Genomic DNA, 144,179 nt, shown 5'->3' with positions numbered 1-144,179 from the left:
AGGAGGGATTACAGAGGAAGTCCACAAAGTAGAGTTTTTACATTTTCAGGAGGGATTAAAGAGGAAGTGGACAAAGTAGAGTTCTAACATTTCCAGGAGGGATTACAGAAGAAGTGCATAAAGTTCTTACATTTCCAGGAGAAATTATAGAGGAAATGCACAAAGTAGATTTCTTACATTTCCAGGAGGGATTACAGAGGAAGTGCAGAAAGTAGAGTTCTTACATTTCCAGGAGGAATTACAGGGGATGTGCACAAAGTAGAGTTATTACATTTCCAGGAGTATTTACAGAGGAAGTGCATAAAGTAAAGTTCTTACATTTCCAGGAGGAAATATAGAGGAAATGCACAAAGTAGAGTTCTTACATTTCCAGGAGGAATTACAGAGGAAGTGCATAAAGTAAAGTTCTTACATTTCCAGGAGGGATTACAGAGGAAGTGCATAAAGTAAAGTTCTTACATTTCCAGGAGGAATTACAGAGGAAGTGCATAAAGTAAAGTTCTTACATTTCCAGGAGGGATTACAGAGGAAGTGCATAAAGTAAAGTTATTACATTTCCAGGAGTGATTACAGAGGAAGTGCATAAAGTAAAGTTCTTACATTTCCAGGAGGATTTACAGAGGAAGTGCAGAAAGTAGAGTCCTTACGTTTCCAGGAGGGATTACAGGGGATGTGCACAAAGTAGAGTTCTTACATTTCCAGGAGGATTTACAGAGGAAGTGCATAAAGTAAAGTTCTTCCATTCCCAGGGGGAATTAAAGAGGAAGTGCAGAAAGTAAAGTTCTTACATTTCCAGGAGGATTTACAGAGGAAGTGCATAAAGTAAAGTTCTTCCATTCCCAGGGGGAATTAAAGAGGAAGTTCATAAAGTAAAATTCTTACATTTCCAGGAGGGATTACAGAGCAAGTGCATAAAGTAAAGTTCTTACATTTCCAGGAGGAATTATAGAGGAAATGCACAAAGTAGAGTTCCTACATTTCCAGGAGGGATTACAGAGGAAGTGCATAAAGTAAAGTTCTTACATTTCCATGAGGGATTACAGAGGAAGTGCATAAAGTAAAGTTCTGACATTTCCAGGAGGGATTACAGAGGAGGTGCATAAAGTAAAGTTCTTACATTTCCAGGAGTAATTAAAGAGGAAGTGCACAAAGTAGAGTCCTTACATTTCCAGGAGGATTTACAGAGGAAGTGCAGAAAGCAGAGTTCTTACATTTCCAGGAGGATTTACAGAGGAAGTGCATAAAGTAAAGTTCTTACATTTCCAGGAGGGATTACAGAGGAAGTGCATAAAGTAAAGTTCTTACATTTCCAGGAGGGATTACAGAGGAAGTGCATAAAGTAAAGTTCTTACATTTCCAGGAGTAATTAAAGAGGAAGTGCACAAAGTAGAGTCCTTACATTTCCAGGAGGATTTACAGAGGAAGTGCAGAAAGCAGAGTTCTTACATTTCCAGGAGGATTTACAGAGGAAGTGCATAAAGTAAAGTTCTTACATTTCCAGGAGGATTTACAGAGGAAGTGCATAAAGTAACGTTCTTACATTTCCAGGAGGGATTACAGAGGAAGTGCATAAAGTAAAGTTCTTACATTTCCAGGAGTAATTAAAGAGGAAGTGCACAAAGTAGAGTCCTTACATTTCCAGGAGGATTTACAGAGGAATTGCAAAAAGAAAAGTTCTTACATTTCCAGGAGGGATTACAGAGGAAGTGCAAAAAGTAAAGTTCTTACATTTCCAGAAGGGATTACAGAGGAAGTGCAGAAAGTAGAGTTCTTACATTTCCAGGAGGGATTACAGAGGAAGTGCAGAAAGTAAAGTTCTTACATTTCCAGGAGGATTTACAGAGGAAGTGCATAAAGTAAAGTTCTTACATTTCCAGGAGGAATTACAAAGGAAGTGCATAAAGTAAAGTTCTTACATTTCCAGGAGGGATTACAGAGGAAGTGCATAAAGTAAAGTTCTTACATTTCCAGGGGGAATTAAAGAGGAAGTGCAGAAAGTAGAGTCCTTACATTTCCAGGAGGGATTACAAGGGATGTGGACAAAGTAGAGTTCTTACATTTCCAGGAGGATTTACAGAGGAAGTGCATAATGTAAAATTCTTACATTCTCAGGAGGGATTACAGAGCAAGTGCATAAAGTAAAGTTCTTACATTTCCAGGAGGAATTATAGAGGAAATGCACAAAGTAGAGTTCTTACATTTCCAGGAGGGATTACAGAGGATGTGCACAAAGTAGAGTTCTTACATTTCCAGGAGGGATTACAGAGGAAGTGCATAAAGTAAAGTTCTTACATTTCCAGGAGGGATTACAGAGGAAGTGCATAAAGTAAAGTTCTTACATTTCCAGGAGGAATTAAAGAGGAAGTGCACAAAGTAGAGTTTTTACATTTCCAGGAGTATTTACAGAGGAAGTGCAAAAAGTAAAGTTCTTACATTTCCAGGAGGAATTAAAGAGGAAGTGCAGAAAGTAGAGTTCTTACATTTCCAGGAGGAATTACAGAGGAAGTGCACAAAGTTCTTACATTTCCAGGAGGGATTACAGAGGAAGTGGACAAAGTAGAATTTTTACATTTCCAGGAGGGATTAAAGAGGAAGTGCATAAAGTAAAGTTCTTACATTTCCAGGAGTATTTACAGAGGAAGTGCAAAAAGTAAAGTTCTTATATTTCCAGGAGGGATTACAGAGGAAGTGCACAAAGTAGACTCTTTACATTTCCAGGACTATTTACTGAGGAAGTGCATAAAGTAAAATTCTTACATTTCAGGGAGGGATTACAGAGGAAGTGCCTAAAGTAAAGTTCTTACACTTCCAGGAGGAATTATAGAGGAAATGCATGAAGTAGAGTTCTTACATTTCCAGGAGGGATTACAGAGGAAGTGCATAAAGTAAAGTTCTTACATTTCCAGAAGGAATTACAGAGGAAGGGCATAAAGTAAAGTTCTTACATTTCCAGGAGGAATTATAGAGGAAATGCACAAAGTAGAGTTCTTACATTTCCAGGAGGAATTACAGAGGAAGTGCATAAAGTAGAGTTCTTACATTTCCAGGAGGAATTACAGAGGAAGTGCACAAAGTTCTTACATTTCCAGGAGGGATTACAGAGGAAGTGCACAAAGTAGAGTTTTTACATTTCCAGGAGGGATTACAGAGGAAGTGCACAATGTAGAGTTCTTACATTTCCAGGAGGGATTACAGAGGAAGTGCATAAAGTAAAGTTCTTACATTTCCTGGAGGAATTATAGAGGTAATGCACAAAGTAGAATTCTTACATTTCCAGGAGGGATTACAGAGGAAGTGTATAAAGTAAAGTTCTTACATGTCCAGGAGGGATTACAGAGGAAGTGCATAAAGTAAAGTTCTTACATTTCCAGGAGTATTTACAGAGGAAGTGCAAAAAGTAAAGTTCTTACATTTCCAGGAGGGATTACAGAGGAAGTGCAGAAAGTAGAGTCCTTACATTTCCAGGAGGAATTACAGAGGAAGTGCACAAAGTAGAGTTCTTACATTTCCAGGAGTATTTACAGAGGAAGTGCACAAAGTAAAGTTCTTACATGTCCATGGGGTAATTACAGAAGAAGTGCAGAAAGTAGAGTCCTTGCATTTCCAGGAGGGATTACAGGGGATGTGCACAAAGTAGAGTTCTTACATTTCCAGGAGGATTTACAGAGGAAGTGCATAAAGTAAAATTCTTACATTTCCAGGAGGGATTACAGAGGAAGTGCCTAAAGTAAATTTCTTACATTTCCAGGAGGAATTATAGAGGAAATGCATAAAGTACAGTTATTACATTTCCAGGAGGGATTACAGAGAAGGTGCATAAAGTAAATTTCTTACATTTCCAGTAGGGATTACAGAGGAAGTGCATAAAGTAAAGTTCTTACAATTCCAGGAGGAATTACAGAGGAAGTGCATAAAGTAAAGTTCTTACATTTCCAGGAGGGATTAAAGAGGAAGTGCATAAAGTAGAGTTCTTACATTTCCAGGGGGAATTAAAGAGGAAGTGCAGAAAGTAGAGTCCTTACATTTCCAGGAGGGATTACAGAGGAAGTGCATAAAGTAGAGTTATACATTTCCAGGAGGGATTACAGAGGAAGTGCACAAAGTAGAGTTCTAATATTTCCAGGAGGGATTACAGAGGAAGTTCACAAAGTAGAGTTCTTACATTTCCAGGAGGAATTACAGACGAAGTGCATAAAGTAAAGTTCTTACATTTCCAGGAGGGATTACAGAGGAAGTGCTTAAAGTAAAGTTCTTACATTTCCAGGAGGAATTACAGAGGAAGTGCATAAAGTTAACTTCTTACATTTCCAGGAGGGATTACAGAGGAAGTGCATAAAGTAAAGTTCTTACATTTCCAGGAGGAATTACAGAGGAAGTGCATAGAGTAAAGTTATTACATTTCCAGGAGTGATTACAGAGGAAGTGCATAAAGTAAAGTTCTTACATTTCCAGGAGTATTTATAGAGGAAGTGCATAAAGTAAAGTTCTTACATTTCCAGGAGGAATTATAGAGGAAATGCACAAAGTAAAGTTCTTACATTTCCAGGAGGAATTAAAGAGGCAGTGCAGAAAGTAGAGTTCTTACATTTCCAGGAGGAATTACAGAGAAAGTGCACAAAGTTCTTACATTTCCAGGAGGGATTACAGAGGAAGTGGACAAAGTAGAATTTTTACATTTCCAGGAGGGATTAAAGAGGAAGTGCACAAAGTAGAGTTCTTACATTTCCAGGAGTATTTACAGAGGAAGTGCAAAAAGTAAAGTTCTTACATTTCCAGGAGGGATTACAGAGGAAGTGCACAAAGTAGACTCTTTACATTTCCAGGAGTATTTACAGAGGAAGTGCATAAAGTAAAATTCTTACATTTCAGGGAGGGATTACAGAGGAAGTGCCTAAAGTAAAGTTCTTACACTTCCAGGAGGAATTATAGAGGAAATGCATGAAGTAGAGTTCTTACATTTCCAGGAGGGATTACAGAGGAAGTGCAGAAAGTGGAGTTCTTACATTTCCAGGAGGGATTACAGAGGAAGTGCATAAAGTAAAGTTCTTACATTTCCAGGAGGGATTACAGAGGAAGTGCATAAAGTAAAGTTCTTACATTTCCAGGAGGAATTACAGAGGAAGTGCATAAAGTAAAGTTCTTACATTTCCAGGAGGGATTACAGAGGAAGTGCAAAAAGTAGAGTTCTTACATTTCCAGGAGGGATTACAGAGGAAGTGCAGAAAGTAGAGTTCTTACATTTCCAGGAGGATTTACACAGGGAGTGCATAAAGTAAAGCTCTTACATTTCCAGGAGGGATTATAGAGGAAGTTCATAAAGTAAAGTTCTTACATTTCCAGGGGGAATTAAAGAGGAAGTGCAGAAAGTAGAGTCCTTACATTTCCAATAGGGATTACAGAGGAAGTGCACAAAGTAGAGTTCTTACATTTCCAGGAGTATTTACAGAGGAAGTGCACAAAGTAAAGTTATTACATGTCCATGGGGGAATTACAGAGGAAGTGCATAAAGTAAAGTTCTTACGTTTCCAGGAGGGATTACAGGGGATGTGCACAAAGTAGAGTTCTTACATTTCCAGGAGGATTTACAGAGGAAGTGCATGAAGTAAAATTCTTACATTCCCAGGAGGGATTACAGAGCAAGTGCATAAAGTAAAGTTCTTACATTTCCAGGAGGAATTACAGAGGAAGTGCATATAGTAAAGTTCTTACATTTCCAGGAGGGATTACAGAGGAAGTGCATATAGTAAAGTTCTTACATTTCCAGGGGGAATTAAAGAGGAAGTGCAGAAAGTAAAGTTCTTACATATCCAGGAGGATTTACAGAGGAATTGCAAAAAGAAAAGTTCTTACATTTCCAGGAGGGATTACCGAGGAAATGCACAAAGTAAAGTTCTTACATTTCCAGAAGAGATTACAGAGGAAGTGCAGAAATTAGAGTCCTTACATTTCCAGGAGGGATTACAGAGGAAGTGCAAAAAGTAAAGTTCTTACATTTCCAGAAGAGATTACAGAGGAAGTGCAGAAAGTAGAGTTCTTACATTTCCAGGAGGGATTACAGAGGAAGTGCATAAAGTAAAGTTCTTACATTTCCAGGAGGGATTACAGAGGAAGTGCAGAAAGTAGAGTCCTTACATTTCCAGGAGGGATTACAGAGGAAGTGCACAAAGTAGAGTTTTACATTTCCAGGAGGGATTACAGAGGAAGTGCACAAAGTAGAGTTCTAATATTTCCAGGAGGGATTACAGAGGAAGTGCACAAAGTAGAGTTCTTACATTTCCAGGAGGATTTACAGAGGAAGTGCATAAAGTAAAGTTCTTACATTTCCAGGAGGATTTACAGAGGAAGTGCATAAAGTAAAGTTCTTACATTTCCAGGAGGAATTACAGAGGAAGTGCATAAAGTAAAGTTCTTACATTTCCAGGAGGGATTACAGAGGAAGTGCATAAAGTAAAGTTCTTACATTTCCAGGAGGATTTACAGAGGAAGTGCATAAAGTAAAGTTCTTACATTTCCAGGGGGAATTAAAGAGGAAGTGCAGAAAGTAGGGTCCTTGCATTTCCAGGAGGGATTACAGGGGATGTGCACAAAGTAGAGTTCTTACATTTCCAGGAGGATTTACAGAGGAAGTGCATAAAGTAAAATTCTTACATTTCCAGGAGGGATTACAGAAGAAGTGCCTAAAGTAAATTTCTTACATTTCCAGGAGGAATTATAGAGGAAATGCATAAAGTACAGTTCTTACATTTCCAGGAGGATTTACAGAGGAAGTGCATAAAGTAAAGTTCTTACATTTCCAGGGGGAATTAAAGAGGAAGTGCAGAAAGTAAAGTTCTTACATTTCCAGGAGGATTTACAGAGGAAGTGCATAAAGTAAAATTCTTACATTTCCAGGAGGGATTACAGAGCAAGTGCATAAAGTAAAGATCTTACATTTCCAGGAGGAATTATAGAGGAAATGCACAAAGTAGAGTTCCTACATTTCCAGGAGGGATTACAGAGGAAGTGCATAAAGTAAAGTTCTTACATTTCCAGGAGGGATTACAGAGTAAGTGCATATAGTAAAATTCTTACATTTCCAGGAGGGATTACAGAGGAAGTGCATATATAAAGTTCTTACATTTCCAGGAGGGATTACAGAGGAAGTCCATAAAGTAAAGTTCTTACATTTCCAGGAGTAATTAAAGAGGAAGTGCACAAAGTAGAGTCCTTACATTTCCAGGAGGATTTACAGAGGAAGTGTAGAAAGCAGAGTCCTTACATTTCCAGGAGGATTTACAGAGGAAGTGCATAAAGTAAAGTTCTTACATATCCAGGAGGGATTACAGAGGAAGTGCAGAAAGTAGAGTCCTTACATTTCCAGGAGGGATTACAGGGGATGTGCACAAAGTAGCGTTCTTACATTTCCAGGAGGATTTATAGAGGAATAGTAAAAAGAAAAGTTCTTACATTTCCAGGAGGGATTACAGAGGAAGTGCACAAAGTAAAGTTCTTACATTTCCAGAAGGGATTACAGAGGAAGTGCAGAAAGTAGAGTTCTTACATTTCCAGGAGGGATTACAGAGGAAGTGCATAAAGTAAAGTTCTTACATTTCCAGGTGGGATTACAGAGGAAGTGCAGAAATTAGAGTCCTTACATTTCCAGGAGGGATTACAGAGGAAGTGCAAAAAGTAAAGTTCTTACATTTCCAGAAGGGATTACAGAGGAAGTGCAGAAAGTAGAGTTCTTACATTTCCAGGAGGGATTACAGAGGAAGTGCATAAAGTAAAGTTCTTACATTTCCAGGTGGGATTACAGAGGAAGTGCAGAAAGTAGAGTCCTTACATTTCCAGGAGGGATTACAGAGAAAGTGCACAAATTAGAGTTTTACATTTCCAGGAGGGATTACAGAGGAAGTGCACAAAGTAGAGTTCTAACATTTCCAGGAGGGATTACAGAGGAAGTGCACAAAGTAGAGTTCTTACATTTCCAGGAGGATTTACAGAGGAAGTGCATAAAGTAAAGTTCTTACATTTCCAGGAGGATTTACAGAGGAAGTGCATAAAGTAAAGTTCTTACATTTCTAGGAGGAATTACAGAGGAAGTGCATAAAGTAAAGTTCTTTCATTTCCAGGAGGGATTACAGAGGAAGTGCATAAAGTAAAGTTCTTACATTTCCAGGGGGAATTAAAGAGGAAGTGCATAAAGTAAAGTTCTTACATTTCCAGGAGGATTTACAGAGGAAATGCATAAAGTAAAGTTCTTACATTTCCAGGGGGAATTAAAGAGGAAGTGCAAAAAGTAGAGTCCTTGCATTTCCAGGAGGGATTACAGGGGATGTGCACAAAGTAGAGTTCTTACATTTCCAGGAGGATTTACAGAGGAAGTACATAAAGTAAAATTCTTACATTTCCAGGAGGGATTACAGAAGAAGTGCCTAAAGTAAATTTCTTACATTTCCAGGAGGAATTACAGAGGAAGTGCATAAAGTAGAGTTCTTACATTTCCAGGAGGGATTACAAAGGAAGTGCATAAAGTAGAGTTTTACATTTCCAGGAGGGATTACAGAGTAAGTGCATATAGTAAAATTCTTACATTTCCAGGAGGGATTACAGAGGAAGTGCATAAAGTAAAGTTCTTACATTTCCAGGAGGGATTACAGAGGAAGTCCATAAAGTAAAGTTCTTACATTTCCAGGAGTAATTAAAGAGGAAGTGCACAAAGTAGAGTCCTTACATTTCCAGGAGGATTTACAGAGGAAGTGTAGAAAGCAGAGTTCTTACATTTCCAGGAGGATTTACAGAGGAAGTGCATAAAGTAAAGTTCTTACATATCCAGGAGGGATTACAGAGGAAGTGCAGAAAGTAGAGTCCTTACATTTCCAGGAGGGATTACAGGGGATGTGCACAAAGTAGCGTTCTTACATTTCCAGGAGGATTTATAGAGGAATTGTAAAAAGAAAAGTTCTTACATTTCCAGGAGGGATTACAGAGGAAGTGCACAAAGTAAAGTTCTTACATTTCCAGAAGGGATTACAGAGGAAGTGCAGAAAGTAGAGTTCTTACATTTCCAGGAGGGATTACAGAGGAAGTGCATAAAGTAAAGTTCTTACATTTCCAGGTGGGATTACAGAGGAAGTGCAGAAATTAGTGTCCTTACATTTCCAGGAGGGATTACAGAGGAAGTGCAAAAAGAAAAGTTCTTACATTTCCAGAAGGGATTACAGAGGAAGTGCAGAAAGTAGAGTACTTACATTTCCAGGAGGGATTACAGAGGAAGTGCATAAAGTAAAGTTCTTACATTTCCAGGTGGGATTACAGAGGAAGTTCAGAAAGTAGAGTCCTTACATTTCCAGGAGGGATTACAGAGGAAGTGCACAAATTAGAGTTTTACATTTCCAGGAGGGATTACAGAGGAAGTGCACAAAGTAGAGTTCTAATATTTCCAGGAGGGATTACAGAGGAAGTGCACAAAGTAGAGTTCTTACATTTCCAGGAGGATTTACAGAGGAAGTGCATAAAGTAAAGTTCTTACATTTCCAGGAGGATTTACAGAGGAAGTGCATAAAGTAAAGTTCTTACATTTCTAGGAGGAATTACAGAGGAAGTGCATAAAGTAAAGTTCTTACATTTCCAGGAGGGATTACAGAGGAAGTGCATAAAGTAAAGTTCTTACATTTCCAGGGGGAATTAAAGAGGAAGTGCATAAAGTAAAGTTCTTACATTTCCAGGAGGATTTACAGAGGAAATGCATAAAGTAAAGTTCTTACATTTCCAGGGGGAATTAAAGAGGAAGTGCAAAAAGTAGAGTCCTTGCATTTCCAGGAGGGATTACAGGGGATGTGCACAAAGTAGAGTTCTTACATTTCCAGGAGGATTTACAGAGGAAGTGCATAAAGTAAAATTCTTACATTTCCAGGAGGGATTACAGAAGAAGTGCCTAAAGTAAATTTCTTACATTTCCAGGAGGAATTACAGAGGAAGTGCATAAAGTAGAGTTCTTACATTTCCAGGAGGGATTACAGAGGAAGTGCATAAAGTAGAGTTTTACATTTCCAGGAGGGATTACAGAGGAAGTGCACAAAGTAGAGTTCTAATATTTTCAGGAGGGATTACAGAGGAAGTGCACAAAGTAGAGTTCTTACATTTCCAGGAGGAATTACAGAGAAAGTGCATAAAGTAGAGTTCTTACATTTCCAGGAGGAATTACAGGGCATGTGCACAAAGTAGAGTTCTTACATTTCCAGGAGGATTTACAGAGGAAGTGCATGAAGTAAAATTCTTACATTTTCAGGAGGGATTACAGAAGAAGTGCCTAAAGTAAAGTTCTTACATTTCCATGAGGAATTATAGAGGAAATGAATAAAGTAAAGTTCTTACATTTCCAAGAGGGATTACAGAGGAAGTGCATAAAGTAAAGTTCTTACATTTCCAGGACGAATTATAGAGGAAATGCACAAAGTAGAGTTCTTACATTTCCAGAAGGAATTAAAGAGGAAGTGCAGAAAGTAGAGTTCTTACATTTCCAGGAGTAATTACAGAGGAAGTGCACAAAGTTCTAACATTTCCAGGAGGGATTACAGAGGAAGTGGACAAAGTAGGATTTTTACATTTCCAGGAGGGATTAAAGAGGAAGTGCACAAAGAAGAGTTCTTACATTTCCAGGAGTATTTACAGAGGAAGTGCAAAAAGTAAAGTTCTTACATTTCCAGGAGGGATTACAGAGGAAGTTCACAAAGTAAACTCTTTACATTTCCAGGAGTATTTACAGAGGAAGTGCATAAAGTAAAGTTCTTACATTTCCAGGAGGGATTACAGAGGAAGTGCATAAAGTAAAGTTCTTACATTTCCAGGAGGAATTACAGAGGAAGTGCATAAAGTAAAGTTCTTACATTTCCAGGAGGGATTACAGAGGAAGTGCATAAAGTAGAGTTCTTACATTTCCAGGAGGGATTACAGAGGAAGTGCACAAAGTAGAGTTTTTACATTTCCAGGAGGGATTAAAGAGGAAGTGCACAAAGTAGAGTTCTTACATTTCCAGGAGGGATTACAGAGGAAGTGCATAAAGTAAAGTTCTTACATTTCCTGGAGGAATTATATAGGTAATGCACAAAGTAGAATTCTTACATTTCCAGGAGGGATTACAGAGGAAGTGCATAAAGTAAAGTTCTTACATTTCCAGGAGGGATTACAGAGGAAGTGCATAAAGTAAAGTTCTTACATTTCCAGGAGTATTTACAGAGGAAGTGTAAAAAGTAAAGTTCTTACATTTCCAGGAGGGATTACAGAGGAAGTGCAGAAAGGAGAGTTCTTACATTTCCAGGAGGGATTACAGAGGAAGTGCAGAAAGTAGAGTTCTTACATTTCCAGAAGGAATTACAGAGGAAGTGCACAAAGTTCTTACATTTCCAGGAGGGATTACAGAGGAAGTGGACAAAGTAGAATTTTTACATTTCCAGGAGGGATTAAAGAGGAAGTGCACAAAGTAGAGTTCTTACATTTCCAGGAGTATTTACAGAGGAAGTGCAAAAAGTAAAGTTCTTACATTTCCAGGAGGGATTACAGAGGAAGTGCACAAAGTAGACTCTTTACATTTCCAGGAGTATTTACAGAGGAAGTGCATAAAATAAAATTCTTACATTTCAGGGAGGGATTACAGAGGAAGTGCCTAAAGTAAAGTTCTTACACTTCCAGGAGGAATTATAGAGGAAATGCATGAAGTAGAGTTCTTACATTTCCAGGAGGGATTACAGAGGAAGTGCAGAAAGTAGAGTTCTTACATTTCCAGGAGGGATTACAGAGGAAGTGCATAAAGTAAAGTTCTTACATTTCCGGGAGGGGTTACAGAGGAAGTGCATAAAGTAAAGTTCTTACATTTCCAGGAGGAATTACAGAGGAAGTGCATAAAGTAAAGTTCTTACATTTCAAGGAGGGATTACAGAGGAAGTGCACAAAGTTCTTACATTTCCAGGAGGGATTATAGAGGAAGTGCACAAAGTAGAGTTTTTACATTTCCAGGAGGGATTAAAGAGGAAGTGCACAAAGTAGAGTTCTTACATTTCCAGGAGGGATTACAGAGGAAGTGCATAAAGTAAAGTTCTTACATTTCCAGGAGTATTTACAGAGGAAGTACAAAAAGTAAAGTTCTTACATTTCCAGGAGGGATTACAGAGGAAGTGCAGAAAGTAGAGTTCTTACATTTCCAGGAGGATTTACACAGGGAGTGCATAAAGTAAAGCTCTTACATTTCCAGGAGGGATTATAGAGTAAGTTCATAAAGTAAATTTCTTACATTTCCAGGGGGAATTAAAGAGGAAGTGCAGAAAGTAGAGTCATTACATTTCCAGGAGGGATTACAGAGGAAGTGCACAAAGTAGAGTTCTTACATTTCCAGGAGTATTTACAGAGGAAATGCACAAAGTAAAGTTCTTACATGTCCATGGGGGAATTACAGAAGAAGTGCAAAAAGTAGAGTCCTTGCATTTCCAGGAGGGATTACAGGGGATGTGCACAAAGTAGAGTTCTTATATTTCCAGGAGGATTTACAGAGGAAGTGCATAAAGTAAAATTCTTACATTTCCAGGAGGGATTACAGAAGAAGTGCCTAAAGTAAATTTCTTACATTTCCAGGAGGAATTATAGAGGAAATGCATAAAGTACAGTTCTTACATTTCCAGGAGGGATTACAGAGGAGGTGCATCAAGTAAAGTTCTTACATTTCCAGTAGGGATTACAGAGGAAGTGCATAAAGTAAAGTTCTTACAATTCCAGGAGGAATTACAGAGGAAGTGCAGAAAGTAGAGTCCTTACATTTCCAGGAGGGATTACAGAGGAGGTGCATCAAGTAAAGTTCTTACATTTCCAGTAGGGATTACAGAGGAAGTGCATAAAGTAAAGTTCTTACAATTCCAGGAGGGATTACAGAGGAAGTGCATAAAGTAGAGTTTTACATTTCCAGGAGGGATTACAGAGGAAGTGCACAAAGTAGAGTTCTAATATTTTCAGGAGGGATTACAGAGGAAGTGCACAAAGTAGAGTTCTTACATTTCCAGGAGGAATTACAGAGGAAGTGCATAAAGTAAAGTTCTTACATTTCCAGGAGGGATTACAGAGGAAGTGCATAAAGTAAAGTTCTTACATTTCCAGGAGGAATTATAGAGGAAATGCACAAAGTAGAGTTCCTACATTTCCAGGAGGGATTACAGAGGAAGTGCATAAAGTAAAGTTCTTACATTTCCAGGAGGGATTACAGAGTAAGTGCATATAGTAAAATTCTTACATTTCCAGGAGGGATTACAGAGGAAGTGCATAAAGTAAAGTTCTTACATTTCCAGGGGGAATTAAAGAGGAAGTGCATAAAGTAAAGTTCTTACATTTCCAGGAGGATTTACAGAGGAAATGCATAAAGTAAAGTTCTTACATTTCCAGGGGGAATTAAAGAGGAAGTGCAAAAAGTAGAGTCCTTGCATTTCCAGGAGGGATTACAGGGGATGTGCACAAAGTAGAGTTCTTACATTTCCAGGAGGATTTACAGAGGAAGTGCATAAAGTAAAATTCTTACATTTCCAGGAGGGATTACAGAAGAAGTGCCTAAAGTAAATTTCTTACATTTCCAGGAGGAATTACAGAGGAAGTGCATAAAGTAGAGTTCTTACATTTCCAGGAGGGATTACAAAGGAAGTGCATAAAGTAGAGTTTTACATTTCCAGGAGGGATTACAGAGGAAGTGCACAAAGTAGAGTTCTAATATTTTCAGGAGGGATTACAGAGGAAGTGCACAAAGTAGAGTTCTTACATTTCCAGGAGGAATTACAGAGAAAGTGCATAAAGTAGAGTTCTTACATTTCCAGGAGGAATTACAGGGCATGTGCACAAAGTAGAGTTCTTACATTTCCAGGAGGATTTACAGAGGAAGTGCATGAAGTAAAATTCTTACATTTTCAGGAGGGATTACAGAAGAAGTGCCTAAAGTAAAGTTCTTACATTTCCATGAGGAATTATAGAGGAAATGAATAAAGTAAAGTTCTTACATTTCCAAGAGGGATTACAGAGGAAGTGCATAAAGTAAAGTTCTTACATTTCCAGGACGAATTATAGAGGAAATGCACAAAGTAGAGTTCTTACATTTCCAGAAGGAATTAAAGAGGAAGTGCAGAAAGTAGAGTTCTTACATTTCCAGGAGTAATTACAGAGGAAGTGCACAAAGTTCTAACATTTCCAGGAGGGATTACAGAGGAAGTGGACAAAGTAGGATTTTTACATTTCCAGGAGGGATTAAAGAGGAAGTGCACAAAGAAGAGTTCTTACATTTCCAGGAGTATTTACAGAGGAAGTGCAAAAAGTAAAGTTCTTACATTTCCAGGAGGGATTACAGAGGAAGTTCACAAAGTAAACTCTTTACATTTCCAGGAGTATTTACAGAGGAAGTGCATAAAGTAAAGTTCTTACATTTCCAGGAGGGATTACAGAGGAAGTGCATAAAGTAAAGTTCTTACATTTCCAGGAGGAATTACAGAGGAAGTGCATAAAGTAAAGTTCTTACATTTCCAGGAGGGATTACAGAGGAAGTGCATAAAGTAGAGTTCTTACATTTCCAGGAGGGATTACAGAGGAAGTGCACAAAGTAGAGTTTTTACATTTCCAGGAGGGATTAAAGAGGAAGTGCACAAAGTAGAGTTCTTACATTTCCAGGAGGGATTACAGAGGAAGTGCATAAAGTAAAGTTCTTACATTTCCTGGAGGAATTATATAGGTAATGCACAAAGTAGAATTCTTACATTTCCAGGAGGGATTACAGAGGAAGTGCATAAAGTAAAGTTCTTACATTTCCAGGAGGGATTACAGAGGAAGTGCATAAAGTAAAGTTCTTACATTTCCAGGAGTATTTACAGAGGAAGTGTAAAAAGTAAAGTTCTTACATTTCCAGGAGGGATTACAGAGGAAGTGCAGAAAGGAGAGTTCTTACATTTCCAGGAGGGATTACAGAGGAAGTGCAGAAAGTAGAGTTCTTACATTTCCAGGAGGAATTACAGAGGAAGTGCACAAAGTTCTTACATTTCCAGGAGGGATTACAGAGGAAGTGGACAAAGTAGAATTTTTACATTTCCAGGAGGGATTAAAGAGGAAGTGCACAAAGTAGAGTTCTTACATTTCCAGGAGTATTTACAGAGGAAGTGCAAAAAGTAAAGTTCTTACATTTCCAGGAGGGATTACAGAGGAAGTGCACAAAGTAGACTCTTTACATTTCCAGGAGTATTTACAGAGGAAGTGCATAAAATAAAATTCTTACATTTCAGGGAGGGATTACAGAGGAAGTGCCTAAAGTAAAGTTCTTACACTTCCAGGAGGAATTATAGAGGAAATGCATGAAGTAGAGTTCTTACATTTCCAGGAGGGATTACAGAGGAAGTGCAGAAAGTAGAGTTCTTACATTTCCAGGAGGGATTACAGAGGAAGTGCATAAAGTAAAGTTCTTACATTTCCGGGAGGGGTTACAGAGGAAGTGCATAAAGTAAAGTTCTTACATTTCCAGGAGGAATTACAGAGGAAGTGCATAAAGTAAAGTTCTTACATTTCAAGGAGGGATTACAGAGGAAGTGCACAAAGTTCTTACATTTCCAGGAGGGATTATAGAGGAAGTGCACAAAGTAGAGTTTTTACATTTCCAGGAGGGATTAAAGAGGAAGTGCACAAAGTAGAGTTCTTACATTTCCAGGAGGGATTACAGAGGAAGTGCATAAAGTAAACTTCTTACATTTCCAGGAGTATTTACAGAGGAAGTACAAAAAGTAAAGTTCTTACATTTCCAGGAGGGATTACAGAGGAAGTGCAGAAAGTAGAGTTCTTACATTTCCAGGAGGATTTACACAGGGAGTGCATAAAGTAAAGCTCTTACATTTCCAGGAGGGATTATAGAGTAAGTTCATAAAGTAAAGTTCTTACATTTCCAGGGGGAATTAAAGAGGAAGTGCAGAAAGTAGAGTCATTACATTTCCAGGAGGGATTACAGAGGAAGTGCACAAAGTAGAGTTCTTACATTTCCAGGAGTATTTACAGAGGAAATGCACAAAGTAAAGTTCTTACATGTCCATGGGGGAATTACAGAAGAAGTGCAAAAAGTAGAGTCCTTGCATTTCCAGGAGGGATTACAGGGGATGTGCACAAAGTAGAGTTCTTATATTTCCAGGAGGATTTACAGAGGAAGTGCATAAAGTAAAATTCTTACATTTCCAGGAGGGATTACAGAAGAAGTGCCTAAAGTAAATTTCTTACATTTCCAGGAGGAATTATAGAGGAAATGCATAAAGTACAGTTCTTACATTTCCAGGAGGGATTACAGAGGAGGTGCATCAAGTAAAGTTCTTACATTTCCAGTAGGGATTACAGAGGAAGTGCATAAAGTAAAGTTCTTACAATTCCAGGAGGAATTACAGAGGAAGTGCAGAAAGTAGAGTCCTTACATTTCCAGGAGGGATTACAGAGGAGGTGCATCAAGTAAAGTTCTTACATTTCCAGTAGGGATTACAGAGGAAGTGCATAAAGTAAAGTTCTTACAATTCCAGGAGGGATTACAGAGGAAGTGCATAAAGTAGAGTTTTACATTTCCAGGAGGGATTACAGAGGAAGTGCACAAAGTAGAGTTCTAATATTTTCAGGAGGGATTACAGAGGAAGTGCACAAAGTAGAGTTCTTACATTTCCAGGAGGAATTACAGAGGAAGTGCATAAAGTAAAGTTCTTACATTTCCAGGAGGGATTACAGAGGAAGTGCATAAAGTAAAGTTCTTACATTTCCAGGAGGAATTATAGAGGAAATGCACAAAGTAGAGTTCCTACATTTCCAGGAGGGATTACAGAGGAAGTGCATAAAGTAAAGTTCTTACATTTCCAGGAGGGATTACAGAGTAAGTGCATATAGTAAAATTCTTACATTTCCAGGAGGGATTACAGAGGAAGTGCATAAAGTAAAGTTCTTACATTTCCAGGAGGGATTACAGAGGAAGTCCATAAAGTAAAGTTCTTACATTTCCAGGAGTAAATAAAGAGGAAGTGCACAAAGTAGAGTCCTTACATTTCCAGGAGGATTTACAGAGGAAGTGTAGAAAGCAGAGTCCTTACATTTCCAGGAGGATTTACAGAGGAAGTGCATAAAGTAAAGTTCTTACATATCCAGGAGGGATTACAGAGGAAGTGCAGAAAGTAGAGTCCTTACATTTCCAGGAGGGATTACAGGGGATGTGCACAAAGTAGCGTTCTTACATTTCCAGGAGGATTTATAGAGGAATTGTAAAAAGAAAAGTTCTTACATTTCCAGGAGGGATTACAGAGGAAGTGCACAAAGTAAAGTTCTTACATTTCCAGAAGGGATTACAGAGGAAGTGCAGAAAGTAGAGTTCTTACATTTCCAGGAGGGATTACAGAGGAAGTGCATAAAGTAAAGTTCTTACATTTCCAGGTGGGATTACAGAGGAAGTGCAGAAATTAGAGTCCTTACATTTCCAGGAGGGATTACAGAGGAAGTGCAAAAAGTAAAGTTCTTACATTTCCAGAAGGGATTACAGAGGAAGTGCAGAAAGTAGAGTTCTTACATTTCCAGGAGGGATTACAGAGGAAGTGCATAAAGTAAAGTTCTTACATTTCCAGGTGGGATTACAGAGGAAGTGCAGAAAGTAGAGTCCTTACATTTCCAGGAGGGATTACAGAGAAAGTGCACAAATTAGAGTTTTACATTTCCAGGAGGGATTACAGAGGAAGTGCACAAAGTAGAGTTCTAACATTTCCAGGAGGGATTACAGAGGAAGTGCACAAAGTAGAGTTCTTACATTTCCAGGAAGATTTACAGAGGAAGTGCATAAAGTAAAGTTCTTACATTTCCAGGAGGATTTACAGAGGAAGTGCATAAAGTAAAGTTCTTACATTTCTAGGAGGAATTACAGAGGAAGTGCATAAAGTAAAGTTCTTTCATTTCCAGGAGGGATTACAGAGGAAGTGCATAAAGTAAAGTTCTTACATTTCCAGGGGGAATTAAAGAGGAAGTGCATAAAGTAAAGTTCTTACATTTCCAGGAGGATTTACAGAGGAAATGCATAAAGTAAAGTTCTTACATTTCCAGGGGGAATTAAAGAGGAAGTGCAAAAAGTAGAGTCCTTGCATTTCCAGGAGGGATTACAGGGGATGTGCACAAAGTAGAGTTCTTACATTTCCAGGAGGATTTACAGAGGAAGTACATAAAGTAAAATTCTTACATTTCCAGGAGGGATTACAGAAGAAGTGCCTAAAGTAAATTTCTTACATTTCCAGGAGGAATTACAGAGGAAGTGCATAAAGTAGAGTTCTTACATTTCCAGGAGGGATTACAAAGGAAGTGCATAAAGTAGAGTTTTACATTTCCAGGAGGGATTACAGAGTAAGTGCATATAGTAAAATTCTTACATTTCCAGGAGGGATTACAGAGGAAGTGCATAAAGTAAAGTTCTTACATTTCCAGGAGGGATTACAGAGGAAGTCCATAAAGTAAAGTTCTTACATTTCCAGGAGTAATTAAAGAGGAAGTGCACAAAGTAGAATCCTTACATTTCCAGGAGGATTTACAGAGGAAGTGTAGAAAGCAGAGTTCTTACATTTCCAGGAGGATTTACAGAGGAAGTGCATAAAGTAAAGTTCTTACATATCCAGGAGGGATTACAGAGGAAGTGCAGAAAGTAGAGTCCTTACATTTCCAGGAGGGATTACAGGGGATGTGCACAAAGTAGCGTTCTTACATTTCCAGGAGGATTTATAGAGGAATTGTAAAAAGAAAAGTTCTTACATTTCCAGGAGGGATTACAGAGGAAGTGCACAAAGTAAAGTTCTTACATTTCCAGAAGGGATTACAGAGGAAGTGCAGAAAGTAGAGTTCTTACATTTCCAGGAGGGATTACAGAGGAAGTGCATAAAGTAAAGTTCTTACATTTCCAGGTGGGATTACAGAGGAAGTGCAGAAATTAGTGTCCTTACATTTCCAGGAGGGATTACAGAGGAAGTGCAAAAAGTAAAGTTCTTACATTTCCAGAAGGGATTACAGAGGAAGTGCAGAAAGTAGAGTACTTACATTTCCAGGAGGGATTACAGAGGAAGTGCATAAAGTAAAGTTCTTACATTTCCAGGTGGGATTACAGAGGAAGTTCAGAAAGTAGATTCCTTACATTTCCAGGAGGGATTACAGAGGAAGTGCACAAATTAGAGTTTTACATTTCCAGGAGGGATTACAGAGGAAGTGCACAAAGTAGAGTTCTAATATTTCCAGGAGGGATTACAGAGGAAGTGCACAAAGTAGAGTTCTTACATTTCCAGGAGGATTTACAGAGGAAGTGCATAAAGTAAAGTTCTTACATTTCCAGGAGGATTTACAGAGGAAGTGCATAAAGTAAAGTTCTTACATTTCTAGGAGGAATTACAGAGGAAGTGCATAAAGTAAAGTTCTTACATTTCCAGGAGGGATTACAGAGGAAGTGCATAAAGTAAAGTTCTTACATTTCCAGGGGGAATTAAAGAGGAAGTGCATAAAGTAAAGTTCTTACATTTCCAGGAGGATTTACAGAGGAAATGCATAAAGTAAAGTTCTTACATTTCCAGGGGGAATTAAAGAGGAAGTGCAAAAAGTAGAGTCCTTGCATTTCCAGGAGGGATTACAGGGGATGTGCACAAAGTAGAGTTCTTACATTTCCAGGAGGATTTACAGAGGAAGTGCATAAAGTAAAATTCTTACATTTCCAGGAGGGATTACAGAAGAAGTGCCTAAAGTAAATTTCTTACATTTCCAGGAGGAATTACAGAGGAAGTGCATAAAGTAGAGTTCTTACATTTCCAGGAGGGATTACAAAGGAAGTGCATAAAGTAGAGTTTTACATTTCCAGGAGGGATTACAGAGGAAGTGCACAAAGTAGAGTTCTAATATTTTCAGGAGGGATTACAGAGGAAGTGCACAAAGTAGAGTTCTTACATTTCCAGGAGGAATTACAGAGAAAGTGCATAAAGTAGAGTTCTTACATTTCCAGGAGGAATTACAGGGCATGTGCACAAAGTAGAGTTCTTACATTTCCAGGAGGATTTACAGAGGAAGTGCATGAAGTAAAATTCTTACATTTTCAGGAGGGATTACAGAAGAAGTGCCTAAAGTAAAGTTCTTACATTTCCATGAGGAATTATAGAGGAAATGCATAAAGTAAAGTTCTTACATTTCCAAGAGGGATTACAGAGGAAGTGCATAAAGTAAAGTTCTTACATTTCCAGGACGAATTATAGAGGAAATGCACAAAGTAGAGTTCTTACTTTTCCAGAAGGAATTAAAGAGGAAGTGCAGAAAGTAGAGTTCTTACATTTCCAGGAGTAATTACAGAGGAAGTGCACAAAGTTCTAACATTTCCAGGAGGGATTACAGAGGAAGTGGACAAAGTAGGATTTTTACATTTCCAGGAGGGATTAAAGAGGAAGTGCACAAAGAAGAGTTCTTACATTTCCAGGAGTATTTACAGAGGAAGTGCAAAAAGTAAAGTTCTTACATTTCCAGGAGGGATTACAGAGGAAGTTCACAAAGTAAACTCTTTACATTTCCAGGAGTATTTACAGAGGAAGTGCATAAAGTAAAGTTCTTACATTTCCAGGAGGGATTACAGAGGAAGTGCATAAAGTAAAGTTCTTACATTTCCAGGAGGAATTACAGAGGAAGTGCATAAAGTAAAGTTCTTACATTTCCAGGAGGGATTACAGAGGAAGTGCATAAAGTAGAGTTCTTACATTTCCAGGAGGGATTACAGAGGAAGTGCACAAAGTAGAGTTTTTACATTTCCAGGAGGGATTAAAGAGGAAGTGCACAAAGTAGAGTTCTTACATTTCCAGGAGGGATTACAGAGGAAGTGCATAAAGTAAAGTTCTTACATTTCCTGGAGGAATTATATAGGTAATGCACAAAGTAGAATTCTTACATTTCCAGGAGGGATTACAGAGGAAGTGCATAAAGTAAAGTTCTTACATTTCCAGGAGGGATTACAGAGGAAGTGCATAAAGTAAAGTTCTTACATTTCCAGGAGTATTTACAGAGGAAGTGTAAAAAGTAAAGTTCTTACATTTCCAGGAGGGATTACAGAGGAAGTGCAGAAAGGAGAGTTCTTACATTTCCAGGAGGGATTACAGAGGAAGTGCAGAAAGTAGAGTTCTTACATTTCCAGGAGGAATTACAGAGGAAGTGCACAAAGTTCTTACATTTCCAGGAGGGATTACAGAGGAAGTGGACAAAGTAGAATTTTTACATTTCCAGGAGGGATTAAAGAGGAAGTGCACAAAGTAGAGTTCTTACATTTCCAGGAGTATTTACAGAGGAAGTGCAAAAAGTAAAGTTCTTACATTTCCAGGAGGGATTACAGAGGAAGTGCACAAAGTAGACTCTTTACATTTCCAGGAGTATTTACAGAGGAAGTGCATAAAATAAAATTCTTACATTTCAGGGAGGGATTACAGAGGAAGTGCCTAAAGTAAAGTTCTTACACTTCCAGGAGGAATTATAGAGGAAATGCATGAAGTAGAGTTCTTACATTTCCAGGAGGGATTACAGAGGAAGTGCAGAAAGTAGAGTTCTTACATTTCCAGGAGGGATTACAGAGGAAGTGCATAAAGTAAAGTTCTTACATTTCCGGGAGGGGTTACAGAGGAAGTGCATAAAGTAAAGTTCTTACATTTCCAGGAGGAATTACAGAGGAAGTGCATAAAGTAAAGTTCTTACATTTCAAGGAGGGATTACAGAGGAAGGGCATAAAGTAAAGTTCTTACATTTCCAGGAGGAATTATAGAGGAAATGCACAAAGTAGAGTTCTTACATTTCCAGGAGGAATTACAGAGGAAGTGCATAAAGTAGAGTTCTTACATTTCCAGGAGGAATTACAGAGGAAGTGCACAAAGTTCTTACATTTCCAGGAGGGATTATAGAGGAAGTGCACAAAGTAGAGTTTTTACATTTCCAGGAGGGATTAAAGAGGAAGTGCACAAAGTAGAGTTCTTACATTTCCAGGAGGGATTACAGAGGAAGTGCATAAAGTAAAGTTCTTACATTTCCAGGAGTATTTACAGAGGAAGTACAAAAAGTAAAGTTCTTACATTTCCAGGAGGGATTACAGAGGAAGTGCAGAAAGTAGAGTTCTTACATTTCCAGGAGGATTTACACAGGGAGTGCATAAAGTAAAGCTCTTACATTTCCAGGAGGGATTATAGAGTAAGTTCATAAAGTAAAGTTCTTACATTTCCAGGGGGAATTAAAGAGGAAGTGCAGAAAGTAGAGTCATTACATTTCCAGGAGGGATTACAGAGGAAGTGCACAAAGTAGAGTTCTTACATTTCCAGGAGTATTTACAGAGGAAATGCACAAAGTAAAGTTCTTACATGTCCATGGGGGAATTACAGAAGAAGTGCAAAAAGTAGAGTCCTTGCATTTCCAGGAGGGATTACAGGGGATGTGCACAAAGTAGAGTTCTTACATTTCCAGGAGGATTTACAGAGGAAGTGCATAAAGTAAAATTCTTACATTTCCAGGAGGGATTACAGAAGAAGTGCCTAAAGTAAATTTCTTACATTTCCAGGAGGAATTACAGAGGAAGTGCATAAAGTAGAGTTCTTACATTTCCAGGAGGGATTACAAAGGAAGTGCATAAAGTAGAGTTTTACATTTCCAGGAGGGATTACAGAGGAAGTGCACAAAGTAGAGTTCTAATATTTTCAGGAGGGATTACAGAGGAAGTGCACAAAGTAGAGTTCTTACATTTCCAGGAGGAATTACAGAGAAAGTGCATAAAGTAGAGTTCTTACATTTCCAGGAGGAATTACAGGGCATGTGCACAAAGTAGAGTTCTTACATTTCCAGGAGGATTTACAGAGGAAGTGCATGAAGTAAAATTCTTACATTTTCAGGAGGGATTACAGAAGAAGTGCCTAAAGTAAAGTTCTTACATTTCCATGAGGAATTATAGAGGAAATGCATAAAGTAAAGTTCTTACATTTCCAAGAGGGATTACAGAGGAAGTGCATAAAGTAAAGTTCTTACATTTCCAGGACGAATTATAGAGGAAATGCACAAAGTAGAGTTCTTACTTTTCCAGAAGGAATTAAAGAGGAAGTGCAGAAAGTAGAGTTCTTACATTTCCAGGAGTAATTACAGAGGAAGTGCACAAAGTTCTAACATTTCCAGGAGGGATTACAGAGGAAGTGGACAAAGTAGGATTTTTACATTTCCAGGAGGGATTAAAGAGGAAGTGCACAAAGAAGAGTTCTTACATTTCCAGGAGTATTTACAGAGGAAGTGCAAAAAGTAAAGTTCTTACATTTCCAGGAGGGATTACAGAGGAAGTTCACAAAGTAAACTCTTTACATTTCCAGGAGTATTTACAGAGGAAGTGCATAAAGTAAAGTTCTTACATTTCCAGGAGGGATTACAGAGGAAGTGCATAAAGTAAAGTTCTTACATTTCCAGGAGGAATTACAGAGGAAGTGCATAAAGTAAAGTTCTTACATTTCCAGGAGGGATTACAGAGGAAGTGCATAAAGTAGAGTTCTTACATTTCCAGGAGGGATTACAGAGGAAGTGCACAAAGTAGAGTTTTTACATTTCCAGGAGGGATTAAAGAGGAAGTGCACAAAGTAGAGTTCTTACATTTCCAGGAGGGATTACAGAGGAAGTGCATAAAGTAAAGTTCTTACATTTCCTGGAGGAATTATATAGGTAATGCACAAAGTAGAATTCTTACATTTCCAGGAGGGATTACAGAGGAAGTGCATAAAGTAAAGTTCTTACATTTCCAGGAGGGATTACAGAGGAAGTGCATAAAGTAAAGTTCTTACATTTCCAGGAGTATTTACAGAGGAAGTGTAAAAAGTAAAGTTCTTACATTTCCAGGAGGGATTACAGAGGAAGTGCAGAAAGGAGAGTTCTTACATTTCCAGGAGGGATTACAGAGGAAGTGCAGAAAGTAGAGTTCTTACATTTCCAGGAGGAATTACAGAGGAAGTGCACAAAGTTCTTACATTTCCAGGAGGGATTACAGAGGAAGTGGACAAAGTAGAATTTTTACATTTCCAGGAGGGATTAAAGAGGAAGTGCACAAAGTAGAGTTCTTACATTTCCAGGAGTATTTACAGAGGAAGTGCAAAAAGTAAAGTTCTTACATTTCCAGGAGGGATTACAGAGGAAGTGCACAAAGTAGACTCTTTACATTTCCAGGAGTATTTACAGAGGAAGTGCATAAAATAAAATTCTTACATTTCAGGGAGGGATTACAGAGGAAGTGCCTAAAGTAAAGTTCTTACACTTCCAGGAGGAATTATAGAGGAAATGCATGAAGTAGAGTTCTTACATTTCCAGGAGGGATTACAGAGGAAGTGCAGAAAGTAGAGTTCTTACATTTCCAGGAGGGATTACAGAGGAAGTGCATAAAGTAAAGTTCTTACATTTCCGGGAGGGGTTACAGAGGAAGTGCATAAAGTAAAGTTCTTACATTTCCAGGAGGAATTACAGAGGAAGTGCATAAAGTAAAGTTCTTACATTTCAAGGAGGGATTACAGAGGAAGGGCATAAAGTAAAGTTCTTACATTTCCAGGAGGAATTATAGAGGAAATGCACAAAGTAGAGTTCTTACATTTCCAGGAGGAATTACAGAGGAAGTGCATAAAGTAGAGTTCTTACATTTCCAGGAGGAATTACAGAGGAAGTGCACAAAGTTCTTACATTTCCAGGAGGGATTATAGAGGAAGTGCACAAAGTAGAGTTTTTACATTTCCAGGAGGGATTAAAGAGGAAGTGCACAAAGTAGAGTTCTTACATTTCCAGGAGGGATTACAGAGGAAGTGCATAAAGTAAAGTTCTTACATTTCCAGGAGTATTTACAGAGGAAGTACAAAAAGTAAAGTTCTTACATTTCCAGGAGGGATTATAGAGGAAGTGCAGAAAGTAGAGTTCTTACATTTCCAGGAGGATTTACACAGGGAGTGCATAAAGTAAAGCTCTTACATTTCCAGGAGGGATTATAGAGTAAGTTCATAAAGTAAAGTTCTTACATTTCCAGGGGGAATTAAAGAGGAAGTGCAGAAAGTAGAGTCATTACATTTCCAGGAGGGATTACAGAGGAAGTGCACAAAGTAGAGTTCTTACATTTCCAGGAGTATTTACAGAGGAAATGCACAAAGTAAAGTTCTTACATGTCCATGGGGGAATTACAGAAGAAGTGCAAAAAGTAGAGTCCTTGCATTTCCAGGAGGGATTACAGGGGATGTGCACAAAGTAGAGTTCTTATATTTCCAGGAGGATTTACAGAGGAAGTGCATAAAGTAAAATTCTTACATTTCCAGGAGGGATTACAGAAGAAGTGCCTAAAGTAAATTTCTTACATTTCCAGGAGGAATTATAGAGGAAATGCATAAAGTACAGTTCTTACATTTCCAGGAGGGATTACAGAGGAGGTGCATCAAGTAAAGTTCTTACATTTCCAGTAGGGATTACAGAGGAAGTGCATAAAGTAAAGTTCTTACAATTCCAGGAGGAATTACAGAGGAAGTGCAGAAAGTAGAGTCCTTACATTTCCAGGAGGGATTACAGAGGAGGTGCATCAAGTAAAGTTCTTACATTTCCAGTAGGGATTACAGAGGAAGTGCATAAAGTAAAGTTCTTACAATTCCAGGAGGGATTACAGAGGAAGTGCATAAAGTAGAGTTTTACATTTCCAGGAGGGATTACAGAGGAAGTGCACAAAGTAGAGTTCTAATATTTTCAGGAGGGATTACAGAGGAAGTGCACAAAGTAGAGTTCTTACATTTCCAGGAGGAATTACAGAGGAAGTGCATAAAGTAAAGTTCTTACATTTCCAGGAGGGATTACAGAGGAAGTGCATAAAGTAAAGTTCTTACATTTCCAGGAGGAATTATAGAGGAAGTGCATAAAGTAAAGTTCTTACATTTCCAGGAGGGTTTACAGAGGAAGTGCATAAAGTAAAGTTCTTACATTTCCAGGAGGATTTACAGAGGAAGTGCATAAAGTAAAGTTCTTACATTTCCAGGAGGATTTACAGAGGAAGTGCATAAAGTAAAGTTCTTACATTTCCAGGAGGATTTACAGAGGAAGTGCATAAAGTAAAGTTCTTACATTTCCAGGGGGAATTAAAGAGGAAGTGCAGAACGTAAAGTTCTTACATTTCCAGGAGGATTTACAGAGGAAGTGCATAAAGTAAAATTCTTACATTTCCAGGAGGGATTACAGAGCAAGTGCATAAAGTAAAGTTCTTACATTTCCAGGAGGAATTATAGAGGAAATGCACAAAGTAGAGTTCCTACATTTCCAGGAGGGATTACAGAGGAAGTGCAAAAAGTAAAGTTCTTACATTTCCAGGAGGGATTACAGAGGAAGTGCATAAAGTAAAGTTCTTACATTTCCAGGAGGGATTACAGAGGAAGTGCATAAAGTAAAGTTCTTACATTTCCAGGAGGATTTACAGAGGAAGTGCATAAAGTAAAGTTCTTACATTTGCAGGAGGATTTACAGAAGAAGTGCATAAAGTAAAGTTCTTACATTTCCAGGGGGAATTAAAGAGGAAGTGCAGAAAGTAAAGTTCTTACATTTCCAGGAGGATTTACAGAGGAAGTGCATAAAGTAAAATTCTTACATTTCCAGGAGGGATTACAGAGCAAGTGCATAAAGTAAAGTTCTTACATTTCCAGGAGTAATTAAAGAGGAAGTGCACAAAGTAGAGTCCTTACATTTCCAGGAGGATTTACAGAGGAAGCGCAGAAAGCAGAGTTCTTACATTTCCAGGAGGATTTACAGAGGAAGTACATAAAGTAAAGTTCTTACATTTCCTGGAGGATTTACAGAGGAAGTGCATAAAGTAAAGTTCTTACATTTCCAGGAGGGATTACAGAGGAAGTGCATAAAGTAAAGTTCTTACATTTCCAGGAGTAATTAAAGAGGAAGTGCACAATGGAGAGTCCTTACATTTCCAGGAGGATTTACAGAGGAAGTGCAGAAGGCAGAGTTCTTACATTTCCAGGAGGATTTACAGAGGAAGTGCATAAAGTAAAGTTCTTACATTTCCAGGAGGGATTACAGAGGAAGTGCAGAAAGTAGAGTCCTTACATTTCCAGGAGGGATTACAGGGGATGTGCACAAAGTAGCGTTCTTACATTTCCAGGAGTATTTACAGAGGAATTGAAAAAAGAAAAGTTCTTACATTTCCAGGAGGGATTACGGAGGAAGTGCACAAAGTAAAGTTCTTACATTTCCAGAAGGGATTACAGAGGAAGTGCAGAAAGTAGAGTCCTTACATTTCCAGGAGGGATTACAGAGGAAGTGCAAAAAGTAAAGTTCTTACATTTCCAGAAGGGATTACAGAGGAAGTGCAGAAAGTAGAGTTCTTACATTTCCAGGAGGGATTACAGAGGAAGTGCATAAAGTAAAGTTCTTACATTTCCAGGCGGGATTACAGAGGAAGTGCAGAAAGTAGAGTCCTTACATTTCCAGGAGGGATTACAGAGGAAGTGCACAAAGTAGAGTTTTACATTTCCAGGAGGGATTACAGAGGAAGTGCACAAAGTAGAGTTCTAATATTTCCAGGAGGGATTACAGAGGAAGTGCACAAAGTAGAGTTCTTACATTTCCAGGAGGATTTACAGAGGAAGTGCATAAAGTAAAGTTCTTACATTTCCAGGAGTATTTATAGAGGAAGTGCAAAAAGTAAAGTTCTTACATTTCCAGGAGGGATTACAGAGGAAGTGCAGAAAGTAGAGTCTTTACATTTCCAGGAGTATTTACAGAGGAAGTGCATAAAGTAAAGTTCTTACATTTCCAGGAGGAATTATAGAGGAAATGCACAAAGTAGAGTTCTTACATTTCCAGGAGGAATTAAAGAGGAAGTGCAGAAAGTAGAGTTCTTACATTTCCAGAAGGGATTACAGAGGAAGTGCAGAAAGTAGAGTTCTTACATTTCCAGGAGGGATTACAGAGGAAGTGCATAAAGTAAAGTTCTTACATTTCCAGGCGGGATTACAGAGGAAGTGCAGAAAGTAGAGTCCTTACATTTCCAGGAGGGATTACAGAGGAATTGCACAAAGTAGAGTTTTACATTTCCAGGCGGGATTACAGAGGAAGTGCACAAACTAGAGTTCTAATATTTCCAGGAGTAATTACAGAGGAAGTACACAAAGTTCTTACATTTCCAGGAGGGATTACAGAGGAAGTGCACAAAGTAAACTCTTTACATTTCCAGGAGGAATTATAGAGGAAATGCACAAAGTAGAGTTCTTACATTTCCAGGAGGAATTAAAGAGGAAGTGCAGAAAGTAGAGTTCTTACATTTCCAAGAGGAATTACAGGTGATGTGCACAAAGTAGAGTTCTTACATTTCCAGGAGGATTTACAGAGGAAGTGCAAAACGTAAAGTTCTTACATTTCCAGAAGGGATTACAGAGGAAGTGCACAAAGTAGACTCTTTACATTTCCAGGAGTATTTACAGAGGAAGTGCATAAAGTAAAATTCTTACATTTCAGGGACGGATTACAGAGGAAGTGCCTAAAGTAAAGTTCTTACACTTCCAGTAGTAATTATAGAGGAAATGCATGAAGTAGAGTTCTTACATTTCCAGGAGGGATTACAGAGGAAGTGCAGAAAGTAGAGTTCTTACATTTCCAGGAGGGATTACAGAGGAAGTGCATAAAGTAAAGTTCTTACATTTCCAGGAGGGATTACAGAGGAAGTGCATAAAGTAAAGTTCTTACATTTCCAGGAGGAATTACAGAGGAAGTGCATAAAGTAAAGTTCTTACATTTCCAGGAGGGATTACAGAGGAAGGGCATAAAGTAAAGTTCTTACATTTCCAGGAGGAATTATAGAGGAAATGCACAAAGTAGAGTTCTTACATTTCCAGGAGGAATTACAGAGGAAGTGCATAAAGTAGAGTTCTTACATTTCCAGGAGGAATTACAGAGGAAGTGCACAAAGTTCTTACATTTCCAGGAGGGATTACAGAGGAAGTGCACAAAGTAGAGTTTTTACATTTCCAGGAGGGATTAAAGAGGAAGTGCATATAGTAAAGTTCTTACATTTCCTGGAGGAATTATAGAGGTAATGCACAAAGTAGAATTCTTACATTTCCAGGAGGGATTACAGAGGAAGTGCATAAAGTAAAGTTCTTACATTTCCTGGGGGAATTATAGAGGTAATGCACAAAGTAGAATTCTTACATTTCCAGGAGGGATTACAGAGGAAGTGCATAAAGTAAAGTTCTTACATTTCCAGGAGGGATTACAGAGGAAGTGCATAAAGTAAAGTTCTTACATTTCCAGGAGTATTTACAGAGGAAGTGCAAAAAGTAAAGTTCTTACATTTCCAGGAGGGATTACAGAGGAAGTGCAGAAAGTAGAGTTCTTACATTTCCAGGAGGATTTACACAGGGAGTGCATAAAGTAAAGCTCTTACATTTCCAGGAGGGATTATAGAGGAAGCTCATAAAGTAAAGTTCTTACATTTCCAGGGGGAATTAAAGAGGAAGTGCAGAAAGTAGAGTCCTTACATTTCCAGGAGGGATTACAGAGTTAGTACACAAAGTAGAGTTCTTACATTTCCAGGAGTATTTACAGAGGAAGTGCACAAAGTAAAGTTCTTACATGTCCATGGGGGAATTACAGAAGAAGTGCAGAAAGTAGAGTCCTTGCATTTCCAGGAGGGATTACAGTGGATGTGCACAAAGTAGAGTTCTTACATTTCCAGGAGGATTTACAGAGGAAGTGCATAAAGTAAAATTCTTACATTTCCAGGAGGGATTACAGAGGAAGTGCCTAAAGTAAATTTCTTACATTTCCAGGAGGAATTATAGAGGAAATGCATAAAGTACAGTACTTACATTTCCAGGAGGGATTACAGAGGAGGTGCATAAAGTAAAGTTCTTACATTTCCAGGAGGGATTACAGAGGAAGTGCATAACGTAAAGTTCTTACAATTCCAGGAGGAATTACAGAGGAAGTGCATAAAGTAAAGTTCTTACATTTCCAGGAGGGATTAAAGAGGAAGTGCATAAAGTAGAGTTCTTACATTTCCAGGGGGAATTAAAGAGGAAGTGCAGAAAGTAGAGTCCTTACATTTCCAGGAGGGATTACAGAGGAAGTGCATAAAGTAGAGTTTTACATTTCCAGGAGGGATTACAGAGGAAGTGCACAAAGTAGAGTTATAATATTTCCAGGAGGGATTACAGAGGAAGTGCACAAAGTAGAGTTCTTACATTTCCAGAAGGAATTACAGAGGAAGTGCATAAAGTAAAGTTCTTACATTTCCAGGAGGGATTACAGAGGAAGTGCATAAAGTAAAGTTCTTACATTTCCAGGAGGAATTACAGAGGAAGTGCATAAAGTAAAGTTCTTACATTTCCAGGAGGGATTACAGAGGAAGTGCATAAAGTAAAGTTCTTACATTTCCAGGAGGAATTACAGAGGAAGTGCATAAAGTAAAGTTATTACATTTCCAGGAGGAATTACAGAGGAAGTGCATAAAGTAAAGTTCTTACATGTCCAGGGGGAATTAAAGAGGAAGTGCAGAAAGTAAAGTTCTTACATTTCCAGGAGGATTTACAGAGGAAGTGCATAAAGTAAAATTCTTACATTTCCAGGAGGAATTATAGAGGAAGTGCACAAAGTAGAGTTCCTACATTTACAGGAGGGATTACAGAGGAAGTGCATAAAGTAAAGTTCTTACATTTCCAGGGGAATTAAAGAGGAAGTGCAGAAAGTAGAGTCCTTACATTTCCAGGGGAAATAAAGAGGAAGTGCAGAAAGTAGAGTCCTTACATTTCCAGGAGGGATTACAGAGGAAGTGCACAAAGTAAAGTTCTTTCATGTCCATGGGGGAATTACAGAGGAAGTGCAGAAAGTAGAGTCCTTGAATTTCCAGGAGGGATTACAGGGGATGTGCACAAAGTAAAATTCTTACATTTCCAGGAGGGATTACAGAGGAAGTGCCTAAAGTAAAGTTCTTACATTTCCAGGAGGAATTATAGAGGAAATGCATGAAGTAAAGTTCTTACATTTCCAGTAGGGATTACAGAGGAAGTGCATAAAGTAAAGTTCTCACATTTCCAGGAGGAATTACAGAGGAAGTGCATAAAGTAAAGTTCTTACATTTCCAGGAGGGATTAAAGAGGAAGTGCATAAAGTAAAGTTCTGGCATTTCCAAGGGGAATTAAAGAGGAAGTGCAGAAAGTAGAGTCCTTATATTTCCAGGAGGGATTACAGAGGAAGTGCAAAAAGTAGAGTTTTACATTTCCAGGAGGGATTACAGAGGAAGTGCACAAAGTAGAGTTCTAATATTTCCAGGAGGGATTACAGAGGAAGTGCACAAAGTAGAGTTCTTACATTTCCAGGAGGATTTACAGAGGAAGTGCATAAAGTAAAGTTCTTACATTTCCAGGAGGATTAACAGAGAAAGTGCATAAAGTACAGTTCTTACATTTCCAGGAGGAATTACAGAGGAAGTGCATAAAGTAAAGTTCTTACATTTCCAGGAGGGATTACAGAGGAAGTGCATAAAGTAAAGTTCTTACATTTCCAGGAGGAATTACAGAGGAAGTGCATAAAGTAAAGTTATTACATTTCCAGGAGTGATTACAGAGGAAGTGCATAAAGTAAAGTTCTTACATTTCCAGGAGGAATTACAGAGGAAGTGCATAAAGTAAAGTTCTTACATATCCAGGAGGGATTACAGAGGAAGTGCAGAAAGTAGAGTCCTTACATTTCCAGGAGGGATTACAGGGGAAGTGCACAAAGTAGCATTCTTACATTTCCAGGAGGATTTACAGAGGAATTGCAAAAAGAAAAGTTCTTACATTTCCAGGAGGGATTACAGAGGAAGTGCACAAAGTAAAGTTCTTACATTTCCAGAAGGGATTACAGAGGAAGTGCAGAAAGTAGAGTCCTTACATTTCCAGGAGGGATTACAGAGGAAGTGCAAAAAGTAAAGTTCTTACATTTCCAGAAGGGATTACAGAGGAAGTGCAGAAAGTAGAGTTCTTACATTTCCAGTAGGGATTACAGAGGAAGTGCATAAAGTAAAGTTCTTACATTTCCAGGTGGGATTACAGAGGAAGTGCAGAAAGTAGAGTCCTTACATTTCCAGGAGGGATTACAGAGGAAGTGCAGAAAGTAGAGTCCTTACATTTCCAGGAGGGTTTACAGGGGATGTGCACAAAGTAGAGTTCTTGCATTTTCAGGAGGATTTACAGAGGAATTGCAAAAAGAAAAGTTCTTACATTTCCAGGAGGGATTACAGAGGAAGTGCACAAAGTAGAGTTCTAATATTTCCAGGAGGGATTACAGAGGAAGTGCACAAAGTAGAGTTCTTACATTTCCAGGAGGGATTACAGAGGAAGTGCACAAAGTAAAGTTCTTACATTTCCAGAAGGGATTACAGAGGAAGTGCAGAAAGTAAAGTTCTTACATTTCCAGGAGGAATTACAGAGGAAGTGCAAAAAGTAAAGTTCTTACATTTCCAGGAGGGATTAAAGAGGAAGTGCATAAAGTAAAGTTCTTACATTTCCAGGGGGAATTAAAGAGGAAGTGCACAAAGTAAAGTTCTTACATTTCCAGGAGGATTTACAGAGGAAGTGCATAAAGTAAAGTTCTTACATTTCCAGGGGGAATTAAAGAGGAAGTACAGAAAGTAGAGTCCTTACATTTCCAGGAGGGATTACAGGGGATGTGGACAAAGTAGAGTTCTTACATTTCCAGGAGGATTTACAGAGGAAGTGCATAAAGTAAAATTCTTACATTCCCAGGAGGGATTACAGAGCAAGTGCATAAAGTAAAGTTCTTACATTTCCAGGAGGAATTATAGAGGAAATGCACATAGTAGAGTTCTTACATTTCCAGGAGGGATTACAGAGGATGTGCACAAAGTAGAGTTCTTACATTTCCAGGAGGGATTACAGAGGAAGTGCATAAAGTAAAGTTCTTACATTTCCAGGAGGGATTACAGAGGAAGTGCATAAAGTAAAGTTCTTACATTTCCAGGAAAGATTACAGAGGAAGTCCACAAAGTAGCGTTTTTACATTTCCAGGAGGGATTAAAGAGGAAGTGCACAAAGTAGAGTTCTTACATTTCCAGACGGGATTACAGAGGAAGTGCAGAAAGTAGAGTCCTTACATTTCCAGGAGTATTTACAGAGGAAGAGCATAAAGTAAAGTTCTTACATTTCCAGGAGGAATTATAGAGGAAATGCACAAAGTAGAGTTCTTACATTTCCAGGAGGAATTACAGGGGATGTGCAGAAAGTAGAGTTCTTACATTTCCAGGAGGAATTACAGGGGATGTGCACAAAGTAGAGTTCTTACATTTCCAGGAGGATTTACAGAGGAAGTGCATAAAGTAAAATTCTTACATTTTCAGGAGGGATTACAGAGGAAGTGCCTAAAGTAAAGTTCTTACATTTCCAGGAGGAATTATAGAGGAAATGCATAAAGTAAAGTTCTTATATTTCCAAGAGGGATTACAGAGGAACTATATAAAGTAAAGTTCTTACATTTCCAGGAGGAATTACAGAGGAAGTGCACCAAGTTCTTACCTTTCCAGGAGGTATTACAGAGGAAGTGGACAAAGTAGAATTTTTACATTTCCAGGAGGGATTAAAGAGGAAGTGCACAAGGAAGAGTTCTTACATTTCCAGGAGTATTTACAGAGGAAGTGCAAAAAGTAAAGTTCTTACATTTCCAGGAGGGATTACAGAGGAAGTGCACAAAGTAAACTCTTTACATTTCCAGGAGTATTTACAGAGGAAGTGCATAAAGTAAAATTCTTACATTTCCGGGAGGGATTACAGAGGAAGTGCCTAAAGTAAAGTTCTTACACTTCCAGTAGGAATTATTGAGGAAATTCATAAAGTAGAGTTCTTACATTTCCAGGAGGGATTACAGAGGAAGTGCATAAAGGAAAGTTCTTACATTTCCAGGAGGGATTACAGAGGAAGTGCATAAAGTAAAATTCTTACATTTCCAGGAGGAATTACAGAGGAAGTGCATAAAGTAAAGTTCTTACATTTCCAGGAGGGATTACAGAGGAAGGGCATAAAGTAAAGTTCTCACATTTCCAGGAGGAATTATAGAGGAAATGCACAAAGTAGAGTTCTTACATTTTCAGGAGGAATTAAAGAGGAAGTGCAGAAAGTAGAGTTCTTACATTTCCAGGAGGAATTACAGAGGAAGTGGACAAAGTAGAATTTTTACATTTCCAGGAGGGATTAAAGAGGAAGTGCACAAAGTAGAGTTCTTACATTTCCAGGAGTATTTACAGAGGAAGTGCAAAAAGTAAAGTTCTTACATTTCCAGGAGGGATTACAGAGGAAGTGCACAAAGTAGACTCTTTACATTTCCAGGAGTATTTACAGAGGAAGTGCATAAAGTAAAATTCTTACATTCCAGGCAGGGATTACATAGGAAGTGCCTAAAGTAAAGTTCTTACACTTCCAGGAGGAATTATAGAGGAAATGCATGAAGTAGAGTTCTTACATTTCCAGGAGGGATTACAGAGGAAGTGCAGAAAGTAGAGTTCTTACATTTCCAGGAGGGATTACAGAGGAAGTGCATAAAGTAAAGGTCTTACATTTCCAGGAGGGATTACAGAGGAAGTGCATAAAGTAAAGTTCTTACATTTCCAGGAGGAATTATAGAGGAAATGCACAAAGTAGAGTTCTTACATTTCCAGGAGGAATTATAGAGGAAATGCACAAAGTAGAGTTCTTACATTTCCAGGAGGAATTACAGAGGAAGTGCATAAAGTAGAATTCTCACATTTCCAGGAGGAATTACAGAGGAAGTGCACAAAGTTCTTACATTTCCAGGAGAGATTACAGAGGAAGTGCACAAAGTAGAGTTCTTACATTTCCAGGAGGAATTATAGAGGTAATGCACAAAGTAGAATTCTTACATTTCCAGGAGGGATTACAGAGCAAGTGCATAAAGTAAAGTTCTTACATTTCCAGGGGGAATTAAAGAGGAAGTGCAGAAAGTAAAGTTCTTACATTTCCAGGAGGATTTACAGAGGAAGTGCATAAAGTAAAGTTCTTACATTTCCAGGGGGAATTAAAGAGGAAGTGCAGAAAGTAAAGTTCTTACATTTCCAGGAGGATTTACAGAGGAAGTGCATAAAGTAAAATTCTTACATTTCCAGGAGGGATTACAGAGCAAGTGCATAAAGTAAAGTTCTTACATTTCCAGGAGGAATTATAGAGGAAATGCACAGAGTACAGTTCCTACATTTCCAGGAGGATTTACAGAGGAAGTGCATAAAGTAAAATTCTTACATTCCCAGGAGGGATTACAGAGCAAGTGCATAAAGTAAAGTTCTTACATTTCCAGGAGGAATTACAGAGGAAGTGCATATAGTAAAGTTCTTACATTTCCAGGAGGAATTACAGAGGAAATGCATATAGTAAAGTTCTTACATTTCCAGGAGGGATTACAGAGGAAGTGCATAAAGTAAAGTTCTTACATTTCCAGGAGGGATTACAGAGGAAGTGCATAAAGTAAAGTTCTTACATTTCCAGGAGGATTTACAGAGGAAGCGCATAAAGTAAAGTTCTTACATTTCCAGGAGGATTTACAGAGGAAGTGCATAAAGTAAAGTTCTTACATTTCCAGGAGGAATTAAAGAGGAAGTGCAGAAAGTAAAGTTCTTACATTTCCAGGAGGATTTACAGAGGAAGTGCATAAAGTAAAATTCTTACATTTCCAGGAGGAATTACAGAGGAAGTGCACAAAGTTCTTACATTTCCAGGAGGGATTACAGAGGAAGTGCACAAAGTAGAGTTTTTACATTTCCAGGAGGGATTAAAGAGGAAGTGCACAAAGTAGAGTTCTTACATTTCCAGGAGGGATTACAGAGGAAGTGCATAAAGTAAAGTTCTTACATTTCCTGGAGGAATTATAGAGGTAATGCACAAAGTAGAATTCTTACATTTCCAGGAGGGATTACAGAGGAAGTGCAAAAAGTAAAGTTCTTACATTTCCAGGAGGGATTACAGAGGAAGTGCATAAAGTAAAGTTCTTACATTTCCAGGAGGGATTACAGAGGAAGGGCATAAAGTAAAGTTCTTACATTTCCAGGAGGGATTACAGAGGAAGGGCATAAAGTAAAGTTCTTACATTTCCAGGAGGGATTACAGAGGAAGGGCATAAAGTAGAGTTCTTACATTTCCAGGAGGAATTACAGAGGAAGTGCATAAAGTAGAGTTCTTACATTTCCAGGAGGGATTACAGAGGAAGTGCACAAAGTAGAGTTTTTACATTTCCAGGAGGGATTAAAGAGGAAGTGCACAAAGTAGAGTTCTTACATTTCCAGGAGGGATTACAGAGGAAGTGCATAAAGTAAAGTTCTTACATTTCCTGGAGGAATTATAGAGGTAATGCACAAAGTAGAATTCTTACATTTCCAGGAGGGATTACAGAGGAAGTGCAAAAAGTAAAGTTCTTACATTTCCAGAAGGGATTACAGAGGAAGTGCAGAAAGTAGAGTTCTTACATTTCCAGTAGGGATTACAGAGGAAGTGCATAAAGTAAAGTTCTTACATTTCCAGGTGGGATTACAGAGGAAGTGCAGAAAGTAGAGTCCTTACATTTCCAGGAGGGATTACAGAGGAAGTGCAGAAAGTAGAGTCCTTACATTTCCAGGAGGGTTTACAGGGGATGTGCACAAAGTAGAGTTCTTGCATTTTCAGGAGGATTTACAGAGGAATTGCAAAAAGAAAAGTTCTTACATTTCCAGGAGGGATTACAGAGGAAGTGCACAAAGTAGAGTTCTAATATTTCCAGGAGGGATTACAGAGGAAGTGCACAAAGTAGAGTTCTTACATTTCCAGGAGGGATTACAGAGGAAGTGCACAAAGTAAAGTTCTTACATTTCCAGAAGGGATTACAGAGGAAGTGCAGAAAGTAAAGTTCTTACATTTCCAGGAGGAATTACAGAGGAAGTGCAAAAAGTAAAGTTCTTACATTTCCAGGAGGGATTAAAGAGGAAGTGCATAAAGTAAAGTTCTTACATTTCCAGGGGGAATTAAAGAGGAAGTGCACAAAGTAAAGTTCTTACATTTCCAGGAGGATTTACAGAGGAAGTGCATAAAGTAAAGTTCTTACATTTCCAGGGGGAATTAAAGAGGAAGTACAGAAAGTAGAGTCCTTACATTTCCAGGAGGGATTACAGGGGATGTGGACAAAGTAGAGTTCTTACATTTCCAGGAGGATTTACAGAGGAAGTGCATAAAGTAAAATTCTTACATTCCCAGGAGGGATTACAGAGCAAGTGCATAAAGTAAAGTTCTTACATTTCCAGGAGGAATTATAGAGGAAATGCACATAGTAGAGTTCTTACATTTCCAGGAGGGATTACAGAAGATGTGCACAAAGTAGAGTTCTTACATTTCCAGGAGGGATTACAGAGGAAGTGCATAAAGTAAAGTTCTTACATTTCCAGGAGGGATTACAGAGGAAGTGCATAAAGTAAAGTTCTTACATTTCCAGGAAAGATTACAGAGGAAGTCCACAAAGTAGCGTTTTTACATTTCCAGGAGGGATTAAAGAGGAAGTGCACAAAGTAGAGTTCTTACATTTCCAGACGGGATTACAGAGGAAGTGCAGAAAGTAGAGTCCTTACATTTCCAGGAGTATTTACAGAGGACGAGCATAAAGTAAAGTTCTTACATTTCCAGGAGGAATTATAGAGGAAATGCACAAAGTAGAGTTCTTACATTTCCAGGAGGAATTACAGGGGATGTGCAGAAAGTAGAGTTCTTACATTTCCAGGAGGAATTACAGGGGAAGTGCACAAAGTAGAGTTCTTACATTTCCAGGAGGATTTACAGAGGAAGTGCATAAAGTAAAATTCTTACATTTTCAGGAGGGATTACAGAGGAAGTGCCTAAAGTAAAGTTCTTACATTTCCAGGAGGAATTATAGAGGAAATGCATAAAGTAAAGTTCTTATATTTCCAAGAGGGATTACAGAGGAAGTATATAAAGTAAAGTTCTTACATTTCCAGGAGGAATTACAGAGGAAGTGCACCAAGTTCTTACCTTTCCAGGAGGTATTACAGAGGAAGTGGACAAAGTAGAATTTTTACATTTCCAGGAGGGATTAAAGAGGAAGTGCACAAAGAAGAGTTCTTACATTTCCAGGAGTATTTACAGAGGAAGTGCAAAAAGTAAAGTTCTTACATTTCCAGGAGGGATTACAGAGGAAGTGCACAAAGTAAACTCTTTACATTTCCAGGAGTATTTACAGAGGAAGTGCATAAAGTAAAATTCTTACATTTCCGGGAGGGATTACAGAGGAAGTGCCTAAAGTAAAGTTCTTACACTTCCAGTAGGAATTATTGAGGAAATTCATAAAGTAGAGTTCTTACATTTCCAGGAGGGATTACAGAGGAAGTGCATAAAGGAAAGTTCTTACATTTCCAGGAGGGATTACAGAGGAAGTGCATAAAGTAAAATTCTTACATTTCCAGGAGGAATTACAGAGGAAGTGCATAAAGTAAAGTTCTTACATTTCCAGGAGGGATTACAGAGGAAGGGCATAAAGTAAAGTTCTCACATTTCCAGGAGGAATTATAGAGGAAATGCACAAAGTAGAGTTCTTACATTTTCAGGAGGAATTAAAGAGGAAGTGCAGAAAGTAGAGTTCTTACATTTCCAGGAGGAATTACAGAGGAAGTGGACAAAGTAGAATTTTTACATTTCCAGGAGGGATTAAAGAGGAAGTGCACAAAGTAGAGTTCTTACATTTCCAGGAGTATTTACAGAGGAAGTGCAAAAAGTAAAGTTCTTACATTTCCAGGAGGGATTACAGAGGAAGTGCACAAAGTAGACTCTTTACATTTCCAGGAGTATTTACAGAGGAAGTGCATAAAGTAAAATTCTTACATTCCAGGCAGGGATTACATAGGAAGTGCCTAAAGTAAAGTTCTTACACTTCCAGGAGGAATTATAGAGGAAATGCATGAAGTAGAGTTATTACATTTCCAGGAGGGATTACAGAGGAAGTGCAGAAAGTAGAGTTCTTACATTTCCAGGAGGGATTACAGAGGAAGTGCATAAAGTAAAGGTCTTACATTTCCAGGAGGGATTACAGAGGAAGTGCATAAAGTAAAGTTCTTACATTTCCAGGAGGAATTATAGAGGAAATGCACAAAGTAGAGTTCTTACATTTCCAGGAGGAATTATAGAGGAAATGCACAAAGTAGAGTTCTTACATTTCCAGGAGGAATTACAGAGGAAGTGCATAAAGTAGAATTCTCACATTTCCAGGAGGAATTACAGAGGAAGTGCACAAAGTTCTTACATTTCCAGGAGAGATTACAGAGGAAGTGCACAAAGTAGAGTTCTTACATTTCCAGGAGGAATTATAGAGGTAATGCACAAAGTAGAATTCTTACATTTCCAGGAGGGATTACAGAGCAAGTGCATAAAGTAAAGTTCTTACATTTCCAGGGGGAATTAAAGAGGAAGTGCAGAAAGTAAAGTTCTTACATTTCCAGGAGGATTTACAGAGGAAGTGCATAAAGTAAAGTTCTTACATTTCCAGGGGGAATTAAAGAGGAAGTGCAGAAAGTAAAGTTCTTACATTTCCAGGAGGATTTACAGAGGAAGTGCATAAAGTAAAATTCTTACATTTCCAGGAGGGATTACAGAGCAAGTGCATAAAGTAAAGTTCTTACATTTCCAGGAGGAATTATAGAGGAAATGCACAGAGTACAGTTCCTACATTTCCAGGAGGATTTACAGAGGAAGTGCATAAAGTAAAATTCTTACATTCCCAGGAGGGATTACAGAGCAAGTGCATAAAGTAAAGTTCTTACATTTCCAGGAGGAATTACAGAGGAAGTGCATATAGTAAAGTTCTTACATTTCCAGGAGGGATTACAGAGGAAATGCATATAGTAAAGTTCTTACATTTCCAGGAGGGATTACAGAGGAAGTGCATAAAGTAAAGTTCTTACATTTCCAGGAGGGATTACAGAGGAAGTGCATAAAGTAAAGTTCTTACATTTCCAGGAGGATTTACAGAGGAAGCGCATAAAGTAAAGTTCTTACATTTCCAGGAGGATTTACAGAGGAAGTGCATAAAGTAAAGTTCTTACATTTCCAGGGGGTATTAAAGAGGAAGTGCAGAAAGTAAAGTTCTTACATTTCCAGGAGGATTTACAGAGGAAGTGCATAAAGTAAAATTCTTACATTTCCAGGAGGAATTACAGAGGAAGTGCACAAAGTTCTTACATTTCCAGGAGGATTTACAGAGGAAGCGCATAAAGTAAAGTTCTTACATTTCCAGGAGGATTTACAGAGGAAGTGCATAAAGTAAAGTTCTTACATTTCCAGGGGGTATTAAAGAGGAAGTGCAGAAAGTAAAGTTCTTACATTTCCAGGAGGATTTACAGAGGAAGTGCATAAAGTAAAATTCTTACATTTCCAGGAGGAATTACAGAGGAAGTGCACAAAGTTCTTACATTTCCAGGAGGGATTACAGAGGAAGTGCACAAAGTAGAGTTTTTACATTTCCAGGAGGGATTAAAGAGGAAGTGCACAAAGTAGAGTTCTTACATTTCCAGGAGGGATTACAGAGGAAGTGCATAAAGTAAAGTTCTTACATTTCCTGGAGGAATTATAGAGGTAATGCACAAAGTAGAATTCTTACATTTCCAGGAGGGATTACAGAGGAAGTGCAAAAAGTAAAGTTCTTACATTTCCAGGAGGGATTACAGAGGAAGTGCATAAAGTAAAGTTCTTACATTTCCAGGAGGGATTACAGAGGAAGGGCATAAAGTAAAGTTCTTACATTTCCAGGAGGGATTACAGAGGAAGGGCATAAAGTAAAGTTCTTACATTTCCAGGAGGGATTACAGAGGAAGGGCATAAAGTAGAGTTCTTACATTTCCAGGAGGAATTACAGAGGAAGTGCATAAAGTAGAGTTCTTACATTTCCAGGAGGGATTACAGAGGAAGTGCACAAAGTAGAGTTTTTACATTTCCAGGAGGGATTAAAGAGGAAGTGCACAAAGTAGAGTTCTTACATTTCCAGGAGGGATTACAGAGGAAGTGCATAAAGTAAAGTTCTTACATTTCCTGGAGGAATTATAGAGGTAATGCACAAAGTAGAATTCTTACATTTCCAGGAGGGATTACAGAGGAAGTGCATAAAGTAAAGTTCTTACATTTCCAGGAGGGATTACAGAGGAAGTGCATGAAGTAAAGTTCTTACATTTCCAGGAGTATTTACAGAGGAAGTGCAGAAAGTAGAGTCCTTACATTTCCAGGAGGGATTACAGAGGAAGTGCACAAAGTAGAGTTCTTACATATCCAGGAGTATTTACAGAGGAAGTGCACAAAGTAAAGTTCTTACATGTCCATGGGGGAATTACAGAAGAAGTGCAGAAAGTAGAGTCCTTGCATTTCCAGGAGGGATTACAGGGGATGTGCACAAAGTAGAGTTCTTACATTTCCAGGAGGATTTACAGAGGAAGTGCATAAAGTAAAATTCTTACATTTCCAGGAGGGATTACAGAGGAAGTGCCTAAAGTAAATTTCTTACATTTCCAGGAGGAATTATAGAGGAAATGCATAAAGTACAGTTCTTACATTTCCAGGAGGGATTACAGAGGAGGTGCATAAAGTAAAGTTCTTACATTTCCAGTAGGGATTACAGAGGAAGTGCATAAAGTAAAGTTCTTACAATTCCAGGAGGAATTACAGAGGAAGTGCATAAAGTAAAGTTCTTACATTTCCAGGAGGGATTAAAGAGGAAGTGCATAAAGTAGAGTTCTTACATTTCCAGGGGGAATTAAAGAGGAAGTGCAGAAAGTAGAGTCCTTACATTTCCAGGAGGGATTACAGAGGAAGTGCATAAAGTAGAGTTTTACATTTCCAGGAGGGATTACAGAGGAAGTGCACAAAGTAGAGTTCTTACATTTCCAGGAGGTATTACAGAGGAAGTGCATAAAGTAAAGTTCTTACATTTCCAGGAGGGATTACAGAGGAACTGCATAAAGTAAAGCTCTTACATTTCCAGGAGGAATTACAGAGGAAGTGCATAAAGTAAAGTTCTTACATTTCCAGGAGGGATTACAGAGGAAGTGCATAAAGTAAAGTTCTTACATTTCCAGGAGGAATTACAGAGGAAGAGCATAAAGTTATTACATTTCCAGGAGTGATTACAGAGGAAGTGCATAAAGTAAAGTTCTTACATTTCCAGAAGGATTTACAGAGGAAGTGCAGAAAGTAGAGTCCTTACATTTCCAGGAGGGATTACAGAGGAAGTGCATAAAGTAAAGTTCTTACATTTCCAGGAGGGATTACAGAGGAAGTGCATAAAGTAAAGTTCTTACATTTCCAGGAGTAATTAAAGAGGAAGTGCACAAAGTAGAGTTTTTACATCTCCAGGAGGGATTAAAGAGGAAGTGCACAAAGTAGAGTTCTTACATTTCCAGGAGGGATTACAGAGGAAGTGCATAAAGTAAAGTTCTTACATTTCCTGGAGGAATTATAGAGGTAATGCACAAAGTAGAATTCTTTCATTTCCAGGAGGGATTACAGAGGAAGTGCATAAAGTAAAGTTCTTACATTTCCAGGAGGGATTACAGAGGAAGTGCATAAAGTAAAGTCCTTACATTTCCAGGAGTATTTACAGAGGAAGTGCAAAAAGTAAAGTTCTTACATTTCCAGGAGGGATTACAGAGGAAGTGCAGAAAGTAGAGTCCTTACATTTCCAGGAGGGATTACAGAGGAAGTGCACAAAGTAGAGTTCTTACATTTCCAAGAGTATTTACAGAGGAAGTGCACAAAGTAAAGTTCTTACATGTCCATGCGGGAATTACAGAAGAAGTGCAGAAAGTAGAGTCCTTGCATTTCCAAGAGGGATTACAGGGGATGTGCACAAAGTTGAGTTCTTACATTTCCAGGAGGATTTACAAAGGAAGTGCATAAAGTAAAATTCTTACATTTCCAGGAGGGATTACAGAGGAAGTGCCTAAAGTAAATTTCTTACATTTCCAGGAGGAATTATAGAGGAAATGCATAAAGTACAGTTCTTACATTTCCAGGAGGGATTACAGAGGAGGTGCATGAAGTAAAGTTCTTACATTTCCAGTAGGTATTACAGAGGAAGTGCATAAAGTAAAGTTCTTACAATTCCAGGAGGAATTACAGAGGAAGTGCATAAAGTAGCGTTCTTACATTTCCAGGGGGAATTAAAGAGGAAGTGCAGAAAGTAGAGTCCTTACATTTCCAGGAGGGATTACAGAGGAAGTGCATAAAGTAGAGTTTTACATTTCCAGGAGGGATTACAGGGGAAGTGCACAAAGTAGAGTTCTTACATTTCCAGGAGAAATTACAGAGGAAGTGCATAAAGTAAAGTTCTTACATTTCCAGGAGGGATTACAGAGGAACTGCATAAAGTAAAGCTCTAACATTTCCAGGAGGAATTACAGAGGAAGTGCATAAAGTTATTACATTTCCAGGAGTGATTACAGAGGAAGTGCATAAAGTAAAGTTCTTACATTTCCAGGAGGAATTACAGAGGAAGTGCATATAGTAAAGTTCTTACATTTCCAGGAGGGATTATAGAGGAAGTGCATAAAGTAAAGTTCTTACATTTCCAGGAGGATTTACAGAGGAAGTGCATAAAGTAAAGTTCTCACATTTCCAGGAGGGATTACAGAGGAAGTGCATAAAGTAAAGTTCTTACATTTCCAGGAGGATTTACAGAGGAAGTGCATAAAGTAAAGTTCTCACATTTCCAGGAGGGATTACAGAGGAAGTGCATATAGTAAAATTCTTACATTTCCAGGAGGATTTACAGAGGAAGTGCATAAAGTAAAGTTCTCACATTTCCAGGAGGGATTACAGAGGAAGTGCATAAAGTAAAGTTCTTACATTTCCAGGAGGATTTACAGAGGAAGTGCATAAAGTAAAATTCTTACATTTCCAGGAGGGATTACTGAGAAAGTGCATATAGTAAAATTCTTACATTTCCAGGAGGGATTACAGAGGAAGTGCATAAAGTAAAGTTCTTACATTTCCAGGAGTAATTAAAGAGGAAGTGCACACAGTAGAGTCCTTACATTTCCAGGAGGATTTACAGAGGAAGTGCAGAAAGTAAAGTTCTTACATTTCCAGGAGGGATTACAGAGGAAGTGCATAAAGTAGAGTCCTTACATTTCCAGGAGGGATTATAGAGGAAGTTCATAAAGTAAAGTTCTTACATTTCCAGGGGAACTAAAGAGGAAGTGCAGAAAGTAGAGTCCTTACATTTCCAGGAGGGATTACAGAGGAAGTGCACAAAGTAGAGTTCTTACATTTCCAGGAGTATTTACAGAGGAAGTGCACAAAGTAAAGTTCTTTCATATCCATGGGGGAATTACAGAGGAAGTGCAGAAAGTAGAGTCCTTGAATTTCCAGAAGGGATTACAGGGGATGTGCACAAAGTAGAGTTCTTACATTTCCAGGAGGATTTACAGAGGAAGTGCATAAAGTAAAATTCTTACATTTCCAGGAGGGATTACAGAGGAAGTGCCTAAAGTAAAGTTCTTACATTTCCAGGAGGAATTATAGAGGAAATGCATAAAGTAGAGTTCTTACATTTCCAGGAGGGATTACAGAGGAAGTGCATAATGTAAAGTTCTTACATTTCCAGTAGGGATTACAGAGGAAGTGCATAAAGTAAAGTTCTTACATTTCCAGGAGGAATTACAGAGGAAGTGCATAAAGTAAAGTTCTTACATTTCCAGGAGGGATTAAAGAGGAAGTGCATAAAGTAAAGTTCTTACATTTCCAAGGGGAATTAAAGAGGAAGTGCAGAAAGTAGAGTCCTTACATTTCCAGGAGGGATTACAGAGGAAGTGCATAAAGTAGAGTTTTACATTTCCAGGAGGGATTACAGAGGAAGTGCACAAAGTAGAGTTCTAATATTTCCAGGAGGGAATACAGAGGAAGTGCACAAAGTAGACTTCTTACATTTCCAGGAGGATTTACAGAGGAAGTGCATAAAGTAAAGTTCTTACATTTCCAGGAGGATTAACAGAGGAAGTGCATAAAGTAAAGTTCTTACATTTCCAGGAGGAATTACATAGGAAGTGCATAAAGTAAAGTTCTTACATTTCCAGGAGGGATTACAGAGGAAGTGCATAAAGTAAAGTTCTTACATTTCCAGGAGGAATTACAGAGGAAGTGCAAAAAGTAAAGTTATTACATTTCCAGGAGTGATTACAGAGGAAGTGCATAAAGTAAAGTTCTTACATTTCCAGGAGGAATTACAGAGGAAGTGCATAACGTAAAGTTATTACATTTCCAGGAGTGATTACAGAGGAAGTACATAAAGTAAAGTTCTTACATTTCCAGGAGGATTTACAGAGGAAGTGCATAAAGTAAAGTTCTTACATTTCCAGGGGGAATTAAAGAGTAAGTGCAGAAAGTAGAGTCCTTACATTTCCAGGAGGGATTACAGGGGATGTGCACAAAGTAGAGTTCTTACATTTCCAGGAGGATTTACAGAGGAAGTGCATATAGTAACGTTCTTATATTTCCAGGAGGGATTACAGAGGAAGTGCATATAGTAAAATTCTTACATTCCCAGGAGGGATTACAGAGCAAGTGCATAAAGTAAAGTTCTTACATTTCCAGGAGGAATTATAGAGTAAATGCACAAAGTAGAGTTATTACATTTCCAGGAGGGATTACAGAGGAAGTGCATAAAGTAGAGTTCTTACATTTCCAGGAGGGATTACAGAGGAAGTGCATAAAGTAAAGTTCTTACATTTCCAGGAGGGATTACAGAGTAAGTGCATATAGTAAAATTCTTACATTTCCAGGAGGGATTACAGAGGAAGTGCATAAAGTAAAGTTCTTACATTTCCAGGAGGGATTACAGAGGAAGTGCATAAAGTAAAGTTCTTACATTTCCAGGAGGATTTACAGAGGAAGTGCATAAAGTAAAGTTCTTATATTTCCAGGGGGAATTAAAGAGGAAGTGCAGAAAGTTAAGTTCTTACATTTCCAGAAGGATTTACAGAAGAAGTGCATAAAGTAAAGTTCTTACATTTCCAGGGGGGATTACAGAGGAAATGCATATAGTAAAATTGTTACATTTCCAGGAGGGATAACAGAGGAAGTGCATAAAGTAAATTTCTTACATTTCCAGGAGGGATTACAGAGGAAGTGCATAAAGTAAAGTTCTTACATTTCCAGGGGTAATTAAAGAGGAAGTGCAGAAAGTAGAGTCCTTACATTTCCAGGAGGGATTACAGGGGATGTGCACAAAGTAGCGTTCTTACATTTCCAGGAGGATTTACAGAGGAATTGCAAAAAGAAAAGTTCTTACATTTCCAGGAGGGATTACAGAGGAAGTGCACAAAGTAAAGTTCTTACATTTCCAGAAGGGATTACAGAGGAAGTGCATAAAGTAGAGTCCTTACATTTCCAGGAGGGATTACAGGGGAAGTGCATTAAGTAAAGTTCTTAAATTTCCCGAAGGGATTACAGAGGAAGTGCAGAAAGTAGAGTCCTTACATTTCCAGGAGGGATTACAGAGGAAGTGCAGAAAGTAGAGTTCTTACATTTCCAGGAGGAATTATAGAGGAAGTGCAGAAAGTAAAGTTCTTACATTTCCAGGAGGAATTACCGAGGAAGTGCAGAAAGTAGAGTTCTTACATTTCCAGAAGGGATTACAGAGAATGTGCAGAAAGTAAAGTTCTTACATTTCCAGGAGGAATTACAGAGGACGTGCATAAATTAAAGTTCTTACATTTCCAGGAGAGATTACAGAGGAAGTGCATAAAGTAAAATTCTTACATTTCCAGGAGGGATTACAGAGGAAGTGCACAAAGTAGAGTTCTTACATTTCCAGGAGGATTTACAGTGGAAGTGAATAAAGTAAAATTCTTACATTTCCAGGAGAGATTACAGAGGAAGTGCATAAAGTAGAGTTCTTACATTTCCAGGAGGAATTATAGAGTAAATGCACAAAGTAGAGTTATTACATTTCCAGGAGGGATTACAGAGGAAGTGCATAAAGTAGAGTTCTTACATTTCCAGGAGGGATTACAGAGGAAGTGCATAAAGTAAAGTTCTTACATTTCCAGGAGGGATTACAGAGGAAGTGCATATAGTAAAATTCTTACATTTCCAGGAGGGATTACAGAGGAAGTGCATAAAGTAAAGTTCTTACATTTCCAGGAGGGATTACAGAGGAAGTGCATAAAGTAAAGTTCTTACATTTCCAGGAGGATTTACAGAGGAAGTGCATAAAGTAAAGTTCTTATATTTCCAGGGGGAATTAAAGAGGAAGTGCAGAAAGTTAAGTTCTTACATTTCCAGAAGGATTTACAGAAGAAGTGCATAAAGTAAAGTTCTTACATTTCCAGGGGGGATTACAGAGGAAATGCATATAGTAAAATTGTTACATTTCCAGGAGGGATAACAGAGGAAGTGCATAAAGTAAATTTCTTACATTTCCAGGAGGGATTACAGAGGAAGTGCATAAAGTAAAGTTCTTACATTTCCAGGGGTAATTAAAGAGGAAGTGCAGAAAGTAGAGTCCTTACATTTCCAGGAGGGATTACAGGGGATGTGCACAAAGTAGCGTTCTTACATTTCCAGGAGGATTTACAGAGGAATTGCAAAAAGAAAAGTTCTTACATTTCCAGGAGGGATTACAGAGGAAGTGCACAAAGTAAAGTTCTTACATTTCCAGAAGGGATTACAGAGGAAGTGCATAAAGTAGAGTCCTTACATTTCCAGGAGGGATTACAGGGGAAGTGCATTAAGTAAAGTTCTTAAATTTCCCGAAGGGATTACAGAGGAAGTGCAGAAAGTAGAGTCCTTACATTTCCAGGAGGGATTACAGAGGAAGTGCAGAAAGTAGAGTTCTTACATTTCCAGGAGGAATTATAGAGGAAGTGCAGAAAGTAAAGTTCTTACATTTCCAGGAGGAATTACCGAGGAAGTGCAGAAAGTAGAGTTCTTACATTTCCAGAAGGGATTACAGAGAATGTGCAGAAAGTAAAGTTCTTACATTTCCAGGAGGAATTACAGAGGAAGTGCATAAAGTAAAGTTCTTACATTTCCAGGAGAGATTACAGAGGAAGTGCATAAAGTAAAATTCTTACATTTCCAGGAGGGATTACAGAGGAAGTGCACAAAGTAGAGTTCTTACATTTCCAGGAGGATTTACAGTGGAAGTGAATAAAGTAAAATTCTTACATTTCCAGGAGAGATTACAGAGGAAGTGCATAAAGTAAAATTCTTACATTTCCAGGAGGGATTACAGAGGAAGTGCATAAAGTAAAGTTCTTACATTTCCAGGAGGAATTAAAGACGAAGTACATAAAGTAAAGTTCTTACATTTCCAGGAGGATTTACAGAGGAAGTGCATAAAGTAAAGTTCTTACATTTCCAGGAGGATTTACAGAGGAAGTGCAGAAAGTAGAGTCCTTACATTTCCAGGAGGGATTACAGAGGAAGTGCATAAAGTAAAGTTCTTACATTTCCAGGAGGAATTAAAGAGGAAGTACATAAAGTAAAGTTCTTACATTTCCAGGAGGATTTACAGAGGAAGTGCATAACGTAAAGTTCTTACATTTCCAGGAGGATTTACAGAGGAAGTGCAGAAAGTAGAGTCCTTACATTTCCAGGAAGGATTACAGGGCATGTGCACAAAATAGAGCTCTATGAAATAAGCCTCCCGATTTGGTATTTCATGGAGAACAAAGGAATTTAATGAAACAGATATGTAAAAAAGAGCTAAGTTTAATTTGAATTCTCTGTTATCCCTCCTGGAAATGAATGTCTCAACTGATAACTGGGTGATACAATTTCATGGTAAAAATATCAAACTGTGTAGAGACTCACCACACATTAAAAAAAGAGCACCCTTCTTGTCAAGTAATTTACACGTTTCCAGGAGGAATAATAGAGGAACAACATAAAAAATGCTCCAGAATTGTATAGAAAGTGTGTAGTATAAGCCCAGCACTAAGAGAAGACCATTCTCCTGTGTCCGCAGGGTGGTCCGGCCCCCCAGAGGATACGTCCTCCAGGGCTATATCTGTCCTTGTCACTGAGTCAAGTGCCTGGTCAGGTCTAGCCCCTGTCTGTGACCACCAGGGAATCTGCACTATTCCCAGACCCCATAGTGCCAGGACGCAGGCTGTGATCAGCGCCCCCCCTGGCATGTAGGAAATACTGCACCCAAAGTCTCTCCAACTTCTGCACTAATTGAGTGACTCAAAAAATTTGAGGGGACAAGACGGTAGAAATAATCAGTCTTTAGATAAAATATTTTAAAATTTTATTTTACTTTATCGGCCCATTGTTATATAGATCAGTGAAAAGAATTTGACTTTAAAAAAAAAAGTGCCGTTCCTCTATTATTCCTCCTGGAAATGACTAAATAGGCAACTGGGTCTTATCGTTCCATTATTCATGAGTGTCCAATCAGTACTGACAATATTAGTCACACTCTGTTTTAAATGGGAATGATTGTGCCAAGTTATAAATTGATGCACACATTTCCAAGAGGAATAACAGAGGACAAGACAGGAGAATTAATCAGTATTTGATCCAAAATGACACTTATTTCCAACATTTCAGGTATTTTATTGGTCCAATGTTATAGATTAGTGAGATGAATTTTGCAGCATTTTTTTTTCTTCTTAAAATTGTGCCACTCCTCTGTTATTCTTCCTGGAAATGTATGACTAAATCGACAATGTTATAGTTTAGTGCATTGGATTTACATAAAGGATCTGTCCTGACATATCACTGATACTTCCCCCAAAAAACAATAATTTGGGAATATTTTTCCTTGGTTATTCTTCCTGGAAATGTATGACCAAATTGACAACTACATGTTTGTCCCTTTGTCTTTGAGAATGTTTCTGTCCTATCAGTGCTGCTGATTACGATAGCCACGCCCTATTGATAAGTGGGTGTGTCAATGGGGCGTGTCTCTACACAGAATGTCCCTCTCTAATCACTACTGACAATGTTAGTCACGCCCTGTTGTAAGGTTAGTACATTTCCAGGAGGAACAACAGGTGAACAGCAAAAATAAATAAAAAAATAAAAAACAAAATGTGTTCTAAAATAGTCATTCCCCCTGTTGTTCCTCTTGGAAATGTATTTACCTTATAATAGGGAATGACTAGCATTGTCAGCCGTGATTGGACAGGGACATTGTGTAGGGACACGCCTCACTGATGCAACCTATAAAATAACAATTCTGGAACATATTTTTTTTTCTGTTCCCATGTTGTTCCTCCTGGAAATGTAAGGTGAAGACATTTCAAGAGGAACAACATGGGAAATAGTTATTCTGGAACATATATTTTTTTTTTATTGATGTTCCCATATTGTTCCTCCTGGAAATGTATTAACCTTTCATTATTTTTGAAAGAAAAGCACATTTTTTTCAATGAAGCTAACATTAAATGAATCAGAAATACACTCTATACATTGTTAATGTGGTAAATGACTATTCTAGCTGCAAACGTCTTGTTTTTATTGCAATATCTACATAGGTGTATAGAGGCCCATTTCCAACAACCACCACTCCAGTGTTTTAATGGTACATTGTGTTTGCTAACTGTGTAAGAAGGCTAATGGATGTTTAGAAAACCCTTGCACAAGTATGTTAGCCCAGCTGAAAACGGTTTGGCTGATTTGAGAAGCTATAAAACTGACCTTCCTTTGAGCTAGTTGAGAATCTGGAGCATTGCATTTGTTTTTTCTATGAAACTCTCAAAATGGCCAGAAAAAGAACTTTCATGTGAAACTCGACAGTCTATTCTTGTTCTTAGAAATGAAGGCTATTCCATGTGAGAAATTGACAAGAAACTGAAGATTTCCTACAACGGTGTGTACTACTCCCTTCAGAGGAGAGCACAAACAGGCTCTAACCAGAGTAGAAAGAGAAGTGGGAGACCCCGCTGCACAACTGAGCAACAAGACAAGTACATTAGAGTCTCTAGTGTGAGAAATCGACGTCTCACAGCTCCTCAACTGGCAGCTTCATTAAATAGTACACGCAAAACACCAGTGTCAACGTCTACAGTGAAGAGGCGACTCCGGGATGCTGGCCTTCAGGGCAAAGTGGCAAAGAAAAAGCCATATCTGAGACTGGCTAATAAAAGGAAAAGATTAATATGGGCAAAAGAACACAGACATTGGACAGAGCAAGATTGGAAAAAAGTTTTATGGACAGACGAATCAAAGCTTGAGGTGTTTGGATCACATAGAAGAACATTTGTGAGATGCAGAACAACTGAAAAGATGCTGGAAGAGTGCCTGACGCCATCTGTCAAGCATGGTGGAGGTAATGTGATGGTCTGCGGTTGCTTTGGTGCTGGTAAAGTGGGAGATTTGTACAAGGTAAATGGGATTTAGAATAAGGAAGGCCATCACTCCATTTTGCAAAGCCATGCCATACCCTGTGGATAGCGCTTGATTGGAGCCAATTTCATCCTACAACAGGAAGATGACCCAAAGCACACCTCCAAATTATGCATGAACTATTTAGGGAGCAGGCAGCTGGTATTCTATCTGTAATGGAGTGTCCAGCCCAGTCACCAGATCTCAACCCCATTGAGCTGTTGTGGGAGCAGCTTGACCGTATGGTGCGCAAAAAATGCCCATCAAGCCAATCCAACTTGTGCGAGGGGCTTCAGGAAGCATGGGGGTAAATTTCTCAAGATTACATCAGCAAATTAACAGCTAGAATGCCAAAGGTCTGCAATGCTGTAATTGCTGCAAATGGAGCATTCTGTGACGAAAGCAAAGTTTGAAGCAGAAATTATTCTTTCTAATAAAAATCATTATTTCTAACCTTGTCAATGTCTGGACTATTTTCTATTCATTTTTCAACTCATTTGATAAATAAAAGTATGAGTTTTCATGGAAAAAACAAAATTGTCTGGGTGACCCCAAACTTTTTAACGGTAGTGTGTATGTATATATATATATATTTGCAAAGGTTTAGGTTTGGGGCTCATATATATATATATATATATATATATATATATATATATATATATACTGCTCAAAGAAATAAAGGGAACACTCAAATAACACATCCTAGATCTGAATGAATGAAATATTCTCATTGAATACTTTGTTCTGTACAAAGTTGAATGTGCTGACAACAAAATCACTCAAAAATCATCAATGGAAATCAAATTTATTAACCAATGGATGCCTGGATTTGGAGTCACCCCCCAAATTAAAGTGGAAAAACGCACTACAGGCTGATCCAACTTTGATGTAATGTCCTTAAAACAAGTCAAAATGAGGCTCAGTATTGTGTGTGGCCTCCACGTGCCGGTATGACCTCCCTGCACCCCTTGGCCAGGCTCGTGATGAGGTTGTGGATGGTCTCCTGTGGGATCTCCTCCCAGATCTGGACTGGTGTTCTGTGGCAAGCGTCCTGCACGATGTTGGACTGTGAGCACAACCCCCATCTGTGGACGTCGGGCCCTCATACCACCCTCATGGAGTCGGTTTCTAACCGTTTGTGCAGATACATGCACATTTGTGGCCTGCTGGAGGTCATTTTGCAGGGCTCTGGCAGTGCTCCTCCTGTTCCTCCTTGCCCAAAGGCAGAGGTAGCAGTCCTGCTGCTGGGTTGTTTCCCTCCTACGGCCCCCTCCACGTCTCCTGGTGTACTGGCCTGTCTCCTGGTAGCGCCTCCAGTCTCTGGACACTACGCTGACAGACACAGCAAACCTTCTTGCCACAGCTCGCATTGATGTGCTATCCTGGATGAGCAGCACTACCTGAGCAACTTCTGTGGGTTGTAGAGTCCGTTTCATGCTACCATGAGTGTGAAAGCACAACCAACATTCAAAAGTGACCAAAACATCAGCCAGAAAGCATTGGTACTGAGATGTGGTCTGTGGTCCCCACCTGCAGAACCACTCCTTTATTGAGTGTGTCTTGATAATTGCCAATAATTTCCATCTATTGTCTATTCCATTTGCACAACAGCATGTGAAATTGATTGTCAATCAGTGTTGCTTCCTAAGTGGACAGTTTGATTTCACAGAAGTTTGATTTACTTGGAGTTATATTCTGTTGTTTAAGTGTTCCCTTTATTTTTTTGCGCAGTGTATATATATGCATGCGTGTGTGTTAATGTATAAATAGTCAGTTTCTGCATACAGTTGAAACCAGAAGTTTCCATACACTATATAAAAAGACACATATTCATGGTTTTTCTCAGTATGTGACATGAAAACAGAATAAACCTTTCCCGTTTTATGTCAATTAGGATTACCATAATTTTTAATATTTGCCAAATGCCAGAATAATGAGAGAGAAAGAGAGAATGTTTTAAGGTATTTTTATTACTTACGGCCAAGACGTAAGTTTACCTACATTTCATTAGTATTTGGTACTATTGCCCTTAAACTGAATGACTTGGGTCAAACATTTGGGATATCCTTCCACAAGCTTCTCACAATAGTTGGTTGGAATTTTGGCCCATTCCTGACAAAACTGGTGTAACTGATCCAGGTTTGTAGGTCGCCTTGCTCGCACCTGTCTTTTCAGCTTTGCCCATACATTTTCAATAGGATTGAGATCAGGGCTTTGTGATGGCCACTCCAAAACATTGAATTTGTTATCCTTAAGCCACTTTGTTACCATTTTGGCAGTATGCTTCGGGTCATTGTCCATTTGGAAGACCCATTTCCACTCAAGCTTTAACATCCCGGTTGATGTCTTGAGATGTTGCTTCAGTATTGCCACATAATCTTCTTTTCTCATGATGCCATCTATTTTGTGAAGTGCACCAGTCCCTCCTGCAGCAAAACACCCCCACAACATGATGCTGACACCACTGTGTTTCACCGTTGGGATGGTGTTCTTAGGCTTCCAAGCTTCTCCCTTTTACCTCCAAACGTAACGATGGTCATTATGCCCAAAAAGTTAAATTTTAGTTTCATCAGACCACAGGACATATCTCCAAAAATTAAGGTCTTTGTTCCTGTGTGTATTTGCAAACATTAATCTGGCTTTTTTATGTTTCTTTTGGAGTAATGGCTTCTTCTTGGCAGAGTGACCTTTCAGCCCATGTTGATACAGTACTCGTTTCACTGTGGATATTGACACAATCTTACCAGCTTCCGCCATGATATTCACAAGGTCTTTTGCTTTGGTCCTTGGGTTGATATGCACATATCGGACCAAAGCACGTTTATCTCTGGGACACAGAACCCGTCTCCTTCCTGAGCGGTATGATGGCTGGACATTCCCATTTTGTTTGTACTTGAGTATAATTGTTTGTATAGATGAACGAGACACCTTCGGGTATCTTGAAATTGTACCCAAGGAAGAGCCAGACTTGTGCAAGTCCACAATTCTCTTCCTGATATCTTTGTTGATTTCTTTAGACTTTCCCATGATGCTACACAAAGAAGCAGTGTGTTTCAGGTGTGCATTAAAATACATCCACAGGTGTGTCTCTAATTAACTAAAAAAAAAAATATCAGAAGCTTCCAAACACATGACATTGTCATATGGGCAGTCCAGAATTGTTTAAAGGCATAGTAATCTTAGTGTATGTAAACTTTGTGAGAAGCTTTTGGAAGGATATCCCAAACGTTTGACCCAAGTCATTCAGTTTAAGGGCAATGGTACTAAATGCTAATTAAATGTATGGAATCTTTTGACTTTGCAGTAAGTAATAAAAATGCCTGAAAACATTCTCTCTCTCTCTCTCTCATTATTCTGGCATTTGGCAAATATTAAAAATTATGGTAATCCTAACTGACCTAAAACAGGAAAGGTTTATTCTGATTTCGTGTCAGATATTGATAAAAACATGCAGATGTGTCTTTTTATAGAGTGTATGTAATCTTCTGGTTTCAACTGTATATATCATTGAACTTTTTGTAAGTAGTCATGAAGTCCGGCCTTCAAATCCGTCCCCTGCCTCTCCCGTGTCTCAGATGCACCATTGCCTTGTGCTCCCCGCAGATGTGCAGTGCATACTCTTCTTGCCATCATTTCTTGTAGATATTACATTTTATTCGTATACACTGTATATATAGTATTGCATATTGTATGTTTCTAATCCTATATGGATTCAGGCAATTATTTTGCATTTACTGACAGTAAACAGAGAACTTGGATAACATATGATAATCATATAGAAATAGATAATAACAGGAATTTACAGTGATGCCAATCAATTATCCGCACAGATACCACTTAGGTCATCTTGTGGGCAGAGTGGCCTTGGGGCCCTTACAAGCCCAGAGGAAGAGGTGTCCCCCCTACTTCTGTCCCCCTATAGCTTCTTCCCCAGGTGCAGGATCTTCAGTGAATTCAGTGGAGTGCATCATGTGTGCCAATCATATTTACCTTGTCTAATAATCCTGTCCACCACATGTATTACTTCATGACTGTAAAACACAGGGTAATTAGTGATGAAGATCCAGAGATGGGGCCCCTTGTGAAGAAGGAATTGAATTAAGTACTTGTCATGATAACCATAAACCCCCCAATGAGTGATAGTAATTATTTTGATAGTAATCCCTTCTCGATCTTTATTTAGCAAGTATAATAAATACCCTGCCAAATTCTCTGGATCACAAGTTTCCACCTTCAGTAATTAGAGCCAGTGTACCGTGCAGGTCACTCGTCCTACACACAGAGTACATCTCACCCCTGCCGAGCAGGTTATAAGTAAGAACAATGGTGTAAGACAGATTGTCTGTGTACAAGGTAAAGCTGGATGTGGTCGGCCAAAGAGCGCGACAGCAAGACACAATGTAGCCAAAAAGCTGCTACATAAGGCAGATTCTATCTAATATCTATCTCTATCTATCTAGCTCATATCTATCTATCTATTTATCTATTTGTTACTCTATCCAGCGCCGGACTGGAGTACCAGGGGCCCACCAGGAAAAAATCAATCTTGGGGCCCACCAGCACCATGCAGTTACCGTATATAGGAATAACATAAGTCCACAAACTCTTTCAAAATGAATCAACTTTATTAACCAATAAATCTCTGTTGCTGTGTAGTAGTCACAACACAGGGAGAGGTTAAACATCCAAGTATTTAATATGTATTGCAAATAAAGAATGTTCCCATTCTTAATATCCGAAAAAACAAATGACTGACAACCATCCACTATACCTAGACTAATAATACCGTATAGAAGAGAGAAATACCGCCACACCATGACCAGAACACATACCACCACATAGTGATCAAATACTACCAAGTACAAGGTATATATACTGCCACACCATGAGAAGACCACATATTACCACCACATAGAGACTGTCTGAATAATACCACATACAAGGGACAAATACCACCACGCCATGACCATGTAGAGGTAATACAGTGATCACCAGTAACATTATACACAGGAGCTCTGTATATAGTCAGTGTACAGATAATGTAGAGATTATCAGTGACATTATAAACAGGAGCTCTGTGTATAGTGTCAGTGTACAGGTAATACAGGGATCACCAGTGACATTATGCACAGGAGCTCTGTGTATAGTGTCAGTGTACAGGTAATACAGTGATCCCCAGTGACATTATACACAGGAGCTCTGTGTATAGTGTCAGTGTAGAAGTAATACAGGGATCACCAGTGACATTATACACAGGAGCTCTGTATATAGTGTCAGTGTACAGGTAATACAGGGATCACCAGTGACATTATACACAGGAGCTCTGTGTATAGTGTCAGTGTAGAAGTAATACAGGGATCACCAGTGACATTATGCACAGGAGCTCTGTATATAGTGTCAGTGTACAGGTAATACAGGGATCACCAGTGACATTATACACAGGAGCTCTGTGTATAGTGTCAGTGTAGAAGTAATACAGGGATCACCAGTGACATTATGCACAGTAGCTCTGTATATAGTGTCAGTGTAGAGGTAATACAGTGATCACCTGTGACATTATGCACAGGAGCTCTGTATATAGTGTCAGTGTAGAGGTAATACAGTAATCACCAGTGACATTATGCATAGGAGCTCTGTGTATAGTGTCAGTGTACAGGTAATACAGGGATCGCCAGTGGCATTATACACAGGAGCTATGTGTATAGTGTCAGTGTACAGGTAATACAGTGATCACCAGTGACATTATACACAGGAGCTCTGTGTATAGTGTCAGTGTACAGGTAATACAGTGATCACCAGTGACATTATGCACAGGAGCTCTGTGTATAGTGTTAGTGTACAGGTAATACAGGGATCACCAGTGACATTATGCACAGGAGCTCTGTATATAGTGTCAATTTGTGTGTATAGGTAATACACATACTTACCAGTGATGTCTCTAGGTGAAGTTCTTTATCTGCAGACCGATATATCACATCTTCTATACAGGACTTATTTCTGCAGAAAATAACATAGTTAGCTATAACTGATCACTTCCAGAGCACAAGCCACACTTTTCCCAAGATTTCTACACTGCATGAAATGACAAAAAAGGAAACATAGCACTTAACTACACAGTAACAGTGCTCCAGTGTCATTCTGTGCCTGCTCATCTGTCAGCAGACATATTTGTATGATGGCAAAGATCTAGCAGAGCTGAAGACAGAAGACCTATGGATTACATTGGAGTGAGGATTTTTCTTTATTAAAGATGGAGTCCCTAAATGTGTTTTATTTTTAATAAAAAAAAATAAATCTGTCCTTTTTTTTCTGTTTACTAGAAATTGATGGTGGCTATGTCTAATTTGGTGTGAAACCATGAATTTAGGGCTTAGAACCAACTGATAATACAAAGCTGGCCTGGTACTAACCCTATTATTACCTAGGGTGCCACTCACCACCAGGGCCACTGGAAGAGCCGGGTAAAGCACCTGGAAATGGTGCCATGATGAATGCGCCATTTTCAGGGGTGGCTGTGGGCTGCGATTTTCAGCGTGGGGGCCAAGAACGCTTGGGCCTTACCATGCTGAGAATCCCAGCCCCCAGCTGCCTTGTTTTATCTGGCTGGCGATCAACATATGGCGGGAAAAAAAAAGTTAAGTAAGTTTAAAACAAATATTCGGCTTCTCTGTCTTTTGATCGCCAGCCAAGGTAAAGCCAGGCAGATGGGGGTGGCAGTACGTAGCTGTCTGCTTTATCTGTGGTGAGAATCAAAAATTCTGCGGAGCGCTACATCGTTTTAAGGCTGAGTTCACACGATGCGTTTTTCATGCGTTTCCGCGGCGTTTTTGCAGTTGCGTAAACGCCGCAGAAACGCATGAAAAACGCATGGCAGAAGGGCAGCAATGTTCCCCAATTGAAATCCGCATGTGCTGTGCCCATGATGCGGATTTTTCCGCAGCGTAAACGCTGCGCTCAAAAATCCGCAGCATGTCATTTAATTTTGCGGAAACGCTGCTTTTTTGGCGCCATTGACTTGCATTAGACCGCATGGATTACGCATCACTGTATATGTTGATGCGCTTTTCATGCGGTCTAATGTGCGGATGGTACCCGGGTGTGGAGGAGAGGACTCTCATCCAGACCCAGGTACCATTAAAAAAAAAAATAAAATAAAAAATATATATATATATATATATATACACACACTCACCTTCTGACGGCCCGCGCACCGCTACTGCTTGGTTCCCGGCACTTCGCGGTTGAATGAAGAAGGACCTTCGCTGACGTCAGAGTCATGTGACGGGTCACGTGACGCTGACGTCGGCAGGTCCTTCAGTCTTCACTGCCGGTAGCCGGGACCGAGCGAAGCAGGAGTTTTTAAACTAGAGACGGGGGGGGGGGGGGGAAACCAAGGAAATAGGTGGGATGTGAGGCAAGCAAGGGGGAAGGGGAGAAGTGAATATAATGAGGGTGGAGAGGGGGGTGGGGATAGTACAGTTAGATCGTTAGAGAAGAATAGGATGCTAAATAACCCCAAAGTTTTATCTTGCATGCTGACCAACGCAAGAAGCCTGACCAATAAGACGGATGAGCTGCAGGCGCTTACATCGGAGGAGAGGTATGACATCGTAGGTATAACAGAGACTTGGCTAGACGATAGCTACGACTGGGCGGTAAATTTATTAGATTATAGTTTATTTAGAAGGGACCGGAAACAGGGGAAAGGCGGAGGAGTCTGCTTATATGTAAAGTCATGTCTAAAACCCAGACTAAGGGAAGATATAGGAGAGGGAGAAGAGGGGGTCGAGTCCATGTGGGTAGAGATAGAGGGAACTAAAAATAATAATAAAATATTACTGGGGGTCTGCTATAAGCCACCCAATATAACAGAGGAGAATGAGAATCTGCTATTAGGACAAATAGACAAAGTAGCAAAACATAATGAAGTGATTGTAATGGGGGATTTCAACTACCCGGATATTGACTGGGAAACAAACCTGTAGATCTCAGAAAGGAAAAAGGTTCTTGACAAATATTAAGGATAATTATCTCTCCCAACTAGTGCAGGAACCAACGAGAGGGAAGGCCGTGTTGGACTTAATATTGACTAATAGGCCTGATAGAATAACTGAGGTACAGATAGGGGGGCACCTAGGTAATAGCGATCATAATATTATCGACTTCAAAATGCCCTTCAGTAGGGTTATCAATAAGGGAACAACAAAAACATTAAACTTTAGGAGGGCGAAGTTTGATCAGCTGAAAGAAAGCCTTCAACTTATTGACTGGGACAAAGTTCTTAATCAAGGAAATACGAATAGTAAATGGGAAACCTTCAAAATAATTCTGAATACTCAGTGCGAGAGGTATATACCGTATGGGAATAAAAGGGCCAGAAATAAGAGGAAACCAATATGGTTGAACAAGAACGTAAAAGGGGCGTTAAATAGCAAAAAAGAGGCATTCAAGAGATTAAAACAGGAAAACAGTAAGGAGGCACTAATGTGTTACAAGGAAAAATCGAGAACCTGCAAAAAACAAATAAAAATAGCGAAGGAGGAAACAGAGAGACGTATTGCTAGGGAAAGTAGATCAAATCCCAAACTGTTCTTTACGTATATAAATAGTAAAAGGATTAAATCGGATAATATTGGACCGATAAAAAGTGAGGAAGGCAAAATCATAGAGAAAGATGAGGATAAAGCTAATCTATTAAATAATTTTTTTTCGACAACTTTCACAAAGGAAATCGAACTAACAGGAGAAATGAGAAGTGACAAACTTAATCCTCCACTAAGTATGACAAATCTAACCCAAGCTGGGGTACAGAAACGCCTCAGTAACATTAAAATAACCAAATCACCAGGACCTGATGGCATACACCCACGGGTACTAAGGGAACTAAGTAATGTGATAGACAGACCGTTATATCTTATATTTAAGGACTCTGTTGAGACTGGGTCTGTGCCACTTGATTGGCGACAGGCGAATGTAGTGCCACTATTCAAAAAGGGAGCGAAAAGTGACGCCGGAAACTATCGGCCGGTGAGTCTGACGTCCGTTGTGGGCAAAATTTTTGAAAGCTTCATTAAAGAGGCAATTACGGAGCATCTTGATGCTAATAATCTTTTAATCCCGAACCAACATGGATTCATGAGGAATCGCTCCTGCCAAACAAACCTGATTGACTTCTACGAGGAGGTTAGCTCTCGAGTAGATCAGGGGGAACCAGTGGATGTCGTGTATCTTGACTTCTCAAAAGCGTTCGATAGCGTGCCACATAATAGGTTGGTATACAAAATGAGAATGATGGGGCTGGGGGAAAATGTCTGCAATTGGGTAGCTAACTGGCTAAAGGATAGAAGACAGAGGGTGGTTATAAATGGAATATACTCAGATTGGGTAAGCGTCACTAGTGGGGTACCACAGGGGTCTGTACTAGGCCCAATGTTATTTAATATCTTTATTAACGACATAGTCAACGGGATAAATAGTAAAATATCAATATTTGCAGATGACACAAAGTTATGTAAAACAATTAATACAAAAGAGGACAGTGCAGACCTACAGAGGGATTTGGATAAGCTGGGTAGGTGGAGCATTAAATGGCAAATGAGGTTTAACGAGGAGAAATGTAAGGTCATACATATGGGAAGGGAAAATGGAAGTCACCAGTACTCACTGAATGGGAAATCATTGGGGAATTCAGAGATGGAGAAGGACTTGGGCATCTTGATTGATAGCAAACTAAATTGGAGTGCCCAAAGTCAGGCCGCTGCTGTAAGGGCAAACAGGGTAATGGGATGTATCAGAAGAGGTATAGCTGCAAAGGATGAGAACATTGTTCTTCCACTGTACAAAGCACTGGTCAGACCACACTTGGAATACTGTGCTCAGTTATGGGCCCCAATATATAGAAAGGATATAAATGAGCTTGAAAAGGTACAAAGGAGGGCAACAAAATTAATAAAGGGAATGGAGGGACTGCAATACCCAGAGAGGTTGGCAAAACTAGGACTATTCAGCCTGGAAAAGAGAAGGTTGAGGGGGGACATAATAAATGTGTACAAATATGTTAGGGGACAGTATAGAGATCTTGCCCTGGATTTGTTCAAAAGGAGGGATATTACGGTAACAAGAGGGCATTCACTAAGACTGGAAGAGAAAAGGTTTCAGCACCAGCATAGGAAGGGGTTCTTTACGGTAAGAGCAGTGAGAATATGGAATTCACTGAGTGAGGAGACGGTAATGTCGGATTCACTACACCAGTTCAAGCGGGGACTGGATGCATTTCTAGATACCAGGCAGATTTCAGCATATACTTAAAAATAAAATAAAATAGTAGGTTGATACAGGGATTTATTCTGACTGCTGGTTTCAGAGTCGGGAGGGAATTTTTCCTCAGGTGAAGATTGGCTAAATCATTTGGGGTTTTTGCCCTCCTCTGGATCAACTTTAGCAATTACAGAACTAACAGGTCGAACTTGATGGACGCAAGTCTTTATTCGGCTTTACAAACTATGTTACTATGACACCGGGGGCCATCAGAGGGTAAAGTATATATTTATTTTTTGACATTCACACACTATATAAATCCATGCCGGTTGCATGGATTTATATAGTGTGAAGTAGACAAGCACTTTCCAAGTGATGCTAAAATAGATTGGGAAGCGCTTGTCAACCCGCATGCGGAAATGAAAGTGAAGACCGCTTAATTTCCGCATGTCCCTGGCAGGAAACCGCATGTACAATCCGCATGCGTTTTTTCCTGCCAGGGAGATGCAGAAATGCTCAGGAAAAAATCCTGAGCATTTCTGCATCGTGTGTACATACCCTAAAAATTTCTTTTCACACTTCTATATGTGACAGACCCAACAGCCAATCGCAGATGCTGTCAAAGAGGATGGGCGTCTGTGATTGGCTGTTTGAGTAATGTACAATCAGCCCATACATTCTAGTATGGTACTATGTATGGGCTGCTTTCAGGTTACTCAAGCAGCCAATCACAGACGCCCATTCTCTGTGTCAGCGTCTGTGATTGGCTGTTGGGACTGTCACACATATAGAAGTGTGAAAATATATAAATAATAAAACAAAAATGACATAGCGCTCTGCAGAAATTTTGATTCTCAGCGCAGATAGAGGTGGCAGCCCGTAGCTGTCTGCTTTATCTGCCTGGTTTTACCTTGGCTGGCGATCAAAAGTCAGGAAAGCCCAATGTTTTTTTTTATTTAAAAAAAAAAAAAAAATGAGTGGGCTCTCGCCATATTTTGATCGCCAGCCTGGTGAAACCAGGCAGCTGGGGGCTGGGATTCTCAGCATGGTAAGGCCCATTCTGGGCCCCCCACGCTGAAAACGGCAGCCCGCAGCGACCCATGGAATTGGCGCATTCATCGTAGCGCCATTTCCAGGCACTTTATCCTGCTCTTCCAACGGTCCTGGTGGGGGGTGGCACGCTGGGTAATAATGGGGTTAGTACCAGCTTTGTATTATCAGTTGGCACTAAGCCTGAAATTCATGGAGTCACGCCAAACTAGACATGGCCACCATGAATTTCTAGTAAACAGAAAAAAAGAAAAACAGAACACAGAATTTTTTTTTTAATAAAAATAAAACACAAAACACATGTAGGGACTCCATCTTTAATAAAAAAAACAAAATCCTCGCTCTGACGTAATCCACGGATCTTCTGTCTCCAGCTCTGCTACATCTTTGCCATCAGACAAATATGCCTGCTGACAGAGATGAGCAGGCACAGAATGACACTAGAACCCAGTTGTCAGAGAAGTGCTCAGCTGGCCTCCAGCCGCCGACCATGTTTTCCTGTGCGTTGCAAATAATGCATACTTTCAAACGCATGCCTATTTTTGCAATGCAAGTCTACGGTACATTGCGTCTGCACTGATTTACAACGGATCCGTTGTAACGCACAGCATAAACGCAATGTTAACCCAGCCTAACAGCAGCGAGAAGGGGAGACGGAGCCCTGGAGACCGCGTAGTCAGTCTACTGCTGGTACTATCATGCCCATTGCCCAGTATGTACTGCCAGCCTCTGTGGTACTAGCATTCAAGCTCACATGGCATATCCTGCCAGCCAGCCACTGGTGTTAGTACTAGCATGATAGTACCACACCACCAGTGGCTGGGCAATGGGCATGCATGATGGTACCACCAGTGGCTGGCAGGACATGCTGGGCATGATTCATGCCTTGTATGTCTTGCCAGCCTCTGTGGTACTATCATGCCCACCCGGCATGTCCTGCCAGCCAGCCACTGGTGGTAGTAGTACTAGCATGATAGTACCACAAAGGGCAAGCTCTAGGTTTTTCTGGGCCCCGGGCGAAAGAGTCTCAGTGGGCCCCTTTTAACACATACCACGATTCATGATGCACAGATACTGCAGATAAATATAAGTATAGTACAATGCAAAGATTTCACTTCTTATATTACATGAGTGATATCTATTGTAAATTCTACAATAGCTCAGAAACCGGCGAATCGCTCCACACAGTATACTGGCCCCCCAAGAATGCTCCATACAGGGAACTGGCCCCCATATAACGCTCCATACAGGATACTGGTCCCCATATAACCATATAATGCTCCACACAGGATACTGGCCCCCAAAAAATGCTCCATACAGGATACTGGTCCCCATATAACCATATAACGCTCCATACAGGACACTGGCCCCCCCCAAAATGCTCCATACAGGATACTGGCCCCCATATAACGCTCCATACAGGATACTGGCCCCCATATAACGCTCCACACAGTATACTGGCCCCCATAAAATGTTCCATACAGGATACTGGCCCCCTTATAATGCCCCATGCAGGATGTCACCTCCTATATAATGCCCCTTGCAGGATGTCACTTCTCCCCCTCATATAATGCCCTATGCAGGATGTCCCTTTCCCCCCCATATAATGCCCCATGTAGGATGTCCCCCCCCATATAATGCCCCATGCAGATTGTCACCCCTCATATAATGCCCCATGCAAGATGTCACTCCCCCCCATATAACGCCCCATGCAGGATATCACTCCCCCCCCCCATATAATGCCCCATGCAGGATGCCACCCCCCATATAATGCCCCATGCAGGATGTCACCTCCCCCATATAATGCCCCATGCAGGAGGTCACCCCCCATATAATGGCCCATGCAGGCTGTTAACCCCCCATATAATGCCCCATGCAGGCTGTTAACCCCCCATATAATGCCCCATGCAGGCTGTCACCCGCCATATAATGCCCCATGCCTCCATACATTGAAAAAAAAAAATCAAATACTCACCTCCCTCCTCCTCACCTGCTGCCGCTGCTCAGGTCTGCACTTCAGCGTCGCTGGCGTCTTCCCGCTCTGCGCTGCCTGTGACGGCTCAGGGGAGGGCGCGGTGTAAAGACGTCACCGCACCCTCTGACCTGAGACGTCACAGGGAGCGCACAGCAGGAAGACAGTGGATCTGCGGAGGCACGAGGAGAGGTAAGTATCTGGCTGCAGGGGCCCTGAGCAAGTGGGGGAGAAGGGCGGGCGATGGCACTGCTCTTCTCCACCCATAGCCCGGCAGGGAGCCCGATGGCGAGTGGGCCCCCCGTCTGCTCAGGGCCCCGGCACTTGCCCAGATGCTGACGCCGGCCCTGACTACCACACCACCAGTGGCTGGCAGAACATGCTAGGTGGGCATGATAGTACCACAGAGGCTGGCAAGACACACTAGGCAGGCATGTTTCATGCCTAGTATGTCATGCCAGCCTCCTTGGTACTATCAGGCCCACCCAGCATGTCCTGCCAGCCCCTGGTGATAGTACATGCTGCTGGGCATAGTACCAGTAACCAGAGGCTGGCAGCAGGACATGCTAGGCAATGGGCATGATGATAATCATGCCCATTGCCCAGTAGTATTTACTGCCAGCCTCGGCCAGGGGTCCTCCCAGTCACCCCTCCCCCCTATCCCTTCCTCCCCTCCCGGCCCCTGCTTTTCATAGTCACGCGTCGAGATGAGCTGCAGCCGCTGCCTGGAGCGACGCAGGGTCCGTACTCCACAGCGCGCACAGGAAGCAGTCCCAGGGCAATGACATCATCACCCTGAGACTGACCTCCTGCGCACGCGCCGGCAGTGTCGCTGCACAGAGGAGGCAGAGGGGCACTGCGGCAGCAGGCAGAGCAGGGAGACTGCTGCAGAGGGGCCATCACTAATCATATCGGCAGTGCTGCCGACATGAATCGGGGGGCCCTCTGTTCTCTGTACAGGGCCCAGGGGGTGTAGAGGGGCGGGGCATGGGACGTGGCCATCGGGGCCCACAGGGGGTTTTCCCGATCCTCCGGTGGGCCAGTCCGCCCCTGCAGAGGGGCATATGTATACATGCAGGTCGGCCACATCCCAGTGGTGCAGACACATCCACACTGCACCCTGTATACTTGTGCACTGCCGTCTGCTGCAGTGGTAGGAGCCGCCTGAATGCATCTTCTTCCTGCCGGAGAGGAGCTTGTGGGCCTGTGCGGTGAGGAGGTGGACGCTGCGCACCTCCTGAGAAGTATATGGCACTCCATGTATCTGTGCACATAGTATACCACTCTAGTGTATAGCAGAAAGGAGACATCGACCAGAAGAGTCCAGGCATGTGGGTGATGCACATAATTATTTTATTGATAACCAGGTGGAAGAGGAGGAAATCCAGAAAAAGGGGGGAATTAAAAACTATACGCAAAGGGGACGTCGAGACAGGAATTACAATTAACACCAGTGGGAATGGATCATGATTAGAACAGCAAAGGGATAATACAGAGAATCAAGCCCAAATTAATCCAGTATCTAAAAATATATATACATATCATTAGTTAGATATATCTGTACATATGATTGTTTAATTATCATAAACTTTACATAAAGTGCAAGTGCCTCCAAAGAATAAATCTACATAAATTATATATCTCATATGTGAACAAATACAGGTGTTTCTCACTACATTAGAATATCATCAAAAAGTTAATTTATTTCAGTTCTTCAATGCAAAAAGTGAACCTCATATATTATATAGAGTCATTACAAACAGTGATCTATTGTTTATTTCTGTTAATGCTGATGATTATGGCTATACGAGTTTCACTTTTTTGTATTGAAGAACTGAAATAAAGTAACTTTTTGATGATATTCTAATTTAGTGAGATGCACCTGTGTATGTATATATACAAGGGCTGGTCCCTTATTATTTGGATGTCAGTGTGAATCCTGTAGAGCAGTGGTCCCCAACCTTTTTTGCACCAGGGACCGGCTTGAAGCAAGATCATTTTTCCATGGCCCAGCAAGGAGGGAGTGGGGTGGGCGGGGCTTTGGTCATATGGGGGCGGGGTAATGGAGGGATTTGGAGTTTAGTGCATACTTATCATATAGTGTAGACCAGGTCCCCGCCAGGAGCTATGCCAGGAGCCCCACATAATGTGCTGTGCCAGGAGCCGCATCACTGAGGCCCCATCACGCCCTGCAGCAGGACAGGGCAGCTGTCCTGACAGCTGCTGTTCAGCTGCATTTACTTCATCCCAGGGGCGGACACAGACTGTAGTGGGCCCCTGTGCAAGAAATTTTTGGGGGCCCCCCCCGCCCTTCATAAGGCAACAAAGTTATGTAAACATAACCCCCCCATGTGCATCTCTCACCCCCCCATGTGCAGCTCACCCCCGTGCATCTCTCATCCACCCCCCGTGCATCTCTCATCCACCCCCCGTGCATCTCTCATCCACCCCCCGTGCATCTCTCATCCCCTCCGTGCATCTCTCATCCCCCTCCGTGCATCTCTCATCCACCCCCCGTGCATCTCTCATCCACCCCCCGTGCATCTCTCATCCCCTCCGTGCATCTCTCATCCACCCCCCGTGCATCTCTCATCCCCTCCGTGCATCTCTCATCCCCCTCCGTGCATCTCTCATCCCCCTCCGTGCATCTCTCATCCCCCCCGTGCATCTCTCACCCCCCGTGCATCTCTCATCCACCCCCCGTGCATCTCTCATCCCCCCCGTGCATCTCTCACCCCCCCGTGCATCTCTCATCCACCCCCCGTGCATCTCTCATCCCCCCCGTGCATCTCTCACCCCCCCGTGCATCTCTCATCTCTCCCCTCCCTCCCATGTGCATCTCTCATCTCTCCCCTCCCCCCATGTGCATCTCTCATCTCTCCCCTCCCCCCATGTGGATCTCTCATCTCTCCCCTCCCCCATGTGCATCTCTCATCTCTCCCCTCCCCCCCATGTGGATCTCTCATCTCTCCCCTCCCCCATGTGCATCTCTCATCTCTCCCCTCCCCCCCATGTGGATCTCTCATCTCTCCCCTCCCCCATGTGCATCTCTCATCTCTCCCCTCCCCCCATGTGCATCTCCCATTCCCCCCACTCCTAGTTAATTGTATTTAAAAAAAAATAAAACTTGTTATACTTACCCCCATGCGATCCCTGCAGAATCCTGGCGCTCGTCCAAATCGCTGACACCAGGTTCTCCTGACTTCCGGCCATGTGACGGCGCCGTCACATGACCGGAAGTCAGGGGAATCATGAAGGTGCTGCCGCAGCAGCGCAGCGCTAAGATGTCCCGGACCCGGCGCTTAGCATGCGGCCGGGGGCCCCATGAGGAGAGAGACGCACAAGAGGGGGGCTCCTACCGGCCGGGCCCTATACTGGAGTCAGGGCATGACTGCCCTGATGGCGGCCCTGCTGGAGGCTGGAGGGGCCCCCTCTCCCCGCGGACCGGCTGAAAAACCCCAACGGCCCGGTCCTGGTCCGCGGACCGGCGGTTGGGGACCTCTGCTGTAGAGAGTAGTGCACTGACTTGGGCATATGTGCTGTTGACAGATATGTATTTGTATCCACTTTAAGCGTTTTTAAAAAAGGTGACCACATGTGCATTGTACTCACGCTATAGCAGATGCAGATCCCACTCCTGAATGGCGTCCACCCGATGTATGTTTCGGCTTCTTGTCTTCGTCAGGGGGTGGCATCATTCGGAAAGAGCTAAGAGTTAAACGGCCAACTATAGCCAATCAGGATGGAGGTATGTCTCCACCAACCAATGGGTGCTGAGGAGGCGTGGCTCGATACACAACGCGCACCAACGCTACGAGGAAACTACGGCGACATGTGACCTGTGACGCTGCGATCACGTGATGGAGACACATGATCGGGGTCACGGGGCACATATAGATACAGTCGGGGAGGATGATGTGGAGACGTTCATGTGTATCGCCTCTTCAGCAGACATCTAATCTACTGATTGAGTGTGGATATATCGGATAAAGTGGGAAATCTTCTTAATTTATAATGATGGATAACGAGTATAGGTTACATATTACAGCAATACACAGGAATAGGGGGTAGTGAGTGTTACATGTATATAAGAATATAAAGAATATCATAAATTATTATGTGTGATCAGGTGATAAATAAATAATATATACTGTATATTATACGGATATTAGTCCCCATATACAATACAAAGATTAATGAATTAGACTAAAAATAACCATTATAATAGATGGAGAAAAAGGGGGAATAAATACTAAGTCATTATTAAAGGGGTTTTCCCACAAACAAAAGTTCATTTGAATCATTGTCTGTGTCTGACCCTGTACGGAACATACCACAGCTCCTGGGCAGGGGGAGAGCAAAAGACAATACAGACATTACAGCCGGGGATCGCAGAGGATTCATTTTCTGAGGTAAAACATTTCACTGCCTGATTTAAACTATATTTTCCCTCACAAAATGAATCCTCTGTTATTCCCTGCTGTAATGTCTGTATACTCCTTTGCTTCCTCCCCTGCCCAGGAGATGTGGTATGATCAGACCATGTTCTGTACACCATCAGACACAGCCATTCATTACAATTACTTCTGTTTGTGGGAAAACCCCTTTAATACATATATCGAAATCGTGAAAATCAATAGTGAATATGTTTATATAAATATATAAAAGTGCAGTGACATGTGAACAATAAATAAAGGGTGAAAAATATATAAAATAATAAAATTTCACTGACATGTGACCAATTAATAAAGGGGAAGGGAAGGAAAAAAAGGAGGGGAGAGGTGTGGACGGGAGGGTTGGGGAGGGGGAAAAGGTGAACGTGAGGAAAAACTAAAAAGATAATATTAATACATATATATACACTGTAGAGAATTGTACTCACTCAGCCGCGTTAGAGGTAGGCACAGGATACTGTTTCTTTAAAAATGTCCAAGGCAAGTTTATTCAGACCTAATAAACCACACTTGCAAAGTAAACAAAAGACAGCCTTGTCCGGCACAAAGTAACAAAACAGAAAATAACTAGTCCATACAATACTGCAGGTTCACCTGCTCACGGTCAGTGTCCTGTAGCACAGACACGCTGGAGGTCTCCACACCTCCAGCCACAGACACTGAATGAGACACTTGGTCTCCATTTTATACACAGGCCCTTGGGTGGGGATATGTGAGCAGCCAATCCTTCCCAACTCTAATGACTGCTCGTAAAAACAGCCCTGATACGCCCAATTAACTCTCTCTGGGTTTATATCACCGAAGCTACTAACCTTGGTAACGCATATCTCCCCTCAAGGACCTGTCCGGCTGCCATCTTACAATACATAATAACAATTAACGTAATTCTTTTATTAATATCCATATGTGTACTCTCTTAGTGTTTACCCTATAGTATAAAGAATAATACAGACATCAGCTGTTATACATTATACACACTGTCATATATCTGTATATACATACAATGTGTATAATGTATAACAGTATATCAAATCAGTCAATCATATAAATCATATATTATCCTGTATGTGTGAGGGCCTGTGCAGACGTTGCAGATTTTTCTGCCCAGATTTGTCACAAAACCTGAAGGGTTTCCGGATGTCAGCAGAGTGAAAGAGAATCCTGAAGTCTCATGCACATGTTGCTTATTTTTTCCTTACAGATTTAAATCTGCAGCATGTCAATTCTTTCAGAGTTTTTGCTGCAGATTTCACCCATACTAATGGGTGAGAAGAAGAACAGTGCACAGTGACAGGAATCTACTGAGCATATATCAGAACTGACAACCAACACATGCTCGGTAAAGCAGGGACTAGCCCAGCCCCCGAAACGGAGGCCACTAATGACGCTTCATTTCAGGGAGTGGGCAAAGGCTGTGGCAATGACTGTAGCCTCTGCCCCCTGATGACGATTCGTTTCATCATCAAAGAGAAAGTAATATAAATAAATCAGAGTAGTGAGGGAAGGATACGGAATTTTAAATTAAAGTATATTAGAAAAAAGATCAGATTATGACATTAAATAGCTAGAGATTTAGGAGTAAAATAAAATTTGGTTTTGGACCACCCCTTTAATGAATCAGAGCCAATATAGATTGCCAATCATGGGCCAATTCTTTGTGCCAGAGAGTCCCTGGCGACAATACATGCTGATGGCCTATCAGAGGCAGCGGCTGACGTCGGCATGCATGTGAAGGCGAGCATGGCAGTGACGTCATACACTCCTGTCGCCTGCCAAAGTCAGCTGCCGGCTTTACAAGAGGACTCTGCACGGCGGGAGAGCGAGGGGCAGGTGAGTATTTATTTATTTATTGATTTATTTTAAATCAGTGGTCATGTTAGTGACTCGCCCCCAGGGCCGTGGGGTACTCGGCAGCCGGGCCTTATGGCTGCTTTCGGGGGAGAGATCACGGTGGCTGGCCTGTTGCCGTGTCCCAGGTCGGTCAGTGCAAAAAGGGGATATTTATAGGGGATTTGTCGTGACGCCACTTGTGGTGTCTGGTGAGGATCACCAGTGCTGCGACAGTCCTCTGAGGCAGATGATATGGCAGCTTGAGATGGAACGGCTCCCCACAGGTGGAGCAAGCCTCAGGGCTGTGTAGAATAAATGGAGGTGCGCTGGGCGTTGTAGTGTAGGGAGGGAAATGGCACCGGCGAAAGAAAGGAGCGGAGGCAGCTCAGTGCAGTCATCCAAGATTTACTCACAGTTCTTAGACAGTCCACAGGTGCACTGTACTGGTGCAAGCCTCCCGCGTCGCGCCGCCTTCACCGGGCAGGGGTTCAGTCCTTCCTCAGGCAGTTCGGGTGTACCTGGCAGAACCCCACTTTCTTATGTACCTCTCTAGACCAACTTCACGCTGGGTCTTACTCCCTCCTGCCCTGCGCTTCCCACTGTGAATCCTGTTCGGGTGGCTGCGAGGTCCCCCCTGTCTGTCGGAGTTGCACAGACCTGCTTGACCTTACTTGGATTGAAGTGGGGGTTTGGCTCCTGGCTATAGAAGTCAGAAGCCTCCAGTTTTTCCAGCCGAGGCCTGAAGCTGCACGACTGGGCCAGGGGCTGGTCCCCTTCTTGCGACCTAGATCCTCCTGACACTTGGCAGGTTCGGGGTGTACGGGTGCCACCTGCACTCGCTGTACTCCCCTAGGATCCCTTCTGCAGAACAGAGCTTACTCCCTGCTCCCCTCCTGGGCCTCAGTCCTGGGCCCTTGTAGTGGAGCAGAGCTCCTACAGAGACTCTGCTCCCAGACTGTTCCTCTGAAGCACACTCCTCAACTCCCTGCTCTTGTTAAGATGTCTACCTTTTTATATATCTACTGTATGCGTGCTCCCATAAACTACTTCCTCCACCCACACCCACTACTGGTTCCCCCTAACTTTGGGTTCCCCCCACCCCAGCCAAGGTCAGAGCTCAGCAGAAAACTACATTGCGTCTTGCCCCTCCTGCTGGCCTGGGGTAGTGTAGTGTTGGATGTAGGTGTTGGGGTTCCGTGCAGCACTCCCTCCTTACCTGAGAGAAGGGAGACACCACACCTCTGGGTGAGGTGCAGTACCTCTGTGGCGACCGAACCCTCAGGGGCGCCACACTACTACATGGATGACTATGGAGATGCATTATACTTTATGGATGACTATGGGGCTGCATTATAGTACATGGATGATTATGGGCTGTGCATTATAATTTATGGATGACTATAGGGTGCATTATGTTTTATGGATGACTATGGGGTGCATTATATTTTATGGATGACTATGGGGGTGCATTATAGTACATGGATGACTATGGGCTGTGCATTATACGTTATGAATGACTATGGATTGTGCATTATAATTTATGGATGACTATGGGGTGCACTATACTACATGGATGACTATGGGCTGTACATTATACTTTATGGAGGACTAATGGCTGTGTATTATATTGTATGAAGGATATGGGCTGTGTATTATGCTAATATGGATGACTATGGGCTGTGCAGTGTATTATATGGAGGACTATGGGATGTATTATACAATATAAAGGACTATGAGATGTCCATTATACTTCATCTATGGAGCCCCGTGACTTTTACGTACGCCCCTGATGAGCATAGTTTATTTTCTTCTATACATTAAAGAACAGTAGCAGAATGGGGAAAATATACCAGGATGAGGGATATACTGTATATACCAGAATGGGCCCGGGGTAAGGGACATATACCAGAATGGGCGATATAACTACCAGGATGGGGCCAGGATGAGGGACATATATACCAGGATGAGTGATATACGGTATATACCAGGATGGAGGACGCGCATATATATATAATATAATATAATAATTTATTCAAGATGGAAGGGGGGCCCGGTCCAGATCTTGCACTTGGGCTCATAAGACTCTAGTTACGCCACTGCATGCAGCTATAACCAGTCAGTCAAATGGGTACATACAGTACTGTGCAATATTTTTAAACAGGTATGGAAAAATGCTGCAAAACAACATCAAAGCATCAGGTACACTTGCATACAGTTTTGTGAAGAACCTCAACAAGGAGACTGTTCCCAATATCTTGGCTCACTAAAAAATAACCACAGATCTTCTGTGGATGTAGGCTTGGACAAAAATACTTCTGTCTCTCTATGTAATCCAAGACAGACTTGATGATTTTGAGATCAGTGTTCTGTGGGGGCCATATCATCACTTCCAGGTTCGTTGTTCTTTTTTATACTGTAGTTAGTACTTAGTCACATTGGCTTTATGTTTGGGGTCATTGTCCTACTTGTTAGGTATTGTGGTTCTGTGCTCCCACCTGGGAATGGATCAAGTCCAGTGCTACGCTACTCCGGTCGCAGGGGTCACCATTGTCCTGACTCTGCAGGCGAAGCTACTACGCATGCCGGAAAACCGTCTCAATCTTATGGAGCCATTCGTTCTGGAGTAGTAGGATTTGTGAGGACGCGGGACACCGTATCTCCCACTGATATAATGCCCGGTTAACATGGGATGCTGTGTTCCCCCGGTTGCCAGGCAACACACGATACTGCGGTGTCTGGCACTAGGCAGTGGTGGGATTGGGTCCAAGCTGCTGTGCAAGTTAGCAGGGAGTGGTTGTCTTGGGATGATTGGGAGGTATTCAACACCTGATCATTAGGTGGGCTATTTAACCCTGTTCCCTGCTCAGTCCTTTGCTGTTTATTACAGTTTCAATGTGCTGTGGTGGTGAGGGGTGCTATCATTATTAGTTGTTATCTTTCTAGCGTTTTGTCTTAGGAGTCTTCTCTTTCCCTTTTAATTTTTCCTAGGTGTTCTTACAGAGATACCCACCTGGTTCTTGACTAGGCACCGGCTGTGTCACCAGACGCCAGCTGGCTGGCGACAGTGGGCCTGGGAAGGCTCTGCCAAAGTCCCCCTTCCATCACTGGGAGCTGAGTGAAAAGTGTTCCCGGCCCTAAAGAACTCACCTAGCTGGGCAGCTTGCGCCAAGTGCGTCTGTCCCTGCGGATTTGCTGGTTTGGTGCCAGTCTTCCTGGGTCTTTCTGCGTTAGCGCATAACACTGCTGAATAATAAATTTAGAGCCAGTCAGACGCTTAACTGATGGTATTGCATGATGGATAATTATTAGTGTTGAGCGAGTATGTTCTGTTAACCCTTTCGGCGAGTATGCTTGGGCCGAGCACCGAGTAGTTACAGCTGCTCGGTGTTATGTTTAAATCACTCCCGTGTGCATGATTTGCGACTGTTTGACAGCTTTAGTACATGTAAGGAATGTCTATTTATTACACATTCCTCACATGTATTAAAGTTGTCATACTCGCCAAAAGGGTTAACAGAACATACTCGCTCAACACTAATAATTATCTGCTATATTTCTCTGCATTGAAGACACCATTAATGATGACCAAATCCCCAACTCCATTTGTTGAACTGGAGTTCCAAATATGCCAGGTCCCTCTGTAATGGTGTAGAAGACGTCTGAACACCCTCTCTGAAGACTCCTGACTGTATAGTTAGTGTGACCTGTGGTTTTATGTGTTTTATCCTTATGTAGGCTCCAGTTTTCCTCTGTACAGGGGTGGACATGGTTAACTGTAGGGCCAGCCCATAGTTTGGGGAGGAGTAAGTGGGCACCAGGAGTTAGTTCCTGTTTTAATAGTCTGAGTAGAGCTGCAGAGAAGAAAGGACAACTTCAATCGGATCTAGCCATAATTTTGTGTGTGTGAAGAGCAGACATACTAGGGAATACATTTCAGCATTCAAGTAACAGTGGCAGCAGTACTCCATACCAAAGGCAAGTTGGGGCACCCACTGAAAAATAAATCATTTTAAAGCTAGTCTCAGTGTTAGCCAGACCTGGAGGTCTTTGTGAAGAAATATGGGATCAGTCAGGCTGGTACAATGGTCACAGCGCAATACATCGACCCATGTAGCCCTGTACTGGGAATATGAAGGCCCTCGGTGGAGCTTGTTGTTCATTTGCAAAGTTCTACACAAGTATTGCGCCACTGTCCTCAACCATCAAGTGTGAACCTCTGTCATACTATACAGATGAAAGTTTAAAGCATTATTCCTGCTACCCATTGTACATTTTTTCCAGACCTAGTAAATGAGAGTTTATTTTCGTAAACATGTCTGTCTTCTTCTTTGCGGAGTTAAAGAGTCCCAGTGTCTCACCAACTGTGGCAGAACATAGTCTGAAGGTGCCATCAGCTGAATCAGTAATATGTGCACACAACGAGGAACCCCTTGTCTCGTCCCTTACACCTTCACCATACTTCATTGTTGCTTGCAGACCCTCTATATTGTTCCACTCTCCAGCCCTTTGACAAACTAACTGTTTTCTGTGAACGGCAAATATTTCACATTTTTGCTCATTAGTCCATAGCCAAGGCTAACATTTTTCTGCACCCTTGTTTCTATGACTAAGATATTGTTTTTGATTACAATTCTTCCATGAAGACCACTTCTGGCCAGAACTTTGGATGGGATGGGAGCATTTTTGTGCCAGCTCTGTGCTCAGGCTTGGACTGGCCGACAGGAGAACAGGAGAATCCTCCAGTGGGCCCCTGTGCAGAGTGGCCACCACCCTCTTATATGAGCAGTACTTGGCACAATAAACTTTACTCACTATGTGCAGGCAAAGGTAGCATCTTATTCATTTACCAATCTACCCAGTTCATTGTTATATAAATTTGTGATTGAGGATAATGTCACATTTGCATGTAGTTGAGAAGTGGGGCCCTAAAGTTGGACAGTGGGGGTCTCTGGCACCAGTCAGACACTACTTGTGTCTCTTGTATTCGGTGGCTCTGTATCCCGGTCTTTAGTCTTCAAGCAGGTAGTTTGTTGTGTAGGACATACACTATTTTAGTGCCCTTCCCCCATCACAGAGATTGGTCTCCATAAGGCTGTGTGCCCACGATGCATTTTTAAACTTTTCCGCAGCGGCAAAAACGCTGCAGAAACGCTTAAAAAACGCATGGTAGAAGGCCTGCCATGTTCCCCAATGATAATCCGCATGTGCTGTGCACATGCTGCGGAAATTTCCGCTGCGGATTATCATTGCGGAAAAAAACACAGCACTACCAATTATTTTGCGGAAGTGCTGCGTTTTCGCCGCCATTTACTTGCATTAGATCGCATGGATTACGCATCACTGTATATGTAGATGCGCATTCCATGCGTTCTAATGTGCGGATCGTACCCAGGTCTAGAGAAGAGGAGACTCTCCTCCGGACCCTAGTACCATAGAAAACTGTAAAAAAAAATGAATAAAATAAGTATATATTTATTTTTTACCTTCTGGCGGCCCCCGATGCGCTCCTCCTCTCATGCCGGCAGTTCGATGGACTGAAGGACCTGCGCTGACGTCATAGTCATGTGACGGGTCACGCGACACTGACGTCGGCAGGTCCTTCAGTGTAACATGATCTGCCGGCAGCCGGGACGGTGAAGCTAGACACCGGGGGCCATCGGAAGGCAAGTATATATTTATTTTTTATTTTTTGACACTCTCTCTGGTCGCACTATATAAATCCATGCTGTTTGCATGGATTTATATAGTGTGACCAAGTTGTCAAGCACTTTCCAAGTGATGCTAAAATCGCTTGGAAAGCGCTTGTCAACCCGCATGCGGAAATGCATGTGAAGAACGCTTCACATCCGCATGTCCCTGGCAGTAAAAACGCATGTACAATCCGCATGTACAATCCACATGTACAATCCGCATGCGTTTTTTCTGCCAGGGGAGATGCAGAAATGCTCAGGAAAAATCCGGAGCATTTCTGCATCGTGGGCACATTGTTAGAACCCTCCTGTTAGTTTTTGCTATCTTGTGTTTTGCGGTCACGTGACCATCTGCCTATATATTCCAGCTCCGCCCTTCTGGCTTTGCTGGACTTCAGTGTTGTTTGACTGTTTTGCTAGCCTGGTGCTTCGGTGCCTATCTCTGTCATTTTGCTTGGTACTCTTGGACCTCTAGTACTTTTTGTCAGTTTGTCTTTTGTGTTCTACAACAATTTCTGTTTAGGAGGTGTCCCATTTTTGTCCCAGCCCTTAGTGCTTTAGGGACCCCTCCCTTAATTCTATAGGTCTTCGTTCAGACTAGCCGAGGACGAAGGTGGGTCTGTTCACTAGGAACAGGCAGCCCGCTACATCGTAGGGATTCAGCTTAGTCTTACTGTAGGGACAGCTTTCCCCTATCTTTCCTTAGTTCTTGTTGCAGATCACAACAGTAAGTCCAGCCCAAAAAAAAAACTAAAAGGAAAGAAATTCAGGGATCAGTATGGTTTCCGTCCAGGAGTTGGCTCAACGCCTGCAAGGATTGTCTCTGGAGGTGGCCGAGCTTCAGCAACATGTGAGTAGCTGTCCTGGAGCGCATTTTGTGGAACCGAAGGTAGGACTGCCTGATGTTTTTTATGGTAAACAGCAAGATTTTTTTCCTTTAAAAATGCTTATTTGTTATATTTTCGTTTGAGACCAAGATCCTCTGGGAATGAATCACAGCGCATTGGTTTTATTATGTCACTTTTGCGCAAAGAACCACAGGGTTGGGCCTTTTCTCTCCAGCCTAATGATCCGTGTTTAAGTTCTGTTGAAGAATTTTTTTCTGCTATGGGGCTATTATATGACGATCCTGATCGAATCTCATCTGCTGAATCAGAACTTAGACGTTTGAATCAGAGGTCTGATGATGTTGAAAATTATTGCACACACATCAGGAGATGGGCTTCAGAAGTTAAGTGGAATGATTCGGCGCTTAGATGTTTATTTCTTGCTGGTCTGAGTGAAAGGGTTAAGGATTTGCTAATTGCATTCCCTGCACCTGAGACTCTGCAGGAGGCTATGCAGTTAGCTGTTCGTATAGACAGGAGACTGAGGTGCAGGCTCAATGACGTAAAGACTCCTGTAATGTCAGGTCCTAGTCCCCAGAAAATCTGCACTGACGGCGGGGAACCGATGGAGGTTGGGGAGATGTCACTCCACTCTCAGGAAAAAGACCGGAGATTCGCCGAGGGATTGTGTCTTTATTGTGGTAAAGGTGACCATTTGATTAAGTATTGTGAGCGTCGTTTAAGTAAAGAAAAAAAAAGGTCAGTTACGCCCGTATAGCTTGTTTATGCTCTGCAGGAGTATTTCTTTCTGGGAGCACTACTCTGCAGGGAGATTTGATTGAATTTCAGGTATTTGTGGATTGTGGTTCAGCACTTAATGTGATTGATAAAGGGTTTTTGGAAAACCTTAAATTGAAATCCAAACCTTTGTCATCATCTATTTCTGTGGTTGCAATTGATAACACTCCTTTGAAATGTATTACTCACAAGGTTGCTGCATTTTCTCTCATTATCAATGGAGTTCACCAAGAAATTTTGGACTTGGTTGTTTTGGATAATTTACCCTCTCCAGTTGTTCTAGAATTGCCTTGGTTAAACCTGCACAATCCTTTATTGGACTGGTCTACTAATGTGATTAAGTTTTGGAGTCCGAAGTGCTATGATAAATGTTGTAATGGTCGCTCTGCGGCTGTGGAAAAAGTGGAATTACCTGTACCTATTCAAGATTTTTGGAGGGTTTTTTTGGAGGAGTCGCAAGTTTTACCTCCTCATAGGGATTATGATTGCGCCATTGAGTTTGTTCTGGGTGCTACTCTTCCCAAAAGTCGCTTGTTTAATCTGACTATCCCTGAAAGAAAGGCCTTGGAGGAGTACATAGAGACTAGCCTTGCTGCTGGTCACATTAGACCAGTGGTCCCCAACCTTTTTTGCACCAGGGACCGGCTTGAAGCAAGATCATTTTTCCATGGCCCAGCAAGGAGGGGGTGGGGTGGGCGGGGCTTTGGTCATATGGGGGCGGGGTAATGGAGGGATTTGGAGTTTAGTGCATACTTATCATATAGTGTAGACCAGGTCCCCGCCAGGAGCTATGCCAGGAGCCCCACATAATGTGCTGTGCCAGGAGCCGCATCACTGAGGCCCCATCACGCCCTGCAGCAGGACAGGGCAGCTGTCCTGACAGCTGCTGTTCAGCTGCATTTACTTCATCCCAGGGGCGGACACAGACTGTAGTGGGCCCCTGTGCAAGAAATTTTTGGGGGCCCCCCCCGCCCTTCATAAGGCAACAAAGTTATGTAAACATAACCCCCCCATGTGCATCTCTCACCCCCCCATGTGCAGCTCACCCCCGTGCATCTCTCATCCCCCTCCGTGCATCTCTCATCCCCCTCCGTGCATCTCTCATCCACCCCCCGTGCATCTCTCATCCCCTCCGTGCATCTCTCATCCCCTCCGTGCATCTCTCATCCCCCCGTGCATCTCTCACCCCCCGTGCATCTCTCACCCCCCCGTGCATCTCTCATCCACCCCCCGTGCATCTCTCATCCCCCCCGTGCATCTCTCACCCCCCCGTGCATCTCTCATCCACCCCCCGTGCATCTCTCATCCCCCCCGTGCATCTCTCACCCCCCCGTGCATCTCTCACCCCCCCGTGCATCTCTCATCTCTCCCCTCCCTCCCATGTGGATCTCTCATCTCTCCCCTCCCCCCATGTGCATCTCTCATCTCTCCCCTCCCTCCCATGTGCATCTCTCATCTCTCCCCTCCCCCCCATGTGGATCTCTCATCTCTCCCCTCCCCCATGTGCATCTCTCATCTCTCCCCTCCCCCCCATGTGGATCTCTCATCTCTCCCCTCCCCCATGTGCATCTCTCATCTCTCCCCTCCCCCCCATGTGGATCTCTCATCTCTCCCCTCCCCCATGTGCATCTCTCATCTCTCCCCTCCCCCCATGTGCATCTCCCATTCCCCCCACTCCTAGTTAATTGTATTTAAAAAAAAATAAAACTTGTTATACTTACCCCCATGCGATCCCTGCAGAATCCTGGCGCTTGTCCAAATCGCTGACACCAGGTTCTCCTGACTTCCGGCCATGTGACGGTGCCGTCACATGACCGGAAGTCAGGGGAATCATGAAGGTGCTGCCGCAGCAGCGCAGCGCTAAGATGTCCCGGACCCGGCGCTTAGCATGCGGCCGGGGGCCCCATGAGGAGAGAGACGCACAAGAGGGGGGCTCCGAGGGGGCTCCTACCGGCCGGGCCCCATACTGGAGTCAGGGCAGTCATGCCCTGATGGCGGCCCTGCTAGAGGCTGGAGGGGCCCCCTCTCCCCGCGGACCGGCTGAAAAACCCCAACGGCCCGGTCCTGGTCCGCGGACCGGCGGTTGGGGACCTCTGCATTAGACCTTCTAAGTCGCCTGTGGCAGTCGGATTCTTCTTTGTTAAAAAAAAGGACGGCGGTTTATGTCCATGTCTGGATTTTCGTGAAATTAATAAGATTACCGTATGCAATTCCTACCCATTACCGTTAATTCCTGACTTGTTTAACCAGTTAGTGGGAGACAAGTGGTTCTCCAAAATTGATCTCCGGGGGGCATACAATTTGTTACGTGTGAAGGAGGGTGATGAATGGAAAACTGTTTTTAACACTCCGGTAGGTCATTTTGAGAATCTGGTGATGCCTTTTGGTCTTACCAATGCACCTGCATTTTTTCAGAACCCTATTAATGACATCCTGAGACCTCTGATTGGTAAGAATGTGGTTGTGTACTTGGATGACATTTTGATTTATTCACCAGATCTGGAGTCCCATTGGCAGAGTGAAGTTTTGCAGTTATTGGGTGATATTTCACTCTTTGCTCATCTGGAGAAATGTGAGTTCACTGTGCAGAAAATTAGTTTTTTGGGCTACATTGTCTCCAGCGATGGCTTTGAGATGGACCCTGTGAAGGTTCAGGCTGTGCAGGAATGGCCTAGGCCTATTGGTTTGAAATCTACAGAGATTTTTGGGTTTTGCCAATTATTACAGGAAATTCATTAAGAATTTTTCTGTAATTGTTAAACCTCTAACCGATCTCACCAGGAAAGGTGCGAATACGGCCCAGTGGACTACTGAGGCCATTGAAGTTTTTGAGTATCTCAAAGAGAGGTTCAGTTCTGCCCCTATCCTTATGCAGCCTGATGAGACCAAGCCTTTTTTGGTCGAGGTCGATGCTTCATCGGTGGGGGTCGGAGCAGTTTTGTCTCAGGAGAACAAGGGTGGAGTACATCCTTGTGCCTTCTTTTCGAAAAATTTTTCGGAAACCGAACTGAATTATGATGTTGGAAATTGGGAGCTGCTGGCTATTAAACTCGCGTTTGAACATTGGCGTCATTTTTTGGAAGGCGCTAGATTTCCTATTCAGGTTTTCACAGATCATAAGAAGTTGATTTATCTGGATGCTGCCAAGCGCTTGAATGCCCGTCAAGCTAGGTGGGCACTTTTTTTTTCTCGGTTTCATTTTTCTGTTACCTATTTCCCTGGTACTAAGAATGTTAAAGCCAATGCTTTATCTCGCAGCTTCTCTCCTACGGTCGGTGCCGAGGAGGAGGAGAGCATTTTACAGAAAGGAGTTGTGGTGGCGGCTTTGGACTCCGTTTTGGAGAATGGGATTCTGAAAGCTCAAGAAGATGCTCCATCTAACACTCCCCATGGGAGGTTGTTCGTGCCTGGAGCCTTTAGGAGAGATTTGTTTGTGGAGTGTCATGAGTCTCTGTTGGCAGGTCATCCAGGAATTTCGGAGACTAAGAGACTGATCAGTCGCAGTTTTTGGTGGCCTGGATGGCAGAAGGAAGTCATCAAGTGGGTGCGTCAGTGTACTGTGTGCGCTAGGTCAAAGGCTTCACATACTCCTGCTGCGGGGTTGCTTTGTCTTCTGGAGGTTCCTAGTGTGCCTTGGACGCATCTCACTATGGATTTTATTACTGATCTTCCTGTGTGCGAGGGTTTTACTGTCATCTGGGTGGTCATGGACCGTTTTAGTAAGATGTGTCATTTGGTTCCATTCATTAAGTTGCCCTGCGCCAAGACACTCGCTAAGGCATTTGTTAAGGAGATTGTCAAGCTCCATGGCATTCCCACGGATATTGTTTCTAATAGAGGACCTCAGTTTGTGGCTCGCTTTTGGCGTGCTTTTTGTGACAGGTTGGGAGTCCATTTGTCATTTTCGTCTGGTTATCATCCTGAGTCTAATGGACAGACTGAAAGAAAGAACCAGGATGTTGAGCAGTTTTTGCATTGCTTTGTGGCGGACAATCAAGAGGTGTGGTCGGAGTTTCTGCCTCTCGCAGAATTTGCTCTTAACAGTCATACATCCTCCTCTGCTGGGTGTTCTCCTTTTTTTTTGTTGTACTGGGAGACATCCGTCTTTTGGTTCTTTCTCCAAATTGGGGTCGGCGGTGCCGGAGGAGGAGAATTTTTCCGGTGATTTAGAGAGAGTTTGGACTAATGTACGTTGTAACCTTCAAGAGGCTAACAAAAAGTCCAAGAAGTATTTTGACAGGAAACGTAAAGAGGTTTTGTTTACTCTGGGTGACATGGTTTGGTTGTCCTTGAAGAACCTGCGTTTGAGGATTCCCTCTAAAAAACTGGGTCCTAAGTTTGTGGGTCCATTTAAAGTGCTTCAGGTTGTTAACTCGTCTGCTGTTAGGTTGGATGTCCCTACTTCCTGGAAGATTAATCCTGTGTTTCATGTTTCCTTCTTGAAAAAGGCTGACGTATCTAATAGGGACGCCACTGTCACAGTTCCTCCTGTGGTGGAAGACAGCGAATATGAAATTTCTCGTATTTTGAATTCTAGATGGCATAGAGGGAAATTACAGTATCTTGTCTCCTGGAAGGGTTTCGGTCCCGAAGACAACTCCTGGGTAAGGACGGATGATGTCTCTGCTCCTAGGCTTGTTAAAGCTTTCCACAGGAGCTTTCCTGATAGGCCTGGGCCTGGAGGATCCGGAGGATCCTCATAGAAGAGGGGGTACTGTTAGAACCCTCCTGTTAGTTTTTGCTATCTTGTGTTTTGCGGTCACATGACCATCTGCCTATATATTCCAGCTCTGCCCTTCTGGCTTTGCTGGACTTCAGTGTAGTTTGACTGTTTTGCTAGCCTGGTGCTTCGGTGCCTAGCTCTGTCAGTTTGCTTGGTCCTCTTGGACCTCTAGTACTTTTTGTCAATTTGTCTTTTGTGTTCTACAACAATTTCTGTTTAGGAAGTGTCCCATTTTTGTCCCAGTCCTTAGTTCTTTAGGAGCCCTTCCTTAATTCTATAGGTCTTCGTTCAGACTAGCCAAAGAAAAAGGTGGGTCTGTTCACTAGGAACACGCAGCCCGCTACATCGTAGGGATTCAGCTTAGTCTTACTGTAGGGACAGCTTTCCCCTATCTTTCCTTATTTCTTCTTGCAGATCACAACACACATAGCCTTACTTTGTTATTTAGATAGACAGATAGATAGATAGAGGGCTGCCACCAGGAATTTCAGGGCCCAATATTGGCAACATTTTCAAGCTCCCTTGAGACTCCGCCCAGGCTCCACCCCAGCTCCACCTCCACCCCTCGAAACTTCCACAGTCCCACCACCCAATCTTGGAAAAACTCCACTTCTGCACCACGCCCTCACCAATCACAGATTTACAGTTTCCACTCAACCATATATCATATACATAGCCAGCAACTTTTGTTTTGGCCAAAAGATTTTTTTAATCAACCACCACGACAAGTTAGACTCTTTTGGCTGGGCCCTACTTTACTCTAACCTATTAAACCTTTCTTAATGTATCCAATACTCTTTTTAGGTATATTTTTATTTCTTTTTCTTTAAAGGAATGTGTCACATACATTTTTTAAAATGACTAATAATATCACATTCAAGGAACAAAAACCATCACACCATAGCCGGACCACAATTTACCATCACATAGTCACCAAATAATACCACATACAAGGTATACTGCCACACCATGACCAGACCACATATTACCACCACATAGTGATCAAATAATACCACATACAAGGAAAAAATACCGCCACACCATGGCCAGACCACATATTACCACCACATAGTGACCGAATAATACCACAAGCAAGGAACAAATACCACCACACCATGACCAGACCACATATTACCACCAAATGGTCACCAAATAATACCACATATACACTGTGTGCAGAATTATTAGGCAAATAAGTATTTTGATCACATGATACTTTTTATACATGTTGTCCTATTCCAAGCTGCATAAGTTTGAGAGCCAACTATCAATTAAGTAAATCTGGTGATGTGCATCTCTGTAATGAGGAGAGGTGTTGACTAATGACATCAACACCCTATATAAGGTGTGCTTAATTATTAGGCAACTTCCTTTCCTTTGGCAAAATGGGTCAGAAGAGAGATTTGACGGGCTCTGAAAAGTCCAAAATTGTGAGATGTTTTGCAGAGGGATGCAGCAATCTTGAAATTTCCAAACTTTTGAAGCGTGATCACCGAACAATCAAGCATTTCATGGCAAATAGCCAACAGGGTCGCAAGAAGCGTGTTGGCCAAAAAAGGCGCAAAATAACTGCCCATGAATTGAGGAAAATCAAGCGTGAAGACGCCAAGATGCCATTCGCCACAAGCTTTGCCATATTTCAGAGCTGCAACGTTACTGGAGTATCAAAAAGCACAAGGTGTGCGATACTCAGGGACATGGCCAAGGTAAGGAAGGCTGAAAAACGACCACCTTTGAACAAGAAACATAAGATAAAATGTCAAGAATGGGCCAAGAAATATCTTAAGACTGATTTTTCAAAGGTTTTATGGACTGATGAAATGAGAGTAACTCTTGATGGGCCAGATGGATGGGCCAGAGGCTGGATCAGTAAAGGGCAGAGAGCTCCACTTCGACTCAGACGCCAGCAAGGTGGAGGTGGGGTACTGGTATGGGCTGGTATAATCAAAGATGAACTTATGGGACCTTTTCGGGTTGAGGATGGAGTGAAGCTCAACTCCCAGACCTACTGCCACTTTCTGGAAGACAACTTCTTCAAGCAGTGGTACAGGAAGAAGTCGGTATCGTTCAAAAAAAACATGATTTAAATGCAGGACAATGCTCCATCACATGCATCCAACTACTCCACAGCGTGGCTGGCCAGTAAAGGTTTAAAAGAAGAAAAAATAATGACATGGCCCCCTTGTTCATCTGATCTGAACCCCATAGAGAACCTGTGGTCCATCATAAAATGTGAGATCTACAGGGAGTGAAAACAGTACACCTCTCGGAACAGTGTCTGGGAGGCTGTGGTGGCTGCTGCACGCAATGTTGATCGAAAACAGATCAAGCAACTGACAGAATCTATGGATGGAAGGCTGTTGAGTGTCATCATAAAGAAAGGTGGCTATAATGATCACTATTTTTTTTGGTTTTTGCATGTCAGAAATGTTTATTTCTAAATTTTGTGCACTGATATTGGTTTACCTGGAGAAAATAAACAAGTGAGATAGGATTATATTTGGTTTTTATTAAGTTGCCTAATAATTCTGCACAGTAATAGTTACCTGCACACACAGATATCCTCCTAAGATAGCCAAATCTAAAAAAAAAACCACTCCAACTTCCAAAAATATTAAGCTTGGATATTTATGAGTCTTTTGGGTTGATTGAGAACATAGTTGTTTATCAATAATAAAAATAATCCTCTAAAATACAACTTGCCTAATTATTTTGCACACAGTGTAAGGGACAAATACCGCCACACCATGACCGGACCACATATTACCACCACATAGTGACCAAATAATACAATACTGATCATTAATAATAAAAAAAAAATACTAATATTACCATAAGTTTCATTATACACAGGAGCTCTCTACATAGTAGACGGTGTACAGTGATCACCAGTGACATTATACACAGGAGCTCTGTATATAGTGTCAGTGTACAGGTAATACAGTGATCACCAGTGACATTATAAATAGAAGCTGTGTATATAGTGTACAGGTAATACAGTGATCACCAGTGACATTATACACAGGAGCTCTGCATATAGTGTATAGTGTACAGGTAATACAGTGATCACCAGTGACATACACAGGAGCTCTGTACATTAGTATATAGTGTCATTGTACAGAGAACACACTGACTCACAAGTGACGTCTCTAGTTGAAGTCCTTCATCTTCGCTTTTTTTCACTTTCATCCAGCACAGACCGACTTCTTCCAGCCAGGACTCGTCTCTGCATAAAATAGCACACAGTTATCTAGAGCACATTCCCCAATTTCTACATTACGCAGCTGAATACAGATGTGCACCCACCATTAATATATAATTAGTTATTATGCAACCCACCATTCTAAATACAAATTGTAATCCACCACGGCCCCCCCACTAACTGTAAATAGCCACTTTCTCCACCCAATAAATATATAAATTAAATAGCACCTGTACTCTTTCCCAATTCATTACCAGTCACACTCCTGCATCCTCAACACCCCCCACTCTGTACCTCCCGCTCCCCCAATTCATTATATTTACATGAACCCCTCCACTCCAATTCATTATGTCATGTTCGTGCTCTCTCCCAACCTGTATTCATAATCATTTATTCTCCCCCACTCCCAATTCATCATTTGCTCTCCCCCACTCCCAATTCATTATTTGCTCTCCCCCACTCCCAATTCACCATTAGCTCTCCCCACCCCCCATTCAACATTTGCTCTCCCCACTCCAAATTCACCATTAGCTCTCCCCACTCCCAATTCACCACTAGCTCTCCCCACCCCACTCCCAATTCACCATTTGCTCCCCCCACTCCCAATTCACCATTTGCTCCCCCCATCCCCACTCCCCATTCACCATTTGCTCTCCCCACTTCCAACTCATCATTTGCTCTCCCCACTCCCAATTCACCATTTGTTCTCCCCACCCTCCACTCCCAATTCACCATTTGCTCTCCCCACCCGCACTCCTAATTCACCATCTGCTCTCTACCCCCCACTTCCAATTCAACGTTTGCTCTCACCACCCCCCACTCACTATTTGCTCCATTCACCATTAGTTCTCCCCACCCCCTATTCCCAATTCACCATTTGCTCTTCCCACCCCCAATTCATCATGTGCTCTCCACACTCCTAATTCACCATTAGCTCTCACTATCGCTCCCTCCCAATTGACCATTTGCTCTCCCCACTCCCAATTTACCATTAGCTCTCCCCACCCCCACTCCCAATGCACCATTTGCTCTCCCCACCCCCCACTCCCAATTCACCATTTGCTCTCCCCACCCCAACTTCATCATTTGCTCTCCCCATCCCCAATTCACCATGTGCTCTCCACACTCCCAATTCACAATTTGCTCTCCCCACTCACCTCTCTCAATTAATCATTTGCTCTCCCCACCCACTCCCAATTCATCATTTGCTCTCCCCAACCACTCCCAATTCATCATTTGCTCTCCTCACCCCCCCCATTCAGCATATGCTCTCCCCACCCCCCACTTCCAATTCACCATGTACTCTCCCCACCCCCCAGATCATTATCTGCTCTCCCCACCCCCAATTCACCATGTGCTCTCCCCACCCCCCACTCGCAATTCACCATTTGCTCTCTCCACCCCCACCTTCAATTCATAATTTGCTCTCCCCACCCACCATGTGCTCTCCCCACCCCCAATTAATAATGTGCTCTATCCACTCCTCACTCCCAATTCACCATGTGCTCTCCCCACCCCCCACTCCCAGTTCACCATGCGCTCTCCCCACCCCTTAATTCCAGTTCACCATGTGCTCTCCTCACCCCCCACTTCCAATTCTCCATGTGCTCTCCCCACCCCGACTCTCAGTTCATCATGAGCTCTCCCCACCCCCACTCCAAAATCATCATTTGCTCTCCCCACCCCCAATTCACCATGTGCTCTCTTCCCCCCACTCCGAATTCATCATGTGCTCTCCCCTTCCCCCACTCCCTATTCTCCAAGTGCTTTCCCCAACCTCCACTCCCAGTTCATCATGTGCTCTCCCCCAAGACCATTTAATTAATTCTATTAAAAATAAATAAATTGATACTAACCTTTCATATAATCCCCTGCTGCTGCACTTCTGTACTGGCATCTTGGCCCTCTATGCAGACGCGTACGCGATGATGTCATTGCGTACGCACCTTCACCAGCACGTCCAATAAGAGGCGGAGGGACTGCACGGCCGTTCAGTTTTTATGGCTGTGAGAGCTCCAAGGGTCCCGGCACACGATACCCCAGTGTCGGCATATAAGTAAGCAAAAAAGATGGTAGCACTTAATAGAAAATTACATAAAAAATGGTGTATTTATTGGCCCGTGTGAACAGGTGCCAATGTTTCGGCTCAAAAGCAAGTGGATTTTTAATGCAACCAAACAAGCCTCATCAGGTCTAAGAAATGTATTTATTTTAATAAAATAAACAGTTTGTATTGTGGAGTCTGCTCCACTTCAGAGTTATTACATATATTGGGAATAACTCTTTAACCCCTTCCCACTTAAGGTACTTTTTACTTTCCTGACCAAGCCAAATTTTTTAAACTAATATGTGCCATTTTATGTGGTAATAATTTTTTTCTTAACACATTGTAGTTTATGTTCGTGGTAAATTTAGGTCAATATGATAGACATTTATATAAAAAATATCGGAAATTTGACAAATATTTAGAAAAAGTCTCATTTTTGAACTTTGAATTTTGTATGCCAATGAAATGTCCCATCCCTCAGTTTTTCAGGACCATCTACACATTTGAAAAGATTTTGAGGGATCTATATGTCATGTATACACCTCAAAATATTCAAAACCGTATTCAGAAATTTTGTATAACCCACAGGGCTTCATGCAAAGTTAAATGAAAAATTACTTTTTATTATTATTATTAGCATGTGAAGGTATTTGCAAAGGGGGGTAGCAGAGGAATAATGAGGCGAGAGATGAACTAGTCGAGCAGCAGAGTTGGGGATGGACTGGAGGGGTGCGAGAGTGTGAACAGGTAGGCCACAGAGGAGGGTGCTGCAGTAGTCGAGGCGGGAGATGATGAGGGCATGAACAAGCAGTTTAATAGATTGAGGGTTGAGGAAAAGATGGATTCTGGGAATACTTTTGAGCTGGAGGCCACAGGAGGTGGCAAGAGCTTGGATGTGGGGTTTGAAGGACAGGGCAGAGTCAAGGGTTACTCCGGGGACAGGGGAAAGTGTGATGTCATTTATTGTGATAGAAAGATCAGGTGGGGAAAATATGCGAGATGAAGGAAACATGATGAGTTCAGTGTGCTGAAACAGTTGGCTTATACTCGAGTATATACGGTATATACTTTATACTCTATAAAGTGTTAGTAACAAGGCAAATCAACAGTAGAACTAATATCAGTAAGCTTGGGATAGCAGAGAAAGTCTTTCACTATTTAACGTTAATGTTCTCTTCACAAAGGTGGTGTGCCCAGTCGTGTGAGTTTCCATGTAAGTTCTCTATGAAGCTCTGGCCCTAGCGGGGATCACTGGGTTTTCCGGCTAGGCCGCAAGTCTCTCTCTGATGTTCACTACTAGGACCAACCCTTCTCAATCACTATGTTTCCACAAAGTAAAATAATAGGAGCTATACTCACCTCCGGTGCTGGCACCATTCCAGCTGGATCACTGAGGGGCTCCCGCAGGAACTGAGCAGTCAATGTCTTTGATCCTAGTTGTTATCTTTAATTAACGCCTTTGATGCAGCAACCTATAGTATCAGTGGCATCTAGGTTGTCAAATAAAGGTAGGGGGCTCTTTTAGTCAACCAACTCACACAATGGCCCCCACAGCTGTAATTGTAAATCATGCCTCGCAGCATCGTGCAATAAAGCTCAACCAGGTTCACGTTCTGTAAAGGGACTAAAGTAAAAAAAGTAAAAAACAAAACGGTTCATAGAAAAAAATAATACAAATCCCAGGTCCCGTTCTTTGATGTGGACTTGGGAACTGAGCCGACAAATGATGGCTGCATTATTCAGCCATCATCTGCCTCTAACAGTTGCGAGTGGAGGGAAGCGGCCGTTAACCTGTTATATGCCGCTAACAATCTGTGATGGCAGAATTTACAGCGACTGGTCCAGGTTGGGCACACTGTTCTAACTGTCCCTGCATCATGATTGTGGGGTGCCAATGGGTTGTCATGACAGCTTGAGGTTTTCTGAACACCCCAGTGCTTGTCATGACAATACTCTGTAGTATCGGTGTCTCTGCGCCTTGACAGGCAGAGACGCCGCACCTCTTACCGCCGCGCTCCCCGCCCGGCTTCCTCCGGCGCTCCTGCTTCTGCCGGCGCGCAGCTTCCCGGGCATTGTGCTTAGGGCGCCCTCTTAAAGGGGCCGCGCACGCCGTCCTAAGGAGTCCCCGGCCAATGACCGGAGGACCTCTCATATAAAAGGCACCTCCTCCAAGATGGAGGTGCCCATGCAAGGTTGTAGCTTTGTGTGTTAAACTCTGCTTCAGCCCTCAGGTACTGCTGCCAGCCTGACTACCAGTCCAGCCCGCCAGCTTGACTACAAGTCCAGCCCGCCAGCCTGACTACAAGTCCAGCCCGCCAGCCTGACTACAAGTCCAGCCCGCCAGCCTGACTACAAGTCCAGCCCGCCAGCCTGACTATTAGTCCAGTCCGCCAGCTTGTCTACTCTCCAGCCCGACAGTCTGTCTACAGTCAAGTCCGCCAGTCTGTCTATGGGCCTTGCCCGCCTGCTTACCTGGAAGCACCTGCCTGTTACCTGCCGTGCCTACCAGCCAGCCTATCTGGAGGCTCCTGCTTGTTACCTGCTGTGTCTGCCAGTCCGCCTACCCGGATCACCCGTCAGCCTGCCTGCCGTGCTCATCTGCTGTACCGGTCAGTCCCTGCCTTCTGACCCGTGGAAGTCACCTGCTCTCATACAAGTTCGGTCCCAGAGTAGCACCTGGTCTCTCTGCTCGGTCCTTCCCTGGTCACGGAGTCGATTGAGCCGCCGTATGACCTTGGTCAGTCCGAGTTGACAGCTACTTACGCCCCTCTGGTCCCTCCTTGCACCGCAGCACAGAGGTTCCACCACCCGGATCCGTAACATACTCCTTTGAACACATGCCTGTGGAGAGTAGGAGACTGTGATTTTTGCTACATACTGAAGCAGGGCTGCCACCAGGAATTTCAGCACCCCATACTGGCAACATTTCCGGGCACCCTTAAGACTCCACACCAGCCCCGCCTCCACCCCTCAAACTTTCCACCGTCCCACCTCCCACTCTTGGAAAAACTCTGCTTCTGCACCTCGGTTTCACCAATCACACATAAACAGTTCCCATCGAACACCATATCACATACACAGCCATCAGCTTTTGTTTTGGCCAAAAGATTTTTTAAGCCTGCCACCACGACAAGGTAGACTCTTTTGGCAGGGCCCTACTCTACTCTAACCTATTAAACATTTCTTAAACTATCCAATATTCTTTTTAGGTATATTTTGCTTATTTTTCTTTAAGGGAATGAGTGACGTACATTTTTTAAACTAATTGAAACCAGATTGTGATAATTTTTTATAATCTGTATTTCTGACTTCAGATTATTGTATCCTGCTTTCTGTACATTTATGGCAATCTGCTGTCTTGCCTGTTTGGAGATATGAACAATAGACATATGGATGTATATATATCACAAGACAAAATAGGGGACTCTAATTCCTAGGGAGAGTTTTCTATACATGTTCTCATGTTTAGTGACATGCAGATGTCATTGTGCAGGAAAGGGGAAGAGGTGAGCTGTGACACGACCTAATGTGAATGGTGGATTCTGTTATCTCTCATTGTAATCCTGCTGGCTATGATAATGAGGTGACTGCTGAAAAGGAATCTCTTCTGGACGTGTTATTCTATTAGAAAAGCAATTTCTGTTTATTTATTATTTATGATATAAGGGGTGACAAACTTTAAAGTAAATTCTTCCAAAACGTTAAACTATGATTAAAAGGATTGCCAATTTTCTGGTTATTCTTGACCAATGTGTTTGAGATGATGATAAGGCACTTAGTATTATGGTCTTTCTTGAACTTCGGCACTAAATACGAAATATGGGAAATAGACTATATTTCTATGTTGAATTTCTGCATTAAGGGCCTTTTAATCATCTCACACACACATTGGTTAAGAATAACCAGAGCATGGTCAATGCCCTTAACATAAAAGTTTTGTAAAACATTCCCACTAAACATTTCGCTAATTAAATCTATTTTTCATAAGAGTCATTTAGTTAAATCCTTTGGTCAATTGTGTAAAGTGCAAAATTATAATGTAACAAAACAAACAAAACAAAGACAAAACGTATAACCAATTAATACAATGAAAATAAGGTCATTTTGTGAGGTCAGAAAACATATTAAAACAACGATCTAAGGAAATGAACCATAATAATAAAGACGTATTTCCATAAATTCAAGAACAACAAACAATAGTGCGCTCTATCCTAAAAACTGAGCCCTAATATTAAATGGGTATTCCCATCTGGGGTACGGATAGTGCATCGCAGGGTCAGTCAGGTGCAGGTCTCAGAACTGAAACATCACTATCCGATCTGTTACATCTGTCTAATGCTAGGACTTTGGGTCAGTAATCCCGCAGTCAGGCTAGGACACTCATCCATAATACAGGGGAACATACATGGCAATAACACACTAATGTAAAACTGGCTGCAATGTAGAAGATGTGAAGATGCAAATTTACATGTATGGAACAAGCAGTCGTTTTACCTGCTGGTTAGAAAAATCCTTAATCAGGTCTTTAATATTCAGGTGTCTGGCGAGCTCATGTTCAATTGACAGAAGGGCTCGGCTGTTTAACCGTTGTTCCGTCATTGTAGAATGCAGATAGTTCTTGAGAGTTTGCTAATGCTATCTCTCCTTCTGCTACTCAAAGTGGTTGGGTGATAAAAATTCTTACAATACACACCTCTCCAAATCTTGAAGCTCGAATTTGTAGATGGCGTTTAGTAAAGCCAGTGGACCCATGTTTTCTGTAAATGTAGCTTCATAAACTTTCCGAAGACGTTGCTACTCAGAAAGTAACGGTGATGTGAGATCTACCTGCCTTCCCATGGGTTGTTCCATCTCTTGCTATTATTTTGAATTATTTGGTTCTTTCCTAGAATGGGTGGTCAAGTATGAAACAGGTTCCTCCGCTATAATCCATTATCTTGACGATTTTCTTTTTGTGGGACCACCAGATTCCAGGTCCTGTCAATTTTTGCTGGACAATTTTATTTTTTTCGCGTCGTATTTTGGCGTTCCCTTATCCAGTGGAAAAACTTTTGCTACTACTTCGCTATCCTTTTTAGGAATTGAGATTGATTCCGTTGCCATGGTTTTTCACCTTCCCTCAGAAAAAAATTCAAAATTGCTGTCCCAGATTGAAGGATTCTGTTCTGTCCTCAAAGTAACACTATGTCAAATGCAGTCCATGCTAGGCCTCCTTAACTTTGCTTGCACAGTAATGCCTATGGGGAGAATTTTTCCAGACGTTTATCCCTCTCGACCAAAAGCATCAAGCTTCCCCATCAAAGAATTCAAATAAAACCTCCTTTGAAAGCAGACTTGCTGGTTGGGAAGGAGTTCCTCTTGTCCTATAATGGATATACATGCTTTTAGTTATCGGAATTGACTAATGAGGATCTCTCCCTTTTTTCCGATGCCGCTGGATCTACTGGTTTCAGTGTCATTTTTGGAGACCAATGGTGTGCCGAACCTTGGCCGGAATCTTGGCGCACTGAGGGCTGGGTTAAAAACCTTACTTGGTTAGAGTTATTTCCTATCATCACAGCCATTTCTTTATGGGGCCCATCCCTCAGGGATAAACGGATCTGTTATTGGACTGACAATATGAGTGTTGTACACGCCATATATCACTTGTCATCCTCATCTCCCCTGGTTATGAAATTACTCAGATTTCTGGTATTAAAATGCTTAAGTTTAAACATCTGGTTTTAAGCCCGCCATGTTCCGGGTACAAATAATGTCATTGCTGATTCTCTTTCTCGTTTCGATTGGCAGAAATTCCGGGAATGTTTCCCCGCGGCCAAACCAGAGGGGCATCCATGCCCATCCCTCATGTGGGAGGTGGTAGAGAAAGATTGATGGAGTTGGTGAGATCTTCAGTGGCCTCGTCTACATGGCGTTCTTACGGTAAGGCATGGAATGAGTGGCATAACTTATTTGGGGATAGATCAGCAGCAGCATCCGACGCTGCCCGTCTGGAGGTCACAATCGAATATTTACTTTACTTGCGCAGCATGGGTGTTTCAGGAGCCGTTGCACAGAACTGCCTATCTGATCTCGGTGTTTATTTTCACCTCTTAGGTTGGAACGATGTTACTAAGGTTTTCATCATTCGGCAGGCTATTATGGGTTGGAGGAGGGAGCACACTCGTCAGGGGAACAGACGGCCCATTTCTTTCAGTTTACTTACCCGCCTAATCAACCCACTCCCGCTGTCCGCTCTTCTCCTTTCAAGTCTGCTCTACTCTCTGCCGCTTTTTGACTCGCGTTTTTTGGTTTGGTGCTTTGCGCATTAGTGAATTGGTGTCCCCATCCAAGCGCACTTCAGGAGGACTCCAGTATGATGGTGTCACTCCCTGTGACCGAGGTCTCCGTATCCACTTTCGGAAATCCAAAATTGACCCGTCCGGTATTTGTTCATGGGTTCCCCTTCTTACCATCCCCGGTCCTATTTGTCCTTTAACGCTTGTTAATAATTACTCATCGTTCTGGCGATCTGGTGACTCCTTTTTCTCACATGAGGATGGTTCTCCTCTTACGGTTTTTCAATTTCAATCCCTTTTTTGGAAATGTTTAGCTTTCGTAGGCCTTCCTCTCAAGGTATTTGGTACGTACTCCTTTAGGATAGCAGCTGCTACCGAAGCAGCCCGTGCTGGTTTGCCTAACTCCGAGATCCAGCGCATTGGTAGATGGCGTTCCTCCTGTTTTGCAAGATACATCAGACCGAATTTATTGCTTCACTAACTTTATTATCTCTTCATAGTTGGTGTAAAACACACAGTATGGATACTGGGCCACTCTTACATCTTCTGGGCATCCCAAAGAGCAGAACGTCAACCAGGTGGCAGAGGTCTTGGGTTCCACGGCATCAACGTTTTTTGGAGAGGAATAAGAGGCTTGACCTGGCCTCAGGTTCTTCCCGAGGTGGTGCGGATAGCTGAGACTGCTTCCTCTCCCTTAATTCTAGTCCTGCATGCGGGCGGGAATGATCTCTGCTCCTTTCACCTAGCGGAGCTCCTCACAATCATGCGCTCCGACGTGGATAAATTCCACAGACTTTTTCCAGAGCTTACTCTGATTTGGTCAGAGGTCATGTCACGTGTTGCATGGCAGGGCGCGAGAGATGCGGCGGCAGTTGAACGTTCTGTGCGCACGCTTAATGCCCGCTTGTCCCGCTTTATCCGTTTTAAGGCCGGAGTGGTCATGAGGCATCACCAGCTTGAGGGAGACAATTCCAGTCTTATGCTACCCGATGGAGTCCATCTGACGGAAATAGGGCTGGATATTTTTCTCTCCGGTCTCCAGGATAGCATAGAACAAGCTTTTTACCAAATGGGTGGGGGGCGGAGCGCAGTATAAATACTCCGCTCCTCCTTAGCGGTCATTTGCTCCATCTTGATGTTTTTTTCCGGTACGAAGTCTGACTTGCGCTGGGAGTCCAGCTGCGGCATATGGATTTGCACCCGTTTCAGCTGGCTAATAGTGCCTTAACTGAGTTTTATACCAGTTACGTACTGAGCACGTCCTTTTTGGCTGTGACCGACTTCTACCCATTAAAAGGAGTTTTGGTTAAGATCTGTGTGTTGTCGTTATTCCATGGGACTTTTTGAGGAAATATTGTTGTTGGGTCTCAGCAGTCTGCAGGGCATGTCAATCTTTAATTGAATGCCCCTTGACTGCTGTGCCCTGCTGAAGGGGTTAAATTGTGTGTCCCATGTTCTTTTTCTCCTCTCCTCCTGGCTTTCACCCAATAATCCTCTTCTTCCTCCCTCTTCCCCTCTTTATAAGTCCAGACCCTGTGTGAAGCCCAGCTGTGCTTGGTATCACAGATCCTAGAAGGGTGTATTGACGGATTCCTCCACAAGAGGCCCCCATAACCATTCACACATCTCCACCTTCCACCTCAGACGACCAGAGGGAGCCCGTTAGGGATATATAAAGAAGGGAAGGTGGAGCCAGGCAGTCAGTTCCTGCAGAGTGAGACACAGAAACAGGTCAGTCTGCAGTGGAGCTCAGTGACTCAGCAATTCCTCTGGAGAGTTCAGTTAGTGCAAGCCTGAATACAGAGTTGAGCCCGGTTGAGTCGTAGCTCAGAATAGTGAGCTTAGGTGTGCCGGCGCCATAAGATCGGTGAAGCGCGGCAAGCTGCCATTAGTGTGAGTAGCCTATTGAGGGCCCGAGTAGGCCGAAGGCGAGTAGAGAGAGTTAGTACATAGGGGGCAGAGGAGCTTAACTAGCTCACCCCGAAGAAGAATTTACCGGACACCGGGTCCGAAGCTTACCGGGATATCCACGACCCAGTAAGATATAACCGGAATCCCTGGAGAACTACAAGTCCCAGGATCGCTAAAGTGCTGATACCTACCAGAGCCAGGAGACACATAGGCCCCGTAGGTTGGGAGCATGCACTCCAAGAGAAGGCCCTACCACAAGGTCAGCCAGCGCAGGACAGAGACAAAGTTAGGCCTAGCTCCAGGCAGGTCAGAAACTTACTACGTAGAGGCAAGGAACAGGAGGCCCAAAACCCGCTCATTGGGGAGGATCCGGACATACACCCTTCACCCTACAGTGCTCTGGGGAGTGCCTGAATTTCCATCAGTAAAAGGTACTGAAGTGACTATCGTGTCTGTCCCTGTTCTGGCTCTGACGCGGCTGAGTCTCTCTGTCCTGCATACCCCGTCATACACTGCCCTGAGGCCTAGCTCCACCTGTGGGGAGCTATACCATCCAGCTGCCTTATCATCGGCCTCAGTGGACTGCGCAGCGCTGGTGATCCTCACCAGAAGCCACAGGTGGCGTCACGAACTTTTATAAACTTAACATCTATCAACGCCTTTTTAAAGAGAGACCCCAGAGTACGGGCCCGGGAGCCGACCACCGCGACCTCCTTAAGGCTAAAGGCCCGGGTAACCGAGTCTTCCCCCATCCCCTGGGCTAGTCACCTGCCTCTTCCTGCCTCTCTCCACACAAGCATGGGACCCGCAGTCTGCGTTTCCCACCACCCCTCCCCTTTTTTCCCATGTACAGTGTGTTTTGTTGGTATTATTTGGTTGTTCTGTATTTAAGTCACAGCAGCAGTCATTTCCTCTATCTTGATGTTTTTCTCCAGTACGAAGTATGATATGCGCCGGGAGTCCGGCAGTGGAATATGGATTTGTACCCGTTTCAGCTGGCCAATAGTGCCTTAACCGGGTTTTATACCAGTTACGCGCTGAGCACGTCCTTTTTGGCTGTGAACGACCTCTAACCATTAAAAGGAGTTTTGGTTAAATTCTGTATGTTGTCGTTATTACATGGGACTTTTTGGGGAAATTTTGTTGCTGGGTCTCAGGAGTCATCTTACTACTGTTACTGGTAAAAATGATCATAGACATGTGCAATGTTAGTTAAAAAAAAATCTGGCCTCCTCCTCCCCTTAATAGCCGGCCATCGCACACCATGTTATTTCTTCTTAGCCCAAGACAGCACCAAAGACTGGAGCTGTTATGAGCAAGAGGAAATCCAATTACCTGGTAGTGTAAAATGTTCTGCACATGTCTATGAGTATAATGAAGCGCAGATGTTGTGGCGCTTATACTTACTGCCAGCGTATGAGTAGATCTGCTGGCATCTCTATCTTTGGTGTCATATATTGGGATCCTCTGTCATTGCTATGCTTATCTTCATTATTAACTGCTAATTTAAAAAAAAAAAATCCGGCCTCCTTCCTCCCCTTAATAGCCGGCCATCACACACCTCTTCCCAACACCCATGACAGCACTTTCATGAGTGTGAGGAAATCTTACTACTGGTAATGGTAAAAATGATCATAGACATGTGCAATGTTAGTTAAAAAAAAAATCCGGCCTCCTTCCTCCCCTTAATAGCCGGCCATCACACACCTCTTCCCAACACCCATGACAGCACTTTCATGAGTGTGAGGAAATCTTACTACCGGTAATGATAAAAATGATCATAGACATGTGCAATGATGTTTGATTTTAAAAAAAAAAAAATCCGGCCTCCTTCCTCCCCTTAATAGCCGGCCATCGCACACCATGTTATTTCTTCTTACCCCAAGACAGCACCGAAAGATGGAGCTGTCATGAGCAAGAGGAAATCCAATTACCGGTTAGTGTAAAATGTTCTGCACATGTCTATGAGTATAGTGAAGCGCAGATGTTGTGGCGCTTATACTTACTGCCAGCGCATGATTACATTGTCTGGCTTCTTCATCTTTGGGGTCGGTGTTTTGGGTCCCTCAGTGTCGTATCCATGGTCATCTTCATTCCAGCAGTGCTTTCAGATGATCATCAAAGTGATGTCCAATCTTCAGTTCTTCAAGGTCTACTGGAGGCTGAGGAAGACAGCTGGCTCTGATGACTATGGAGCTGGTGTCTTGTCAAGGGTTTCCAAGTTGACAAAAGAAAATCCCTTGAACATGGCCTGGTCCTTTGCTGATAGAGGTGACTTTTTGGCCTCTGCTGCTTCTAATTTCTCCAGATGGTGTGGTCGAGAACTGTGATGAGCTTTAGATGGCTATAAAACAAACAAAAAAATAATTATTACCAAAATCTCAAACGTTCTGGAGAAGGATGATATGAAATGATCTGGACCATCAGACCAGGACCAGCAGCTCTGGATGATGTTGATTTTCCAATGTTAGGCTGTGTGCCCACGATGCGTTTTTAATGCGTTTCTGCAGCATTTTTGCAGCTGCGGAAACGCATTAAAAACGCATGGTAGAAGGGCAGCAATGATAATCCGCATGTGCTGTGCACATGCTGCGGAAATATCCGCTGTGGATTATCATTACGGAAAAAAACGCAGCACTACCAATTATTTTGCGGAAATGCTGCGTTTATCGCCGCCATTGACTTGCATTAGAACGCGCCAATTCCGCAAGACTGCATCTGTACTTGCGTAATTGGTGCGTTCTAATGTGCGGATGGTACCCAGGACTAGAGGAGAGGAGACTCTCCTCCGGACCCAGGCACCATTAAAAAATCTGTAAAAAAAAGAATAAAATAAAAAATAAATGTATATTTACCTTCCGGCGGCCCGCGCTGCGCTCCTACTTGCTTCCCGGCACTTTGCAGTGGATTGAAGGACCTGCGCTGACGTCAGAGACATGTGACGGGTCATGCGACGCTGACATCGGCAGGTCTTTCAACCACTGCAAAGTGCCGGCACCAAGCGAAGCAAGCCAGCGCGGGCCATCGGAGGGTAAGTATACATTTGTTTTTTTTTATTTTTAACCACTCTCTCGGGTCACACTATATAAATCCATGCAGTTTGCATGGATTTATATAGTGTGACCTAGTTGTCACAAGCACTTTCCAAGTGATGCTAAAATCGCTTGGAAAGCGCTTGTCAATCCGCATGCGGAAATGCATGTGAAGAACGCTTCACATCCGCATGTCCCTGGCAGGAAAAACGCATGTACAATCCGCATGTACGATCCGCATTTACAATCCACATGTACAATCCGCATGCGGAAATGTCAGTGAATAACGCTCCATTTCCGCATGTCCCCGGCAGGAAAAACGCATGTACAACCCGCATGTACGATCCGCATGTACGATCCGCATGTACGATCCGCATGTATGATCCGCATGTACAATCCGCATGTACAATCCGCATGTACAATCCGCATGTACAATCCGCATGTGTTTTTTTCTGCCAGGGAGATGCAGAAACGCTCAGGAAAAAATCCTGAGCATTTCTGCATCGTGGGCACATAGCCTAAGTGTCAGCGCTAACTAATACTTAACAGAGGTGCAATGTGATCTGGCCATATACTTACTACAGGGATGTGAGGTGGAGACACTTTCAGGGCTTCCACAGAGACCCAATCAATACACTGGAAAAACACGTGCTCTCGGATGTTACCATGGACTCCTAAGCGTCTGGCTGGATCTTTCTGTAGGAGCTAAAAACAATAAAGTAAAACCCATGAAGGTAAGCGGTAGAGGCAATAAAACATTCTCACAACTTCACCATTTAAATGAATATTGTACAACCCATAGTACTAATAACTTGGAGTTATACTGACCTGTTTAATGATGTCATCAATGCCGGAGGACGCCTCATCGAGTGTCAGATGGAACGTACACTCACTGGTAACCATATCTTTTAAGATGACACCAAGAGAATACCAGTCTACTCCGGCGTTATACTCCTCGCCAGCAAAAATCTATCATGGAAGTAAGAACAAAAAGGTCAAAATGTTAACATTCCCATGGACTGTAATTTTAGTGAAAACTAAATAGGAAAGCACTATTATCCCACCTCAGGAGCCATGTAACCGGCAGTCCCAGCGTATTCGGTGGCTGTTCGGTCTCCATGCATGTTGTCAATTGCGAGACCGAAATCTGTGATCTTAATTAGAGATGAGCGGTGTTCGACTAGAACTGTTCGCCAATCTCAAATTCGAGCTGTTTTGGGCGGTGTTCGAGTTGTTCGACGAACCCGAACGATTTGCAAAAAATTCGGCTGTTCGAGGTTATGTTCGATAACTGTTCGTGCACCAAAAGCGTGTCCTGCATGTCTGGCGCTATTTAGAGCACCAATCATGCAGGGATTGTCTGCCACTCACTGTAATGCCACAGCCATGGTGGTTGTGGCATTACAGTGATTGCCCAAATCGATGGGAACAGTGCCAACAGTGAAACATGAAAAGCCGGCAATTCAGCAGCGGCATACACCTGTACCCGACAATTTAGAACCGAAAGAATAGAGCTTCACACATAGATTAGATAGATATAAACATGTCAGCCACATATACACGAAGTACAGTGAAAGTGCTGCTTACTGTACTTGTCATTTAGCGTAAAGGATTTATCAAAAAAAATAATAGTGTTTTCATGCACCGTCTCTTTAAAAAAGCCGGCCGGCAATTCAGCAGCGGTACCCGACAATTTAGAATAGAAAGAATAGAGAATCACACATAGATTAGATAGATAGAAACATGTCAGTCACATATATATGAAGTACAGTGACAGTGCTGCTTACTGTACTTGTCATTTAGCGTAAAGGATTTATCAAAAAAAATAATAGTGTTTTCATGCACCGTCTCTTTAAAAAAGCCGGCCGGCAATTCAGCAGCGGTACCCAACAATTTATAACAGACAGAATAGAGCTTCACACATAGATTAGATAGATAGAAACATGTCAGTCACATATATATGAAGTACAGTGATAGTGTTGGTTACTGTACTTGTCATTTAGTATTAAAACAAAGGATTTATTATTAAAAAAATTGGCGTGGGGTTCCCCTTAATTTTAGGCTCTAGCGGAGGTTAAGCAGACGGCTGGGGCAGATGTTTGAGGCCTGGGAAGGGGGTAATACCCACGGAGCTTCCCAGGCTACTAATATCAGCCCCCAGCTGAATACATAGCCTTTACTAGCTATTAAAATGGGGGACCCCCCAAAAAAATGACGTGGGGTCCCCCCTAATTTAATAGCTAGCAAAGGCTAGGCAGACAGCTGGGGGCTGATATTAATAGCCCAGGAAGGGAGCCATGAATATTGGCCCCCTCCCAGGCTAGAAACACCAGCCGTCAGCCGCCCCAGAAATGGCGCATTCATAGGATGCGCCAATTCTGGCACTTAGCCTCGCTCTTCCACGCTGCCCTGGTGCGGTGGCAGGGGGTAATAGGGTTGGGGTTGATGTCAGCTTATAATGCCAGCTGACATCAAGCCCAGGTTAGTAATGGAGAGGCGTCTATAAGACACCCCCATTACTAACCCCATAGTCAAAGTTAAAAAAAACACAAACACCCAGAATAAAGTCCTTTAATTGAAATAAAGACACAATCCTTTATTGTTCTAAATTAAACCATACTTACCGTCACGCCCATTCCAGCTGAAGCCAATGATCTCCTGCAATAAAAGAAAAATAATAAAGCAACCTCATCCTTACCTTTCCATGGTTCCCACGACAGCTTCAGCTCTGCTACATCGAGATGACAGGCTGGACCGCAGCAGAACGCTGCCATCCAGCCTCTCATCCCGCAGACACTGAGAAGCGCAGGCTTGCTTGCGCTGCTCAGCGTCTCTCTGTGACGACATCCAGATGAGCCGAGTTCATGTCCAATGAACTCGGCTCACCTCATGCACGTCACTGACAGCGTGGGAAAATTCTCACGCTGAAGCGGTGAGTGCAGGAGAATTCTCCCACGCTGTCAGTGACTTGCATAAGGTGAGCTCATGTCCAATGAACTCAGCTCACCTCCTGCACGTCACTGACAGCGTGGGAGAATTCTCCTGCACTCAGCGCTTCAGCGTGAGAATTCTCCCACGCTGAAGCGCTGAGTGCAGGAGAATTTTCCCACGCTGTCAGTGACGTGCATAAGGTGAGCTCATGTCCAATGAACTCAGCTCACCTCCTGCACGTCACTGACAGCGTGGGAGAATTCTCCTGCACTCAGCGCTTCAGTGTGAGAATTCTCCCACGCTGAAGCGCTGAGTGCAGGAGAATTTTCCCACGCTGTCAGTGACGTGCATGAGGTGAGCCGAGTTCATTGGACATTAACTCGGCTCATCTGGATGCCCTCACAGAGAGACACTGTGGAGCGCAAGCAAGCCTGCGCTTCTCAGTGTCTGCGGGATGACAGGCTGGATGGCAGCGTTCTGCTGCGGTCCAGCCTGTCATCTCGATGTAGCAGAGCTGAAGCTGTCATGGGAACCATGGAAAGGTAAGGATGATGTTGCTTTATTATTTTTCTTTTATTTCAGGAGATCGTTGGCTTCAGCTGGAATGGGCGTGACGGTAAGTATGGTTTAATTTAGAACAATAAAGAATTGTGTGTTTATTTCAATTAAAGGACTTTTTTCTGGGTGTTGTGTTTTTTTTAAATACTTTACTAGAAATTCATGGTGGTCATGTCTAATATTGGCGTGACCCCATGAATTTCGGGCTTAGGGCCAGCTGATAATGCCAAGCTGGCCCTAACCCCTTTATTACCCAGTGAGCCACCGCATCAGGGCCCTGGATGAGTTGGGTACAGCGCCAGAAGATGGCGCTTCTATGAACGCGCCATTTTCCGGGGTGGCTGCGGACTGCAATTTGCAGCGGGGGTGGCCCAGAAAGCTTGGGCCTCCCTGCGCTGCGGATTCCAGCCCCCAGCTGCCTAGTTGTACCTGGCTGGACACAAAAATAGGGCGAAGCCCCACGTCAATTTTCTTTAAATTATTTCATGAAATAATTAAGAAAAAAAGGGCTTCCCTATATTGTTGTGTCCGGCCAGGTACAAATAGGCAGCTGGTGGTTGGGGGCAGCCCGTTCCTGCCTGCTGTACCTGGCTGGACACAAATATAGTGCGAAGCCCCACGTCAATTTTTTTTAAATTATTTCATGAATTTCCTGAAATAATTAAAAAAAATTGAAGTGGGGCTTCGCACTATATTTGTGTCCAGCCAGGTACAGCAGGCAGGAACGGGCTGCCCCCAACCACCAGCTGCCTATTTGTACCTGGCCGGACACAACAATATAGGGAAGCCCTTTTTTTCTTAATTATTTCATGAAATTCATGAAATAATTAAAAAAAAAGTACGTGGGGCTTCGCCCTATTTTTGTGTCCAGCCAGGTACAACTAGGCAGCTGGGGGCTGGAATCTGCAGCGCAGGGAGGCCCAAGCTTTCTGGCCCCCCCCCCCGCTACAAATTGCAGTCCGCAGCCACCCCGGAAAATGGCGCGTTCATAGAAGCGCCATCTTCTGGCGCTGTACCCAACTCATCCAGGGCCCTGGTGCGGTGGCTCACTGGGTAATAAAGGGGTTAGGGCCAGCTTGGTATTATCAGCTGGCCCCAAGCCCAAAATTCATGGGGTCACGCCAGTATTAGACATGACCGCCATGAATTTCTAGTAAAGTATTTAAAAAAAACACAACACCCAGAAAAAAAGTCCTTTAATTGAAATAAAGACACAATTCTTTATTGTTCTAAATTAAACCATACTTACCATCACACCCATTCCAGCTGAAGCCAACGATCTCCTGCAATAAAAGAAAAATAATAAACCAACCTCATCCTTACCTTTCCATGGTTCCCACGACAGCTTCAGCTCTGCTACATCGAGATGACTGGCTGGACCGCAGCAGAACGCTGCCATCCAGTCTGTCATCCCGCAGACACTGAGAAGCGCAGGCATGCTTGCGCTCCTCACTGTCTCGCTGTGACGGCATCCAGATGAGCCGAGGTCATGTCCAATGAACTCGGCTCACCTCATGCACGTCACTGACAGCGTGGGAAAATTCTCACGCTGAAGTGCTGAGTGCAGGAGAATTCTCCCACGCTGTCAGTGATGTGCATGAGGTGAGCTCATGTCCAATGAACTCAGCTCACCTCCTGCACGTCACTGACAGCGTGGGAAAATTCTCCTGCAATCAGCGCTTCAGCGTGAGAATTTTCCCACGCTGTCAGTGACGTGCATGAGGTGAGCCGAGTTCATTGGACATGAACTCGGCTCATCTGGATGTCGTCACAGAGAGACGCTGAGCAGCGCAAGCAAGCCTGCGCTTCTCAGTGTCTGCGGGATGACAGGCTGGATGGCGGCGTTCTGCTGCGGTCCAGCCTGTCATCTCGATGTAGCAGAGCTGAAGCTGTCGTGGGAACCATGGAAAGGTAAGGATGAGGTTGCTTTATTATTTTTCTTTTATTGCAGGAGATCGTTGGCTTCAGCTGGAATGGGCGTGATGGTAGGTATGGTTTAATTTAGAACAATAAAGGATTGTGTCTTTATTTCAATTAAAGGACTTTATTCTGGGTGTTTGTGTTTTTTTTAACTTTGACTATGGGGTTAGTAATGGGGGTGTCTTATAGACGCCTCTCCATTACTAACCTGGGCTTGATGTCAGCTGGCATTATAAGCTGACATCAACCCCAACCCTATTACCCCCTGCCACCGCACCAGGGCAGCGTGGAAGAGCGAGGCTAAGTGCCAGAATTGGCGCATCCTATGAATGCGCCATTTCTGGGGCGGCTGATGGCTGGTGTTTCTAGCCTGGGAGGGGGCCAATATTCATGGCTCCCTTCCTGGGCTATTAATATCAGCCCCCAGCTGTCTGCCTAGCCTTTGCTAGCTATTAAATTAGGGGGGACCCCACGTCATTTTTTTGGGGGGGTCCCCCATTTTAATAGCTAGTAAAGGCTATATATTCAGCTGGGGGCTGATATTAGTAGCCTGGGAAGCTCCGTGGGTATTACCCCCTTCCCAGGCTTCAAACATCTGCCCCAGCCGTCTGCTTAACCTCCGCTAGAGCCTAAAATTAAGGGGAACCGCACGCCAATTTTTTTAATAATAAATCCTTTATTTTAATACTAAATGACAAGTACAGTAACCAACACTATCACTGTACTTCATATATATGTGACTGACATGTTTCTATCTATCTAATCTATGTGTGATGCTCTATCTTTCTGTTCTAAATTGTCGGGTACCGCTGCTGAATTGCCGGCCGGCTTTTTTAAAGAGACAGTGCATGAAAACACTATTATTTTTTTAAATAAATCCTTTACACTAAATGACAAGTACAGTAAGCAACACTATCACTGTACTTATTATATATGTGACTGACATGTTTCTATCTATCTAATCTATGTGTGAAGCTCTATTCTTTCTGTTCTAAATTGTCGGGTACAGATGCTGAATTGCCGGCCGGCTTTTTTAAAGAGACGGTGCATGAAAACACTAATATTTTTTTTAATAAATCCTTTACACTAAATGACAAATGCAGTAACCAACACTGTCACTGTGCTTCTTATATGTGTGACTGACATGTTTCTATCTATCTAATCTATGTGTGATGCTCTATTCCTTCTTGTCTAAATTGTCGGGTACCGGTGTATGCCGCTGCTGAATTTGCCGGCCGGCTTTTTTAAACAGAGTGTCTTCTGAGCAGTTTGTCAGCTTTTGGACACCTTTGCAGGTGTTTTCTATGTGTTTCTATGTGTTTTTGTTTGCCTGCCATTGGTTTTAACGGTGTTCGACGGTGTTCTAAGGTGTTCGACGAACAGTTCGACGAACAGTTCCTCGAACATCCCGGTGTTCGACGAACCGAACCGAACCCGAACACTACGGGGGTGGCTCAACACTAATCTTAATATGGCCCGTTTCAGCCACCAAGATGTTCTCGGGCTTGAGGTCTCTGTGGATGACGCCCTTGGAGTGGAGGTACTGGATTCCACAGACGAGTTCAGCGGCATAGAATCTGACAGAAAGACATGAATGAGTGTAGCTTCCCGAGGAGAAGACAAGAAACACAAAGATATTGCTTCCAGCCAATATTATCTACATTGACTAGACGATTAGAACAAGATGACCATATGCAGAACATACAACAAATCCTGCCAGATCCCACTGAAGAATAATGAGGCCACTCAGATTTCTGTCAATGTTCGGGTTAATTTCGCTGCAATCTACAATATTTTTATATTAAAAACACCAGAAGAACCCAAAGGCAGATAATACAGCAGGGAAGTGAACGGATCAATGCTAGACATTTCTATACAGTTATGATCAGGTTTGTAGGTAACATAAAATGTACCTTGCGCTGGGGATGTCAAGCCGCCCCTTCTCCAGAAGGAAGGTGTTAAAGTCCCCGCAGCTCACGTATTCCAGACCAAGCAGCACACAGAGCTGGAGCACAGAAATACAGAAGTAGATTTGTATGCAGGTAAAGTGGCCAAAAGATCACAATATCTACACACCTACTACAGAATAGCTCCGTATAACTATAGGCCACAGGATAAATGGAAGGTGGTCTACATGTCCCATGTAAGAAGGATTACATTTCACATGTCCCATCATTTGTTTCAATGTTCTAGCTGATGACCATGAGACCCCTGTAATGACACCTTAGGGCTCATAATGATGCTCCTGTGGAGGGTTACTTAAATATGCGGATATGTAGAATGATTTTCTTCAGGGGCATACAGAGATAGAAAGAATTGCTGTACATGTTGTTCAGTTAATGTTCAATGTCATTTTATGTCAGATATTTATAGGGGTGTCCTGTGATTACTGATGCACAGGGCAGGCATGGTGCCAGTATCTCTTCCCCCGCAGCATCTGGCAGATTTATTATAAAATGATTATGGTTTATGGTAAAAACACGAGGTCAGACCTTGTACAACACTTTAATAAGTAAAAAATGGAGGCATGTTTTCATGAAACTAGCTTCACGTGGCGAGACTCCTTAGATATGGTGCTCGGATTGAATCATGCTTTTCAAAGCATTTAACTCAGACAAAAGAATGAAATCTTTGTGCCCGGAGTTCTCACTAGTTGTATCAGCAGAATAATATATCATACAGAAAATACTTACACATATCTTACTGACCAACAGTCAGGGAGGCCCGACTGGACTGGACGAGTGTAGACTGCAGTGCACAAAGCATGGTTGTTATATACCCTAATCCAAGCTACAATAATACCAGGCCATAAAAGTGGTGGTCTGAAGGACATGATGCTCCATCTGTTAACCGGTTCAGGACCGCCCACTGTACATAAACGTCAGCGCTGCCTGGGCTCTGTGCAGCGCCATTTAAAAACGGTGGGTGGTCCCGCAGCGCTCAGAACCCCCAGGGTCCTGCAAGCGCTGCGGTTCCGGTGCAGAGCGATAGCTCTGACATGTGAGATCATGGGGACCTGATTGGATCAGGTCCCCATGATGTTAACCTGTTCCTATCTTCTAGATGAAGCGATCCATAGCGATCGCAGCATTTAAAAGATAGTGACACCGGTGGTCGGTGATCCAGACCCCCACATACCTTAGCAGCGAGGGGATCCTGATGCTGTGACCTCTGACCTCATTGAGACCTGATTGGCTCAGGTCTCGATGATGTCAGCATCACACCAGTCAATCAGAGAGGGCGATCTGCCTGATAAATACACTGTTTCCCTCCGATCTCAGTGAGAGAGCAGAGGAGAAACAGTGTGACAAGAGCTGTGTCAGCCTTGCCACTGTGAAAGTAGAAAAAAAGAAAGTAAGAGTTAGGTTAGGGTTAGTCAGTCCTGTCAGTCAGTCAGTCCTTCCTCTCAGGTCAGGTCAGTCAGTCCTGTCAGGTCAGTCCAGTCAGTCCAGTCCAGTCAGTCCGGTCCGGTCAGTCCAGTCCCGTCCGGTCAGTCCAGTCCAGTCAGTCCAGTCCAGTCAGTCCAGTCCAGTTCCGTCCGGTCAGTCCAGTCCAGTCAGTCCAGTCCAGTCAGTCCAGTCCGGTCAGTCCAGTCTGGTCAGTCCAGTCCAGTCAGTCCGGTCAGTCCAGTCCAGTTAGTCCGGTCAGTCCAGTCCGGTCAGTCCAGTCCGGTCAGTCCAGTCCAGTCAAAAAATATAAAAACAAATAAAATGGCCCGTCAGACTTATACCGCAGAGGAGGTGTATGCCCTGCTATGTTCTGACACTGATGACAGCGCAATCTCAGATGGAGATGTGGATTTTGAGGGCTTTAGTAGCGGCGACACTGAGAGCTCAGAAATGAGCAGTGATTCTGGTCCATCCTCAAGCCCAAGGACCAGTACAGCAATATGGGCAAATAGCGCTACTGGAGAAACGTCTCCAAATCAGGGAACACTGCCCAGTACAAGCGCTGTCCCTGCTACTAGTGAATTGGCGCACGCCAGTGTACAAGGGGCTTTGCCACATGATCTAGCATTTCCCAGATTGGAGGCTTCGGATTCGGCTGCTCCATTCAGCCCTGATTTCAACGCCATTCCTGGTATAAATGTGGAGGTGGAAGATTTTGGACCAATTCATTTTTTTAATTTGTTTTTTACAGACAGCTTGCTAGAGCATATTGTTGTGCAAACAAATTTATACGCATCCCAATTCATAAGCCAGAATCCCCGATGTTACTATGCTAGGGCAAATTTATGGACACCAACTAATGTCCCGGAAATCAAAAAAAATTTAGGACTTACATTTGCCATGGGGCTTGTTAAAAAACCGAGCATTCGATCCTACTGGTCCAACCACCCTGTTCAAGCCACCCCTATGTTTTCAGTCGTTCTTCCTAGGACCCGTTATGAAATGCTCATGCTGTTTTGGCATTTTAACGACAATAGTCAATGCCTGCCCAGAAATGCCCCAGAACATGACAGGTTATATAAAATTAGACCCATCATTGAAAATTTGTCAGAAAAAATCTGAAGGCTCTACACCCCAACACAAAATATTTCTATAGATGAGTCCCTTGTAAAAATTCAAAGGAAGACTGCACCTCAAGCAATTTATAACATCTTAAAGGGCAAGGTTTGGAATAAAGCTCTATAAAATGTGCGAAAGTTCAACCGGATACACATCCGCTTTTCACATGTATGAGGGGAAAGATAGCCAACTAAACCCACCAGGATGCCCTACTTATCTGGGGACATCTGGAAAAATTGTTTGGGAGCTGATAAGTCCATTTTTTCAAAAAGGCTACAATCTATATGTGGACAATTATTACACCAGCATACCCCTATTTAAAAGTCTGGTTGAACACAACATCGGAGCTTGTGGGACCATTCGTAAAAAACGTCAGGGGTTTCCACAACCATTGGTCAACCAAAAGTTCCAAAAGGGGCAGTCAGGGGCTGTACGCAACGGAGAGCTGCTTGCCCTGAAGTATAGGGATAAGAGGGATATTTTTGTCCTCAGCTCGATCCACACAGATGCCACAAGGGCCACTGTAGAACTAGGATCCACCACTCCGAAGCAAAAACCTGTGTCAGTCATTGACTACAACAAACACAAGGGGGGTGTGGACCTTGCAGACCAGGTTCTACAGCCATACCAGGTATCAAGAAAGTCCTATACCTGGTATAAAAAGTTGGTTATTTATTTGTTTCAGGTGGCCACATACAATTCTTTTGTGTTGTACAAAAAAGCAGGAAATTCAGATCCTTTTCTTGATTATCAAGAAAAGGTAATTGAAAATCTTGTTTTTGAAAGTGTTAGCCCCGCTCATCCATTAGAATCTGAGGATGTGAAAAGACTCACTGAGCGACATTTTATTGCACTTATTCCAGCAACGGAAACGAGAAGGAACCCCCAGAAAAGATGTCGTGTATGTACTAAGAGAGGAATGAGGCGTGATACCCGCTACTATTGCCCACAATGCCCATCATTGCCAGCCTTATGCGTCACTGACTGCTTTAAAATCTTCCACACAGAACCACGTTTTTAAACTGTAAAAATGTATCCCATTTTGTCATTCAAACATTTGGTTCATTTAGTGAATGACACATTCGAGTAGAGCTCACTTAATTTCCAGGGGTGGGGGGTTCTCCAGAATCTAAACCTTCCATTGTGTGCTTGTTTCTGGTAATCATCCATTGAGTTAAAATGGTCACTAAACCCATAGATGAATTCCCAGACGGGTGTCATTTCCAAAATGGGGTCACTTCAGGGGGGATTCTTTAGTTATGGTACTTAGCGCCTCTGAAAAGTGCCAGAACAGCAGAATCCCCCATGAAGTGACCCCATTTTGGAAATGACACCTCTCTGGGAATTCATCTATAGGCTTAGTGACCATTTACCTATCTACTTATTTTCCCACCACTAGATTAATTTATACAGAGGAGTAGATTGTAAAATTCGGTCACTTGTTGGGGGTTTCCTCTGTTTAGGCACCTCAGGGGCTCTCCAAATGCAACATGGCGTCCGCTATCGATTCCAGCCAAATTTCCAATCCAAAAAGTCAAATGGCGCTCCTTACCTTCCGAGCCATGCCGTGCGCCCAAACAGTGGTTTTGCACCACATATGGGGTATCAGCGTGCTCAGGAGAAATTCCACAACACATTTTGGAGTCCATTTTTACCTGTTACCCTTGCGAAAATTAAAAAATATTGGCTCTAAGGTAATTTTTTGTGAAAAAAAGTTAAATGTTCATTATTTTCTTCCACATTCCAAAAATTCCCGTGAACCACCTGAAGGGTTAATAAAGTTCTTGAATGTGGTTTTGAGCACCTTGAGGGGTGCAGTTTTTAGAATGGTGTCACTTTTGGGTATTTTCTGTCATAAAGGCCCCTCAAAGTGACTTCAAATAAGATGTGGTCCCTAAAAAAATGTTTTTGTAAAGTTTGTTGTAAAAATGAGAAATCGCTGGTCAACTTTTAACCCTTATAGCTTCCTAACAAAAAAAAAATTTGGTTCCAAAATTGTGCTGATGTGAAGTAGACATGTGGGAAATGTTATTTATTAACTATTTTGTGTGACATATCTCTCTGATTTAAGGGCATGAAAATTCAAAGTTTGAAAATTGCAAAATTTCCAAAATTTTCCGATTTTTTCACAAATAAACGCAAGTGATGTCGAAGAAATTTTACCACTATCATGAAGTACAATATGTCACGAAAAAACAATCTCAGAATCAGGGGAATCCGTTGAAGCGTTCCAGAGTAATTACCTCATAAAGTGACAGTGGTCAGAATTGAAAAAATTGGCTCGGTCACGAAGGCAAAAACAGGCTCTGACGCGAAGTGGTTAACGTAGCATCTCAGGTTCTCATACAACAAGTATTAGAAAAGCAGCTTTTCAAGAGGTTTCAGTAGACTTTGGCTGTGCCCGGGACATTTGCTTACTTGTCTGGGAGATCTCTTTTTTTCTGGAAGCCGACCATAATTTTTAACACGATTGTCTAGAATTATATATGTGTGTATATGTTGCGCCCCTGTGGGTTAAGTCGCCACAGAGGTACTGCATCTCACCCAGAGGTGTGGTATCTCACTCTCAGGTAAGGATAGAGCGCTGCCCGGGACCCTAACACCTGCATCCAACACTACACTACTCCAGACCAGCAGGAGGGGCAAGATGCGTCGCTTCCCTTCTGAGCCCTGTCCCTGGCTGGAGTGGGGGGAACCAAAATAGGAGGAACCATGTAGTGGGCGTGGGTGGAGGAAGTAAATCAGGGGAGCTCAGTAAGAAGTGCTATAAAAAGAAGCTGGAACAATCTAGAAGGGTTCTTCAGTGAGAGGAAGAGTTGGGAGCAGGAGCTCTGTAGGAGCTCTGCTCAGGAGGAGGGCCTAGCCAGAGAGGCCCAAGACTGAAGAGAGAGAGAGAGGAGCAGGAGAAAGGCTCCAGGAGCATGGAAGGGATCCCAGGGGTACGGGCAGTGCTGGAGGCCACCTGTATGCCCGAATCTGCCAGGCGGTGGAGGGATCAAGCCGCAGAGGGGACCGGCCCCTAACTAGTGAGAATTACAAAGTTCAACTAGGAACCGGAGGCTTCTGTACTTTCAGGGTGCAGTTGCCACATCCGCACTCAAGTCGCCAAAAAGGTAACCACATAGGATCCAGGGAACTCCAGGTTGCCCAGAAAGATCCGAGGATACCGACTAGGGACATTGTTTGGCGAGGCACAGGGCAAGAAGGGTGAGGGCCAGCGCAGAAAGACGGCTGAGAAGGTCATATAGAACGGGGTCCTGTCAGGCACTCTTGAAACACCTGGGAGTTTGCTGCACCCCTGCCTGGTGAAAGCAGCGCGATGTGGGAGGTCGTAGTCCAGAAAGTGTAACCTGAGGAACTAAACAACTGTGAGTAAACCCTGAAGACTGCACCACACTGTCTCTGTGAATTATTCTGGCCGCGCCATCACCCCCTGCACTACAACTGCAACAGCAACATCCATAACATCTCAGCACAGCCCTGGAGCTAAGCTCTACCTGTGGAGGGGTAAACCAACTCTGCTGCATTTACACCAGCTCCAGAGGACCTGCTCCGCAGCGGCGGCTCCATATAGCCGCATACCACAGGTGGCGTCACGAACTGTATATAAAAACTATATATCCCCTGTAAATATCTCCTTTTATTGACCGCCCTGGGTCACGGACCGGGTCACCGCCACTGTGATATCTCCCCTGCACCGACCGGCCCTGCACCGAGTACCCCACGGCCCAGGGAGCGCGTCATATATTATAGCTAAATAGATTGTTGACTGTCAATCTTCCTTAATCTGGGGCTCCATGCAAGATCTCGCCTCATGAGATAATTCTGAGAAAGGTCAAAGGTCAAGAATGGGTCTTTCAGCAGGACAATGACCCGAAATATACAGCCAAGGCAACTAAGGTGTGGCTCCGTAAGAAGCATTTCAAGGTCCTGGAGTGGCCTATCCAATCTCCAGACCTGAACCCAATAGAAAATCTTTGGAAGGAGCTGTAACTCAATGCTGCCCAGTGACAGCCCCGAAACCTGAAAGATCTGGAGAAGATCTGTATGAAGGAGGGGGCCAAAATCCCTGCTGCAGTGCGTGCAAACCTGGTCAAGAACTACAGGAAACGTCTGACCTCTGTAATTGCAAACAAAAGTTTCTGTACCAAATATTAAGTTCTGTTTTTCTATTGTATAAAAATACTTATTTCATGCAATAATATACAAATGAATTATGTAAAAATCATACAAAGTAATTTTCTGGATTACTTTTAGATTCTGTCTCTCACAAGTGAAGTGAACTACGATAAAAATTACAGACCTCTCCATTCTTTGTAGGTGGGAAAATTTGCAAAATCGGCAAAGTATCAAATACTTATTTTCCCCACTGTAGAAATGAGCACATACAGTACAGACCAAAAGTTTGGACACACCTTCTCATTTAAAGATTGTTCTGTATTTTCATAACTATGAAAATTGTACATTCACACTGAAGGCATCAAAACTATGAATTAACACATGTGGAATTATATACTTAACAAAAAAGTGTGAAACAACTGAAAATATGTCTTATATTCTAGGTTCTTCAAAGTAGCCACCTTTTGCTTTGATGACTGCTTTGCACACTCTTGGCTTTCTCTTGATGAGCTTCAAGAGGTAGTCACCAGAAATGTCTTTCACTTCACAGGTGTGCCCTGTCAGGTTTAATAAGTGGGATTTCTTGCCTTATAAATGGGGTTGGGACCATCAGTTGTGTTGTGCAGAAGTCTGGTGGATACACAGCTGATAATCCTACTGAATAGACTGTTAGAATTTGTATTATGGCAAGAAAAAAGCAGCTAAGTAAAGAAAAACGAGTGGCCATCATTATTTTAAGAAATGAAGGTCAGTCAGTCCGAAAAATTGGGCAAACTTTGAATGTGTCCCCAAGTGCAGTTGCAAAAACCATCAAGCGCTACAAAGAAACTGGCTCACATGAGGACCGCCCCAGGAAAGGAAGACCAAGAGTCACCTCTGCTTCTGAGGATAAGTTTATCCGAGTCACCAGCCTCAGAAATCGCAGGTAACAGCAGCTCAGATTAGAGACCAGGTCAACGCCACACAGAGTTCTAGCAGCAGACACATCTCTACAACAACTGTTAAGAGGAGACTTTGTGCAGCAGGCCTTCATGGTAAAATAACTGCTAGGAAACCACTGCTAAGGACAGGCAACAAGCAGAAGAGACTTGTTTGGGCTAAAGAACACAAAGAATGGACATTAGACCAGTGGAAATCTGTGCTTTGGTCTGATGAGTTCAAATTTGAGATCTTTGGTTCCAACCACCGTGTCTTTGTGAGACACAGAAAAGGTGAACGGATGGACTCTACATGCCTGGTTCCCACCGTGAAGCATGGAGGAGGAGGTGTGATGATGTGGGGGTGCTTTGCTGGTGACACTGTTTGGGATTTATTCAAAATTGAAGGCATAATGAACCAGCATGGCTACCACAGCATCTTGCAGCGGCATGCTATTCCATCTGGTTTGCGTTTAGTTGGACCATCATTTATTTTTCAACAGGACAATGACCCCAAACACACCTCCAGGCTGTGTAAGGGCTATTTGACCAAGATGGAGAGTGATGGGGTGATACGCCAGATGACCTGGCCTCCACAGTCACCAGACCTGAACCCAATCGAGATGGTTTGGGGTGAGCTGGACCGCAGAGTGAAGGCAAAAGGGCCAACAAGTGCTAAGCATCTCTGGGAACTCCTTCAAGATTGTTGGAAGACCATTTCCGGTGACTACCTCTTGAAGCTCATCAAGAGAATGCCAAGAGTGTGCAAAGCAGTCATCAAAGCAAAAGGTGGCTACTTTGAAGAACCTAGAATATAAGACATATTTTCAGTTGTTTCACACTTTTTTTTGTTAAGTATATAATTCCACACGTGTTAATTCATAGTTTTGAAGCCTGCAATGTGAATGCACAATTTTCATAGTCATGAAAATACAGAAAATCTTTAAATGAGGTGTGTCCAAACTTTTGGTCTGTACTGTATATATATATTATATATATATTTATAATATGGTTGCCAAAAATAAAAAATCCTAATGATTGCACAGATACGTAGCACAATGTGAATGTTAATCTATATAATTGACATTAACTAAGGGGAAATGTAAGCGTCTGTAGAACTACTAAAAGGATATCTTCATAGTGTGACAAAGTCACTGGTAGTGTGTCAGAAGGGAGGTATGTGTCGCTGAGACTCTTAGACTCAGTGATGTGAAAACATGCAAGTTCTCATGCACAAGTAGGTGCAGAGAGAGTTAATAGAACCACATTTACAAGGGAATGTTTTCAGTGGATAATGAAAGTGTAGGGTGGAACGTTATCCACCATCCTTCCAATCAGGGGAGTGTCTGGGCTTTAAATAGTCAGCCCTGACACTCAGGTGTGTTCAGTACCTGGGGAAACTTTGTTCTAGGAAGGAGCTAGCACATGCTGTGATCAACCTGTGTGTAGCTAATTGTGAGTGGCCAGACCTTGGCCGAGATAAGGACTCTGCTGAAAGTTCTGAAAGTTTTGCATTTTGTTTTGTCTCTTTAGCTGAATGGGCTGTTTTTTTATTTATGGACTCAAGGGTAGTTTATGACTGCTAAATAAACTAACATGAGAATTTAAAGAGACAGTATCTTGTGTTTTACCTACGCATACAGCCGAGCTTGTCGCTATACCACAATAGACTCACAAGCCCAAGTGGGTACACATATATAGTATATAATATTAAGCTCTATAAGGAATCTCCTATAAAATAAAACATCCAAAATGGATGTTTTGGGGGCCCCTGATGAAGCAAGGACGAAAGGTACATTGGTGCACATAGGACCACATCCCACATTTACTCACTTGGACATTTAAGTTGCCTTGTAACTACTGCTCCTCCATTTTGAATGTATTATTTTATAGGAGATTCTTTATAGAGTTTAATATTATATACTATATATGTGTACTCACTTGGGCTTGTGAGTGTAAGAAGCTATCTTCTTAGTAGTTCTAAAAACACTTACATTTCCTATTGGTTATTGTCAACTATATATAGACTAGATGGTGGCCCGATTCTAACGCATCGGGTATTCTAGAATATGTATGCGGCCGACCGGGCGCAATTAGCAAAGCGGTGTTTAAATTTGGCGGCAATATCGGAGATTGGTCACGGGCGGCGGCCGCGACCAATCAGCGAACCGTGTTAGTGAGAACTGGAGAGCGTGTTTAAATTTGGCACCAAAATCGCTGATTAGTCGCGACCAATCAGCAGAGCGGTTTTTAAATTTGGCGCCAATACTGCTGATTGGTCGCGACCGCCGACCGCGACCAATCAGCAGAGCGATGCAGAGCATTGTTTAAATTTGGCGCCAAAATCGCTGATTGGTCGCGGATGGCGGCCGTGACCAATCAGCAAAGCGGTGTTTAAATTTTGGGCCAAAAGCGCTGATTGGTCGCGGATGGCGGCCGTGACCAATCAGCAAAGCGGTGTTTAAATTTTGGGCCAAAAGCGCTGATTGGTCGCGGGCAGCGGTCGCGACCAATCGGCGAACCGTGGTAGTGAGGACTGGAGAGCGTGTTTAAATTTGGCACCAAAATCGCTGATTAGTCGCGACCGCGACCAATCAGCAAAGAGGTGTTTAAATTTGGCGACAATACTGCTGATTGGTCGCGGCCGGCGACCGCGACCAATCAGCAGAGCGATGCAGAGCGGGGTTGAAATTTGGCGCCAAAATCGCTGATTAGTCGCGACCGCGACCAATCAGCAAAGAGGTGTTTAAATTTGGCCCCAATACTGCTAATTGGTCGCGGCAAGCGACCGCGACCAATCAGCAGAGCGTTGTTTAAATTTGGCACAAAAAACGAAGATTGGTCGCAACCACCGGCCGCGACCAATCAGCAGAGTGAGGTTTAAATTTGGCGCCAATACTGCTGACTGGTCACGGCCGACAACCGCGACCAATCAGCAGAGCGTTGTTTAAATTTTGCGCCAATACTGCTGATTGATCTCGGCCAGCGACCGCGATCAATCAGCAGAGCGTTGATTAAATTTGGCACCAATCTCGTTGAATGGTCGCGGCTGGACTCCGCGACCAATCAGCAGAGCGTTGTTTAAATTTGGCGCCAATCAGCGAGATTGGTTGCGGCTGGCGTCCGCGACCAATTAGCACAGCAGTGTTTAAATGTGGCGGCAAGATCAGTGGTTGATCGCGGCCGCTATTTAAATGTGGTGCCCAAATCGGTGATTGGTCGCGGGCGCTATTTAAATGTGGCGCCCAAATCGGTGATTGGTCTCGGGCAGCAGCCACGACCAATCAGCAGAGCGGTGTTTAACTTTAGCGCCAAGATCACTGATTGGTCGCGCTCTCCGCACGCGACCAATCAGCTAATCGTATTGGTGAGGAGCGGGGAGCGGAATTGTATTAGTGAGGACTGGGGAGCGCCGCAGCCTGTGCGGGTACTTCCGCTGCGAGAACCCGGGACATGAGCGACTGCTCGCAGCAGAAGTATCCCGACCCGCAGAGCCGCTCCCCGGTCCTCCCTTCACACCCTAGCCGCTGATGTCACCACAGTATCCGCATGGTGTTACAAAGGTCCGGACATTTGTGTTAAAAATCGCTGATTGGTCGCTGGCGCTGCCCGCGACCAATCACCGATTTGGGCGCCAAATTTAAATATCGGCCGCGACCAATCACCGATCTTGGCTCCACATTTAAAGACCGCTGTGCTGATTGGTCGCCGACGTAGGGCGCGACCAATCACCGATTTTGGCGCCACATTTAAATAGCGTCCGCGACCAATCAGCACCGTAGTGTTTAACTTTTGCGGCAAGATCCGTGATTGGTCGCGGGCCAAGACAGCGACCAATCACCGATTTGTGCGGCACTTTTAAATAGAAGCCGCGACCAATTGGATGTCAGCGCCGCTCCCCGGTCCTCCCTTCACACCCTAGCCGCATGGATGTCAGCGGCGCTGCCTGTGCGGATACTTCCGCTGCGAGAACCCGGGACATGAGCGGGCGCTCGCAGCAGAAGTATCCCGACCCGCAGCGCCGCTCCCCGGTCCTCCCTTCACACCCTAGCCGCTGATGTCCCCACAGTATCCGCATGGTGTTACAAAGATCCGGACATTTGTGCTAAAAATCGGTGATTGGTCGCTGGCGCTGCCCGCGACCAATCACCGATTTGGGTGCCAAATTTAAATATCGTCCGCGACCAATCACCAATCTTGGCTCCACATTTAAACACCGCTGTTCTGATTGGTCACGGCCGATATTTAAATTTGGCGCCCAAATCGGTGATTGGTCGCGGGCAGCGCCAGCGACCAATCAGCGATTTTTAACACAAATGTCCGGACCTTTGTAACACCATGCGGATACTGTGGGGACATCAGCGGCTAGGGTGTGAAGGGAGGACCGGGGAGCGGCGCTGCGGGTCCGGATACTTCTGCTCCGAGCGCCCGCTCATGTCCCGGGTTCTCGGAGCGGAAGTACCCGCACAGGCAGCGCCGCTGACATCCAATTGGTCGCGGCCGCTATTTAAATCTGGCGCACAAATCGGTGATTGGTCGCTGTCTTGGCCCGCGACCAATCACTGATTTTGGTGCCAAAGTTAAACACTATTGTGCTCATTGGTCGCGGACGCTGACCGCAACCAATCACCGATTTGGGCGCCAAATTTAAATATCGGCCGCGACTAATCACCGATCTTGGCTCCACATTTAAACACCGCTGTGCTGATTGGCCGCGGCCGATATTTAAATTTGGCGCCCAAATCGGTGATTGGTCGCAGGCAGCGTCGGCGACCAATCAGCACAGCGGTGTTTAAGTTTTGCGCTAAGATCAGTGATTGGTCGGGTCCGAAGACCGCGACCAATCATCGAATCGTCTTGGTGAGGACCGGGGAGCGGCGCTGCCTGTGCGGCTACTTACGCTGCGAGAACCCGGGACATAGCGGGCGCTCGCAGGAGAAGTATCCTGACCCGCAGCACCGCTCCCCGGTCCTCCCTTCCGCATGGAGGTCAGCGGCGCCGGCGGTCCTTCCGCTGATACCGGCCGGGAGATGAGCGCCTCGCGCCGCTCATCTCCCGGATGCATCTCAGTCCCGCAGATGGGTCCGGCGGTCGGGTTCCTTCAGCTGGTACCGGCCAGGAGATGAGCGCCTCGCGCCGGTCATCTCCCGGCTGCATCGCCGCTGAGCTCGGTCTCGCAAATGAGCCGCTAACGGCCGCCATCTTTTTTCAGAAATCCCACGGCGCTGATTGGCCGCTGGCGGACCAATGAGCGGCGCGGGATTTCCTGGACAGACAGACACACAGACAGACAGACGGGATAAGACGATTATATATATAGATTAACATTCACATTGTGCTACATATGCGTGCAATCATTAGGATTTTTTTTGGCAACCATGTTATAGGCATATATCTAATATATATAATTGTCTTATCCCGTCTGTCTGTCTGTCTAGAAAATCCCCCGTCGCTGATTGGTCCGGCCGCGGCCAATCAGCGACGCGGGATTTCAGAAAAAAGATGGCGGCCGTTAGCGGCTCATCTGCCGCACGAAGGTCAGCGGCGATGCAGCCGGGAGATGACCGGCGCTAGCCGGTCATCTCTTGGCTGATCGCAGCAGAACTACCCTGACCGGCGGCGCCGCTGACCTCCATGCGGCTACCGTCGGGAGATCAGCGGCTAGGACCGCTGATCTCCCGATGGTAAGTGTGAAGGGAGGACCGGGGAGCAGCGGCGCCGCCGGTCGGGATGCTTCTGCTGCGAGCAGCCGGTCATCTCCCAGCTGCTAGCAGCGGAAGTACCCGCATAAGCAGCGCCGCTCTCGGGCCCACACTAATACGACGCTGATTGATCGCTGCCGACGGCGGCGACCAATCAGTTATATTGGCGCCAAGTCTAAACACTGCTCTGCGCCAATCAGCACAGCGGTGTTTAAATTGGCGCCAATATCGCTGATTGGTCGGGGCCGGCGGCCGAGACCAATCAGCACAACGGTGTTTAAACTTGGCGACAATATCGCTGATTGTTCGCGGCCGTCAGCAGCGACCAAGCAGCGATATTGGCGCCAAATTTAAACACCGCTCTTCACAGAGGTCAGCGGCGATGCAGCCGAAGTACCCCGACCGGCGGCGCCGCTGACCTCCATGCGGCTACCGTCAGGAGATCAGCGGCTAGGGCCGCTGATCTCCCGACGGCAAGTGTGAAAGGAGGACCGGGGAGCGGCGCCGCCGGTCGGGATACTTCTGCTGCGAGCAGCCGGTCATCTCCCGCAGCGCCGCTCCCCGGTCCTCACTAATACAATTCGCTGATTGGTCGCGGCCGGGACCAATAAGCGATATTGGCGCCAAATTTAAACACCGCTGTGCTGATTGCGCCCGGTGTACCGCATTCATATTCTAGAATACCCGATGCGTTTGAATCGGGCCACCATCTAGTATATATATATTCACTACTGTCTCTATATATGTGATACTCATGTGTTGGTGACTTGGGGTCCTCCAATGTTATACTCTGTAGAATTGTCTTTTAATTTTTGCAATATTTATTTTAGCGTCAATAAGCACCTATTGTTTTATTTTGGTGGTATCTACAGTCATATACATGTATATACATACAGCAATATATATACTGTATAAGATCTGATGTCTGTAGTCACAGTATGTCAGCAATGTACAGTATGTACTTTATTGTGCACTGACATTAGATCATATATGCCCTGGACTGATCCTGCACCGACTACCAGACATCACATTGTATAGATGGCAGTATAGATATAATCTGTGATGTCCTGTACAGGGCCGGCTCCAGGTTTTCGTAGGCTCAAATAGTCTCAGTGGCCCCTTTAACACATACCACAATTCATGATGCACAGATAAGGCGGAGAAATATAGATATAGTACAATGCCAAAAATTTCACTTACAGTATTTTTCGGACTATAAGACGCACTTTTTTCCCTCCAAAATTTTGGAGGAAAATGGGGGGTGCGTTTTATAGTCCAAATGTTGGGGGGTATATATATGTGGGGTGTGGGTGGAGCGGTAGAGGAGCGGGGCACAGGAGGCAGCAGCCGCCCGCTGCAGCCTACACTGTCCCCGCTGCTAAAGAAAATGAATATTCATGCTCCTTATTAGCAGCACACAGTGTAGCCGCGCTGTGGCTCCTGCCAGAATCGCCTGTGCCCGCTGTTAAAGGGCATGAATATTCAACCTCTCTCCACGCCCATGGGCATGGTGAGGGGATGAATATTCATGCCCTTTAATAAGCGGGCACACGCGATAGCCCGGCAGTAGCAGGAGCCGCAGCGCGGCTACGGTGTGTGCCGGCTATGAAAGAGAGTGAAGTCACTGCTCCCAGCACACACAGTCCCGACATGGGGAGCAGTGACTTCTGGCAGCTGATCTCTCCTTGTGAGCCACGCATGGCAGTGATGTCATGCGCGGCTCACATGGAGAGATCAGTACGGGCAGACAGGACGCGGCGCTGGAGGAGAGAAGAAAGGTGAGTATCAGTGTTTATTTTCTTTTATGTGCAGCATGATAGGGATTAGGGGGACCATGCATACCAGGATAAGGAAGAGGGGGCAATACATACCAGGGTAACGCTGAGGGGGCCATACATACCAGGGTAACGCTGAGGGGGCCATACATACCAGGGTAACGCTGAGGGGGCCATACATACCAGGGTAATGCTGAGGGGGCCATACATACCAGGGTAACGTTGAGGGGGCCATGTGCAGCATGATGGGGATTAGAGGTGCCATACATACCAAGACAGCGATGAGGGGTGCCATGCATACCACTATACCAGGATAAGGATGAGGGGTGCCATGCATACCGGGACAGGGATGAGGGGTGCCATGCATACCAGGACAGGGATGAGGGGTGCCATGCATACTGGGACAGGGATGAGGGGTGCCATGCATACCGGGACAGGGATGAGGGGTGCCATGCATACCGGGACAGGGATGAGGGGTGCCATGCATACCGGGACAGGGATGAGGGGTGCCATGCATACCAGGGTAACGCTGAGGGGGCCATGTGCAGCATGATGGGGATTAGAGGTGCCATACATACCAGGACAGCGATGAGGGGTGCCATGCATACCACTATACCAGGATAAGGATGAGGGGTGCCATGCATACCGGGACAGGGATGAGGGGTGCCATGCATACAGGGACAGGGATGAGGGGTGCCATGCATACTGGGGCAGGGATGAGGGGTGCCATGCATACTGGAGCAGGGATGAGGGGTGCCATGCATACCGGGACAGGGATGAGGGGAGCCATGCATACCGGGACAGGGATGAGGGGAGCCATGCATACCGGGACAGAGATGAGGGGTGCCATGCATATCGGGACAGGATGAGGGGTGCCATGCATACCGGGATAGGGATGAGGGGTGCCATGCATACCGGGAAAGGGGTGAGGGGTTCCATGCATACCACGATGGGGACCACGTATAAAAGGAAGGAGGGGGGCATATATACCAGGATGGGGGATATTGTCAGAATTGGGGGACATTACCCCTATTCCAGTGTCAGCAGAAGACCCCCTCCCCCTTAAAAGTGCATCATGAACACATTTTTGGCTTAAATTTTTATTTTTTTATTTTCCTCCTCTAAAACCTAGGTGCATCTTATGGTCTGGTGCATCTTATAGTCCGAAAAATACGGTACTTCTTACATTACAATATCTATTGTAAATTCTATAATAGCTCAGAAACCGGCGAATCCTCACAGTGCATGGGGCGTGTCAAGGGGGGATTCAAAAGTTTTCATTTTAGACTGTACATTATAGTCCTCCATACAGTATTATGGGGACCACATAGTCCTCCATACAGTATTATGGGGACCACATAGTCCTCCATACAGTATTATGGGCACTACATAGTACTCCATACAGTATTATGGGCACCACATAGTCCTCCATACAGTATTATGGACACCACATAGTCCTCCATACAGTATTATGGGCACTACATAGTACTCCATACAGTATTATGGGCACCACATAGTCCTCTATACAGAATGGGCTCCATACTGAATAATGGACCCCATATAATGTTCAATAAAGAACAATAGGCCCCATATAATGCTCTATACACAATAATGAACCCCATATAATGCTCATTACACCATAATTGACCCCATATATTACTCCATGCAGAATAATGGGCCCCATATAATGCTCCATAGAGAATGGGCCCCATATAATGCTCCATAGAGAATGGGCTCCATACATAAAAAATAAATAAAATACTCACCTCTCCTCATACCCTGCTGGCTACAAGTCCTGTCTCTTCAACACTGAGACGTGACAGAGTCAGAAGACGCAGAGGAGACTGGACCTGCGGCCAGCAGGGTATGACGAGAGGTGAGTATTTCAAACACCGTAAAGCACGGGGGGGGGTTACACTGGGCCCGCCCAACTCACAGGCCCAATAGCGTTCCAGTGTCCCCAACTGTGAGTGGGCCCCCCCCCTCTTGCCCAGGGCCCTGGCACTTGCCCTGGTGCAATGGGTGGTTATGCCGGCTCTGGCCCTGTAGCTGGTGCAGGATCAGTCTGGGGCAGGGGTCTGTATAGTAAGGTCTGAAGTGTCTCGATCTCAGGTCCGATGTGATTTGAACATTCATACAGATCGAGAGCCGATGATCTCACACTGACAGCACGACCCCAACCTGCTTGAAGGGTCCATCTGCTACAATAAATCTTTCTGATCCTCAGCAGAGCGACCATAGATAACATTCAGGATCCGGCCCTGGACTTGTCAGGAGGTGAGCAGCATCCTGCCACTTCCACACTCTACAAAAAGTATAAATCTCCTGTCCAGACCACTATCCGGAGCTCAGGCTAAGGCCACGGCCCCACTATCAGTATTTGGTCAGTATATTTTCTCAGGAGTGGGAGCCAAAACCAGGTCAGTAACAAATCAGAGAAAAGGTATAATAGAAACAAGTCACCAATTCTGTATTTATCACCAACTCCTGGTTTTGTCTCCAACTCCTGTGAAAAAATACTGACCGAATACTGACCGAATACTGATAGTGGGGTCGTGGCCTTACAAGAATCAAAGATGTCTGCCCTCTCGTACTGCTCAGCGGCTGAAGCTTCTCTCCGGCAGGCATAAGAACGTGGCCTGTGCCGGCTGTTCTGGGCTGCAGATGCCCAGCTGGCACATGTACACAATGAAAGATACAGGGCCGCCCTGCAGTCTGTAAAGAAGCAGCTGCTTGGCCACCGGCTTGGAGGGCATGTGCCCCTCTGGCCCACCTCGCCCCTGGTCAATATGATACCATCTTTTTCATTAGTTGGTGAGGTTAGAAGAAATTTCACTCCAAGACAGTGGATTTTGTACTTTATTCCAGTATATTTATACATAGAAAACATGGCAATGAAAAACAAGTAGATGCACGTGCATAAAAATGTCCCAACATTAATTAAAAAAACCTTTAAGATACAGATAATACTTGTATACAAAAATATTAACACATTTTCAAATTGTATATAAAGTGCACAAAAGTCAATAGCCCTGACATATAGTGTACACAGGGTCCCCCACATGGTATACACAAAATACAATGTCATCCAGGAAATAACAAAAAATAACAAATACATTTAATCTATTCTGAAATCCCATGTCTATACAAGATAATAATATGTAAAATTCTACAGTGTCAAAGAAATGAGCTAGAGACTACTACATGGCGATGATGCCTACGAACAAGATAATGCCCAGCTAATGCTGCAAATGATACAAATATTACCAGTCACCCAATTAGACACATGAGGTCCGGGCAAGTGATTTTCTACAGTTCATTGACCTCTATGATGACATCTAATATTTTCAATCATTTATAGAGCGGGGTACATTGGGCCTCATTAATAAATCTGCTCACTAGAAAACTAGTTACCCATACTAACCAATTAGAGCTCAGCTAAGGTTGTTTTAACGGACCTGGAAAAGTAAAAGCTGTTCTGTGATTGGCTGGGATAAGTAAAAAGGCTGTTTTAATAAATGATTCCCAATGTACTAAGCCCCGCCATAAATGTTATTGATTACAGTAGGGGCCACAATATCCCATGTATAGTCATCACATTCATCTTATTGTCTGCGGTTACCTTGGGACATGCTATATTGAAATGTAAGATGATATCAGTGGGGTCCATGAGGCAGAGCAGTGTGTGGTACGTGTGACATTTCCTAATATCGAGCAATCAATACTGTACCTTGGTCTGGAATGCAAAGTCTGCGTGGACAAGGAAGGGGCTCCCAGATGCCAGCTGTAAAACCCGTCGCTCCACCATCACACGCTCATCACCGTCAGCAAGCAGGGCTCTTTTGCCGATGATCTTAACAGCAAAATGTTTGCGGGTAGATGAATCTTCCGCCAGCAGGACCGTTCCATAGCATCCCCGGCCAAGCACTTGATGGAATAATAATCTCCTCTTGATGGTATCAGAGACTGTGCTTTTGGAGCCGGTTGGCCGAACACCGCTGCTTCCTGCAGCTTCTTCAGCCTTCTGCTTTAGATCCATGGGTTTCTGTCCTAATGTAATCCTTCTTCTTTTCTTCTCCTTTTTGTCCCCTGATGAGATGAAGATGGCTCCTCTCTTCTTGGCTCCCATCTTCTGACTTTCTACCTTCTCCTTTTCTTCCACTTCTTCTTTCTTCTGGACTGGTTGTTTTGTCCTGTTGACTGAAGACTTCCTCTCATCATCAGATGTGTCATGGGAAGGTCTTAGTCTCTTCGCTCCTTCTCTCCTCACCACGTTCTCCTCTACTTCTTTCTTCTGGACTGGTGGTTTTGTCCTGTTGACTGAAGACTTCCTCTCATCATCAGATGTGTCATGGGAAGGTCTTCGTGTCTTCACTCTTTCTCTGTTCACCACAATCTCCTCCTCTTTTATATCCATATTATTGCTTTGCTTAGAGTTAGCCGACATCTCCTCCACTGTTGTTGGTCAATTCCAACTGTCACTTACAACTGTCACTCAGTGCACTTCATATGGAATCATCATGCATGCACCACCACTGGTCATGTGATCAGCATCTGACCAATGATATTTAAGAGATAAATGAACATTAGCTGAGATTAAATATTCAGGTAATATTCAGATATTCTGTGGAACACAAGGTGCCACATTTACTAATAGTAATAGAACTGCACTAAGTCGCCAATTTAATTTACATTGTTACTACAGAGCATCAGATGAATGTAATATAATAAATATTAGCAAGATGTATGATTTCCATCCACTCTACGTATCATAGAAATACAGATGTACTATCTTTTTATATAGAGATGTAGCAGAAGCCATCCTGATTGTTTGCAGCATGCTATGGTGATAGAGAAGCATGCATGACTGTGCCATGCAAATGGTGAGGAGCACCAAAATGGGACATATGATTCACGTAGCCAGGGGCGTAATGTCCGCGGTCGCAGTGACAGTCACTGCGACCAGGCCCAGGGGGGGTTGGGGCTTGTAAACGCCAGCAGAAATTTCAACAGGATGTGTGTATCGCAGTGCACAGTCGCTTCGGGTCCGTGCGTGACAAATCAGGGGCGGGCTGGGGCGGGGGCAGAGCCGGACTGGGGTGTCTGGGGCCCACCAGGGACATTGACTCCAGGGGCCCACCCACCCGGGCCCACCCTTCAGCTATTAGCAAATACCTGTTAGCCGTTATACCCATTATACTGGCGTCTCCTGCCCATCACTGTGCGCTGATCCAGAACTGCGATGTACAATTACTGTAGTTTGCATTAAAGGGTTTTTATTGGTGAAAACAAGTTCTCAGCGATGCACAGGTTGGGAAGGTGATCACTTATTTATTGGTGGAATCCGCACTGTCAGAAGATTGTGGCACTTGAGTATTTGGTGAGATTTTTACCTCTGTATTTATAAGACAAAACCAGGAGTGGAGCAATCCGAGGTCATGTTTTATGCATTTCTCACCCACTCCTGGTTTTGTCTTATAAATACAGAGGTGAAAATCTCACTAAATGCCAACTTGCTTTCTCTGGTGAACCTCTGTAACTGCATCTCTGCTGCTGTGTAATAGTCACAGGGCAGGGAGGGGTTAAACATCTAAGTATTTAATATCTATTGGAAATAAAGAGGTTTCCCCTTATTGATATCAGATAAAACAAATGACCAACCACAATCCACTCTACCAAGACCAATATTACCAGATAGAAGGCAGAAATACCACCACACCGTGACCAGATCACATATTACCACCACATAGTGCCCAAATAATACCACATACAAGGCACAAATACTGCCACACCATGACCAAAGCACATAATACCACCACATAGTGATCAAATGCTACCAGATACAAGGTATAAATACTGACACACCATGGGACCACATATTACCACCACATAGTGACTGAATAATACCACATACAAGGGACAAATATCGTCATGTCATGACCAAAGCACATAATGCCACCACATAGTGACAAATAATGCTAAAATAATAAAAATGTAAAAAAGCTCAGTATATTGGGTCAGTGTACAGGTTATACAGTGATCACCAGTGACATTATGCACAGGAGCTCTGTATATAGTGTACAGGTTATACAGTCATCACCAGTGACATTATACACAGAAGCTCTGTATATAGTGTCAGTGTACAGGTAATGCAATGATCACCATTGATATTATACACAGGAGCTCTGTATACAGTGTACAGGTAATACAGTGTTCACCAGTGACATTATACACAGGAGCTCTGTATATAGTGTCAGTGTACAGGTAATACAGTGATCACCAGTGACATTATGCACAGGAGCTCTGTATATAGTGTCAGTGTACAGGTAATATAGTGATCACCAGTGACATTATACACAGGAGCTCTGTATATAGTGTCAGTGTGTGTGTGTATAGGTAATACACATACTCACCAGTGATGTCTCTAGGTGAAGTTCTTTATCTGCAGACCGATATATCACATCTTCTATGCAGGACTTATCTCTGCAGAAAATAACATAGTTAGCTATAACTGATCCCTTCCAGAGCACAAGCCACACTTTTCCCAAGATTTCTACACTGCATGAAATGACAAAATGCAACATAGTGCCGCACTACACAGTAAAAATAAAACACAAAATACATTTAGGGACTCCATCTTTAATAAAAAAAAAAATCATGAGAGATCAGAGATTATGGGTCCCAGTCAGGGATCGTACATAGAAATCATGTGGCCCAGTCAGGGGCGTATATAGAAATCATGGGGCCAATCAGGTTAGGGGTGTACATAGAGATCATGGGGCCCAGTCAGCGGCGTACATAGAGATCATGGGGCCCAGTCAGCGGCGTACATAGAGATCATGGGGCCAATCAGGTTATGGGTGTACATAGAGATCATGAGGCCCAGTCAGCGGCGTACATAGAGATCATGGGGCCCAGTCAGCGGCATACATAGAGATCATGGGGCCCAGTCAGCGGTGTACATAGAGATCATGGGGCCCAGTCAGCGGCGTACATAGAGATCATGGGGCCCAGTCAGCGGCTTACATAGAGATCATGGGGCCCAGTCAGCGGCGTACATAGAGATCATGGGGCCCAGTCAGCGGTGTACATAGAGATCATGGGGCCCAGTCAGGGATCGTACATAGAGATCATGGGGCCGTATGAGGTGAGGCTCTCACCTCCTCAGGGAGCTCTCACAGGGCATCACAGGCCTTAGTATGAAGCAATACTAGAAGACTTGTGGTATTGCTTCATACTAAGGCCTGTGATGCCCTGTGGGAGCTCCTGAGGGCACAATACTGGGGAGGTGAGATCCTCACTTGGCAGTAGTAGGAGCAGCATCTACATAGTGTGGCATTCACATCACACTACATGCTGCGCTGTACAGGACTCCCAGCCGACAGCAGGACAGATGAGGAGGTAACTGGGACCAGCGCCGGACTGGAGTACCTGGGGCCCACCAGGAAAAAATCAATCTTGGGGCCCACCAGCACCATGCAGTTACCGTATATAGGAATAACATAAGTCCACAAACTCTTTCAAAATGAATCAACTTTATTAACCAATAAATCTCTGCTGCTGTGTAGTAGTCACAACACAGGGAGAGGTTAAACATCCAAGTATTTAATATGTATTGCAAATAAAGAATGTTCCCATTCTTAATATCCGAAAAAACAAATGACTGACAACAATCCACTATACCTAGACTAATAATACCGTATAGAAGAGAGAAATACCGCCACACCATGACCAGAACACATACCACCACATAGTGATCAAATACTACCAAGTACAAGGTATATATACTGCCACACCATGAGAAGACCACATATAAGCACAACATAGTGACTGTCTGAATAATACCACATACAAGGGACAAATACCGCCACGCCATGACCATGGCACATAATGGCACCAGATAGTGAATGATAATGAAAATGTAAAAAAACTCTGTATATAGAGTCAGTGTACAGATACTGTAAAGATTATCAGTGACATTATACACAGGAGCTCTGTGTATAGTGTCAGTGTAGAGGTAATACAGTGATCATCAGTGACAGTATACACAGGAGCTCTGTATATAGTGTCAGTGTACAGGTAATATAGTGATCACCAGTGACATTATACACAGGAGCTCTGTATATAGAGTCAGTGTACAGATAATGTAGAGATTATCAGTGACATTATACACAGGAGCTCTGTGTATAGTGTCAGTGTAGAGGTAATACAGTGATCACCAGTGACATACACAGAAGCTCTGTATATAGTGTCAGTGTACAGGTAATATAGTGATCACCAGTGACATTATGCATAGGAGCTCTGTATATAGTGTCAGTGTACAGGTAATACAGGGATCATCAGTGACATTATACACAGGAGCTCTGTGTTTGGTGTCAGTGTACAGGTAATACAGTGTTCACCAGTGACATTATACACAGGAGCTCTGTATATAGTGTCAGTGTACAGGTAATATAGTGATCACCAGTGACATTATGCATAGGAGCTCTGTATATAGTGTCAGTGTACAGGTAATATAGTGATCACCAGTGACATTATACACAGGAGCTCTGTGTATGGTGTCAGTGTACAGGTAATACAGGGATCACCAGTGACATTATGCACAGCTCTGTATATAGTGTCAGTGTGTGTGTGTGTGTATAGGAAACACAGGGATCACCAGTGACATTATACACAGGAGCTCTGTATATAGTGTCAGTGTACAGGTAATAGAGTGATCACCAGTGTCATTATGCACAGGAGCTCTGTATATAGTGTCAGTGTGTGTGTGTATAGGTAATACACATACTCACCAGTGATGTCTCTAGGTGAAGTTCTTTAACTGCAGACCGATATATCACATCTTCTATACAGTACTTATCTCTGCAGAAAATAACATAGTTAGCTATAACTGATCACTTCCAGAGCACAATCCACACTTTTCCCAAGATTTCTACACTGCATGAAATGACAAAAAAAGAAACATAGCACTGTACTACACAGTAACAGTGCTCCAGTGTCATTCTGTGCCTGCTCATCTGTCAGCAGACATATTTGTCTGATGGCAAAGATCTAAGAGAGATGAAGACAGAAGACCTATGGATTACGTTGGGAGTGAGGATTTTTCTTTATTAAAGGTGGAGTCCCTAAATGTGTTTTATTTTTAATAAAAAAAAAAAAAAATTCTGTATTTTTTTTTTCTGTTTACTAGAAATTGATGGTGGCTATGTCTAATTTGGCGTGAAACCATGAATTTCGGGCTTAGTACCGGCTGATAAGGCAAAGCTGGCCTGGTACTAACCCTATTATTACCCAGGGTGCCACTCACCACCAGGGCCGCTGGAAGAGCCGGGTAAAGCACCTGGAAATGGTGCTATGATGAATGCGCCATTTTCAAGGGTGGCTGTGGGCTGCGATTTTCAGCGTGGAGGGCCAAGAACGCTTGGGCCTTACCATGCTGCGAATCCCAGCCCCCAGCTGCCTGGTTTTATCTGGCTGGCGATCAACATATGGCGGGAAAAAAAAAAGTTAAGTAGTTTAAAACAAATATTCGGCTTCTCTGTCTTTTGATCGCCAGCCAAGGTAAAGCCAGGCAGCTGGGGGTGGCAGTACGTAGCTGTCTGCTTTATCTGCGGTGAGAATCAAAAATTCATTTTTAAAAATTTCTTTTCACACTTCTATATGTGACAGACCCAACAGTCAATTGCAGATGCTGTCAAAGAGGATGGGCTTCTGTGATTGGCTGTTTGAGTAATGTACAATCAGCCCATACATTCTAGTATGGTACTATGTATGGGCTGCTTTCAGGTTACTCAAGCAGCCAATCACAGACGCCCATTCTCTGTGTCAGCGTCTGTGATTGGCTGTTGGGACTGTCACACATATAGAAGTGTGAAAATAAATAAATAATAAAACAAAAATGACATAGCGTTCTGCAGAAATTTTGATTCTCAGCGCAGATAGAGGTGGCAGCCCGTAGCTGTCTGCTTTATCTGCCTGGTTTTACCTTGACTGGCGATCAAAAGTCAGGAAAGCCCAATGTTTTTTTTAAATTATTTAAAAAAATAATAAAAAAAAAAAATGCGTGGGCTCCCGCCATATTTTGATCGGGGGGGCTGGGGGCTGGGATTCTCAGCATGGTAAGGCCCAAGCATTCTGGGCCCCCCACGCTGAAAATGGCAGCCTGCAGCCACCCCTGGAATTGGCGCATTCATCGTAGCGCCATTTCCAGGCACTTTATCCGGCTCTTCCAACGGCCCTGGTGGGGGGTGGCACGCTGGGTAATAATGGGGTTAATACCAGCTTTGTATTATCAGCTGGCACTAAGCCTGAAATTCATGGAGTCACGCCAAACTACACATGGCCACCATGAATTTCCAGTAAACAGAAAAAAACACAACACAATTTTTTAATAAAAATAAAACACAAAACACATGTAGGGACTCCATCTTTAATTAAAAACAAAATCCTCGCTCTGACGTAATCCACGGATCTTCTGTCTCCAGCTCAGCTACATCTTTGCCATCAGACAAATATGCCTGCTGACAGAGATGAGCAGGCACAGAATAACACTAGAACCCAGTTGTCAGAGAAGTGCTCAGCTGGCCTCCAGCCGCCGACCATGTTTTCCTGATGAGAACCATGCCCATTGTCCAGTAGTATTTACTGCCAGCCTCGGCCAGGGGTCCTCCCAGTCACCCCTCCCCCCTATCCCTCCCCGTTTCATACTGACGCGTCGAGATGAGCAGCAGCCGCTGCCTGGAGCGACGCAGGGTCCGTACTCCACAGCGCGCACAGGAAGCAGTCCCAGGACAATGACGTCATCACCCTGAGACTGACCTCCTGCGCACGCGCCGGCAGTGTCGCGCTGCGCAGAGGAGGCAGAGGGCCCATCACTAATCATATCGGCAGTGCTGCGAATCGGGGGGGGCCCCTCTGTTCAGGGGTGTAGGGGGCGGGGCCATCGGGACCCGTGGGTTTTCCCGATCCTCCGGTGGGCCAGTCCGCCCCTGCAGAGGGGCATATGTATACATGCAGGTCGGCCACATCCCAGTGGTGCAGACACATCCACACTGCACCCTGTATACTTGTGCACTGCCGTCTGCTGCAGTGGTAGGAGCCGCCTGAATGCATCTTCTTCCTGCCGGAGAGGAGCTTGTGGGCCTGTGCGGTGAGGAGGTGGACGCTGCGCACCTCCTGAGAAGTATATGGCACTCCATGTATCTGTGCACATAGTATACCACTCTAGTGTATAGCAGAAAGGAGACATCGACCAGAAGAGTCCAGGCATGTGGGTGATGCACATAATTATTATATTGATAACCAGGTGGAAGAGGAGGAAATGCAAAAAAAGGGGGGAATTAACTATACGCAAAGGGGACGTCGAGACAGGAATTACAATTAACACCAGTGGGAATGGATCATGATTAGAACAGCAAAGGGATAATACAGAGAATCAAGCCACAAATTAATCCAGTATATAAAAATATATATACATATCATTAGTTAGATATATCTGTACATATGATTGTTTAATTATCATAAACTTTACATAAAGTGCAAGTGCCTCCTAAGAATAAATCTACATAAATTATATATCTCATATGTGAAAAAATACAGGTGTTTCTCACTAAATTAGAATATAATCAAACAGTTATTGTTTATTTCTGTTAATGCTGATGATTATGGCTATACGAGTTTCACTTTTTTGCATTGAAGAACTGAAATAAAGTAACTTTTTGATGATATTCTAATTTAGTGAGATGCACCTGTATATGTATATATACAAGGGCTGGTCCCTTATTATTTGGATGTCAGTGTGAATCCTGTAGAGAGTAGTGCACTGACTTGGGCATATGTGCTGTTGACAGATATGTATTTGTATCCACTTTAAGCGTTTTTAAAAAAGGAGACCACATGTGCATTGTACTCATGCTATAGCAGATGCAGATCCCACTCCTGAATGGCGTCCACCCGACGTATGTTTCGGCTTCTTGTCTTCGTCAGGGGGTGGCATCATTCGGAAAGAGCTAAGAGTTAAATGGCCAACTATAGCCAATCAGGATGGAGGTATGTCTCCACCAACCATTGGGTGCTGAGGAGGCGTGGCGCGATACACAACGCGCACCAACGCTACGAGGAAACTATGTGACCTGTGATGCTGCGAGCACGTGATGGAGACACTTGATCGGGGGTCACGGGGCACATATAGATACAGTCGGGGAGGATGATGTGGAGACGTTCATGTGTATTGCCTCTTCAGCAGACATCTAATCTACTGATTGAGTGTGGATATATCGGATAAAGTGGAAAATCTTCTTAATTTATAATGATGGATAACGAGTATAGGTTACATATTACAGCAATACACAGGAATAGGGGGTAGTGAGTGTTACATGTATATAAGCATAGGCGGATTATAATGAGGACGATCTGGGCTACCGCCCGGGGCCCCGAACCTCCAGGGGGCTCCGGGGTGTCTATAGCCAGATTGTCCTCATTATATGTGCGGCGCCACGGCACATACCGGCAGACAGTGGGGGGGGGGCCCAGGATCGCTCCCCCAGCAGCGGCACACAGCCGCTGCTTCTTCTTCGGCCGGGCCAGCACTGCAGCAGTTAACTTCCCTGTGCTGGCCCGGCCGCGTCACTGCTAGGAGACACGGCCCTGTGCGCGGCCGTGTCTCCTAGCTGTGACGTCACGCAGTGCGCACCCGGCCTGCAGTGCTGCACCGGAAAAGAGCTGGAGCCGAGTCGGGGGATGGTGAGTGTGTGTGTGTGTATGTATATGTATGTATGTGTGTGTGTGTGCAGGCAGATGTCATTGTGTGATGTCTGTTTATATGTATTTTTATGTTTCAAATGTGTTTATGCGTGTATGTATATGTCTGTATATGTTTGTGTGTGCGTGACTGCGTGCGGCCTCCTGCTGAGTATAGATGGCGCCGTGCGGCCTCCTGCTGTCTCTGGGGGGGCGCCGTGCGGCCTCCCGCTGTGTATAGATGGCGCTGTGTGGCCTCCTGCTGTCTCTGGGGGGGGGCGCCGTGCGGCCTCCCGCTGTGTATAGATGGCGCCGTGCGGCCTACTGCTGTCTCTTGGGGGGGGGCACCGTGTAGCCTCCCGCTGTGTATATATGGCGCCGTGCAGCCTCCCGCTGTGTATAGATTGCGCCGTGCGGCCTCCCGCTGTGTATAGATGGCATTGTGCGGCCCCCTGTGTATAGATGGCATCGTGCGGCCTTCCGCTGTTTATAGGTGGCGCCGTGGGGCCTCCCGCTGTGTATAGGTGGCGCCGTGCGGCCTCCCGCTGTGTATAGGTGGCGCCGCCCGCTGTGCATAGGTGGCGCCGTGCGGCCTCCCGCTGTGTATAGGTGGCGCCTCCCGCTGTGTATAGGTGGCGCCGTGCGGCCTCCCGCTGTGTATAGGTGGCGCCGTGCTGCCTCCTGCTGTGTATAGGTGGCGCCGTGCGGCCTCCCGCTGTGTATAGGTGGCGCCCTGCGGCCTCCCGCTGTGTATAGGTGGCGCCTTGCGGCCTCCTGCTGTGTATAGGTGACGCCGTGCGGCCTCCTGCTGAGTATAGATGGCGCCGTGCGGCCTCCCGCTGTCTTTGGGGTCGGGTGCGCCGTGCGGCCTCCTGCTGAGTATAGATGGCGCCGTGCGGCCTCCTGCTGTCTCTGTGAGGGGGGCGCTGTGCGGCCAACCGCTGTGTATAGATTGCGCCGTGCGGCCTCCTGCTCTCTCTGGGGGGGGCGCTGTGGGCCTCCCGCTGTGTATAGGTGGCGCCGTGTGGCCTCCCGCTGTGTATAGATGGCGCCGTGCGGCCTCCCGCTGTGTATAGATGGCTACGTGTGGCCTCCCGCTGTGTATAGATGGCTACGTGCGGCCTCCCGCTGTGTATAGATGGCTACGTGCGGCCTCTCGCTGTGTATAGATGGCTTAGTGCGGCCTCCCGCTGTGTATAGATGGCTACGTGCGGCCTCCCGCTGTGTATAGATGGCTACGTGCGGCCTCCCGCTGTGTATAGATGGCTACGTGCGGCCTCCTGCTGTGTATAGATGGCTACGTGCGGCCTCCAGCTGTGTATAGATGGTTACGTGTGCTCAATATTGAGTCATACAATTAATGTAAGGCTATGTGCCCACGATGCAGAAATGCTCCGGATTTTTTTTGAGCGTTTCCGCATCTCCCTGGCAGAAAAAACGCATGTGGATTGTACATGCGGATTGTACATGCTTTTTTCCTGCCTGGGACTTGCTGATGTGAAGCGTTCTTCACTTGCATTTCCGCATGCGGGTTGACAAGCGCTTTCCAAGCGATTTTAGCATCACTTGGAAAGTGCTTGACAACTTGGTCACACTATATAAATACATGCAACCGGCATGGATTTATATAGTGTGACCATAAAAGAATGGTAAAAAATAAATATATAATTACCTTCTGATGGCCTGCCGACGTCAGCGGTCGCGTGACCCGTCACATGACTAAATGACGTCACGACAGGTCCTTTTCAGACCATCGCGAGCTGCTGGCAAGCCAGGACGCATCGGATAAAGACACCGGGGGCCATCAGAAGGTAAGTATAATATTTATTTTTTATTTTATTCTTTTTTTACAGGTTCTATGGTACCCGGGTCCGGAGGACAGTCTCCTCTTCTCCAAACCCGGGTACCATCCGCACATTGAAGCGCATGGATTCTGCATGTACAGATGCAGTGATGCGGATTCCATGTGTTCTAATGCAAGTCAATGGCGGCGAAAGCGCCGTGCTTCCGCAAAATAATTGGTAGTGCAGCGGATTTTTCCGCAATGATAATTCGCAGCGGAAATTTACACAGCATGTGCACAGCACATGCGGATTATCATTGGGGAACATGGCCGACCTTCTATCAAGCGTTTTTAAGCGTTTCTGCAGCGGAATTGCCACGGCGGAAACGCTTAAAAAACGCATAGTGGGCACACAGCCTAAAAAAAATTATTATAATTAATATTGTGTTCTCCCCGCCTCAGTCCTCACAGCACAACGCAGAACACGAGCTCCTCATCACCAGTCCTCCTGTCCCGGCACAATGTGCGCACTGCTGCAGCTGCAGGTGGAATAGTGTCCACTGGACTGAGAAGGCCCCGCCCCTTCCGGTGACGTCATGGTTCCATGAAATCACTCCTCCCCCTCAAGAAATCAACTCCAATCTAGATGCTCCCCTGTTGCTGAGGCGCGGTGACGCTGTAGCTGGGTGATTGCAGTCAGAGTAGTGGTGTTTGGCGTCTGTACTACAGGTAAGAAGATGGGAATGTGCCAAGGTGATTACTACATTCAGGACAATAAGTAGCTAACTGTAGGTGTGCAGAATCCCACTCCCAATATTGTCAGGGTCTCGCACCCCCTCGTGTCGTGGGCTGTCAGGCTCCCGCACCCCCTCGTGTCGTGGGCTGTCAGGCTCCCGCACCCCCTCGTGTCGTGGGCTGCCAGGCTCCCGCATCCCCTCGTGTCGTGGGCTGTCAGGCTCCCGCATCCCCTCGTGCTGTGGGCTGTCAGGCTCCCGCGCCCCCTCGTGTCGTGGGCTGCCAGGCTCCCGCATCCCCTCGTGCTGTGGGCTGTCAGGCTCCCGCGCCCCCTCGTGTCGTGGGCTGCCAGGCTCCCGCATCCCCTCGTGCTGTGGGCTGTCAGGCTCCCGCACCCCCTCGTGTCGTGGGCTGCCAGGCTCCCGCACCCCCTCGTGTCGTGGGCTGCCAGGCTCCCGCACCCCCTCGTGTCGTGGGCTGCCAGGCTCCCGCACCCCCTCGTGTCGTGGGCTGCCAGGCTCCCGCACCCCCTCGTGTCGTGGGCTGTCAGGCTCCCGCACCCCCTCGTGTCGTGGGCTGTCAGGCTCCCGCACCCCCTCGTGTCGAGGGCTGTCAGGCTCCCGCACCCCCTCGTGTCGTGGGCTGTCAGGCTCCCGCACCCCCTCGTGTCGTGGGCTGTCAGGCTCCCGCACCCCCTCGTGTCGTGGGCTGCCAGGCTCCCGCACCCCCTCGTGTCGTGGGCTGCCAGGCTCCCGCACCCTCTCGTGTCGTGGGCTGCCAGGCTCCCGCACCCCCTCGCGTCGAGGGCTGTCAGGCTCCCGCCCCCCGTCGTGTCATGGGCTGTCAGGCTCCCGCACCCCCTCGTGTCGTGGGCTGTCAGGCTCCCGCACCCCCTCGTGTCGTGGGCTGTCAGGCTCCCGCACCCCATCTTGTCGTGGGCTGCCAGGCTCCCGCACCCCCTCTTGTCGTGGGCTGCCAGGCTCCCGCACCCCCTCGTGTCGAGGGCTGTCAGGCTCCCGCACCCCCTCATGTCGTCGGCTGTCAGGCTCCCGCACTCTCCCCTTGTCGTTGTCTGTGGAGAAAATTAATACATATTTTCATTTTTCAGGTTTTCTCTTATAAAACAAGATCTCTGAGCTTCTGTCTTTGACCGAAAAAATGGCCTCTGACAAGTCGCTGCTGTCTGCAGAAATGAACACAAACATGGAGGAAGCGCTGTATGAACAGATGCTGATGAAGGTACGAAGATGAATTGGAGAGGCCAGCAATCACCGGGTGAATGTCTCCTCCGTCAGCTGCCGGGAGCGAGGCAGTCTCCAACATTTACCTAATGTGTATTGTTGGCTTTAGACCCCTCACAGTTGTACTATTTTGGTGCAGGAAAAATCAGTTTGCAGAACCATCCTGTTCATGTTACTCACTGATTCACACTTGTTGCCTCATTTCAGGCCAAACAGGAGATGGAGAGCAGAATACCGAACTTATCAGAAAGCAGAGAGATCAGACCCCAGCCGGGTGAGATGGGCGTCCTCTGATTATTATCCAGATTACTTTGTGCATATTATGTGACAGATACCACAGTGGGGCAGTGGGGTCTTATTGACTGCAACGGTCACATGATGCAACCAACGTGGGGGGTCACATAATTTCTTATGCAGTTGATTACATGTAAATGCTGCTTGGCTTTTGCCGATTTTATTGTGTTTTTGTTCACTTTTTGTTTTTATTTCTGTGTTAGGTTTCTGCATTAAAACTCGCACATCCAAAAATACCAAAATCTTTATTAACATCTGCAAGTCGAACCAGATCCCAGCGGCCCCGGACCTGACGGAGCAGGAGTTAGTCAGCATCCTGGAATCTGATGATCCCTCCGGCTATCGAGTCCCCATGAGCCTTGGAGAGCCCCACGTTGAAGTTGATAATAGTACGTTTTTTTTTAATACAGCGCTTCTCTTTTTAAAGGGATAGTCCAGAGATATCCTTAAAGGGGTTAAAATAGCAAGTATTACAACTTACTAATCCTCAATGGTCAAAGGTGCCATCTCCACAGGTTCTGGTAGGTCCACTTCCAGTCTGCGGAATAAAGTTTGACATCTTGTTGTTGACTTTTGAACTTTTTTGGTTTAGATTTGGGACTTAGAGGGATTGTCCACTACTTGGATTCCCCTTTAAGAACTTATACCACTTATTCATAGCAGCCCTACTAAGGTCAATGGATTGAGTCGGCACCGCAAAGTATCTAAGTCCTGGTGCACTTTGTCCTACAGGTAGAGGCGGCTGCTCGGCGTACGACATAGTGATTAATGGCACCTTCTTTGAGAAAATTACGGTAACTGCAATTGCTTATTCCGACATACGAGCTGTCTGCTCTCCTTTGTGTCAGCTCCTTACTTTGTATTTTTTTTATTAGAATAATGAGCTTTTTAGGGAATTTTTTATCACCGTGGCCATGGAGGGACTAGAGAACAAGTACGAAATGGAGCTGTCAAGAGGTAACAACCGCATCACTGATCTTTTCCTTGATTTTTCCATCGACCACACAAGGACTTGTTCTTTCGTGGAGCAAGTTTACCATATAATATATTGAACATTTTTATGTACCAACCTGTTGTATGGCACCGTATCAAATGCCTTTGAAAAGTCCAGATAGACAACATCCACTAAGTTTCCCTGGTCCAACCTGAACTTACCTCCCCATAGAATCTTTTCAGATTAGTTTGCAGGACAGATCCCTCATAATCATATGTTTAGGTTATTCTTATTGAGGTGCTCCAGGTTAGTATCTCTTAGAAAACCCTCAAAGTTGTTGCCCACAGTACAAGTTAAACTTACCGACCTATAAATTCCAGGCTCAGATGTTATCCCCTTCTTGAATATTGGTACCACATTTGCTATGTGGGTGTAACCCTGGTGGATATGGACCCACTGCCCCACGGGAGGGTTGTGACTAGGTGTCTACTGGGTCTCCACTAGAACCTCTGGTGGTGAGGATAGACTGGGCCTCCGGTAGACACCAGGTACCACTTCAGTGCAGTTCCCGGGACTGCAGCAGCATTCCGGAGGTACCAGGGTACCAGACTCAGGAGAGCGAAGACAAGGACTAGGTCAGACAGTCCGAGATCAGGGCAGGAAGCACAGGTTCAGGATAGAGAAAAATGGCAAGGGGGACAGGGGTTTTTGATACCAGAAAACTCCTTTAACGCTTGCAACCTCTGTTGCTTGACTGCTACTCAAACAGTCAAATCAGTCAGTAAGAATTTAGGGAACTTCCATGGCGATATTTTGCATCAGTATTTGTTAGCAGACGCCAGGAGTGGATCCAAAACAGAAGAGGTGAAAGTGTTTCAGTTACTATTTTTCACTGTGTTTGTTCCCCTCTGGTTTTCAGCTTACAAATACTGATGTAAATTAGTGCCCAAAATACTCACTGTGTGAATGAGACGAGGAAGCTGCTTGTAGTACTGTAATAGAAGTCCTTATTCTGAGGATGAGTTCTGTAATTCTTGTCTTCTCTGCTCCATCAAACTCCCCAGAGCAGGGGCAACCCCTGGAGCAAAACTTCTGGCGGCAGATGTCCAGACGTATGACTCAGTGATGTGTGATGGACCCCGACTCCCAAACAAAATGAATCAGACACATACAAAATAAATACACAAATCATTGCAATTAGGTGTCAAACGTTCTCAACTTTATTTAAATTTACATGACACCGAAAATGGCACAACCCTCGACTTACGAAGAGTCACCCTCCAGCTCTCAGGAGAGGAAAACCCCCTGTGGAGGAAACCTCTAGGGAACCATGGCTGGAGGGCTGCCCTTCCCTTGGGCTTAGAGAGTTAGTGCCGATATATGACGGAGTTTTAGAATTTCTACATATTTACAGAGAACGACATAACAAATATAGACTATTAATGTGATAAACTGGATGTGGGAGAGATCTGGCTGCGATATCTGTCACCACATTTATTGCTGGAACGAATTTAGTTGATCTGATTTCCCAGGTGGATCTACCACTTCTCCCTTACAGATCCAGCTCCGTCTCTCAAGATGTTGGGTACTTGGTTACAGGGGTTGCTCATTATGGATAACCCCTAATAGGATGAGTATCCCCTCCCCCTCCCAATTTATCACCCATTAAAGTCAAGGATCCATCTATGAACTCCCAAAGAAGAGCAGCTCTTTGTACATAGTAACAGAAGGGGATCCTGTTTTGGGGACCCCCCCTCTGTTACCTTCCCTTCCCCCCGGGGTGTCTAAGAAGACAACCCCTTTCCCTGCTAGAACCTCCAAATTACACCAACATTGGCACATTACGTGGGGTGGTCAAGCTCAAGGTCCTCAGGCGCATCATCAGTAATGGCGCTGATCATGGCAGCGCGGCATTCTTTTATGGAATCTTCTTTATGACACTTGTTTATGCCCTCACAATAGTTGTCATGGTTACTACAAGGGCTGTTACTGATGCAGGGTCCAAGTATTAACCCTTTCATCATTGGTAATTCACTTTCATTATGGAGGCAAATAACTGCACTTGTTACCAAGCAGGAGTCTTATCATTACGGCTTCCCTTAGGCACCATAAGAAATAAAGATTATAGAACATACGTACAAGTGTTTCAGGAGTGTTTTGCACTTTTTAGATCCATAGATTGGGCTTATAACTAGCACTTTACAAAGCGGAAAATTAAGAGGAAATTACTTGTAAAATAATATTATAGGGAATTGCATTTCAAGCATTTTCCTAATGTGCATTCTGCATACTTGCATAGTTACATAGGTTGAAAAAGTTTTAACTTTAATGTCCTTGGTCTATCTCCAAAGTTATACATTTTCTATTACTAGATTATTTATAACCCACAATGTCATGTTTTGTTAAAAAAGTATCCAGCCCTTCTATAAATGCTGTTATACTATCTGCCATTACTATATCTTGTGGTTGGCATTCCACAGTCTGACTGCTCTAACTGTAAAGAATCCTTTCCTATTAAGTTGCCAGAATCGCTTCACCTCCGCTTGTTATAAATGTTCCTGGTGCTTTGTAAGGTCCTGGAAAGTGATAAGTCATGTGCCAGTACTATGCATTGACCACATATGTATTTATACATATAAATGTATATTTATGAAGGAGATGATAATTACCCTTCATAGAGGTGTTATGATCATTCATAAATTGCTTTCATAGGTTTGATCTCCAGGATTAGGAGAGATTTGGGGTGTAAACATAATAAACAATGAGTAAAACATCAAAGCAAACGAAAAAGGGTTTGTGACCCAAACTGGTAGGTGAGACCGGCTAGCCCCATATTATACAAGGTCACAACCAGGTTTCGACCTGAGGAGGGCAGCACTAATGAGTCCTCAGGAGCGCATAACCCTGAAATATGCAGCGATTCTACACTACCCATTATAAAAGGGTTTCATATGCTACTTACTACCATGTTTTAGCTAAGATACAAGGCATACTTGTAAGGAGAGATGAAAAAGGTGATGGGGGACAACATATAAATATACTGATGAACTCTATACACTAGTGGCCAAAATTGAGGCAACACCCCCAAGATTTATGAATTTTTAGCATTTTGCCAATACAAATACAAATTTCATGAATGTTTTTGATTTCACAGTAAAGTTTTTAAGTAGAAATAAAATCTCATATAGAAACACAATATTAGCAGGAAATTTGTTCATTTGTCAACAAATTGGAGACTATTGTCACTCAGATGACTGTGGGAGAAAAGCCATTGATTTGTCCTATTTTCATATCTAACACTAAATGTTAATACTCAGTTGGACAGCCCTCAGCCTTGATGACTGCCTGGCATCTACTTGGCATGCTATCTACCAGTTTGTGTAAATCAGATGGTGTGATGATATGAAGCCATGATTTGATGATGGCTGCAGTGAGTTCCTACTTGTGTGAAGCCCGCTGTTTTGACACCGCTCTTTTGAGCCGAGCCCAGAGATTCTCAATAGGATTGAGATCTGGGCTGTTTCCTGGCCAATTCAATAGCTGGACATTTTTGTCCTTGAACCAAGAGAGACATTTTTTAGCTGTATGGCATGGGGCTCCATCTTGCTGAAAAATAAACGGTGTCCCTTCACTAAATACATCACGTGCCGAAGGAATGAGTTTAGGCTGAAGGACTTCCTTGATGTACTTTTCAGCATTAACTGTTTCTTCAATTACCTGCAGCCGACCACCTGCATCTCTGGACACGCAGCCCCCTACCATAACACTCAGAGGAGGCTTCATGGTGGGTACTGTACCCTCTGGCAACCAGTCCTCTCCAGGTCGTCGTCGAACGTAGCGGACACCGTCGCTGCCAAAGATGGATATGCGTGTCTCATCGCTCCATATAACATTTCTCCATTGTTCAATGGTCCATTTACAATGTTCTTTGGCCCCTGCAGACGTTTCTGACGCTGTGAGACATTCAGAAATGGCTTTTTACCTGGTATTCTGGCTCTTAACCCCGCATTTACCAGTCATCGTCGAACCGTCCGATCAGACACTGTCACTCCGGTGTTGACAAGCTCCTTGTTGATGTTAACAGCAGTTTATTTCCTGTTATTTAGGGCGATTCTAACAATTCTTCTATCAGTCTGAGGAGTTGTAGCCTTCTTCCTTTCTCTACCTGCTTTATTCTTTATCGAACCAGTCTCTTGAAACCGCTTACACACTTTGAGAACGAAAACATGTAATTGCTTACCTTCTGATGACAAACTGGCTTTAAAATATAAAAACCGCATTTTAATCGCACAATATCTGTCTTACAACCCACACCCAGGTCACTATAAACCAACATAGAATACATATGGCAGAAGAGGGCGTGTGTACAAGTAAGTAGGTCAGTGAAATCCTCCATTAAATATTGGTGATGGTGAAAAACTGAAAGTGTTGCCTCAATTTTGGCCACTAGTGTATAACACAAAATATAAACAAAAAAGAAAGGAAAGAACATTTCTGCACAAAAAACGTGTCGCTCGGCAGGAAAATCCCG

The sequence above is a fragment of the Phyllobates terribilis genome, unplaced genomic scaffold (assembly GCF_046119375.1).
Source record: "Phyllobates terribilis strain yellow unplaced genomic scaffold, ASM4611937v1 Scaffold_686__1_contigs__length_820107, whole genome shotgun sequence".
Lineage (NCBI taxonomy): Eukaryota > Metazoa > Chordata > Amphibia > Anura > Dendrobatidae > Phyllobates > Phyllobates terribilis.
Note: the sequence above shows the minus strand (reverse complement) of the source record.